The sequence below is a fragment of the Schistocerca nitens genome, chromosome 3, assembly GCF_023898315.1.
Source record: "Schistocerca nitens isolate TAMUIC-IGC-003100 chromosome 3, iqSchNite1.1, whole genome shotgun sequence".
NCBI lineage: Eukaryota > Metazoa > Arthropoda > Insecta > Orthoptera > Acrididae > Schistocerca > Schistocerca nitens.
In genome coordinates this window covers 387,414,326-387,558,504 of record NC_064616.1, presented here as the reverse complement: position 1 = coordinate 387,558,504, position 144,179 = coordinate 387,414,326, and the positions used below count along the sequence as shown (strand labels likewise).

The window sequence follows — 144,179 nt, the reverse complement described above, 5'->3', positions numbered from 1 at the left end:
GAGTTCTTGTTTTTCGAAATAAATACATCAAATCAGAAACTGCTAATTGGAGTAATCTATAAACCTCCAAACGTCGGTGCTATGTCCTCCTTTCAGTCTGCCCTGTCCTCGCTCGTGACACTGTATGAACACATAATCATTATGGGCGACACAAACATCGACTTACAGTTAAAATCTCCCTCTGCAGAAAAACTAAGGAGACTGTTCCACTCCAATGATATGAGTTTAACACCGCTGGACCCAACTCATCACACGCCACACAGCCATACACTCATAGATATAATGGCAACAAAGCGACCAGATAATATAATTCGCGCCAATCAGACATCCGCTCCAGGCTCTCTGCTCATGACGTGATATTCTTAAATTACTCAGTGCATACTACCAAAGAAAAATCTCACCTGGTAACCTACAGAAACCTAAAAAATGTTAACCATGACGCTCTTCAAAAGGATTGCTCAGACATCCCTTGGTATGATATAAGCAATGAACCGACTTTAGACGGAAAAATTCGGGAATTATGTCGCAAAATCATTGCACTGTATGATAAACATGCTCCTCAACGCACTGTCAAGGTAAAGAGAGCTCCCGCTCCGTGGCTCACCACTGCATTACGCAAGTTAATGAATAAACGTGATGCTGCACATAGGGCCTTCAAGCGTAACCCAACTCCCGAGGCGTACGAAGCTTATAGGAAACTCCGAAATAGAACCAAGCAGAGCGTGAGGAATGCCAAAATCAGACATGCCCGCTCTGTCGTATGCGGCATATCAAAATCTGCTGCACTGTGGAAAAAGCTGCGCAGTTTCGGTATAGGGAAGCGAAGATCTGACGCTGTTTATCAAGCGTCTGCAGAAGAATTAAACGATTTCTTCTCAACAGCTGTAAACTGCCACGCAGCGACAAATTACCAGCCCCAAGATATCAATCTCTCGAGAGACAAGTTTTTCCTAAAACATGTCACTACCGGCACAGTACACAAGGCAATTACGAGAATCTCTTCCGAGGCAGTAGGAAATGATGGAGTGAGCATTGGCATGATCAAGAACGTCGTAGACACTATTACTCCAGTTATCACAGACATCTTCAACCTGTCTCTTGTCAGTAGTACATATCCTACTGAGTGGAAGCAAAGTTTAATTCAACCTATACCCAAGACTGACAACCCTAAGTCGCCAGGTGACTACAGGCCGATCAGCATACTACCTGCAATATCTAAAGCCCTAGAATACATCGTCCATGAACAGTTGACGGATTACCTCAAAACTCATAACATCCATGACAAATATCAGTCAGGCTTTCGAAAGCACCATAGTACAGCAACTGCATTAATCAAAGTAACTGATGACATTAAACATGCTATGGACAGACGTGAAGCTACCATCCTAACACTGCTTGACTTTAGCAAGGCTTTTGATACAGTTGACTTTGATATATTACTAATTAAAATGAAGCAGCTGAATTTCTCAAACAGCGCAATACACTGGTTCGACAGCTACCTCAAAAACAGAAGTCAGCAAGTCATTTGTGGGTCGGAAAAGTCATCATGGAAAAACGTGCGCTCTGGAGTTCCCCAAGGCTCCGTCCTTGGTCCATTACTCTTCTCACTGTACATTAATGATATTTCTTCAGTGATTCACTCCTGCAACTACCATCTATATGCCGACGACATCCAACTGTACATAAGTGCAAGCCCCAAGAACATTGCTGACGCAGTAGCGAGTATGAACGCAGATCTTTGCTCTGTTTCTCGATGGGCACAGAACCTAGGTCTGAAACTAAACCCCAAGAAATCCCAGGTCATACTTATATCTCATCCAAAGTTAATCAGTCGGTACTTTCACGAAACAGTCCCTCAAATACACCTCAATGGCACCCAACTACCATACCAAAAAACAGTAAAAGACCTTGGAATAATCTTGGATGAACACCTAAACTGGGAAGAACAAACAGTTACAGCTTGCCGGAAATCGCTCTCCTCCCTACATGCAATTCAGAAATTTAGAAAAATATTTCCAACCCATGTTAAACAAAAATTAGTCCAAACACTAGTCTTGCCTAATCTTTACTACTGTGATGTAGTTCAACACGGCACAAATAGTGAAAATTCGAGACGCCTCGAGCTAGTGATGAACGCTTGCGTTAGATACGTATGCAATATACGGTTGTATGATCATATCAGTCCTTCATACTCCCAGCTAGGTTGGATACGACCACATAAGGCACGCGATCTCCACACGATGTGCTTACTTCATCGATTTCTTAGCCACTGGTGCCCCCAATACTTATCTTCTCACATTAAACACCTATCATCATTCCACAACCGCAATACCAGATCGGATACGTCTAGCATCTTGGCTGTACCTTTACATAACACAAAATCTTTCTCCATGTCATTCTCCATCTCAGCCATACGACTATGGAACGCGCTCCCCTGTGATCTGCGTCTTATCCGGAACCACTCAACATTCAAGAGTGAACTCAAGACTTACATATTAGGGACGGTATAGCCACCATTGTTGGGCCCCTCTCATCTCTTTCTTTCTCCTCTCCATCATAGCTTCGAATTTTACCATTCTATTTCTCTTCCTCTAACCTATCTACCTCTTCTATATCTCTTTCACCCCATTCTATCGTCTTATGTCTCTGCTTGATGAGAATAACTCACAAGCTGCAAGAATATAACGAGAAAATTCCCAACTAGCAATAGGACTGACATTCATAAAGAAAAATATGTTTACTTTCATATACATAGTCATTATTATTATTATTATTACTATTATTATTATTCTTGATTGTTATAATTAATTTTTGATTGTTATAATTATCATTGTACTACGTTTATAATCTCTATTTTTTTCTTAACATTAATACTGTATAACATGTAATATGTCCTTAATGTTCTGTAGAAACTGAAATTTGTTGAATCTGAGTATGCCTGGTTAGGTGTAAGAGAGGGTCTGAAGGCCCTAATCTTGCCAGGTAAAATAAATGCATAAATAAAATAAATAAATAAATAAATAGATTCATCTGCAGAGAGAGTGACCAGGTACTCAGAGAAAATAAGCGGTAGCTCTTCAGATCCTCAATGTCTGTCGAGCGACTTGAGTGAGTGGAACAAAGATTCTAGGGCAGGGTGCTGTAACAGTTTCCCCACGCAACATCATGAATTAGTTATTATGGCATTGGACATGCTACGGCAAAACATACTATAGAGATATGTATATATGTGTTTATATTCCTTACTGTTGTGAGCAGCTTTTTTCAGCAATAAAAAGAATTGAACGTAGAGAAAGGTTCAGTTCTGTAGAATGTTGGATGAATGTGGAAAACTCTTTCTCACTTTTTATTTTCCCTCTTGGTTTGAACAGATATCTTGTAAGGAACTTCTGTGTGGGCCCAACTGATGCTTCACCACAAGAGACAACGCCCTGTGGAGTAGAAGTATTCTGCAGCTCACTTGGGAAGGAGGGAGCTGGAAGGAACTGACTCAATGCTGCTGACTAAGGAGTCATCCCACTCTTGGCAGTCTTGCTTCACACACTGATTCACTTCCTGCCAGCCACTTGTTGCAGAAACCATCCACCCCCCCCCCCTTCTCCCCCACAACACCCTGCTCCCCTCAATGCACTGCCCCCATTACCACCCCTGCTGCTCATTGTTCACTGCTGGCTGTGCAATCCTTTCTTTGCGTTCTTGGCTCACTGATTTAGCTCACAGTGCCCTTGGTTCATTCCTTGACTCAGCTTAGAGTTTCCCTTGATTCTCTCTTGACTTGGTGCTCTACATTTGAATTTGCCTTGCCACAGATATTATTCATTATGATACTAACAGTTTGCATATTGTTGATGTTGTTGTCTTCAGTCCTGAGAATGGTTTGATGCAGCTCTCCATGCTACTCTATCCTGTGCAAGCTCCTTCATCTCCCAGTACCTACTGCAACCTACATCCTTCTGAATCTGCTTAGTGTATTCATCTCTTGGTCTCCCTCTACGATTTTTACCCTCCACGGTGCCCTCCAATGCTAAATTTGTGATCCCTTGATGCCTCAGAACATGTCCTGCCAACCGATCCCTTCTTCTAGTCAAGTTGTGCCACAAACTTCTCTTCTCCCCAATCCTATTCAATACTTCCTCATTAGTTATGTGATCTACCCATCTAATCTTCAGCATTCTTCTGTAGCACCACATTTCAAAAGCTTCTATTCTCTTCTTGTCCAAACTATTTATCGTCCATGTTTCACTTCCATACATGGCTACACTCCATACAAATGCTTTCAGAAACGACTTCCTGACGCTTGAATCTATACTCGATGTTAACAAATTTCTCTTCTTCAGAAACGCTTTTCTTCCCATTGCCAGTCTACATTTTATATCCTCTCTACTTCGACCATCATCAGTTATTTTACTCCCTAAATAGCAAAACTCCTTTACTACTTTAAGTGTCTCATTTCCTAATCTAATTCCCTCAGCATCACCCGATTTTATTTGACTACATTCCATTATCCTCGTTTTGCTTTTGTTGATGTTCATCTTATATCCTCCTTTCAAGACACTGTCCATTCCGTTCAACTGCTCTTTCAAGTCCTTTGCTGTCTCTGACAGAATTACAATGTCATCGGCGAACCTCAAAGTTTTTACTTCTTCTCCATGAATTTTAATACCTACTCCGAATTTTTCTTTTGTTTCCTTTACTGCGTGCTCAATATACAGATTGAATAACATCGGGGAGAGGCTACAACCCTGTCTCACTCCTTTCCCAACCACTGCTTCCCTTTCATGCCCCTCGACTCTTATAACTGCCATCTGGTTTCTGTACAAATTGTAAATAGCCTTTCGCTCCCTGTATTTTACCCCTGCCACCTTCAGAATTTGAAAGAGAGTATTCCAGTTAACATTGTCAAAAGCTTTCTCTAAGTCTACAAATGCTAGAAACGTAGGTTTGCCTTTTCTTAATCTTTCTTCTAAGATAAGTCGTAAGGTTAGTATTGCCTCACATGTTCCAACATTTCTACGGAATCCAAACTGATCTTCCCCGAGGTCCGCTTCTACCAGTTTTTCCATTCGTCTGTAAAGAATTCGCGTTAGTATTTTGCAGCTGTGACTTATTAAACTGATAGTTCGGTAATTTTCACATCTGTCAACACCTGCTTTCTTTGGAATTGGAATTATTATATTCTTCTTGAAGTCTGAGGGTATTTCGCCTGTCTCATACATCTTCCTCACCAGATGGTAGAGTTTTGTCATGAATGGCTCTCCCAAGGCCATCAGTAGTTCTAATGGAATATTGTCTACTCCCGGGGCCTTGTTTCGACTTAGGTCTTTCAGTGCTCTGTCAAACTCTTCACGCAGTATCTTATCTCCCATTTTGTCTTCATCTACATCCTCTTCCATTTCCATAATATTGTCCTCAAGTACATCGCCCTTGTATAAACCCTCTATATACTCCTTCCACCTTTCTGCCTTCCCTTCTTTGCTTAGAACTGGGTTGCCATCTGAGCTCTTGATATTCATACAAGTGGTTCTCTTCTCTCCAAAGGTCTCTTTAATTTTCCTGTAGGCAGTATCTATCTTACCCCTAGTGAGACAAGCCTCTACATCCTTACATTTGTCCTCTAGCCATCCCTGCTTAGCCATTTTGCACTTCCTGTCGATATCATTTTTGAGACGTTTGTATTCCTTTTTGCCTGCCTCATTTACTGAATTTTTATATTTTCTCCTTTCATCAATTAAATTCAATATTTATTCTGTTACCCAGGGATTTCTATTAGCCCTCGTCTTTTTACCTACTTGATCGTCTGCTGCCTTCACTATTTCATCCCTCAGAGCTGCCCATTCTTCTTCTACTGTATTTCTTTCCCCCATTCCTGTCAATTGTTCCCTTATGCTCTCCCTGAAACTCTCTACAACCTCTGGTTCTTTCAGTTTATCCAGGTCCCATCTCCTTAAATTCCCACCTTTTTGCAGTTTCTTCAGTTTCAATCTGCAGTTCATAACCAATAAATTGTGGTCAGAATCCACATCTGCCCCTGGAAATGTCTTACAATTTAAAACCTGGTTCCTAAATCTATGTCTTACCATTATATTATCTATCTGATACCTTTTAGTATCTCCAGGATTCTTCCAGGTATACAGCCCTCTTTTATGATTCTTGAACCAAGTGTTAGCTATGATTAAGTTATGCTCTGTGCAAAATTCTACAAGGCGGCTTCCTCTTTCATTTCTTTCCCCCAATCCATATTCACCTACTATGTTTCCTTCTCTCCCTTTTCCTACTGACGAATTCCAGTCACCCATGACTATTAAATTTTCGTCTCCCTTCACTACCTGAATAATTTCTTTTATCTCATCATACATTTCATCTATTTCTTCATCATCTGCAGAGCTAGTTGGCATATAAACTTGTACTACTGTAGTAGGCATGGGCTTTGTGTCTATCTTGGCCACAATAATGCGTTCACTATGCTGTTTGCAGTAGCTAACCCGCACTCCTATTTTTTTATTCATTATTAAACCTACTCCTGCATTACCCCTATTTGATTTTGTACTTATAACCCTGTAATCACCTGACCAAAAGTCTTGTTCCTCCTGCCACCGAACTTCATTAATTCCCACTATATCTAACTTTAACCTATCCATTTCCCTTTTTAAATTTTCTAACCTACCTGCCCAATTATGGCATCTGACATTCCACGCTCCGATCCGTAGAACGCCAGTTCTCTTTCTCCTGATAACGACGTCCTCTTGAGTAGTCCCCGCCCGGAGATCCGAATGGGGGACTATTTTACCTCCGGAATATTTTACCCAAGAGGACGCCATCATCATTTAACCATACAGTAAAGCTGCATGCCCTCGGGAAAATATATTGTATATTACATTATTAAATTTTAGATTTGCATTAGTGCATGTATAGATTACAAAATTCGCTGTAAATACATTCTTTTCATTTTAAGGTTTTACTCTTTAATAAATGCATATTAGTAGTAACTATTTGAATTTTTTCATTAAATATATGTTTCAGTGTGGCAGGACACAAGTCAACTAAATTATATTTTCCTAGCAAAACTTCAACCAATATATGTATAATTTCACTAAACTAGATTAAAAATATGAAAATGTCATTAGTCTCAGCAAATAATTTCTTGCTTTTCTGGCTCCCCCTCAAACCTGATGAACTCCTAAAGTCAAAGCATCCAACAGTATCTGTAGAACTGTGTGACTTAGGAAACTGACCAAGATCACAATCAACCTGTCATCCTGTTTCAGCATATTGATTCTTGTGAATTGCCCCCACTGATGTCTGCTTCCACTTCAGATGAAGTTTTCCTTGGAGTAAATCAAAGAGAGCCTCAATCTGTATCCAGCTCGCCCTTATCATTTGGTTACCAACCAATTTTGATTTATTTTCTTTTTTGACACCCTCATCCTAAACTGATTTCATTTGTAAAAACACATAATTAAATCTGTCACTCTTAGGAGCCAATCATATTAAATAAATTTATAGCGCGAGATACACAATGTTTACAAAAATGAAAAATGTGCTTTGCACAAATTATAATGTAGAAATTCGAAAACGTTATCAAACTCTCTAATTCAAGTTACTCCACAGAATTAAGAATGGCTTTATTGCTGCAAAGACTAGTGGACCACTATGAATAATGTTAGTTTCGATGTATCTACAGCACATTTTATAGATGAGAAAACTAAACTGAAGTTTTGCTTTCGAGAGCGCTTCAAAAGTTTTCAAATTGGATAAAGACTGTTATCACAAATTATAATATCAAGTTTAAGATCACTACCAATATAATCGACATTGCTTCAAGCATGGAATCTGCTGCTATGCTTCTCAACCCTCCACATGCTCCACTTTCTTTAAATCTCATTGTGCAACAAGCAATACAAAAGTCAATACAGGAAACTGTCGATGAGATCAAAAAAGCAATTATGTTTCTCAAAAAGAGCGCATTTGCCTTAAGCAAACCTGCTGAAATACAAGCAGTTTTTTAAAAAAGACCAATCACCAATCAATCTCCACCATCACATGGAGAATTCATCAATTTGGAAGGAGTTCGATGCTACCACAAGTCAGTTCCAAGAAAGCTACAACCCAAATGGACACCATTTGGATCCAATAAAATGGACATAGAGCAATTGTGGGCTAATTTTAAACTGACTGTAAATCACGCCCGAGAGATGTATGTGCCAAGTAAGTGAATTAAGGATGGAATAGACTCTCCATGGTTTAATAAACAAAATTCGGAAAATGTTGAGGAAACAGAAATTGTTGCACATTCTGGTCAAACACAAGTGGAAATTGCGACAGCTAAAAGTTAGCAGATACTTGTCTATAAAAAGACATGCATAAAGCATACAAAAACTTCCAGCATCATACCATAGCGAAGGATCTTGCCGAAAACACGAGAAAGCTCTGGGAATACAGAAAATCACTAAGCAGATCAAAGGCTTTCAACGACTAGCCTGTAATTGCAATATAAGGAAGCGAAACGAAACCTGAAATTCTCAATTCCATGTTTAAAAACTTATTCATGCAGGAGGATCTCACAGACGTATCTTTGTTTGACCATCTCATAGACTACCATATGGAAGACATAGAAATAGGCATCTCTGCCGATGAGAAGCAACTAAAAGAGTTGAAATGAATTAAGGCATCAGGTCTACATGGAATCCCAATTCTGATTTAAGGAGATATTCTACAGCATTGACTCCTTATTTAACTTGACTCCTTATTTATCATGAATCTGTTCCCCAGCAAAACGTCCTAAGCAACAGGAAAAAAGAGTGGATGACTTCTGTGTGCGTCTAAGGAAGGTAAAAGGACAGATCTGCTAAATGACAGGCCCATATCGTGTCATCGGTATGCTGAAGAATTCTTGAATATATTCTAAGTCCGCATATAATAAACTTCCTCCAGACAGAAAAGCCTACCCCCACAAATCACCACGAATTTAGAAAGCATCACTTGTGTGAAATTCGGTTTGCCCTTTTCTTGCACGTATCCTGCACACCATGGATGAAAGGAAGCAGGCAAATTCCATATTCCTACATTTCCAGAAGGCGTTTGACATGGTACCCCACTGCACTGTTAATAAAGGTCTGTGCATATGGAATATGTTATCAGGTATCTGATTGACTCAAAGACTTCTTCAATAACACAAACCAGTACCTTGTCCTCAATGGCGAGTGTTCAACAGAGAGGGATATCGCCAGGAGTGTCCCAGGAAACTGTAACAGGATTGTACTTGTTCTCTGTGCACATAAATGACTTTACAGATAGGATGAGCAGTAATTTGAAACTGTTTGCTGATGACGCTGTAGTATATGAGAAAGTACAGTCTTTGAGTGACTTTAGAAGGATACAGGAGACTTAGAATTTCTATTTGATATAATGAATGGCAGCATGTACTAAATGTAGAAAAATGTAAGTTAATGCAGATCAGTAGGAAAAACAACCCTTTAATGTTGGAATGAAGTATTAATAGAATGCTGATGACATAGTCACACTGATTAAATAGCTAAGCATAATGAATAAAGCAATGTGGAAATTAATGGGCAAGTAAGGATGTTAGAAGGGAAGGTAAACGGTCGACACCTGTTTATTGGAAGTGTTTTGGGAAAGTGTAGTTCAGCTGCAAAAAATACCACATGTAGAACTCATGTGTGACCGATTCTTGAGTATCTTAGGTCAGATTAAAGGAAGACACGAAGCAATTTACAGGAATGCTGCTACATTTGTTACTGGATGAGTAGTCAAGTGGGAAATCCTCGAGCAAAGACAATGTTATCTTTGCGAAATAATAACAGAGAAAATTTAGAGAAGAGGTATTTGAAGTCTACTCCAGAAAAATTCTACTGCCAACAATGTGCATTTGACACATGGACCCCAATTAAAAGATAAGAGAAAGTAGTGCTCATGCAGAGGCATATAGACAATCATTTCTCTCTTGCTCTATTTGCGAGTGGAGTAGGATACGGAATGACTAGTAATGACTCATGGTACCCTCCACCATACATCTTGCAATGATTGCAGAGGGTGTCTATAGATGTAGATTCAGATAATTTCAGGAAATAGAAAACTAGATTCAGTTATAGAGCAGTTTTTATATTGTATTTAGCTTCCAATAAAATTTTGAGAAAGTAGCAAGTATGAGTGTCATTTTTATAATTTTCCATATCCATAAAAATTATCAAAATTTTGTTTTGATATTTTTAATTTATGTTGAAGACGAAATGCAGGACTTTTTGGATATCTTAAATCCATAAGGGATGTAATGGAAAATTTTTAATCCTCTTTCTATGTTATTTCGAAACATGTTAAAAAGTGTTAACCTTCTGCCTATGGACACGTTCCCTATGACACTTTGACAGTGCCATGTACATCTCCATAACTGCTTCCCTTCTTAGCAGAACAACCCCATACCTGGTCTATTTGTCAAATCAATATTTACTGTTCACAACACATTTTTCTACATATCGAGGTACTTAGCATTATTATGTTACAATATTTAGGCTCATATACTACCACAGTCAAAAACATCATACCACCTCCACCTAAAATCAGCAAGCCTAATGCATACAAATCATCCTTGTTCCTATGCAAGACCCCTGAACACCAAACATTTCAAGCCATTCACACAAAACACTCAAACAGACGACTGCCATTGTAGTCATGGCAACGTTTATAGAGCATTGACCAAATTGACACACAACATCCTAGCTGTGCTAATATTCAATGGGTAACTTGCACTGGAACGTAAATTACAGTTGGCAGACCGTTTATACATTTTGCACAGTGGCTGCCCTCACTATCCAGAAGCCAGCAGCACTACATACTGCAGGCAGCCATGCTGCATGCTGAAATGGCAGATGACTACTGAATGACACCGACTCCACCATGGGGCTCATTAGAGAATATTTTGTTTGACTGGGAGTTAAAACAAACTGCAGGAAATGGGCGTTGTCCTGTGTTCCTTGCTAGTGTAGAAGGCCCGATAGCACACATTGCCCCCACAAGGCACTGTCAATGTTCTGAAATGATGTTTCCAGCATGTACACGTGGGCTTAGTCACTCGTTTACCTAAGCCCAAAGGTGCAAATACATTCTTTCGGCCATCGACACACAACTTCTTGGGTAGAAGCAATCTCTTTACAAGACATTAGAGCTGAATACATTGCATGGGCTTTCACAAACCAGCGTCAACAGTTCAAATCCCCCCTCTTTGCCTAGTCGTGCAAACTATGTGGAGTGCAACTATTTCACACAATGGCCTCCCACCCACTGACCAATGGGTTAGTGGAAGGCCAATACTGAACGTTGAAGGCAGCTTTAATGTGCCATGACACCCAATGGACAGACATTCTATCCTCGACCTTGCTAGTTACCCACTTGGCATATAAAGACAATCTGAAATCATCACTAGTGGAAGTGTTGTAAGGTGAATGCGTCCCACTCCCAGCACACTTTCTTTTATATTCCCTAACACTAGTGCCTGCAGAACTACCTTCGTTGCTACAGAATGTCCAACAGCATTAGCAATGCTCACACATCCCTGCCTCATGCTGCCGGCCGCGGTGGTCTCGCGGTTCTAGGCGCTCAGTCCGGAACTGCGCGACTGCTACGGTCGCAGGTTCCAATCCTGCCTCGGGCATGGATGTGTGTGATGTCCTTGGGTTAGTTAGGTTTAATTAGTTCTAAGTTCTAGGGGACTGATGACCTAAGATGTTAAGCCCATAGTGCTCAGAACCATTTGAACCATTTGAACCTGCCTCATGCTCACGATTTACAGCCAATTTTCGTCCACAAGAGGTTAAGCAATTGCTCCCAAGTAATCTCGCATGAAGGCACAGTCCACACTGCACTTTATCAAACTTGTACTGGTCCCTAGAATCTACTCTGACAGAGGGAATAACGTTTTCGATTCTACTTATAGACAAGCCTACAACAGTATCTGTTCAGAGTTCAAACCTGCTTGGGTGCGAACAGTGCAGAAAAACGTCAACCTCCCCCCCTCCCCTCTTGTCACAGCCTCGCCCACCCTCTTCCATTCCGACGTGAGCCTTCAGGCCCATACTAGAGTTTCGACATTAGGAGCAGAGATGCATAGGCACGCCTCAGACATCGCCAACCTCGACCCTTCTTGCTCCTGCTATGACAGACCCCTCCCCCCATCATTTCTATGAGTCTATGTGTGAGACTAAACCGCCACAACTAATCGCTATATATAGTTTTAGCGACAGCTTTCGGCCTAAAAAAAATCATACTTGTTCACTTCCTCCACACCTATGCATGTGTTAAGCGCTGCCTGTTGTCTGCTGTAAGTTCCACTCAAGTGGAAGTTATAGCAAAATTGTTAGCATCACAGATACATCGTTCATGACAACGAGAAATACAAAAATATTGAGCATGATTTTCGTTTTATAAATACTTCTGTCAAAAAATAGTTTTGTTGCCTAATAATATTCCATATAAATAAAAATATCTGAAGTGAAAATGTGAACTGAAAACATCAGCATCAGCAGAAAACAAAGAATAAAATTGAAATAAAATTGTGATCGATATTGTCTTTTTTTGCTTCCTTACTTTACAGAAGCTCTCCTGCGAACCAGAAGAGCTTCTGTAAAGTTTGGAAGGTAGGAGACGAGATGCTGGCAGAAGTAAAGCTGTGACTACTGGGCGTGAGTCGTGCTTCGGGAGCTCAGATGGTAGAGCACTTGCCCACGAAAGGCAAAGGTCCCGAGTTCCAGTCTCCATCTGGCACACAGTTTTAATCTGCCAGGAACTTTCATATCAGCGCACACTCCGCTGCAGAGTGAAAATCTCATTCTGAAAGTTTGAGCTGTTTTTCAAGTTGAACTATGTTCTGTCATGACCACAATAAAGTAGTACATCACCCCGAAAAGACACAAATCACAACAGTACATAACACAATGCATCACAAAAAACTATTTACTTCAGAATTTTAGAAATGTAGCTGATTTATAGATGTCCATGACTGATGACTACAGGATGTATAAAAAAAATGATATCTAACAGAACGTTGCAAGGACGTCCACCAAGATCACACTAGATGACTATGAAAAGTCTGGAGGTGATCAACTTGATAATCGAATGGCATTTTACTGTGGGGTCAACAAACATAGTAAGACACTTATCTCTTTATCTCGCTAATGCAAGGTTCCCCCTCTCAGGCAAAAAATTGTTCGGTTTTGCTTCGCCTGCATTTTTAATAATTCTTACAATTTAAACTCACTTTAACAGGTTTTGTGAATAGTCCTATGTTAAATTATTAAATGAGTATATCAGCTGATTACAAATAAAAATGAGGAATTTTCACTGTGAAAGTTTTCTCATATCACCATGAGACTTTTAGTATTATCAGTTTGGTAAAAGTTATGTAGTGAAACCCTCTCTTGCCTTTTTCGTAGTATACAACGATATATTTACACAATATACATCAAAATACTCAGCTAGATCTTCTCAATCATCCATTGTATGTTTTTCTGAATTTACTTTCCAGTGTGTTTTTATACTGATATGTGCTCTAAACATTACGTGACAGTGGATATCAGACTTTGCAACAAATGAATCTATTACCACACTCTTTATTTTCCATTCACATTCATCAACTCACAACTAAGTCATCACCTTCCAAACTAACCTAGATCTATCGTTTGTAGTTAGAGATCTGATATATTCACTTTGAAAGTATTTCACATTTGGATGCACGATTTCTAACAGTAGATATGATTTTGTTCAAGTGCTATGGGTGGACTTTAGAAATATTATACACTGATCTGGAATCTTGTGATTATTAAACTTCACATTAAAAATCACTCATTTTTATTTCTAACTGCAAAACACCACTATTACAAACATGTAAATGAGGTAAAGCACATTACACATGCACTATAAACTAGTATATACAGTGAGGAGCACAGAGAATTTATATCTATGGAGTAAGCATAGCATGCTGTGGATGTTGTCTGCATCAAACTGGGGTAGTCACAAGATTTTGGGATAACACTGCTTGTCTATAAGTTGTGGTAATAGCAAAACTTGAATAATACATCTATTCACATTGTTTTGTATGCATTTGTGCATGTTTGAGTTTTAGGAAAAGCTGTAGAGCCGTACTGTCGTTGCCATGGATGTAAAGAGAAGTATGTGAAAGGAAGACCAAGTAGTTTTCATACATATGTACAACGACTGTGTAGCTGTAAATTTCATATTGATGAGGCACTTTATATGTTGAAAAATATCAGACATGGTACAGAATGTCTAGTATTGTAGAGACAGTTTCTGCAATTTTATGGTTATGTATTTACGAGATCAATGCTAGATAAATTTGCAAGTGTGTTTGGGTAAACTGCCAGTCAGTGTATACATATTGCTGCTATGTTAATATGTAGATAAAATTTATAAATGATAATCTGATTAATCTGATGCAGGTTCTCAAACTCTTGTGGGCATTTAAGAATTTCTGCATGAGATAGTTTCTTATACAATGTCATTGTAACATAATTATTTTTGTAACAGATTCGACAATATGAATGAGTGCAATAGAAAATGTAAAAAAATATTGTTGGCTGTCACTCCTTTTATTACTCTCACTTTTTATTTTTTATGCATATTAGGTATTTTTACTTTTCCGATAAGATCGGGAAAATTGTTATAGTTATTTTACTTGTTTATAAAAAACAGAAGGGTAAATAAAGGAAAACTGAAAATAATAAGGGACAAGCAGGTGGTGCTAATCGCTTACTGTGTTTACTGTAACAGTTTCACAGTTCCAAATGTGTTGTTTTTTGTGACACTTTCTATATTGTAATTGTAATGGAGTTAATTAGAACACAGATTCGACAATATGAAGAAGTGCAGTAAAAAAACATTGTTGGTTGTCACTTCTTATCCCATTACCGAAAAATGTAAGTGAAGATGAATCTGAGTTATGATACTGTGGTGAAAATGCACAGTACCATTGCTCTTCACATTTTTAAGCCAACATCAGCAAATGTACAAAATTGTTAAAATGTTTGTAAAATGTGTACACAAAGTTTCACTGCACTTCTGAATGTGATCTGTGTGTAGCAGCGAAGTAAGAAATACGCTAAGCAGTATATGGGCTAAAATGCTATGTCCCAAACTCACGTGACTCGAGCTGCAGTAGATATTACAGATAGAACTCTCGTTCTCCACATTCGAATGCTCACTCTGTAGATATTTTTACTCTATTGCGTGGACAAAGGACTATTCACCAAAGAACTTACACAGAACACACAAGGGTTGGAACTTAAATAGTGGCAACTATTTATTCACCACCGCTACAAAAAAGTTACATGTTTGCATTTGTTACTGTCCTTCAAAGTAGTCACCAGCGTTGTGTAGAACCCATTGCCAACGAAGGCGCAGTTTAATGTTAGCAAGGTCTGTTCTGTTGATGGTGCGAATGGAACGGTCTACTGCCTGTCTAATCTCTGGAACAGTTCTGAAGTGAATGCCACGAAGCCAAAACTGAAACGCCAATCCAACGAATGACGTCATTATGGGTCCCCACGAAAGTCGAAAGTGCATCAGAGCCTGAGTATGCTGAAAGTTATGGTGATTCTCGTGTAGTAATGTGATGGTGTTATCCTAACACATTACATTCCTCCTGCATTGTTAACCTCCTTTCCCTCCTTGATACGACAGATAACAGACATGTATCGTTTGGTAATGATAGACATCCCTACATGCACATACCCATGCAGAGACATCATATTATACACCGTCTTATCTCCTGTATCATGTGACATTTAACTAGATGACTATGCTGCAAAGGAAATTCTACTAAAAGATAATGAATTTCCTACTTGCAAACCCAATAAATGGTTTTCGTGCTCTTTTCTGTGCCGCTTAGGATAGAGGCACTTTTTTGAAAATGTGGGTTGTGTGAAGTTTAAGTAGTAAGTATGGAAAGAGTATAGTGTAATTTCTAATTGTGACATTTGATTATAATATCATGCCAAAAACGCAGTATATACAAACTTCCAAAGAGGAGAGTTGGACAGTAAGAAGTAGATACATCCAGCTGTAACAGACATATCTAAAACATTCTGTAGGATTTGTAAAGCAGAAATAATGGCAAAAATATATATGTTTTGGAACATCATTTATCTTCTAAAAACATATTTCAGCATCTGTGCCACTCAGTAGCAAACATCAAACTAAAATAACATTTTAAAAAGTTGATGAAATCGCAAGTAGCAGAAAGGTTAAAGGTAGATTAGCGTTGTAGATTGCAACACATTCCACAATAATTAGCACTAGTCGTCTCTCACAGTTATGTAATAACACATTTTGTTTGAGTGGCAGTAAAACAGTCTATCTTCGCTTGTTTAGGACAAAATGTAAGGGAACAATAGTGAATATACCTGCCACACACTTAATTCATCTATTACTGAGAGATGTAGGCAAGCAGAAATCCAGTCTTATTATAAATGAATTGATTGACATTTCAGTATCCAGATTATTAGAAACTGCAGAGCAATCTTACACTACCCAAATGAACAAAATACTGTCCACAATTTTCGTTATTGTTGAGATATAAAACGTGATGCTGCATCTATATTTTTCGGAATAAAACATATTTTGCTGAATGTGAAACTTGATCCTAAAAAAGAGCAGGGGCTAGAAACAGACAACGTCAGCTTGATGTGTGGTGATAACAACAACAGGGTATATGTACAGATAGAAAAAAAAATTGAAAGCAATTCTGTTGTTCTCTTGTGTTGCATCGGTCATCGCTACAGCTCGCACTTTCTCATGCTGCAAAGGAAATTCTACTCAAAAATAATGAATTTCCTATTTGCAAACCCAATAAATGGTTTTCGTGCTCCTTTCTGTGTCGCTTAGGATAGAGGCACATATACAACACAATTAAGGGTGGAGAAGGTGAATGTGATCCACAAGATGTTTCAGAATATTTGCTTTATTCGCTGGATTTCCAATGAACCAGCTGGATTTTGGAACATTATGCTAAACTAACATGACATTTTGGCTTAGCCCGCCACAAGGTACATTGTAATACAGCAGAACTTTTATATAATATGCACAAGGACCTAGCCAAAAAAATGTACCTATGCTATATTCAGAATATTCTGACCGAACTACAAAAACCCAATAAACTCTTTGAATCTGAGAGAGTCGATCCTGCTAAGTTGTTACATGTTTGAAATTTATTTAGGTCAATAACCGGCAGAATATTTCGGGCCTATTTTGGGAGACTGTTTCGCTATTTTCACTGTACAATAGGGAGATGGAGCATAGATCATCAGGTTCTACTCCGCCCACAATATGATCTGTAGCAGCCACGAACATGTTTTTATGTGCAACCTGAGGTTATGATCTTTGATTGGCAGTTTCTAGTCTTTTCTTGAGCTATTTTTTTTCGTAGCAATCTGATCTGTATTTGACTGGTCTACAATAGTGACAATTAACTGTGGAATTCGTGGCCAAAGTTTCAGTACATTATTCTACTCATCCTCAGCTAACCAGTATTTCCAAAACGTACAGATAAGGCAAGTGGGAAACAGAACAGGAAAAGAAGAGTTCTGGTGCAAGATTGCAGTCATGGGAAGAGCGTAGGTCAACGATGACAAGAAAAATTAGGTGCAGATTAGCAGGTCACAAGTTTTGTTAAACGAAATACTGGTCTTAGCCAGGTAAAAGAAAACTTATGACAAATGTGTAAGTATTTTAACAAAGATCCAGTGTTGATAGTGGGGTAGCTGGAAACAGCCTGGCTAAAAACGAAAAATACAGTATTATGGGTGACCTGGACGAAATAGGAGCAGCTACTGAATGTGAGATTTGTAGAGTTTTGTTTGCATTATAACCCACACTGCGTTACTCTGCTCTAAAGCGAGTAACCATATGAGCTGAAAAGGCTCTTGCAGATGGGTGCAAAACCTCATATTGGTATTGTTACAGTAGTAGTTATAGGAAGATGAGGGTATACATCTCATCCCCCCCCCCCAAATAGTAGTGGTAAGCAAGCGTTAGTATATCTATTGGCAGAAAACACAAAGGAGGCCACCAGTACAAAAGGTAAATCCCTGTGGTAAGTGGTGTCAGCTGAGACACTTAAATTAGGGCAAATTCATAATTCAGACAGACAGCATCAAAAGAAATTAAAATGACAGCGGCTTCCAGTTCATTTCACAATAATAGAGGACAAAGTTGCTTCATTAGAATATTAGGAGGGTAAAAAATAAAGTAAATGAGCTATTAATTTGCAAGATCTTAGCAGTGAATGAAAATTATGTCCTATTTCTGTCTGAACACCATATAACAAGTGGGATAGAAAATCTTAATGTAAGTGGTTACAAGTAAGTTGCATATTCACGTAGATCAAATATGAATAAAGTGGTTGTCTCAGAGTATGTTGAGAAATGTGATTTTACAGCATACAGATCTCCACTAGGTAACTGGGAAAATTTCATGAAAAATTCTGAGGGATTACTGAGTAGCCTGTCAGACAGAAGAAAGGGATGATTGATTTGTAATGTTTTAATATATTTAATATATAATATTTTTTGAAGGAATGTCTCAGGAAAACTGATCTAAAGGTGCTGTTAGCCACTTAGTGTGGTGTCAGGGTGGTTCCAAAGCAAGGTTGATACCTTCGAAAGCAACTTCAACAGAAGAAAGTCGCTGCAAGGTGCATCAACGAATGAGCGACCCTAATGTAGTTACGCCCAGCAACGTTTCACTTCGCTACCACAACTGCTCTTCTACTTATGGCTGAGTACAGTACTGCTTAGCACTGTCCGCAATCGTCAGCTAAGTCGATAGCATCATATTCTAGCAGGCCAGCTGTGTGATCAATGTATTAGGCAGAACTCTATGTGACAGTTATTGTTTAATGTACTTAGAGTGAGAGACTGGCATTTTGTCTGCATCAAATGATAGGTTAATGTTCATTTACAAATAGTCAGTTAATGTTCAGAGACATTTGCAAATAGTCATGACATTCCAGTGGAAATGAACTGTACAAAATTAAGTAATTCCTTTTATCTACAGTGTAATAAAGTGCACAAATATTTTGTGTGTTATAGTATCCAATTGGTCTCCTCCTGGAGCAAGTTTAGAATCCTCCATTGCACTGATGAGTGTGTTTCCGTATGGTGCAACACTTATCATTTATTAACATTACAGATATTAACATTATAAATTTCTCTAACAGCGTCGTCCAAGACAGGATACTCTTAACAATATATTATTCATACACCAGGTGGAAGCTAGACACATTCCTATCCTGTGGTAAACGGTTTGACAGATCACACAGCATAGTTATTTGGATCCCCATACTTGTCTCCATGTACAGTACAGAAACACTTTAAGAAAACGGTTAGGCTGATTAATGACAAAACTGCTGAATATTTTAAATAAAGCTTAAAAAATAATGACTTGGATGGTGTTTACAGTGAGCTTGATGCCAGCACTAAATTCAATATTTTTCTTAACGAGTTTGTATCTGTTTGTGAAAGAATTTTCCTAAAAATGTAATTAAACGTAATAATGGGAAGCCTTTAAACAAACCTTGTATCAATGCATATATCAGAATCAAAAGAGGGTCAGCATTGATCGTAATATCATCTGTCTTTTTGTTTTGTATCGGAAATCTAGACTTAAACTGTGAGTGCAGTTATCATCACTTTGATATAAGTAGTCATGTAAACTGAACGCAATTATAAGGACATACATTGCACTCCAATTCAGACATGCGCCCATATTAATCCAACCTTGTGTTTATAATAAGTGGCACGAGCCCTAGCTAGGCATGTAGTATTACACGTACATGCCTGAGCTAGAGTGGTATGTGCTTTGTTATAATTATGGTAAATCTGCATGAATACTTATAACACATTAATGACAGCTGCATTGTCAGTCGAAATCTAGATCTACAATGGAGTAAAAAAGACAGATGATATTGCAACTGATGCTGACCTTCCTTCTGTCCTGGATTACAGAATGGTCTTGGGGCTAAGTCATTCTCACAGAATAAAACATGATGTATATTATAACAGATTCTCTTCAGGATGAAATAAGCGACTTGGGAGGAATAAACAAGACAAGTAATGATCCAGAAATATTTTCGTATTGTAGAGTAAACTATTATTATAACAAAAGTTGTAAAAATCCAAGAGTATGCTCATCTTGTCTGAAGTTGACAGATCAGAAAACTAACGTATATCAGTATGGAATATTGTTAAAGAGAGACAATGAAAGGGACCATAGAAGATGATATTACTTCTGTTATAGAAAGTAAGAGCGTTGTAAGAGAAAGTTTATGTGTATCAGATGCTTCCAACAAGTACTTCTTAAAGATAGATGGGAAAATTGCTGCAAATAGCTGAGAAGGGAAAGAAAAACAAAACACTGAAGAAGCGATCCAGAGGACATTTAGTTAATTAAAAATTAATCTGGTATCCCTTTCCAAAATCATGATTTTAAAAAGTAATATTTCTACATCTACATCCACACTCCGCAAGCCACCTGACGCTGTGTGGCGGAGGGTACCTTGAGTACCTCTATCAGTCCTCCCTTCTATTCCAGTCTCGTATTGTTCGTAGAAAGAAAGTTTGTCGCTATGCCTCTGTGCGGACTCTAATCTCTCTGATTTTATCCTCGTGGTCTCTTCACGAGATATACGTAGGAGGGAGCAATATACTGCTTGACTCCTCAGTGAAGGTATGTTCTCGAAACTTCAGCAAAACCCGTGCCAAGCTACTGAGCATCTCTCTTGCAGAGTCTACCACTTGAGTTTATCTACCATCTATGTAACGCTTTCGCAATTACTAAATGATCCTGTAACAAAGCGCACTGGTCTCTGTTGGATATTCTTTATCTCTTCTATCAATTCTATCTGGTACGGATCCCACACTGGTGAGCAGTATTTAAGCAGTGGACGAACAAGCGTACTATAACCTACTTCCTTTGTTTTCGTATTGCATTTCCCTAGGATTCTTTCAATGAATCTCAGTCTGGCATCAGCTTTACCAACAATCAACTTTATATGATCATTCCATTTTAAATCACTCCTAATGCCTACTCCCAGATAATTTATGGAATTAACTGCTTCCAGATGCTGACCTGCTATATTGTAGCTAAATGTTAAAGGATCTTTCTTTCTACGTATTCGCACCACATTACACTTGTCTACATTGAGATTCAATTTCCATTCCCTGCTCGATGCATCAATTTGTTGCAGATCCTCCTGCATTTCAGTATAATTTTCCATTGTTACAACCTCTCGATATACCACAGCAACATCTGCAAAAAGCCTAAGTGAACTTTCGATGTTATCCAAAAGGTCATTTACATATATTGTGAATAGCAACGGTCCTACAACACTCCCCTACGGCACACCTGAATTCACTCTTACTTCAGAAGACTTCTCTCCATTGAGAATGACATGCTGCATTCTGTTATCTAGGAACTCCTCAATCCAATCACACAATTGCTCTGATAGTCCATGTGCTGTTACTCTGTTCATTAAACGATTCTGGGGAACTGTATCGAACCCCTTGCAGAAGTCAAGAAACAAGGCATCTACCTGGCAACCCGTGTCTATGGCCCTCTGAGTCTCGTCGACGAATAGCGCAAGCTGGGTTTCACACGATCGTCTTTTTCGAAACCCATGCTGATTCCTACAGAGTAGATTTCTAGTCTCCAGAAAAGTCATTATACTCAGACATAATACGAAATTCTACAACTGATCGACGTTAGAGATATAGGTCTATAGTTCTGCACATCTGTTCGACGTCCCTTCTTGAGAACGGGGACGCTCTGTGCCCTTTTCCAATCTTTGCAACGCTACACTCTTCTAGAGACCTATGGTACACCGCTGCAAGAAGGCGGGCAAGTTCCTTCGCGTACTCTGTGTAGAATCGAACTGGTGTCCCATCACGTCCAGCGGCCTTTCCTCTTTTGAGTGATTTTAATTGTTCCTCTATCCCTCTGTCGTCTATTTCGATATCTACCATTTTGTCATCTGTGCGAGAACCTAGAGAAGGAACTACAGTGCAGTCCTCCTCTGTGAAACAGCTTTGGAAAAAGACATTTAGTATTTCGGCCTTTAGTTGGCTCTGAGCACTATGGGACCTAACATCTATGGTCATCAGTCCCCTATAACTTAGAACTACTTAAACCTAACTAACCTAAGGTCATCACACAACACTCAGTCATCACGATGCAGAGAAAATCCCTGACCCCACATGGGAATCGAACCCGGGAACCTGGGCGCGGGAAGCGAGAACGCTACTGCACGACCACGAGCTGCGGACGGACTTTAGCCTGTCATCCTCTGTTTCAGTACCATTTTGGTCATAGAGTGTCTGAACATTTTGTTTTGGACATGAAATTCGGCTGGAAAAATAAGTTCGTTTGTAATGGGAAACAAATCGATGCTCTCTGTCGTCACTGGGTGTCTCTTGAAAGACATGCAGTATTTGGTAGGGCTGACTCCAGCTACACATTGCAAAAGCGAAATTGCAGATACCTACTGGAACACCAGATAAAATGCGCCTGATGACTCTTAGGAGGGACAATGGGACGAACCAAATGGGGAAAAGGCAAAAAAAAAAAAATGTTATAGGCTGAGAAGATTGTGATGTTATTTCAGAAATTAAGTTAAGAAAATCGTGTAAAATCGTATCTAATTCACAAAGAACTGGGCAGCATGAGCCCATTTATCAATTTGACGTTGCATCCCTCTGGTTTCAATACATGCACTGATTCGGTTGCGAAAAATGTCATAAATCTGCGTTTCTTCTCTTGAGGTAAGCTTTCCCCTAACTGTTTTAAATGGTTCTTCATATCCTGTATACTGGCACTGGGATGGAGTTAACATCCAAGCAAGTCCTACATAGTCTATCAGGGACACACCTGAAGATCTTGGTGGCCACAGGAGTAACTCAACATTACACTGACAGTTCATAGAGACAGGTGCCATGTGTGCACGAGTGTTGTTCTGCTGAAAAATGGTAGCACAATACCATAGCATGAGAGATTATCAACTGTGATCTGAAATCACACCCAATGATTCCCCACACCATGACACTAGGAGGAACACCATTGTGCCTCTTCAGAACTTTGGAAGAATGAGACCTCTCCTCATGTCGTCGCCATATTCGCTGGCGATGGTCATCAAGGGTTGGTAAAACTGTGATTCATTTCTGAGCACGATGTGATGCCATTAGTCAACAGTCCTTGTATCCTAGTTGTAGCACCACTCCATATGCAGCCATTTGTGCTGTGGTGTTAACAGTAGCCTTTACATAGGTCAGGAATTCCCCAGTCTTGTTGCTGCTAGTCCCCAACCAGCTGTGTGGGATGACACAGAACGTTGTGCATTACTTGTTCTTGAATGTAAGCTACAGATGTGAGAGAGTTACAATGTGCTTGGTGTACACTACAGCTATCCTTCTCAGATATGATCGACTGGAACCTCCATGATAAGTATACCTTCCCTCATCTACCCAAGTAGTTCATAACCAAGCCACTATCAGATCTGGATACTCCACAAATCTGACTATTGGATGATCCAACCAGCTGGCCAAAAGGAGTGTCACAATGACTTCCCTTCAAAAACTGTCAGGTGCTGATAATGTTGTCTGAGACGAGTATGCAGAATGTCCATGCCCTTCATAGTGGTCATGCAACATCTGACACTGTTCACATCTCCTATATACCTAAAAGGCCTAGTAGCAACACTAAAGTGAGCAAAACTAATGAATTTACTCTGGTGGTCATTCTACTTGTTGGTTTGTTGGTCACTTTGGGGAAGGAGACCAAAAAGTGAGGTCATTAGTCCCACCGGATTATGGAAGGATAGGGATGGAAGCTGGCCATACCCTTTCAAAGGAACCATCCTGGCACTCGCCTGATGCCATTTAAGGAAATCATGGGAAACCTAAATCAGGATGGCCAGGCACAGGTTTGAACCATTGTCCTCCGGAATGCGAGTCCACTGTACTAACCAGTGTGACACCTCACCCAGTCATTCTACTTGTCACAGACAATAGGAACTCTTATATATATGGCGACCAGAGTCAATATACACTCCTGGAAATGGAAAAAAGAACACATTGACACCGGTGTGTCAGACCCACCATACTTGCTCCGGACACTGCGAGAGGGCTGTACAAGCAATGATCACACGCACGGCACAGCGGACACACCAGGAACCGCGGTGTTGGCCGTCGAATGGCGCTAGCTGCGCAGCATTTGTGCACCGCCGCCGTCAGTGTCAGCCAGTTTGCCGTGGCATACGGAGCTCCATCGCAGTCTTTAACACTGGTAGCATGCCGCGACAGCGTGGACGTGAACCGTATGTGCAGTTGACGGACTTTGAGCGAGGGCGTATAGTGGGCATGCGGGAGGCCGGGTGGACGTACCGCCGAATTGCTCAACACGTGGGGCGTGAGGTCTCCACAGTACATCGATGTTGTCGCCAGTGGTCGGCGGAAGGTGCACGTGCCCGTCGACCTGGGACCGGACCGCAGCGACGCACGGATGCACGCCAAGACCGTAGGATCCTACGCAGTGCCGTAGGGGACCGCACCGCCACTTCCCAGCAAATTAGGGACACTGTTGCTCCTGGGGTATCGGCGAGGACCATTCGCAACCGTCTCCATGAAGCTGGGCTACGGTCCCGCACACCGTTAGGCCGTCTTCCGCTCACGCCCCAACATCGTGCAGCCTGCCTCCAGTGGTGTCGCGACAGGCGTGAATGGAGGGACGAATGGAGACGTGTCGTCTTCAGCGATGAGAGTCGCTTCTGCCTTGGTGCCAATCATGGTCGTATGCGTGTTTGGCGCCGTGCAGGTGAGCGCCACAATCAGGACTGCATACGACCGAGGCACACAGGGCCAACACCCGGCATCATGGTGTGGGGAGCGATCTCCTACACTGGCCGTACACCACTGGTGATCGTCGAGGGGACATTGAATAGTGCACGGTACATCCAAACCGTCATCGAACCCATCGTTCTACCATTCCTAGACCGGCAAGGGAACTTGCTGTTCCAACAGGACAATGCACGTCCGCATGTATCCCGTGCCACCCAACGTGCTCTAGAAGGTGTAAGTCAACTACCCTGGCCAGCAAGATCTCCGGATCTGTCCCCCATTGAGCATGTTTGGGACTGGATGAAGCGTCGTCTCACGCGGTCTGCACGTCCAGCACGAACGCTGGTCCAACTGAGGCGCCAGGTGGAAATGGCATGGCAAGCCGTTCCACAGGACTACATCCAGCATCTCTACGATCGTCTCCATGGGAGAATAGCAGCCTGCATTGCTGCGAAAGGTGGATATACACTGTACTAGTGCCGACATTGTGCATGCTCTGTTGCCTGTGTCTATGTGCCTGTGGTTCTGTCAGTGTGATCATGTGATGTATCTGACCCCAGGAATGTGTCAATAAAGTTTCCCCTTCCTGGGACAATGAATTCACGGTGTTCTTATTTCAATTTCCAGGAGTGTATGTATATTTCAAGAGTTTCACAGCTCTTTATTTCACCCCTTTCTGTGCCAAAGTTAGATCCATTAATGCTAATATAGATCTTGTTCCCTTCTAGTATTGTACTGGAGACTACCTATGTTACGGAGGAGACTAGTTCTGTGATAAGGTGTGAACATCCGAAAGCTTGTTGCCTACTCATGCCTTCATCATACTTCGACAACTTACTGCGAAGATGCTCATTTGATGGCATGAGGGCATAACAATTTGACCTTTGTCAAAGTCATTTGTGTCAGTGGATGCTACACCTCCCCCCCCCCCGCCCCCCCCATTTTCGATCCATTTCGTCGTTACACGATTAGACATCCATCTCTACTCTGCTTACACACTTTCCTTACCATGTCATATGCCAAATACGCCACCAAGAGGAAATTATCTTGCAATGGGCAGTGGTCATAATTTATTAGCCCATCAGTATATATCTTAAGCTGCTTAGTGACCAAAATAAAAGCTATAAAATTGACTCTGCTGATGTTCTTTTGGCACAGCACTGTAGTTGTAGTTAAGGTAATGTTAAATGTGCTATTATCTTTTGATTAAAAGATTTCCTAAGATTATCTCTAAATGAATCTCTCAGCATGCTGTGACATAACTTCATCATTGTTTATAATCAGTGACCAGACTTGGTACTGTGTGATAGTAATTTCTATTTCTTTGCCTTTCATTACAGGTCTGTTTCGACTAATTTCCCTTCTCGAGTGAAGTATATATTGTGTAGATGGACTGACATGCATATAACGTCATTAGCAATTGTATTTTGACTGTCATTCCTTATTAGTTGAAGTAGGGTGGCAATTAATTTTATTGTGATAGTAATTTGATAGTTTTGGAGCTACGATAATTGTTACCTTTCTAGAAAGGGTTTTGAGCATAATCAGGTTGAACAACTACTGAAGTTCCTATTCTTTAACGAAATTTGCACGTAGTAAAGTAATTAAAAATCCTGGTGAGGATAGAACTAATGCTACCAAAGCTTCTATGGGTTAAAGAAAAGAATGAATGCTGTTTTGTCGATAGTTAAAGTCTTCCATATGATGGTACTTTGATATAATTGATACAAGGAAGTTGAATGGCTTTTAACAAGTCTGTAATGCCAACTTGTCTTGAATAAAAGCAATGAGAGTCATGAGTTGATTGAAACATCAATACAGCTGAGTGCATCATTGCACATGATGTACACTGATAAAGATTTGGTGGGTTTTCACATACAGCAAAAGTGACGCCACAGCAACTGGCATGACAGCTGATATGGGTGTGATATCGTGTGCTGCTGTTTCCACACACTTCTGTAATAGTTCAGTTCCACTATGTTTAATATGGTATCGGCTGGGATTATTCATATGGACATTGGTGTTGTAATTCAGATTATGGCATCAGAACTGAGCCAAGAATCCAATGTGAAGAATAGTAAGCATTAATGTTCGATTTGGAATTGGATTTTATGCAGAAATAACGCAGTGACATCAAACAAACTTATAATGTATGTAGTACTTGTAAACTAAGATCCATTTGTGAACCACTTTTGAATAACAAAAGCCAGTTTCGAGTACTTGTAGAGCTGTGACATGAGTTTTATTAAAAAATCCGATACTCACATTAGAGATGCAGTACTGGATCAGGTGAAACTAGAAACTGTACTTCAGTATTTTACAGCTGACAATTGTCTGCCATCTCCCCATGTATTTGGTGACATTTACAATGCCCTAAAGACTCACTTAAAACTCATATGTTTACTCTTGCATCTCACATCAGTTACATTAAACGAATTTTGGGGTTATGCTTCTTGCAGGTGCACTAAAAGACACTGTGAATTAGTTGTTGATTTCCTTTATTACAAGTTACTCTCAAGCTGAAACTGTACTGCCACCATAAACGTTGTTACTTACTTTCTCAACTCCACAGGGCAAGTGTTAACGGCTTTGAAATTGCCAGTACCAGACTTTATCACACTGCCAGTACTGCACTAATTTTCACCATTTGTTGAATTAAGTGAACTTCTGTGAAACTACAAATCATATTACACTAATTATTCAATAATATTTGTTTACTCAAATACAAATATTATCCACATATCATATAATAGAAACATAAATATGCTCTCACCAAATAAATTAACCATTATGTGCCCATAGCTGCTATGGCAAAACCTCCATCAGCAATCTTACCAGTGAGTACAGAAATAGCATTATTTTTGTCAAACTTGTACAACCATCACACATATATTTAAAATAAGATACATAACTTTTCTGATATGCATAAAATAAAATAATAAATGTTTCAAATAAACTGGTTCATAAAGAAAGGACTTCAGTCCATTTTAGCTACCTGTTGAGAAATATAGAAAAACTATCTGCACTTTTTACTATCACAACAGAAATTTAAAAATTGTTACCATCAAATAGAGAATGTACATTAGGATTCCTCCAAACATCTTTCATGAATTTATGGTCAGTAGTTGAATTATACAGATTGTTTAAATTTAGTAGCCTGATGAACTTCCTTTGTGAATGAGTTAACAACTGCATAGCTGTAATGATCTACCCACACAAAGTTTCTATACAGCCTTTATTTGTTAGAATATTGTAATATAACAAACCTGATAGTCACAGGGTGATGAGTAGCTACTGAAATGAGATGAACTCTTCCGTTTCCTCCTCTAATAATCATCGTCATTCTGACCTCCTCCTGTCACAGTAGGCCAAGAAGTCAGCTCCATGAAGCACTAGTAATACTCATCAGGTATATACTCAACCAATTTCTTCAAGTAATCAATTTTCCTCTTCTTAATAGGTACTTTCCCTGCTAGGTACGCAGGGTTTATTGGCAAACATGATGATACTTGACTAGGGCTACCTAGTCTGAAAACGTTTATGGTCAAGCCATCAATGAATGTCCTAGCAATGAAAATACCCTTAAACTCTGAATTATAAGATGAATGTGAAAACGACTGAAAGTTAAAATGAATTTTGCCTTTCTTCTGGAACATTCTACCTCTAGTCTCCTTTCAAACTGCAATCTTGGAATAAAACCAGGCCACCAGCTTTTGAAATCTGGTGTGTTAGGATTTTCAAAACACTTCACAATCAACTTGATGAATTTATTTGAGCTGTGAATAATTCTCTGGGATATAGCTCTCATTGGGTACAAATGAAGTACTCTTTTCAGTGACCTCTTAATGATACTGAAATCTTGATCATATGGCATGGAGCTGTGCCCTCTCTTAGGGAAAAGTGTTCATTTTTAAAAACATCTTTCTGTACCTGTCAGTGCACAAAGATATTTGGAGAGGGCATGATTCTTATTTTATCCCCTGCAATTATCGGAATAAACACACAACTCTTTCGCAGTTGTGGGGACGTCAATGTTCACATAATCCATGAGAAATGAACATACTTCATTGGGACCCGTTTTTGCATCCTGTTGATGATACAGATATATTTGGCAGTAATCCATTTGATGTTATGTATGGCAAAATCATTGAAATTAATTTGACATTTGTTTGTTAACTGAGAGGGAATTACTGCTACAGTTAAATTTTGCAAATAACCTAGGCAAATGGCATAAATCTTGTTTTCATTTTCATTCCTTTGAGACTCCTGCTTTAATTTGTTATAATATTTCTTTGCTCTCCGCTGGTGTACTATCATCTTGCCAGAAGCAGTTATTTTCGCTGCATCCCTCAAATGCGAGCTCTTTACTTTGATTTTCAGAGCCTCTCATGTACAGCAGCAATCAAGTAATGGCTGACAGAATTTCAGGTTGGATTCTATAAGGGGCGTTCAAAAAGAAACAAGCTGGAGGAATAATTACAGTGTACCTGCATGTTGGAAGTATTGACCCTGGCTGTTGAGACACTTGTCCCACTGTGACACAAGGCCGTGAATGACTATCTCATAAAATTCCCGGGACTGCAATGTTAACCAGTTCAGCATGTATAGCTGGACGTCATCATCCGAGGTGAATCGTTTGCCCCTCAGACATGGCGTTCTTCTTTGACCAAGATGGCCTCCTCCTGATTAACTTTCTGCAGCATGGGACAACAGTGAATGAACACCGCTATTCGCAAACCTTGACCATGCTGTGCCTCGCGATCAAGTCATAACGACCAAACAATCTCACCCGTGGGGTCATTCTGCTCCACGACAATGCAAAGCCTCGTACTCCTGGAGAAGTTCAAATGGGAGGTTCTCAGCCACACTCCATACGGTCTGGACCTCTCTCCCTGTGATTACACCATTTTTGGTCCTCTTACAAAGGTTCTGAGGGGCAAACGATTCACCTCCGACGACGACTGTATATACGGAACTGGTTAACATTGCAACCCCAGGAATTTTATGAGACAGCTATTCATGCCTTGTGTCACAGTGGGCCAAGTGTCTCAACAGCCAGGCTCAATACTTCTAACATACAGGTGGTTTCTGTGATTACGACTCTTGCTCGTTTCTTTTTGAATGCCTCTTATATTTTGAAGTACTGACAGTGAGATGTGAAGCCTATTTTAACATCTGGGTCTTTAAGTTTAAACATACTATGTAATTCTTTAACGTTACGCCTTTCATCAAACTATTTAATAACAGACCCAGAATAATGGATTTCGTGCGCTGGGAAACTCTCAACATTTTCTTTAACAAGCAGTAATCTTTCTGGAGGTAAAGCAAACTGTTTGGGGTTCTTTCCTTGTAAGTCTTTTGGAATTCGACCAAGTAGTAGAAGTCTCCAAAGTCTTCTCACTAATTTCAGACCTACACCATACAATAAACAGAACGCTTTCAAGCATATCTCTATTCATTTTTCACCCACCATAACATGGTATTTGAATGTCCTGGGCAACAGGATGACTATCAATGAGACTTTGTAAGAATGCATCTTGTTGATCCTTGCTGTCTGTGTTAGAAACCCGCCAATAAATTGATAATATTCCACCAGAAGGCGGTTTCTGCATACATTTATTCTTGCATCTAGGAGGGAGCAGAAACAGAATAACTACATATAGCAAATAACTTAATGTCGCTCCCTAACCTTACTACCAAGCTGAGATGGATATACAGTATCTAGACTGGGTAAATTACGTTTTAGTAAAGTGTACCTGCAGTCTCAACAGGTTTTTTCGGTATAATCGTCCCATTGGTCCGACGTTGTCTTCTCACATTTTGCCTACAGAGTGACGGATCAGCCTTTCGTCTTCCTTTTGATTCATAGAGTTCAGCATAATCGACATTCGTTACTGTCACATTGTAGATGTCAGACATAATAAAACACATTTTTATAGGTTCTGTGTAACGAAAAATAATAAAATACTTAAGTATACAATAACTATGCAGTTACGCAGTCAGTCACTCTCAACAAGAGTGTAGTGCACTGATGATCGAGAAACTTGTAGTGCCCCTATGTGTGTTTCATAAAAGTGGGACTTCAGTCTGGACTGATGTCCTTCCTTTACAAAATGCTAACGTTCCAGTCACAATACCTCAATGAAGGAGAGGTTGGTCTGGTCTCCTTTCTTTATAAAACGATATGGTGAACATTCAAAATGTGCAGTTCAATGTTAACTCAAATTCTAAAAAAATGTGACTTATAACCTTTCTTTATGAACCAGTTCCAATATAGTCTCTTCATAAATAGATAAAAGATCGCTTCCTAGTTTTGGACTAGCAGATGTCGATAGAAATTGTCTAAGATGCTACTCCAGGTGGGTGTAAAATGAATATGCGCAATGGCAAATGATAAACGCTAAAATTATGATTTGCCCCTGTCTGACTACCCCCTGAAGTTGATCTTAGGATCTCTTTATTCTCTTTTTATTTATATATTACAATCTAAACATAAATGTATGATGAATGCAACTAATACTACTAAATGATAAACGTTGTTGTTCAATATATATTTATTATAGATTAAAATCAACCCTTTAAGTACAATTGTCTATATTTCCAAACTAAAATTATTAATCAATTGCCCATTTCTGCCCTTTACTAGAACTGCGCGATCTAATATCAATAGCCCGAAATGACTGACATTATCTATGTACCAAACACTAGAAGACGCTACTTTCAAAGATGATCTATGGTGGTGTGGAACCTAAGTGGAAATAATCTAACGCTATCACAGCTGTTTAGCTTTATAGCCCTAATAAGCAGAAGCAATTTGCGATATCACCGTATGTACTGCATCTGCTGAGTCCTGCTGCCGTTTCATCTCCACTGGCATTCCAACCTCTACTAGTATAGGCAAGCATTCATTACGCCATTCTCATAATAAAGACACTCTATCACCTTTCATGCAATGAGCGTTAACAATTATTTACAAGGCGTACGTGACAATGACAGTCTCCTTTATACATTTATGTATATGATGTACAACCGATTACGTGATACCTAATTGTGTTTGTAGATCACGCCAAAGTATGTAGATGAGTGTTTGTAAGGTGCGAAATTATACTCACCTTACAATTGATGGACTTCGGATTGCTCATTTTTGTGTTCAGCTGAAGCCAAACGTCATGATATCTATTTCATAACACTGTATATGTAGCCACTGTGAAGTGACTGTTGTACCAAGTCATGTTGTGTCGCAAGTTAACAAATCGTCTGAAGAGTGATGAAGTGGTTTCTGGGCCAACACAGTGAGGTTCATCAGAGACAAGAGTAGTGTCAGTAGTGCTGCAGGGAAGTACGATACGACCACTGTTGTCTCTATATACACTATCTGATCAAAAGTATCCGGACACCGGGCTGAAAATAACTTAGAAGTTCGTGGTGCCCTCCATCGGTAATGCTGGAATTCAATACAGAGTTGGTCCACCCTTAGCCTTGATGACAGCCTCCACTCTCGCACGCATACGTTCAGTCAAGTGCTGGAAGGTTTCTCAGGGAATGGCAGCCCATTCTTCATTGAGTGCTGCACTGTGGAAAGGTATCGGTGGTGCCTGGCACGAAGTCGGCGTTCCAAAACATCCCAAAGGTGTTCTATAGGATTCAGGTCAGAACTCTGTGCAGGCCCGTCCATTACAGGGATGTTATTGTCTACCCACTCTGCTACAGGCCTTGCATTATGAACAGGAGCTCGATCGTGTTGAAAGATGCAATCGTCATCCCCAAATTGCCCTTCAACAGTAGGAAGCAGGAAGGTGCTTAAAACATCAATGTAGACGCGTGCTGTGGTAGTGCCACGCAAAACATCAACGGGTGCAAGCCTCCTCCATGAAAAACACGACCACACCAGAACCTCACCGCCTCCGAAATTTACTGTTGGCACTACACACGCTGGCAGATGACGTTCGCCAGGCATTCGCCATACCCACACCCTCCCATCGAATCGCCGCATTGTGTACCGTGATTCGTCATCCCACACAACGTTTTTCCACTGTTCAGTAGTCCTATGTTTATGCACCTTACACCAAGCAAGGCGTCGTTTGGCATTTTCCGGCATGATGTATAGCTTATGAGCATCCGCTCATAATAAATGTCTGCCTATTACACATTACGATCCTCTTCAATTGTCGGCAGTCTCTATCAGTCAACACATGAGGTGAGCCTATACGCTTTTGTGCTGTATGTGTCCCTTCACGTTTCCACTTAACTATCACATCCGGCCGGAGTGGCCGTGCAGTTCTAGGCGCTACAGTCTGGAACCGAGCGACCGCTACGGTCGCAGGTTCGAATCCTGCCTCGGGCATGGATGTGTGTGCTGTCCTTAGGTTAGTTAGGTTTAATTAGTTCTAAGGTCTAGGCGACTGATGACCTCAGAAGGTAAGTCGCATAGTGCTCAGAGCCATTTGAACCAAGCCATTCACTATCACATCGGAAACGTGGACCTAGGGATGTTTAGGAATGTGGAAATTTCGCGCACAGACGTATGACACAAGTGACACCCAATCACCTGACCACGTTCGAAGTCCGTGTGTTCTTGGGAGGGCCTCATCCTGCTCCCTCACGATGTGTATTGAGGTCGCTGATATGGAGTACCTGGCAGTAGGTGGCCGCACAATGCACCTAATACGAAAAACGTATGTTTTTGGGGGTGTCTGGATGCTTTTGATCACATAGTGTACCTCAGGGAAGGGCAAGGGGTCATTTCTGTTCAAAATTTTCAGTGTAAGCGTGCTTTGAAACTGACTTCCACTTTATCTGAATACTTTAAAATAGTCAATTTTTTGTAAAACTTCTATTATTTATTTCAGCAAGATCTGGTACTGTCTCCACTACAAGGAAAGGCCCCGAAAGCCACCTAGGCTAGGATCCCAGGTATAATATCACATCCTTCAAAGCAACATCTCATGATCTTGGACAGTTTGCATCTCCAAGCTGGGTTTGTTTGGAGCTTAAGCCTCACCATGCAGTCCTGTTTTCCTGCCATCTTTCTGTGTTCATTTTGATCTAGTCCTGACCTCTTTTTTTCAACACACTCCTCCACACATTTCGACTATCTAATCTTGGTCTTCCTCTTGTTCATTCTGTTCACATCTCCATTTCATGTATCCTCTTGGGAATCTCTTGTTTTTCATTCTCTCTAAGTGTCCATACCACCTTAGTGTTGATGTTTATATTCTACTCTGCATGGTTTCCTGTTTCATTGTTCCCCTTACCGTTTAATTTTTCATCCTATCTCTCCTTGTTCATCCTATTCTATTTCTGAGGAACTTTATTTCACATGTCTGTTTACATCACATTTCTTCATTCCCTTTGTTTCAGATGCATGGGTCAGTATGGGCTGTAGTAACTTATAGATATTACTTCCTTAGCTTCTTATGGGATATCTTTGTTCCTACCCAGACTCCTATCACTTTGCAGGAATGTTTCTGCCTTTCTGCCACATTCACAGATCTCAAGTGATTTAGGGAAATCACAGACGTTTTAAATTTAGTTTGCCAGATGTAGATTTAAACCACTGTTCAGGTGTATGAATAGCATCACATATCAATTTTACACATATTTATACAAATGACAGTCATCATCATTTTTGTTAAATTAATGGTGATTTTGTGGTGTGATACCTGGTACCATAACCCATATAAGTTTGTGGGATGTTTCTGAAAGCCGATCCCATGCCTGAGGACCACCTTTTGTTAGTTGTAACTATACAGTCTACATAGAATGTAATCTACTTTGTGCCTTTTTTCAATTATCTTTCACGTAGGCCAAGATCTACTAGGACAATCCAGTTGGATAACTTCGAAGGGACGCCGTGAAACTACCAATAGAAGTGCAGAAGATTGCTAGTAGTCTGCAAATTTTTCTCCCAATAGTAGAGAAAAATATCAAGGAGACTTGGGCTATTAAATCTCTGAATAATATTTTGTAGTCCACTGGATTCACATGGCAAAATGTGCAGAACAAGAGGTCTTTGTTGTTAGAGTGTGGAGACAGTATTGAAAGGTAGTCGCTTTCACTATAGGAATGAAACCTTAGGGGATCAGCTACTGAAATATTCTATTTCTCTGAAACTTGAATAGATAGTAATATGACTTTTGGGAAATGTTGATGGAAGGAGGATGTTGTCAGTGTTATGGAATAGTGAAACTTCTCTACACATGTTATCGGTAGTGTTGAATGAAGGTAGGGGCTTGTCAAGGAGGCCCAGTTGAAATACTGGGCTGAATCTACAAAAGGTGACTAATACGGTTAGACACATTAAAGAAAATTGGTTTGTGAATATGATTCTCTCAGATAGTCCTCAAAAAACAGTAATTGTGATCTACAACATTCCATGCCAAAACAGATAGGTGGAGAAAGCAATCACACTATATTTTACCAAAGAGAGGGTGTTACAGTGGCTGCAAAAGAGGTGTGTGACCTGTAATGAGAGCATGAGGAAGCAAGCAATATTCCTTTCATTCAAGAACATAGACCTGCTAAAAAATCATCCATGGTCAACGAAATGGCTAAAGAGAAATGCAACACGTTTGTTTGCCTGCTGTCCTTTAGTTAAGATTTAAGTGAGGTGGAGCAGGCATGGGAAAAAATGAAAAGATTCTTTACTGAATGTAGCTTTTCAGGGGACATATGCAATGACAGTCTCTTTAAGATTGCCAGCGAATCCCTACTGTTAGCAACTGCTGATGACTGAGAACAGTACTGCAGGGAGGTTCACTACCTAGAAGAAGATTATTGGAGACATGATGGTGTTGTCAAAGGAACATATGTTAATTAATGTTCAAAATGTTAATCATCATTCTTATTGCCACATTAAGTTTTGCTACTGGTTCTTCTTATTTTCTACTCGTGTGTGAGAACTGATATTTAGCAGTTGACCATTGATACAAGGGGCCAGTAGATGGGACTATTAACGCTGCTTGGAAAAAACTGATATATGAATGTAGGTGCAGTGCCAGTGTTTCGTGACATAGTGACAAGCATTATCATTCAACATGAAACTGTCAGTTTCAATTTCAGTAATCCTGTAAGCTTCTGTTATCACCTGTCTCAGTTTTTACTTTCACAGCCGTGTAATGTGTGACAGTAGATGGCTGATATATACATATATATATATAGCTGGTACATAACTTCGAGAAATCAGTTTTTTGGCTGTCAGATGGACATGGATATGCATCTTCTTATAAGATGTTAACAGTTTGTTGTGTTTTTTTTTCGTGCGCATGGCGAATGCGTCTTTTTTAGCTTTTGAATATGTTAAGCACCATCAGGAACAATTTCCCCCATACCGTACACAAATTCAAGCAAGGCTTCAAATATTTTGAAATTTCTGCCTTGGTAGTACTCTTTTTTGTACCTATACAAACGAAATTATTCCTCATATGGTTCGATAAAGTATACTATTGTTGTTTTTGGTACTGCGAGAGACACACTGGGCGAAATAGAAACACGAAAACCAATATGCCATGATTGTTCTTCCAAATTCAGTAACGACATGGCAGTCGATTGACGTTAATCGGCTGTGGGGAAAGAAAAGTTGTGTAACAAAGTTGAAACTACTTTAATTTCTGGGGCTTTGTTAAAAGTAGCGTCACTCCAGTGCCACCACACGAATTACGCTGTTTCCACAAGTAGCGTCGGTGACGCCACTCGAAAGGCGACCAAGTGGCGCTAATTTTCTTGCGCGTGGAACGTGGCTTTACATGTGCAAGTTCCTAATTCATATGGAGGCAAGACAAAATAATATCTTTGTAGGTATGATCTTTGTATGGGTTTGAAAAGTGTGGTGTTTGAACGTGTGATTGTTGGCGGTTGGTGACGTTACAGAAATACGGAAAAATGGGTTTGTGGAAGAGTATAATAAATCGCATGTGGAATGTGTATTCTGTGTGGTTTGTGTTTAGCGTGTACACATTGTTAATATTTGAGAGACTGCACAAAGTGCATCCTATCCCACTTGTTGATGAGGTGTTTCACATACCCCAAGCTCGGAATTACTGTGATGGCAATTTCCTGCAGGTATTAGACAATTTTATCATATATTTTCTAATAATTGTTCTTGACATAATGTATTTTATTTAAGTGTGGCTATAGTTGAACGCTCATACTTGATGTTGCCGGTTACTATCGGCTCCACGAATCAAATACATTTCGCTTTACTGCTAATAAACAGTCCACTGTAGATCATAGGTACATTCACAAGACCAAATTGTAGTGTAAACTTTCTTCAGATGACTTTCATATTTAGGTTCCGGTGATTTATAAACCTTATCAAAATCTTCGAAGATCATGGTCTTCATATGTCTTTGTTTTTTAATTTCCTCCACGAATGTGGGAAAGGAATATGACATGCAATATTTTTAATCAGAATCCACTTCTTTGATAGGACATCAGCGAATGTGTGTCGTAAGACTCTAAACCTACATATCCATTTGTCGGTATCTTGTGTTAATAATTGGCATTACATAAGTATACCTCCTTGAGACTGGTCATATTTTACTTTTGGTGTGGCGTCAAAAAGTGTTTGGATGCCAGTTGGCATAATTTGGTAAGCTGGTCAACTTCCTATTCTCTGCTAGTGTAATCTAACCTTGTAGCACACAAGGCATTATACCTAACCTTCCAATATCACGATTAATGGAATTTTGAAGGATAACTTCTACAAGTGTAAGGACTGCGATTACATAGTTTCCCTGTATGTGTTAGAGCACATATATAACAGGCTGCACAAGACAGGTCCAAACACATACATTAGTCCCATGAAGAGCGTTGGGGGGGGGGGGGGAATTCATGTCCTCATGGACCTATATTGTAGTGTGAGAGTACAGATCAGTGACACAGATCATCATATTGCCTATTACCTGATTGCCAGTTTCCAAAATCGTTGTCCATAGACTGCACAACACCATTACTTTGTGGTGAGGGTAAATTTGATGGTTATTGTTACTTGTTGCTTAGAAATGATTAAATGTGTTTAGCATTTTTAAGGAACTTCCTAATTTCGTATTTTAAGTAGTCTCCTTTAGAGGCAAGTTGTTCATTGTGTGAAGGTCTTTGACAAATGGCGGTATTACTTCACATACTTGTTGTTCAGTTATATTCCAAATATTACATTTGACATTTTTGTAGTGTGTTCATATTCTCATTAAGTGGACTCCTGTGCTTCTTCATTTATGTTGGCTTAGAATTTTAATTATCGCATTATTTTATTTTTGTAGCCTAAGTCTTAGTTGTGGAATGTGTTGTTAGGGTCAACTGAACCTACTTATGTCACCTTTGCCTCGTAACACAATGATAATGTAGCATGTGCCATTGTAGATGTGTAAAGAGAGAATAGAACCCTAACAATATTTTTTGTGTTTGTATCAGTTTTTGGGCTATAAGTTAGGTTATTGTCAAGGACTGATCTGCAGTGTAACCTGAGATTGGTTGGAAGGTGACAGCTTTGGTGTGAGTTGTCTAACCAGAATTGAATGTTCTGTTAATCCAGTCTTGCTCTGTAATATGTGTGGTTGTAGTTTTGTTTATTATTAAATGCATAGTTGATTGTAAGTGGAGGACATGCAACAGATGAGGTAAGTGTGAAGGATATTCAAAAGCAACACAGAAGCTGGCTGGTGTGAAACGTGTGGAGGTGGTTCTGCAGGGAATTACTGAATGTGTAGATGTATGTTAGTCGGGGATTTAGTTTGGAGATTTTCTCTGATTCCTTCCATCAAATGTCTATATAGAGTAGGTTACACAGATAGTGGTTTGTGAAATTATTTCCATAACTTATTGCGTCTTTCTTGGAGCCGGGGTGCACAAGTGCTGTTCTTACATCTATTACTTGGCAGAGACATGTGTAGCACTACTATATTAATTGCAGAGGAATACACACCCTTTCTAGTCAGGAGTGAAACTGTAAATATGGTTGTGGTGAATGGATTAACATTCAGGCTAGGCCCCAAAATTACTCTTATTAATGGTAGCAATAGCCTCAAACTCAGTCAAAAATAAGTTACAGCAAGAGTTTTAAGCTTGCGTCATTGTAATGATTATTGGGAGATACACAAATTCTAGAGTATTATAGGACTCGATTTATGTAAGTATGTGATGTGCGAGATAGAGATGTGAAGGACTCATAAAGTTGGCTAGCAAACTTAAGAGGCATGCTACTAGATCTGCTACCAGTAGGTTTGATTAACATTTGAGTATTAAGGAAATGCTGTATGTGAACTCACATGGGAAATCTTGGAATGGAAACATGTTATATTCACAGAACAGTTCTGAGTATGTTTAGAGAACTGCATTTGTGGCACACTGCATAATGAACCCACTGCCTCCAACATGCATCTTGCCTTAGGACTGTGAAGACAGCATAGAAATCAAGGCTTGTATGGAAGCATCTGGGCAGTTTTCCCTCTCTACCCTGATGGCTGGGTGTTGTGTGCTGTCCTTAGGTTAGTTAGGTTTAAGTAGTTCTAAGTTCTAGGGGACTTATGACCACAGCAGTTGAGTCCCATAGTGCTCAGAGCCATTTGAACCTCTCTACCTGTTAGTGGAACGTGAAATGGAACATCTAGCAATAGTACAAGACACCCTCTATCATGCACTGTATTGTGGCTTGCGAAGTACGCGTGTAGATGTAGGATTAGGAGTACGTGGTTTGAGATGTTGGAATTTAATTATTTTATATTTTTTAATTATTTTGTTTAGGGTGAGTGTACAGTTTGCATGTAATGAAGTCTGTGGTCACTTGTTTTTTTTTTCTGTTTGGGAGGTTTGTAGTTCTGTAGGTTTAATTAGTAATGGAGGCAGAATTCAGAGGACTGTGTTACAGTAGTGTAGTGGAAACCTCTGTTCGGTAAGGTCAAATCGGATGGGAGTAGTATTAATTCTGATGGGTAGGCCACTTCCGGGTGGTTGGAGAGTTTAAATTAATCATTGAGCAGAGTTTAAGAATTTTTAAAACTTGGGCATGCACAAATACTATAGATGGTTATTGGTCTGCTATTACGAGAGATGTTAAGAGGGTAGCCTATGTGTTGCGGACTACTTCACAAATGTATTTGGATGGGTATGTGTCGCACAAGTTGGTCTGTGAGTGACTGCGTTCTCAAATCATTTCTGAATGCTGACTGGGAGGTTTATAATTTTTTTACTGTCTTGTTTCTTCTAAAGCCAATCATCATGCCCTTTTGAACATCAGATAAGTTGCTTCGTTTGTACATTACAATGACAACTGCAGTGTTTCCCCTCCTCCTCCTCCAGACATGCTTTATATACACCCCCCCCCCCCCCCCCAATTGCTAGTGCTGCCACCTGTGAATGGCTATTGTACGTTGACATCGAATGTAAGCAATGCTCACATTAATGCGACTGGACAGTGTGTGTTGTCTATGTAAATACAGTAAATGTTGCAGAGACTTCTTCACATTTGTGCTCAAAACAATGGGTGGAGATTACTGCAGAAAATTGTTAGGAATAGTGTTGTAAATCAGTGCCCAGACAGGTATGTAGTCAGGTGTCATCCTACTTGAAGGACATCTATAGACAATGAGGAAATAAGTTTTGTTGATTCTTAAGTTCCTGCTAGACATGTTCAAAGTGATGGAGAGATAAGGACAGAACACCACCACGAAGTTTGGTAAGAATGGTCAAACACTAAAAATGAACTTGTAATTATTCTATGAAACGTTAATCATTGTAAAGTTATTTGTAAATAAAGTGAGTACCCATTCCTCCAGAAAAGAAATTGTAACCATGGTAGAAAGTGTGAAATATAATAACATAAATGTTTCTCTTCCAGGAAGTGATTTGTTCATTGTTATAAAATATGTGTAATTCTTTTCTTTATCATTGTAAAGTATTTGTATATGTCTTTTGAGTATTATTGTAAATCGATGTATACTTTTTCAATTAACTGAATAGGACTGGTGAAAAACTTGGGTAAAAAATTGTAGTTGCTGAGGGGTCATTCTGTGTCAAATCACCCAGGTCATGTCATCAGCCATTTCAGATTTTAATGAAATTTTATACATTTGGTTGACGGAAATACGGAAGCGTCCGATCCCGCCCGTCAGCTTTGACCCATGACGTCACAAATATGGCGGAAACAAAAACAAACACACACACTTTCCACAAGAAGCCTAATGACACTAACGGGACAAGCGCGGGAAATGGGGTGTTTTGGGTGGGGGGCAAACTAAATATAAACAAATTTAGATGCCTTAGGTAGCTACAACGTGTAAGTGAAGACAGCCATGCATGAATACCCACCCACCTCCCCAGGGGTCGTAATCCCTGCAACCCATAGAAGATAAAGATGCTTCAGTAGCTGATTAGTGTTTTTTGTCTTTAAAAAAAAATCTCACGGGGTAGAACGAACAGATCAGAAAGATAAATATAATAAACTAACACAGAAATTGGAGGAAACAGATAATTAAAATAAGTAATAAGTGTTTTTAAATTTAAAAAAAAATCTCGCAAGATAGAACAAACAGATCAGAAAAGTAAATAAAATAAGATAAAACAGAACTGGAGACTGCTACACTCAAACCAAACTCCGCGCCGTCATGACGTCACAACGACAACACCCTTAGGTCACGGGTCAAAGCCGACGCGTGGGGTCGGACGCTTCTGTCGACCCGGTTGGACTTACAACATAAGAAATTTAGCGATTTCCCCCCCCCCCCCCCCTCAAGCTAAATACATTTTCAATGTAGTGGTGTCCAGACAATTTGGCTATGGGGGTGTGTCGATGCAAAGAGGTGCGTATCTACAGAAATACTCATAACTGGTCTTTATGAAGCTTTAGGTTTGGATTTTTTTTTTTTTTTTTTTTTTCTCAGGAGTTAAGAGGCATATAGTAAACAAATGCAGCCATTTAAGCAGTAAATTTACAAAGAAAATTACAAAATAATGTTAATGAATTTCACATTCCAGTTTCTGGAAAAATTACAAGGGCATTGGAAATGCTAGTAACACATTTTCCAACATGCTGGAAATCTGGTTTTAGTATTAAATATGTCCCATGATTGTAGGCTTTGTAAGAAAATAAAAATATTAATGGGTTTTCTACAACTGGACATACAGTTAAATCTGAAATAAAAAAAATTTGTCTCTAATAAGAAGTCATTCCAAGTCAGTTCATCCAGCCTGACACCTACTGACTCAGATTTTCATGAAACTTTCTGTGCTTGTTACTTTTGCCATGGTAAAAACAAGTGTAAAATTTCTTCCACATGTTTTTAATAGTTTTTGGGAGAAAATGGTAAAGTTTCCAAAAGCATACATAAATGCCTTGGCTGGAGCTTGCACTTGAATGCAGTACTGTAGGGAGTTCATGGGAAAAAGGTATTTAATAACTCTGCTTGACTTGAGAGTATAGAAAACCAGCTTGAGTTGTTATGACCCAAGCAATGATTTCTTAAATATGTGAAATGCTTTCAGTTATCATCACACCACTCATTTTTCAGATACTCAGATATGATTGAAAACAAAAAACAGCATTGATTTTGACAGGCATGGGATTTTCTCTTATACTCCAATAACACCAAAGAAATGTAATTAACAAGCAGATACAGTGACAGAACCACTGATGTCACACGGATGTCAAGACCACCAGATGTAACCAGATGGTGGCAATTCAGTCGATATAGGCCTACTCTAAAAATAAATGCAATCAAATGTAGCAACATACTTGGAATTATAATTACACAATGCCCTTAAGACATATTGTACACAGCATACCCAGAAGAATATAAATTATTTAAAAACAATTATGCTAGGCAGACAAATGTTTTAAATTTAAAATGTGTATGTTCAGCAGTGAAGATTCATGCAGTTCCCAATGAAAGTTTTTCATAGTGACTGTTTTTAAGTCACTGTAACATATTAGATTCTGGTAACTTCATATAATTTTTATGAGAGTAATACGTGCTTGCTAATGTGTTTGATTCAGGTACATCACCAGTACATAATGTTTTCCAAAGGCACAAAATGAGTGTCTTCTCTCCCATACCAAAGGAATGACACTGCTGGTTAGGTGGGTGGAATACACGGCTTCATCACATACATTCTTCAGGAAGGCAAAGTAGCACCTTGATAATCTACAACTGCCACAGAAAGATTTTTGTCAAGGATGGGTATGTGTCCATTGCAGGGAATTTTCAATTGAATGAGAAAATCAAGAAAACTTTTCAAAACAACTTACCTGTTCTAATTTCTGATGCATCACAGGGAAGTGATTTGTAACTGTGGTTTGTAATACCTGGTACCAGGTATTTTGCAGGTTGTCAGAAATCTCTTCCAGAGGTTCTCGCATAGGAAATCCTTCACTTTCGTCTAAGAAGTGAAGGGGGAAAAATTGTCAGTATTAGCCTTGCAGAAATTGTAAACATCAAATGCAGTTATTTGTACACCATGCTCTAGTTGAAGACCAGCTTTTCTCAATAAATGTTTTACCATTACTTCCAATCTGTCACAGATTTACTTTGGTAGTAGCTCCCTGCCGCCGTTGGATAAGCAGCTGCAGCAGCAAGTCGTATACTCCTAGCTCACTCATTTCTTACATAGTTTAATTCTTAATTTCTTTGAGTGTTTCTGGTACTTGCATTGTTTGATACATAAATTTGGGGCGTATTATAGTATTTGCGAGTTGTAGCATCGCGTTTTAGTACCTGAATAGTGTAAAATCGCGTAGTCTCCTTCCGCTGCCGAGCAGTGTGTCAGCAGTGCGTTAGTAGCAGCATTACTGCATTTACTAGGCAATCTTGTATTTTAATAACCGTTTAAATTTTGTCGATTTGTTTGCGCTCTCTGTAGATTAGTTCAGACGTTCTTTGCAAAACAGTTTTTAGCACGGATAGGGACTGCAACTGCTGTATTCGGATGCAGGCTGAGTTGGCATCCCTTCGCTCCCAGCTTCAGGCAGTGTTGGCTTCGGTCACACAGCTTGAGCCTGTTGCCAATGGGCATCACTGTGGGGGTCCGGATGGGGGTTTGTCGGGGACGGCCAGCTCGTCCCTCGCATCCCCCGATCGGACGAAGACTGTGGTTGCCCGGGATACTGCCCGCATTGAGGCTGATCCCTCACCTGTGGTAGAGTGGGAGGTAGTCTCAAGGTGTGGCAGGGGGCGAAAGACATTCCGGAGGGCTGAACGGAAGGCCTCTCCAGTTTGTCTGACGAACCGGTTTCAGGTTCTGTCTCAGGCTGATACTGATCTTCGGCCTGACATGGCTGCTTGTCCTGTTCCAGAGGTTGCCCCTCAGTCTGCAAGATCCGGACGGTCGCAGAGGGTGGGCTTACTGGTAGTTGGGAGCTCCAACGTCAGGCGCGTAATGGGGCCCCTTAGAGAAATGGCAGCAAGAGAGGGGAAGAAAAACCAATGTGCACTCCGTGTGCATACCGGGGGGAGTCATTCCAGATGTGGAAAGGGTCCTTCCGGATGCCATGAAGGGTACAGGGTGCACCCATCTGCAGGTGGTCGCTCATGTCGGCACCAATGATGTGTGTCGCTATGGATCGGAGGAAATCCTCTCTGGCTTCCGACGGCTATCTGATTTGGTGAAGACTGCCAGTCTCGCTAGCGGGATGAAAGCAGAGCTCACCATCTGCAGCATCGTCGACAGGACTGACTGCGGACCTTTGGTACAGAGCCGAGTGGAGGGTCTGAATCAGAGGCTGAGACGGTTCTGCGACCATGTGGGCTGCAGATTCCTCGACTTGCGCCATAGGGTGGTGGGGTTTCGGGTTCCGCTGGATAGGTCAGGAGTCCACTACACGCAGCAAGCGGCTACACGGGTAGCAGGGGTTGTGTGGCGTGGACTGGGCGGTTTTTTAGGTTAGATGGCCTCGGGCAAGTACAGAAAGGGCAACAGCCTCAAAGGGTGCGGAGCAAAGTCAGGACATGCGGGGACCAAGCAGCAATCGGTATTGTAATTGTAAACTGTCGAAGCTGTGTTGGTAAAGTACCGGAAATTCAAGCGCTGATAGAAAGCACCGAAGCTGAAATCGTTATAGGTACAGAGAGCTGGCTTAAGCCAGAGATAAATTCTGCCGAAATTTTTACAGAGGTACAGACGGTGTTTAGGAAGGATAGATTGCATGCAACCGGTGGTGGAGTGTTTGTCGCTGTTAGTAGTAGTTTATCCTGTAGTGAAGTAGAAGTGGATAGTTCCTGTGAATTATTATGGGTGGAGGTTACACTCAACAACCGAGCTGGGTTAATAATTGGCTCATTTTACCGACCTCCCGACTCAGCAGCGTTAGTGGCAGAACAACTGAGAGAAAATTTGGAATACATTTCGCATAAATTTCCTCAGCTTGTTATAGTCTTAGGTGGAGATTTCAATTTACCAGATATAGACTGGGACACTCAGATGTTTAGGACGGGTGGTAGGGACAGAGCATCGAGTGACATTATACTGAGTGCACTATCCGAAAATTACCTCGAGCAATTAAACAGAGAACCGACTCGTGGAGATAACATCTTGGACCTACTGATAACAAACAGACCCGAACTTCTCGACTCTGTAAGTACAGAACAGGGAATCAGTGATCATAAGGCCGTTGTAGCATCCCTGAATATGGAAGTTAATAGGAATATAAAAAAATGGAGGAAGGTTTATCTGTTTAGCAAGAGTAATAGAGGGCAGATTTCAGACCACCTAACAGATCAAAACGAAAATTTCTGTTCCGACACTGACAATGTTGAGTGTTTATGGAAAAAGTTCAAGGCAATCGTAAAATGCGTTTTAGACAGGTACGTGCCGAGTAAAACTGTGAGGGACGGGAAAAACCCACCGTGGTACAACAACAAAGTTAGGAAACTACTGTGAAAGCAAAGAGAGCTTCACTCCAAGTTTAAAAGCAGCCAAAACCTCTCAGACAAACAGAAGCTATATGATGTCAAAGTTAGCGTAAGGAGGGCTATGCGTGAAGCGTTCAGTGAATTCGAAAGTAAAATTCTATGTACCGACTTGACAGAAAATCCTAGGAAGTTTTGGTCTTACGTTAAATCAGTAAGTGGCTCGAAACAGCATATCCAGACACTCTGGGATGATGATGGCATTGAAACAGAGGATGACACGCGTAAAGCTGAAATACTAAACACCTTTTTCCAAAGCTGTTTCACAGAGGAAGACCGCACTGCAGTTCCTTCTCTAAATCCTCGCACAAACGAAAAAATGGCTGACATCGAAATAAGTGTCCAAGGAATAGAAAAGCAACTGGAATCACTCAACAGAGGAAAGTCCACTGGACCTGACGGGATACCAATTCGTTTCTACACAGAGTACGCAAAAGAACTTGCCCCCCTTCTAACAGCCGTGTACCGCAAGTCTCTAGAGGAACGGAGGGTTCCAAATGATTGGAAAAGAGCACAGGTAGTCCCAGTCTTCAAGAAGGGTCGTCGAGCAGATGCGCAAAACTATAGACCTATATCTCTGACGTCGATCTGTTGTAGAATTTTAGAACATGTTTTTTGCTCGAGTATCATGTCGTTTTTGGAAACCCAGAATCTACTATGTAGGAATCAACATGGATTCCGGAAACAGCGATCGTGTGAGACCCAACTCGCGTTATTTGTTCATGAGACCCAGAAAATATTAGATACAGGCTCCCAGGTAGATGCTATTTTTCTTGACTTCCGGAAGGCCTTCGATACAGTTCCGCACTGTCGCCTGATAAACAAAGTAAGAGCCTACGGAATATCAGACCAGCTGTGTGGCTGGATTGAAGATTTTTTATCAAACAGAACACAGCATGTTGTTATCAATGGAGACGTCTACAGACGTTAAGGTAACCTCTGGCGTGCCACAGGGGAGTGTTATGGGACCATTGCTTTTCACAATATATATGAATGACCTAGTAGATAGTGTCGGAAGTTCCATGCGGCTTTTCGCGGATAATGCTGTAGTATACAGAGAAGTTGCAGCATTAGAAAATTGTAGCGAAATGCAGGAAGATCTGCAGCGGATAGGCACTTGGTGCAGGGAGTGGCAACTGTCCCTTAACATAGACAAATGTAATGTATTGCGAATACATAGAAAGAAGGATCCTTTATTGCATGATTATATGATAGCGGAACAAACACTGGTAGCAGTTACTTCTGTAAAATATCTGGGAGTATGCGTGCGGAACGATTTGAAGTGGAATGATCATATAAAATTAATTGTTGGTAAGGCGGGTACCAGGTTGAGATTCATTGGGAGAGTGCTTAGAAAATGTAGTCCAGCAACAAAGGAGGTGGCTTACAAAACACTCGTTCGACCTATACTTGAGTATTGCTCATCAGTGTGGGATCCGTACCAGATCGGGTTGACGGAGGAGATAGAGAAGATCCAAAGAAGAGCGGCGCGTTTCGTCACAGGGTTATTTGGTAACCGTGATAGCGTTACGGAGATGTTTAATAAACTCAAGTGGCAGACTCTGCAAGAGAGGCGCTCTGCATCGCGGTGTAGCTTGCTCGCCAGGTTTCGAGAGGGTGCGTTTCTGGATGAGGTATTGAGTATATTGCTTCCCCCTACTTATACCTCCCGAGGAGATCACGAATGTAAAATTAGAGAGATTAGAGCGCGCACGGAGGCTGTCAGACAGTCGTTCTTCCCGCGAACCATACGCGACTGGAACAGGAAAGGGAGGTAATGACAGTGGCACGTAAAGTGCCCTCCGCCACACACCGTTGGGTGGCTTGCGGGGTATGAATGTAGATGTAGATGAAAAAGGAATGTTTAGTGTCAATGGAAAAACCATTTTTGTGTTCTCAAGTTTTTCAAGCTTATTCTCTTTTTATATTGAGCACTTCATCCATCAGTGAAATAATGCAGTTTCATGATTTGTGGTTAGTGATCAGCCAGCAGCTTTACCATTTCTTTCTGAGCAGCATTTACAAATCCTACATCATACTCCATACCAGCACTTATAAAGCAGCAGTTTACTACACTCAATTTATTTTCATTTTCACATAAACACAAATAAGATGGATTGCACAGCTGCTGCTTGTCCATTGCTAACTCTAGATCTCATTCCGACTACAAAAATGTATTTTCAGCTAAGCCCATTAACAGAATTTCTTTCCTGGGTTTAGATTTTCTTTCATATTCTCCAGGAAGCTTGGCTGACTGTTAGATATAAATAGTGCAGTTTAAGTGCCTGTAATTTTGTTACCAATAAGTCAGTGTATTTGTCAACAGTTGCAGACTGCTTTACCATTTCTGTCCAGTGATCTCTGTTAATCCACTGGCTGTACTCAGTTTCTTCATCAGCATCTTTGTAAGCTAATTTTTCTTTCAATAATTCTGACAATTGGTCATCATCAGGACAGTTATGACACTCATCAACCATGAAGTCAGACTTCTGAACCACATAGAAGAAATTTTATAAGTTCTTTAGAGTGTTCTGCATCCAAAAGCAGTTTTACATTTTGATGGTTATTGCAGACCCACACCAAATGAGTGCCTACAGTGCCAGCTAAAATACACCACTTTGGTGTTAGTGAACAATATTTTAGAGAACCAATGTTAATGTTTGGGTTCTCCCATTTAAAACAAGAATCTAGTTCCCTTAGGTTGCAGAGCATGTCTTCTCTCTCTCTCTCTCTCTCTCTCTCTCTCTCTCTCTCTCTCTCTCTCTCTCTCTCTCTCCATTGTATGCTAAATGATTTTCTCACAATACATAAATTCATACTTTCCATTTTATTTAACTGGGAACTATTTCATTTAAAAACCAGGTTATTACAAATAGAATGGTCAATGACTGCACAGCAAACAAATATGACCTGTCTCACAGAAACACAAAGAGAAACCGAGGCCAAATGGGCTGATTGTTGCATATCAGTGGCTCTGAATATTGATGGCACTGAATATTGGATGTCATTGAGTGTTGCATTTTTCATGACTGTGGAGGTTCAAAGCATGCTATTGCATAAACACAGAACACTTTCCTACCACTGTGAGCAGGTGATTAGTTGCACAGATACTAAGATACATTGTAGACTATCAAAAATTTCTGAGTTAATAACATAATATAAATTTTCACACTTATTTTGTCTAGAATAATTTACATTTAAATATGCTACTTTGATATCCCCATATGTGAGGCAATTGCTGTCAGGCATGAATGAATTTACTTGGAATTTTGCTTTTTTCATCATAGCAAAAAATATTTTTACTTTAGATTTGTATGTCCATTCACAGAAAACTCATTAATATTTTTATTTTATTATAAAGCCTACAGTGTTGGGAATTATTTAAGACCAAAACTGTTAAATGCATTTTTAAATGCCATTGTAATTTTTCCAGAGATTGGAAAGTGATGTATATTAAGATTTTTGTAATTTTCTTTTTATCTTTGATGCTTTAATGCATTTCTGTTAGCTATATGGCTCTCTTAACATCTGAAAAAAATGTTGCAAATCAAAAGCTTAATGAAGACCAGAGTCACGAGTATTTCTGGAGATAAGTACTATTTTCTATAGATTTTCTCACATAGCCAAATTTCGAGAACATCAATACATTGAAAATTCGGTATAAAAGGCATAATCAGTATCAACGCAACCACGGTGATCATAGTCTTGAATGTTATTGAATTTAGCATATGTTACAATTCAGGAGTAAGAAAGAAACTTTTTTTTTTCCTCCAACACAGTTCCTGTCTCGAGATACAGGCCTCCAAAGATGACACTGTGAACACTATTTTGAAGACACGAATATTTGAACACATTTTAAAATGCTGTATCTGTGTAACAGTTACAGATATTTTGGTAATTTTTTTAATTTGAAAGATAATTGCCTCATGATTACAAAGAAATCCTCCATATGGACGTATCTGTCAAAGTTCTTTTACTGTCGCCTTTTGAATTTTTTTTTTTTTATAATTTAGAGAAAAAAATTTCAAAAATGCCAAACCAGAAAAGTTAGATTTTTTTCTGTTGATAAGTACCTCGTAGTACTATATTCTTTGTAAAGGAGAGCTTCCACTTTTAAGTTGGACAGGTTTTATTTTTAAAAAATCATTTTTCTAACTTTCAAGGGTAATGTGTCTCTTCACTGAAATTGTTTCTTACTAATTTCTTTGTTACAAGATTTATTTCTGTTGACTTTGATGCAGTTATTTCTTAAACTTTGTTGTAGTTTCTTGTCAGTTTCTTTGTCGTGGTTGTTCATTGCAGGTTTCTGTATTGTAGTTGTTCAGTGCTAATTTCTTTACTGAAGAGGCTTCTATGAAATCTGAGACCATCCAGTGAGTTCTGTGTTTTCGTGTGGAATTTGCCAGTTGACACAGTTGCAGTGTGTTTTGTGAAAAGGACTGTTTGAAATGTCTTCTGACTTGGGACACAGGAGAGTGAAGTGTGCTGACACTTTGCATATCCATAAGAGTGGTATATAAGACAAACATAAAAACAGACTTAGTTCAGATTGGGAATAAGTGTTCTCATTTGAAGACTCTGTTTCAAAGTAAAGATGTTTGCAGTGACGACTTTTTGTGTTCTAAATGTTTTGACGTATTAACAACAATGATAGTATCTGAACAAGGTGAAGCCTCCCATGGTGCACATGATGAGATTTGGCATCAGTAGAGGAAGAATTAAATACCCTGAATCAGTCACCTAAGGTGGTAGTTGTTACACCTGTTGAGAAACCATGGTCAGTGAAGTCAAGTCATAAGCTCTATGCATCAAGAAAGCGCAGAGAAATTACTAAAGCCGTGGATGAATATACTACAGCAAAACTGACCATACTCTTCAAAGTAGAAACTCCATCTTCCAAAGAGAATGAACCAAAGCACTCTTGCACCTCTTGTCAGGGATTTTTCACAAATATCAGTTCAGCTGTTGAATATTGTACATCCTACAGTGAAAAGGTGCAAGTTTTAACTATTATTCCAGTGACAATTTCATTTTCAAAAAACTATTTTGAACCACATTCCATCAGTATCAAAGTACATAGCAGACAAATCAAGAAACGTGAGGTCTGTAAAAGGAGTCTTTGGAAGGCCAGATCCCTATTATGGCCATCCTGTGGAAGCAGCTCAAATTCAAATAGTGCAGTCATTGTGTCTGGAAGATAAATGGTACTGTTCTCGACAGGGTGCAACAAAGACACTATAACTGTAACAGTTGAAGGTCAAAAAGTTGTGAAAGTGAAGAGGTACACGACTTCTAGTATTAAAGACATTTTTGCAATTTATAAGAGCAACTATACAACTTCACATATTGGAAGATCAAAATTTTACGCTCTACGACCTAAGTGGGTAGTTCCACACCCATTTAGAGATCTCTCTTTATGTGTGTACTGTGCGAATTTTGAACTTTGTGTGGTAACTTTGAGAAACTTACTGGAGCATATGACACCTTGGTTGGGCATTTGAAGTCATTAGTAGTCTATGACGTAAAGTGAGACACTTGTTTGTTACAAGAATGTGAAGACTGCCCTGGAAAGGGATGACTGTCTTCAGACACTTGGCCTTGAAGATGTAGCAGATAACTCTGCAGAAATTACGTATGCTACATGGGAGGAAAATAAACTAATCGAGAAAACTGTTGCCTTTGACAGTTTCATAGATGAACTTGGTAAATGGTCATTGAAAGCAGTAACACAAGAGCATCAGAAGAAATTGCTGCAACACATTGCAGAAGTGAAAGGGTGTTTACAGGCTGAAGAACTATGTTTAGTGCTGAACTGTGATTTTGCTGAGAACTGGTCTGTAATTCTCCCACAAGAAGTACAAGGGTATCATTGGAGTAATGACCAGATTTCAATTGTGATATATTTTCAAAAGAAGACCACAAGTGTTGCAGTTATAAGTGACGACACAGGACATGACTCGGCACACTCCTTGCTAGCAATGCGCAAAATTCTTAAAGTGCAAACAGGGGCAGAGAAGATCATAATTATTTCTGATGGTGCTCCTAGTCATTTTAAAAATAGTTATCAGCTGTTTGAATTAAGTTGCTTGTGCCAACTGACTGGGTATACAGTGCTACTGGTGACAGGAAGGAGCCTTGTGATGGTGTAGCAGGCCTGCTGAAGCACCATGCTACAAAACATAATTATTCCAGACCAAATACAGCTGCAATTCAGAATGCTGAGGATTTTACTAGAGTGTGAAATCTTACACATCCACAGCTCTCACTGTTTTGTCCAAAGAGAAAATCGAAGACTTCTGTGAGCAGAAAAATGAATGGTCCAAACAAACCACTCCTATCAAAGGAATTCAGAAGACACATTTTTGGACTCAAAGTGATGGGCAAACTCATATTGCACACACCTTAAAGAGCAAGGAAGATGAACTTTCGTTTCGTCGGCCGACACCTCAGAAACAGCAGGATAATATTCAGATTCACAACTTGAGAAGTGGGATGTTTGTGACGTGTGTATGGTGTGACTGGTGGATTGCAGAGATTATAGACATCAGTTATGAGTTAAATGAAATTGTAGTGAACTTTCTGCTACCACATGGACTAGCTGCTGGATATAGGTTTCCAGCTGAAGGACGGCAACAACACAGTCAGTGCTCACTTCCTGTTCACAATGTTTTGAAGATTGTAAGTGCTCCAGATCCTATTGGTTGAACAGGAAGGCATCACTCTATATCAAAGGAAGATAGGCCCTACTGAAGAAGTGGAATACATTTTTAGTTCATTGACTGGCCAATTTCAGCACAAAATAGAGTGCACAGAAGTTGTATAAATAGAAACCCTTAAGTATTTGGACCATTCACATATATTTTGGAACCATTTAAAATGCTTGAAAAATGAGTCTCTTATTCATCTTTCAAAACTAAAATTATGTTACATAAGGCTAGGTTTTGATTTTTATGAGCCTGTTATCTGATAATGTTAGGTAACTAATGAAGCGGCAGTGAATTGAAATTAATGCACAACTTGACTGGTATCAACTTACAGTATACATCTTGAGGTATCAAGGAATCCTAAGTTTGGTAATGGAGGGGAGTGCGAGGAGTACAAATTGTAGAGGGAGACAAAGGCTTGACTGAGCTAGTTCAAATGTATTTGAGTTTTAATATACTTAGTACCACCAGCACCATCACCAACAACAACGGAATTACTACAAAAACCATTGTTGTTGTGGTGGTCTTCAGTTAAGACTAGTGCGATGGAACTATCTGTGCTAGTGTATTCTATGGAAATTTATTGATCTCTGTACAACTACCGCAACCTACATCAATTTGAACCCTACAGAAACCATATGTCTCTGTGACACACTTCAGACTTATAACAAAATAATTTAATACATTCAGAGTAAAGAGATTTTTTCATGTAATATGTGATAACACAAGACATTATTATTATCATCTGCAATTTAAATGAAGGCTTGTGCTGTGTTAAAGTAGTCAGCTTGCAATAGAACTCAAACGTCAGCTAATTGAATCTATAGATTGGAAGGGACTAGACTTAAGCAAATGTTGTGCCCCAGGTAATGACTGAGTGTCCATCATGAGTCACAAAGACAGTAGTGTGTAGACAAAACAAAAATAGCACTTCTTGTACGTCCATCCATTGTGCATGTCGCAATTTAAATGTAGCCCATAATGGTGTTGCAGAGCCTAATTAAAAATGTGACATGTTTCTCGACAAATTTCAGAAGATCTAAAAAATGTTTGCCCATAGAAAGCCACGGGGGCAGGATTTAAAAACTTACGTGGTGGATACTTCCAATGCAAAACTAAAACCACTTAACCTTGTGTGTTAGGCTCGGAGGTACAATGCCATATATGGAGTTTAAGAAATATGTTGATTTTTCAGAAAAGTCTGACAAACACAATTTTTACAAATAATACATATAATGAGCATAGGCTACCAATAGTTCTCAAAAAAGAGAATGGGAACTTTGTTACTCACTTAGTAATTTAGTGCAAAGTACCATAAAAGATCAGTATGGGATCTCAAATGTTGCAATCTAAGAGTATGGATGTTGCAGTTGCTCGTGATGTCTTAGAAATGACGTCACAAGTAGTTAGCACCAAACGATCACTCGACAAACTGCTTGATGAAGCTCTCAACATCTTTGAAGGATTGGGTGTCACCTGTAAACTTGGTAACAAAAGAAGAAAGGCAATAAAGAAGCAGTTCACTGAGACATAAATGGCTAATGGAGCCAATAATGAAATTTAAATAATTTTTTATCCAATGACTGACACACTATTTATCTGCTACTAAATCAGTAGTTTAAAAGACTAAAGATAGCTATAAATGTGTACAGAGAAATGCAACCTTTGTCCATGTCTGTTGTCTGTATCAAAGATCTTAAAAATGAAGCACCTAAATTTACTACAATGTTTCTCAATTTCGATCATTTATTTTTCTAAAATAATGTTCCACTTTCAGAAGAAAAATAGAGCAAAATTATTTAAGCAAGACAAAACTTTAGGTTACTGACAACATAAGTTCAATTACCAGTATTTATTTTGACATGGATATTCATTGACACATACTTCTTTCATATTGATGTTTATTTTCTTTTTGTCTTACAGTATTGCTTTATTTTATGAACAAAAGTGTGTGGACCATATTTTAATTAACTAAGTCATTTTGTCTGAATTAGGCAGTCATCGGATTTAAAACTAAAACTGTTTTAAACCTGAAAGACTGCCCAATTCAACTGAAACTGGTTATAACCTTTTATTTAACTGTGATCAAGACTGTTTTGTTCACAGAACAATAAAACATCACTATCTTCACTTGTAATATGATGCTGCCTTTTTGTAGCATTGTATTAATAAAATGATTATTTTCGTCATTTGCCTTTGATGTGTGTGCAGGTTTTTCATAAACGGCATTTTTAAATTTTATTTAAATTTTCTTCAGGTAATAAGGAAAGTTGACGTTTAATGACCTATAGGCAATGAGGACATTAAGGGTCAGCAGGAAGTCAGGTGAGGTAAGAATACAGAAGGAAATCCTCAACAAAGGAACCTTACTGATATTTGCCTTAAATTATTTAGTGAAACTATGGAAAATTCAATCTAGAGTGCTGAGCCAAGTTGGCCCGAATAAAAGTCCTGTTTCTTACTCAGTGGTGCATCACTGTTACTTTTGTTTGATGTGTAGTATTTCTTATGCGAAATGTTGTAGGAACAAAAATTGTTTCAGGTGTTGAAATATCAGAATAAATATCATTAAAATGATTCGGTTTACTCAAGTATTAAAAATAAAACATATTTTGAAAAAGTTTAACCTTTTTTAATTTAGGTACTTGCTTTGGGTCTCTCATGATCGTGGTTTCAACCCTACTTGGACTACTATTGTTCAATAATACCACAAGATTATGGTTGTGGTTTACCCATTTCAAACTAGCTTTGGCTTCCAATGTTTTCATTGTTCGGTTGTCATTTCAAAGATTGTTTAGGCATTCCAACAACTGTCTTGAAAGTCTGTCTTGATATTGTTCTTTCTTAGTTACTTAAATTGGGACTTTTGTTTTACCCCTGTTTTAGTCAAGATGGACCCCAAATTGGCCGTATGTCCACTTCACAGGGTGCCTATGACTCTCACACTCTCAGGTTCTTTCCTTGCTTGCTGTGCCGAGACCCTTTCCCCCCCTCCCTCCAAGCCGCACTGTATGATTCTGCCACGTACCGTAGTGAGTGTATTCACTAACCTACTACAAGATAATGTCACGTGTGATTAGTTTTCTACCAACTTAAACTACTGTTGATATTCGCAAGCAGCTTGCACTTTGTACCATCACAGGTGTTCGTGAAGTTTAATAATTTGGAGGTATCATCATCCATATGTGTGTTATGATTTGAAGATTCGGTTTCTGCAGTTTCCACCGACACTAATATGTGTTAATTATTTTGTTGTGTTATCTACTTTTGTTTAAATTACATTAAAATTTTTACTCTTGGATTGTTTTATACAAGAGAAATGACAATTGATTATGTCCTTCCTTTTCAGTGGGATCCTAAAATAACAACACTCCCTGGACTGTACGTGTTTTCTGTCATTTACCTCAAGATTGCTGGATTGTTTATGGGGCAAGATTTTTGTGACGTACATGGTCTTCGTGTCTTTAATGTTTTCCTCTGTCTTGCTAATTTTATCCTGATTTACAAACTACAACGACAGATAAGCACCTTGGTAAGCTACATGACAGCAAAGTTTATCGTCAAATGTATTTATGTTAATGATTTGTGGGAAATGTTTAATTACTGTTAACTGAAAGTTCTGTAAGGTGTAACTGCTTGTTCCAGTTACATGTCCACATACAGAAACTAGTCACTCATAGGGAGAATCATTTTTTTACAAATCACAAGTGACTGTCAGAAAAAATTAAAATCTTCAATATATAAATGTGATTAGTTACCAAAGTGTCAGTTACAAAGAAATGTGTAAATGATAATATTTTTTTATATAAGCTATGTAACTTCATTGTTGCTGTTTGAGCTTCTAACAAGGGAACCTCCCCATCTCATCCCCCCTCAGATTTAGTTATAAGTTGGCACAGTGGATAGGCCTTGAAAAACTGAACGCAGGTCAATCGAGAAAACAGGAAGAAGTTGTGTGGAACTATGAAAAAAATAAGCAAAATATACAAACTGAGTAGTCCATGCGCAAGATGGGCAACATCAAGGATAGTTTGAGCTCAGGAGCGCCGTGGTCCCGTAGTTAGCGTGAGCAGCTGCGGAACGAGAGGTCTTTGGTTCAAGTCTTCCCTCAAGTGAAAAGTTGAATTTTTTATTTTCAGACAATTATTATCTGTCCGTCCGATGCGAGGTAACTGCGCCATAGTATGGGGACGCTACACCTAAACAAACATCGAAACACATGATGTCAGTTGACTACAGGGCACGGAAGAGAGGGTATTCCTGCTAACGAGGCTCCCTGGCTGTTAGTTGACTGTTAGCTACTTTGGATGAGAGTGCATTAAATACGTGAGATGTATTCCTTGGGCAATATGAATCCAGCAAATATAGCTCGCGACTTCAATAACGAGGTCAATGAATATTTTCCGAACTGTAAGGAATCGGAAAGTTCCTTAAGGGATCGAATGATTGTCGAACATTTGTATGATTATTTCCTACATTTGTTGATAAACAGTATGTGTGGTGATGACGACGATACCTTGCTGATTGCTGTGTGGCTGTATGTACCAGATGATGGGATTGTTGATGATCCGTACGAAGAACACGAAGAGGAAATACTGAGACTTCAATCTGATGGTATTTCTTTGGGTTACATGAAGGAAATGCTCCAATCCAGGTTACTGTCCAAACCAATTAAAAGACGCAAATATACATTATGGAGTGAAGTAACAAATTTAAGAAATTTAAAGAGATGGAGGAAAAAAGCACAATTAAATATTGCAAAGAAGTCGTGGAACAAGGTGGAACCTGAAGACAGAATTTCAGTGAACTAGAAAACCATGTATACTGACAATTTATTAAAGCCAGAAATGAATTAAGTGCAGTGCATGATACAGACCTACAGATTTGGGGATTGCATTACGCTAAACAAATCGGCCTGGACTTCAAGGCTTCATCTCATTGGCTTGTCACGTTCAAAAGAAAATACAAAATTACGAGCTGGAAGATTACGAAATATGTAAGCAAGAACTACATGAATAAACTGAAAGAACTTTTAGTGTGTTCCAAGACACTTGTTACAGAAACTAAAGTCAGATTCCAACAGTATGAAGACGCATATATTATCAACACAGATCAGTCCGGTTTTAACTATGAAATGAAATCAACCGGCACATTATTGTTAGTTGGAGAAGGCGACACGGAATGTACTGTAGACCAGCTGCATGCCACTTCACATAGTTATACCATACAGTATGCTCTGAGCAAAGCAGACTTTCTTTTACCTACATTTTATTTATGTTTGCAGGAAAAAATGGTGTATTTGGACCGCAAGTTCAGCAACAGGTGAATAGGGTACTTGCGCAAATGCCAAATGTTATTGTGAATTGCAGTGCATCAGGAAAAGTGGAGAAAAGACTAGTGAAAGACTTTAATGAACATGTGATTGCTCCTTACACGGACAAAGATTTTGCCTTACTCCTTGACAGCTATACAGGGCAGAAGGATCAGGATTTGTACAATTTTAGTGTGGGAATAGACGTGATTACCATTCCTCCAGGCTGTACAACTCTTGTGCAACTGTTAGATGTGTTTGGTTTTTGGCAAGTAAGATACTTTGTGAAAAGATTCTATGATTTTGCGAAGCTGCACAGGTACACAGAGCAGTATTGTTTACGTGATCGTGTGTCAGTTATCAAAGTTCAGGCACCCACACATAATCGACTTCCCTCTCCAAAATTCCAGGACATGTTCAGATTTGCTTGGATGTATGCAGGATTTGACGGTCTACACACGGAAGAATTTGAAAGCATTAAAAACCTATGTTTTGACAGAGCACAGGGAAAACTGTGCGACTGTCTTTAAATATGTCTGTTTGTGTCTGTATATGTGTGGATGGATATGTGTGTGTGTGTGCGAGTGTATACCCGTCCTTTTTTCCCCCTAAGGTAAGTCTTTCCGCTCCCGGGATTGGAATGACTCCTTACCCTCTCCCTTAAAACCCACATCCTTTCGTCTTTCCCTCTCCTTCCCTCTTTCCTGAGGAGGCAACAGTTTGTTGCGAAAGCTTGAATTTTGTGTGTATGTTTGTGTTTGTTTGTGTGTCTATCGACATTCCAGCGCTTTCGTTTGTTAAGTCACATCATCTTTGTTTTTATATATATATATATATATATATTTTTTTTCCCCCCCCACACAACTTCTTCCTGTTTTCCCGATTGATCTGTGTTCAGTTTTTCAAGGCCTATCCACTGTGCCAACTTATAACTAAATCTGAGGGGGGTGGGATGGGGAGGTTCCCTTGTAAGAAGCAACCTGTTTTACACCACTGGAACTGAAGTTATGGCTTCCAAAAAGTGACTGCTGAATTGCCTGCTTCGTGTGTCTGCATATGAACAATGGTTGGTATCCCAGCAACCCTGCGACTGTCCTCCCATCACTTTGATATTGTGATGCACTGTGTGCTTTAAAGAGATACGAGAGGAAATAAAAGTCAATGGGCACTTAATTGCTGTGTAATACGGAGGTGTTTTTGTTTTTAGATTTCAGTAAAAAAAAGGAATGAAAGGTATTTTTGTGGACCTATGTAATCTTTTGTAATGTAATCATTTTATTCTTTTGCACTTTTAAATGAAATGCAAATGTTTGGCTTGCTATCACATCCCAGCTGATCCTCTTGATCTAAATTGAATAGTATGCTTGGGTTAAACACTTGTTTGTTTGTTAACTGTTTTTGAGGGGAGATGGCGTGATAGCAGGAAATGTTTGGCAGATGAGTGCAAATGAGAATGGATCTTGCCACAGCTTTGAGTATCTCATTGTTTCCTGTTCTACACCACTTTGCATTTTTTTAACTGCACTGAACAGTTATTAAGCATCTAAGCTTCGGTTTGGCTGTTGTAGTTGAAGCCAACTGAACGACTTAATTGTTGTTTTATGATACATGGAGAGTAAAACAATAATACACAAGTTTAACCCTCCTCCATCCAGATGCATGACTGCTTTCAAAACTATGATTTATATTTATAATTATAAATGTGAATTCTCTCTTCTGTCATCTCATGCCTATTAATAAGCTACATGTAACTAATAACCATGGTCTTTTTGAAAATTATAAGTTAAAAAAAAATTGATGTTATATAGAAGCAGCTAATGGCACAATCGTCTGTTCAAATGTGGAAAAACAATAATATGGAAAAGATACACTGCTACTCACCACATAGAGGAGGCATTGACTTGCAGGCAAGCCCAATGGAAGGGGTGCTAGAAATATAAAAGCTTTCGAAGTCCTTTCTCTGAAGTAGAAATCTCACACATTCATTCAACAAATCTCGCTCACATGGCTACTGTCTCTACTTGCTAAGGCCTGGCTACATCTAATGCTAGTATATTGCTCTATTATTACCTCTACATATAAAGCTGGATAAAAAAATAACGGTTTGAGGAAGCCTTGCCCATAGATGGAGTGTGTTTCAACTACCTCTCCAAGACTTTTACTCATTTATTGGAACTGAAATTGAAAAAAAGTATGTTTGAACCTGATATTTAATAAATGATGATCAATGCAAACTTTGATTCAAAAATTACTGTGTGATAGAGCTTGGATATCATTCAAGGAGATTGTCACAAATTTCTTAGGGAACAGAAAGGACCCACATTATATTACTATTAATGTCAACATGTTGGAAATGAAGATATAGGTCTGTTTTATGAGCCTCAAGATTCACTTTCATGCTGATCATCTCCGTGAAAATTTGGGTCAGATCTGTGACAGACAAGCTGAGCACTTCCATCAAGATATCAAGGTGATGGAAGGACAATATCAGGGCTACTGGCATGCCAGTATGATGGTTGAGTACTGTTGTTCACATTATGAGATGTAAAACTGGCAATTCACTACAGAAAACTCTGTTTTATGTGCTTTTAGGATATGAGAGATAGGGAAGGAGATTGTTCCGACTCCTGGGGAGGTGGGTTTTATTAGTTTATTATTTCGTATGTACTTCTACACATTGATCTTGCCAAAAGCCGAGAAGCGATTCTTCTTAGTGTTTTAGCTCATTGGGGCACTCTGGGATGCTCTCTGGGTGACAGTGTGATGGTCCCTGGTGGACTCTGGGAACCTCTCTGTTGCACTCTGGGATTCCCTCTGGTTTACTTTTCGATGGTTATTTATTTCTTTTATTTTTCAGTTTAATGTTGCGAATCATCGTTATCTATCTCGTGAGTTTTTTTTTTTTTTTTTTTTTTTTAAAATTGCTTTGCGGTACAGAGGTTTTTGTTTTTAGTCTTCCATAAAATGTGTTAATATTGAAAAATGAAAGCACTTTTTGTTATAGTTACATGTTTTTCAGTTCTCTAGTTTATTTTTAGTCACACTAGGAATAAACTTGTTGTAATAGCACGCAAGGTCAGATATGTATTCAGTGGCCTAACAAAAAGAATAATGAAAAATATTATTGTGGACCTATGTAATCTTTTGTAATGTAGTTATTTCATTGTTTTGCACCTAAATAAAATGTACATCTAAGGCTTAATATCACATCTCAGGTGGCCCTCCTAATCTAACGTGAATAGTATGCTTGCGATAAATGCTTGTGGTTGTTTATTTGTTAATCTTTTTCAGGGGAGGTGGTGTGATGGCAGGAAATGTTTGGCAGATGAGTGCAAATGGAGGGATCTTGCCACAGCTTTGAATATGTCCCTGTTTCCTGTTCTCTACTACTTTGCATTCTTTTACTACACTGAACAGTTATCAACTTTTACTGTGTTACTGACGTATTCATTGTCACTTACTGAATATACCAAAGAATCTGCCATAATGGGTAAGTTTTATTTCTGAATAATGGCTTTTCGTACATGTCTGTCAAATACCTTACCAATGTTGATTGTTGTTGTCACCTACCTGCTAGTAATGTCAGTATATATCAGAAAATCTTTCTGTAAATAGTGTATTGAGAAATACATGGTAGTACTTCACCTTCACTTAAAATCAAGTGTCATCAGAGTTCTTGAAGTGAAGATAAGTTTTCATTACAAAACATACCCTTGGGTTCCAAACACAGTTAAGTGGCAAATTATGGACGTTTTGAAATCTGACCATGATGTTTCAAGGAAAGGTAACATTTGCAAATGCACATGCTCAAGAAATCGGTACAGTGTTTAGCCCTGAAAAGCTGTTTCAACTGTTCAGTCATAAATGTGATGATGTGGAGTAGAAATTTGCATTTTTTTTTCAGAAAGAAAGAAAATTAGGCAAAAAAAAAGTTTGTAATGTCTGCAATTGCTGCTAAAAGGATGACACACTTTTTGGCATGTTTCCATGGAGGTAAATGTTTACCAGTTTAATTAAATACGCATTGGGGCTTCAATTTTTAGGATGATTCATCTTAGCAGGATTAGTGAATTCTTAAGGGGTTCAATTAACACTACAATCTGGATGCCAGGCATTTACTACAAGCTAATTGAGTCTTACTGCATTGTGCATAGAATACTGAAAGAGGAAATTTTAGGAAAGTAATATGGAAATTTGTGGTATCATGCAATAAAATATTAATACTGTCAAGGAACTTACTTGGCCATTTTCATTGCCAACTTAGAACTTAAGGCAATAAATTCCACCAGAAATGTTCTGCCTTCAAAAATTTCCATTTGTACGTGCTACATCCTTCTGGTATTGGGAAAGTTCCTTCTAGATTGATCAGGTTCCCTTAAAGTCTTTATTTTCTAGCAGTGCTGTTGGTGCATTTGTTCAGCAACACTGCACTCATTACCTAGATACTGGCATTTGTGGTTCTCCAGCATACTGCTTACATTTCAGTGGCGCATAATGTGAAGAAGAAGAAAAAAAGAGGCCATCTGTTTTGATGCAGTCCACTTTGACATAGCGAGCTACCTACCTTTCACATGATCTTCCATTGTGGGCTGAATCATACACGGTTCCCAAATCAATGAATGGGATCATCTCACAAACAAATAGAAACACCTGCATATTAACTCACGTCAGTTAAGGCCAAAGAGTCAGGAGATGCTCTGACACCTGGCCTTCTCACGTTATTGTTGTAGATGATGGTGCTGTAAGGCCAGCACTAGCATTCGTAATAAAATTGTTGTTGAATCAAGCCCATTCTGCTGGAAAAACCATATAAATAGTGTACACAACTTGCACTTGACAAAGCTAAAATGGCTATTTATTGTATAGCTCTAATACAACATTGCCAAGGGAGAAAAATTTATGCAAAATTTATTTTCTGAAATGTTTGGATGAGTTGGAAATCTCTATAAAGTCAAAATTGAGTCTGACTGTGAAGTTATCTGGAAGAAAGTAAGCAGCCTATGTGAGCTCCAGTTAATCATCGGATGCTTTAAAGCCCTCTCCCCCCACCCTCCCCCAATGCCACCATAGTATTTGTAGAGTCATTCAAAGAAAGTTAATACTCAGTAGCACAAAAATACCCAGATCGTGCAGTATTAGTTGGAGCTGTCATTAACCTACAGAGTAGAGACTGGGTCACCTATGGATTCATGGCAGATGCTACAGTCTTGCGAAGTAGTTCTGAACCCATTTTCCCAAAATTGTCGTAAGTGGCTAGTTTGACAAGCCAAACACAATAAACATATTGTACACCTTTTAGCTGCAAACAAGCTTGACCTTCTTGACAGTGTCAGAGACCAGTATTTGTGATGTCATTGTAGTGACAGTGGTTACTAAAGTTTAAAAAATCCATCAAGAATGCTAGGAGAGTATTTTTAGTGGAAAAAGGTTAGGTAAGCAGTTGTTGGATCCTACTTAGACAATGAACGGACATCATTTAGTTCAAATATAATGAACATAGAACATTTATGGGCAAAGTTTAACCAACTGTAAATTGTGCTGTGGAAAAGTATGTACCAAGTATGTGGGTTAAGGACAGAAAAAGTTCCACTGTGGTTGAATAACAAAATGCGGTAAATGCTAAGGATGCGGAGATGGTTGCACCCTTGGGCGGCAGGGGGAGGGGGGGGGGGGTGAGAGGGAGAGAGAGGAGAGAGAACAGACGTGTTGACAGGTAAAAGTTAGTAGATAGAATGGTCTTGCAGAGAACCTGAGAAAATAATGGTCCTACATAAAATCATGAAGCTGGTCAAAGGCTTCTGTTCAGTCAGTCATCAGCCAATCTGGCATGGTATGCAGTGACTCCCTGAGTGGATTGCAAGCATTCAACCAGTGTTTTTCTCGGGAATCTTTGGTGCGCGGTATTCGAGATGCTGTTTCTGCTCTCGCCGAGTGTGGTCGTTCAGCGACGTTTGTGTGGACCCTGGACCACATCGGCATTCCAGGAAACGAATGTGTCGATCTGTTGGCCAAGCAGGCCACCACTTCGCCACACCTGGAGCTTGGTCTCGTGGAAAGAGACCTCCAGTCAGCCCTACATCGCAAGGTCCACGATGTCTGTAGCTCTGAATGGTCTGTCTTGAACGCGCCAAATAAGCTCCACAAGGTCAAGTCGTCCATGGCCATATGGAACTCATCCTTGAGGGGCATGTGAAGGGACTCAGTTGTTCTCTGCCGTCTCCGAATCGGACATACGCGGTTCACCCACAGCTATCTCCTTCGTGGTGAGAACCCGCTCAAGTGTCGCTGTGATGCAGGGCTGACAGTGGTCCATCTTCTGATGGACTGCCCCCTTTTAGCCCCCTTGCGGCAGTCCTTTAATTTACCAGCTGCACTTCCTTTAATTTTAGGTGACGATGACGATGCCTCTATAGCTGACTCAGTTTTACGTTTTATCTGTGCAGCTGGGTTTTATCACTCGCTCTAGTGTGGGCGCTCTCGCATGATTTCTCAGGCTACACCCACTCCAGAGACTTAATTGTGTTGTGGATACCAAAATAGTGTCTTTTATGGTAACAAGTTGTGTTGATACCTCTATCAATGCTTTCCAGCTGGAGGTTCTTCGTTTGTAGTTGAGTGGTTGACCTTTTACCTGATCCATCAACCACTGTAGTCTGTTTTACTCTAGTGAACTATTTGCTCTGCTCCTTTTAAGTGTCCTCTATTTTGTGTTGTGTTGTGTGTGATAAGAGAGATTAGGGCTTGTACAGAGGCATATAGGCAGTCATTTTTCCCTCGTTCTGTTTGGGAGTGGAACAGGGAGAGAAGATGCTAGTTGTGGTACGAGGTATCCTCTGCCACACACCGTATGGTGGATTGCAGAGTATGTATGCAGATGTAGATGTTCATTGTAGCTCTGTACCCCTTGGTGTTCCCTCCCTCTGAGTGCAGAGGTTACGCTTTTACTTTATAGGCCTTTTACAAGTATGTATGTTAGGAACAGGGAACTGATGACCTCGTTGTTTAGCCCCCATCAAACCCCAAAACCAACCAACCAACCAATCTGGTGTGGCAATAGAAGGCAGCAAAAAGAGAGCTGAAGTTTCACATTTATAAACTCACGCAGGAGAATTGTAAAGAGATACTATTAGTCGACTGTCACACAGACTCCTGTATAGAGGACAAGGAAATAGGCGTCCCTGGCATTGAGAAGCAAGTAAATGAGTTAAAAGCAAATAAGTTGCCATGTCCAGATAGAATCCCAATTCGGTTTTACATAGATTTCTGTGGCATTGGCCCCCTACTTGTCTTTATCCTGAACTAGCTGTAGTGTGTGGCATTTCCTGGGATGTTTAATATCTACAACGCAAAGTGATTGGCCCTGTGCCTTGTTGATATAGCGAATGCAAGCCACATGGGTACCTGCAATTGCATTGTCAGCAGTCATAATTGAATCACTGGGTGTCAATCGAATGCAATGAATGAATACATCTTCACCTGCACATTAATAAAAATCAGGTTCTAGGCTTCCGGTTCTGACTTCTGCAAATATTCATCAGTTTCAAACCAAAAGTTTTGTAATAATAATTACATCACAAATTATGCTTTGATTTCTTTTTAAATTGCAAATTATAGTGGTATATCTGTCATGCATAACGTGCTTGTCAAAATGGTTCGTGACACTGTTTCTTCCCAAATGTTCATTATGGGATCACATAGAAATTTGAGGTAAATTGGCCAAGAACTTTCATAGATTTTTTTCCTAACAACCTTTCCACTTTGTTTCAAGTTAGATAACAAAATCTTATGTAGATAGTGATCTTCCTCTTGTCTTGAAGGTAAAGTGTGCAATATTTCATCAGGATTGGAGTGGAATTGTAGATTTGTATGAATTACTAGCAAACAAACAGGCACCCTTCTTTATATATAGATCACTTGCCCAGTGCAATGTCCCAAGCAAATAAGAAAAAAAAAAAACACTAGTAACTCTCATATATAAGAAAGGTAAAAGAAATGGCCCATTAAACTACAGAACAGTATCCTTAACACTGGTTTACATCAGAAGTCTTGAATAAGTTCTAGGTTTGAATATAATAAATTTCTTTGACAGAGCAGCAAGAATTAGAAAGCATTGTTTGTGCGAATCTCCACTTGCCCTTTCCTCACACAATATCCTGTGAACCATGGATGAAGGGGAACAGGCAGACACCATATTTCTAGATTTCTGGAAATCATTTGTTACAGTGATCCACTGCAGACTGTTAACGAAGGTCCAAGTGTATGGAATTGATTCCCAGATACGTGAGTGGCTCGAAGACTTCTTAAGTAATAGAACCCAGTATGTTGTCCTGAAGGGTGAGTGGTCATCACAGAAGGATATCATCGGGAGTGCCCCATAGGACCACTGTTTCTTTTTGTGTAAATAAATGATCTAACAGGTAGGTTGAGTGGCGGTTGGTAACGGTTTGCTGATGTTGCTGTAGTGTAGAGGGAAGTGTCATCATTGAGTGACTATAGGAGGATACAGGATGGAATTTCTGCTCGGTTTGATGAATGACAGCTTTCCCTAAATGTAGAAAGATGTAAGTTAATGTCGATAAGTAGGAAAAACAATCCTCTAATGTTCAAATGCAGTACGAGGTATGGTCAAAAAGTTACAGGAATTTTTCTTTCTCAAAGTATCTTAATTTGTTCATCAACAAAAACATTGTCCCCTTCAAAGTAATTCCTCTTATTTATAGTATACTTATGCCAGTGCTTTTTCCAATCTTGAAAGCTCTTCTGGAACTCGCTTTTCATTATGGTGTTTAGCCCCTTCAGTGATTCTGTTCAGTAGTGGCAAAACATCATCCTTTATGGTTCTCTTCAACACTCGGAACAGAGAAGTCCAGGGGGCCATGCCCGGTGAATACAGTGGCTGAGACAACATAATGGTTCTGTTTATTGCCAAAAAATAAAAAAAGAAGCATTGATATGTGAGCGGGAGCATTATCGTGATGCAATTTCCATGAGTGGTTTTTCCATAGTGCTGGTCGTTTTCTTCGGATTGCTTCACTCAAATGGTGCATAACTTCCAGATAGTATTCCTTAATGACCGTATGAGCAAAAGGCAGGAACTCATGATTCACTATGCCATTGTATTGAAGAAAACGAGAAGAACCTTCACATAAGATCAAACTTTTTTCATGTCTCTGCAGGCAGTTTCCATAGCAACAATTGCAGCGTGTTGAGACATCATGCCCGTATATACGTGTTTCATCACCTGTTATAATCTTTAGAAGTTCTGGATCACTATCTACTTCATTTAGCAATTGCTGAGTGATGTCTACAATAGTGGCAGAGTAAGCCAATCAGTGGCCTGAGGTGGTGAAACTAAATGAAGCCCTCAGTCTTCTTGGAAACTGATATACACTGCTTGACAGTTGCAAAGGAACAGAGGCATTGTGGGACAGAAATAATCCCAGGAAGTAGTAAATGACTTGAAACACAGTGCATACGTAATAGAGGTGGAGTGATATATTTATAATGAAAAATGATACAGATTTCGCCACGTAAGAAAGCAGGTTAACAGACATAAATAATGTTCATGTTTGACACAGATCAGAATCCCAACATAAAGGTTGATATCGGACTCTCAGTAAGGAATATGCCCTCCTCACACAGTAATGAACATTGTGCACTTGTTATTCATGCTGGCTACCATATTGTCGAGGAGTCCTTAGTGGATATTGCCAGACACCTCTCTGAAGGTGGGTTTCAGTTGCATGATTCAGGGATGGAGTGTTTGTTGACAAACACACCTGCCAAGAGCATCTCAGGCATATCCTATAGGGTTTAGGTCCGGGGAACATGCAGGCTGATTCGGGAGGACGACTGTTCAATCCCGCGTCCGGCCATCCTGATTTAGGTTTTCCGTGATTTCCCTAAATTGCTCCAGGCAAATGCCGGGATGGTTCCTTTGAAAGGGCACGGCCGACTTTCTTTCCCAATCTTCCCCGTCCTTCTCTAAACCGATGAGACTGATGACCTCGCAGTTTGGTCTCTTCCCCCAAAACAACCAACCAACATGCAGGCTGTTCCATAAGTTCAGTATCTTCACTTTCCAGCATCTCAGTGGTCCTTTATGGATGGGCATTGTCACTCATAAACAGAAAGTCAGGACCTGCTTTATCCCTAAACAGATGGACATGATCCAGAATAATCTTGTTGCAGCACCACTGTGCTTTAACAGTAACTTACCCATAGATATGCAGCAGTATTCAGACATTCTGCAGAATGCCTGCCCACACCATAATGGCTAGACCATACCGATGATGTTTAAGAAGATTCTATGGTGAGTAATGTGTTCCCCTCTCTCCACACAACTGCTGGTCAGAATCACTTGCCACAGTGAAGTGGGATTCGGCAGACCACTGTTGCTGACCCCCAACCAGCATGCTCCCTACACCAACAAACTCTTTCTTGATGATGGCTTGGTTTAAGTGGGCTGCATTTAACTGGCTTCTGAGCTTACAAACCAGCCTGATTTAATTGCCACGAAATAGTTTTGGCAGAGACATGTACAGGTAGTGGTTGCAAGGTGTGCAGCAATCTGCTGAGGAGTGAGATGTCTGTTCCTTTTTGCCACTAGGACTATGTATCAATTCTCTTGCTGTGTGGTAGTCCATCCACATCCACAGACATGCTTTCTCGTAGCATTTCCATGTTCAATGGCCTTCTTTAAATGCAAGATGATACTTTGTAAAACGCCATACTGCATGAACTGTCGAATGCATTGTGCACAGGTTTTGCTGCAGTTAACACATCCTGTCCTCTACATTTCCTTTTATTATCATTGATCAGGTGTTCCATAGCAGTTGGCAGCTTTTCTGTAGCTATTGGCATGTTTTTAAGCAAGTGTCAGTTGTTCTTCAGCAGTTGTCAAGTGGTGTATTTGTATTTACATTTTGTAAAAATTAAATAGCATAGATGTAACAGCTGACAAAACTGTCAAGTATTTATAATGTGTGTACTCTACACTGTAGTAATTGTAACACAACTACTGGAAAAAATGCTACACCCTCAAGTGCTGTTCAGTTGAATCAGGGTGTAATACGTGCATGCTGCGCGATTGTAATGTTAGTGATCCATTTGTCAGTCATCAGAAATCAGATGGTGTGCATGTGGCCTCTCTCTGCATCCTCTGCTTTTGCTCTGCAGGTGGTAAGTATGCTGAGTTTAGAGGTGAACAGTTTTTGCATCATTCATTCTAGGCTGCTACAATGCCTCACCAATGGCTATTTACTCATTCTGAACAGTTTCAGCTATTTGAAGGGGATTGCATTGTGGGACCTGCGGGAAGCTGGATGAACCTATCAACAGACTGCGCTACATATTGGGCACAATGTATTGGTGGTGTGCCAGTGCTGTCAACATTGTTCTGTGGAACCTTCCCATAACTGTAGACAAGGTTTTGAACATTGGCACAGTACAGATGCATGTCAAGATTGATGCACTGTGCTAGCAATGGTGACTGACCGATCATGGTCCATCATCAAACAGGAAATATGTTGCACCAGTTGTGTCATCAGGGACCATTGGAAACTGTCTGCTTGAAGCAGGATTAAGGTCAGGTGTGCCTCTAGGCAGGCTACCAATGACACCATGGCACAGCCAAGCATGGCTACTCTGGTGTTGTAAAATAGTTGACAGGAGAGTGGAATGGTGCTGTGTTGTCTTCAGTGATGAGTAGGTTCTGCCTGTGTGCAAATGATGGATGTGCACATATGTGGTGTAGACGTGGTGAGCTACCTATTCCAGAGTGCATGCGCTCAAGAGACACGTGTCCCATTACTGGTTGCATGATGTGGGAAGCCCTCAGTTACAACTTGTGATCACATTTAGTGTTTCTGCAGAGTAAAGTAACCAATGCCCACTACATTGCACAGGCTGTTATCGTGGTGCCCCTGCCAGTTCTGAGACAGGAGGTGATGTGCTTTTGAAGCAGGACAATGCTGCTGTGATACAGTGTGCTCTTTGTGTTGTAAACAACTGCCCTGGCCGGCAAGATCATGACTGCTCCACCAATTGAATATGTATGGGACATGATGAAGCAGGAACTTGATCACTTTCCAGAGCGTGCAAGAACCATTGCCAAATTGCACCAAAAGGCACAGGATGCATGGGACAACGTATTGCAGGTTGCCGTTTGGCATCTTTAACATTGTTTACATGTGTGAATACACACTTGTGTTGCTGCCACAGGAGAATACCAGAATATTGATGCTACTGTCTGGGCACCCTTTGCTGTGACATGTTTCATTTGGCCTGAATTCATCATCATATTGATGAGCTACGTGTCACCTCGCGTGTCAATAAAGTGAACTTGTGGGTGTTGCATTTTTTTGGGACAGGGTTTGCATACTTAAGTATATAGGTGAAGAACTCGGAATAGGAACCAGCGTTGAGCATAGCAACCATCAGGTAGAGTGCAAAGAATTAATATAGAATAGACTAAGAAAAATACATTTTACCTTTATTGCACTGAAATTTTTAATAATATTGTTGAAATCTGTGTCATTAGGAATTTTTCTTTCAGTTGATAAAATAGACTGATTGGCTTTTTCTTCCTGATTCATTGTAAAAGTGAAGATTATTTTTATTAGTTTCAGGTTAGAAAAACTTCTCTTGCATGATTTGATTGGGATACAATTGGTCAAGAAGTATTAGGTTGTGAGTGATGTATAGGATGATGTCTCACTGAAGTCCCATTTAATTATAAATTGAAGAATTTCTTAGCATGTCCATCTAGCAACAACATCCACACTCATAGTGGTTGCACACGGATGCCTGTGATACCATTTCATTTCTTGCAGCACCAGCTCCTTTTCAAATTGATTGTAAAATTCTACCAGATTCTCCAGTGCTACTAACAGAGCACCATCAGAAGCTTTGAGCATAAATTTTGTTTCAACAATTTGGAAAATTTTGGTGATTTTTACTCATGGCTGTGTACCATGATGATTCTTGTATACTTTGATCTGCGAATTCAAACATTTATTAATGAACTACTTCTTGAATCAATAAACCAGCATCATGAGCTAATTCACCCGGTGGTGTTTTATTTAGCCTCCTTCTTCCTTGTTGCTCAATGTTAATGTCCGTATCACATTTTTTTAGTGCCGAAAGTAACAACAATGTATAGAACTATTGTTCTTTCCAGCTCTGAAACCTCATTCAGTGTTTTTGATTTGGTGAGTTCTTTATCCAAAGTCATTTTTAGAGACTGTAGATACTGTTGGACTGTACTAAATTTACTTCCTTCAGTATCGTGTCAAAAGTTGATGTAGGCTGAAGAGGTAAAAATCGCATGCAACTGGAAGGTGCAAGCTAGCTGCAGATACAGCATCAAGGTTTGCCTTTGATGGATCTTGCATATCTTTCAAAGTGCCCATAATGTTTTCATGTTTTCTTGTAGACTTTTTTTAACAGAATTGTAATCAGCATTCTAGTGAGTATCAGACAAATGTTTCAGATTTTTCCTCCTTTTTTCTAAAAGTAATTCCCATCTTTAGGAAGACGACAAAAATGAATAAATGTAACTTCTCTACAGTTCCAAAACTGATGACGCTAGAGGGAACACAATTATTCAACTCCACAAAGATTTAAGGAATGATTAGCTCAGGGACTGAACAGAGGTTTTGGACTGACTTCTTGATTTTTCCTTGTACTCCTCCATGTATAACTTACATTGATGCGGCATTGTCATAACCTTGAGGCCTGCACAACGTAATGTCCAGCCTATTGTTTTCTAACTACTGTTGAATATTATTTGACTTATCCTCTGCAGTGTTTCCCATTTATTTTCCATATGTATGGGTCCTGGGACTTCAAATTGCCTCTTATTTACTGAACATGTTACAACCTTGTTTGGGATTTGATTGAAAATTGTCTGGTTCTCGGGGCCTCCAAATTTCAAGGTCCATGAGATTTTGGAGGCCTTCCAGGACCAGAGGCCTGGGACAGGCTGCTCCCACTTAGTCTGCCACTGGTCTGCAAGACATCGTTTTTGGTTGAAATTCAACAGTTTTGGAAGACATTGCTGCTACGTGTTTCATTCCTAAAACATAGAAAAAAAAGTTTAGCATGAGCCAAACAATATGCTAACATCATCAGCAACGTCTCTGATGATGATCAGTGTTTTTCCAGAACAATTTTCTTTACTTCATGCTCATTGTCGTCGGTAATTGATGTGGTAGGGCATCCAAGGCAGTCGTCGTCTTGATCTTCTCAACCCTCTTTGGAAAGTTCATATCACTGGTAAACTCTAGCCTTACTCATAGTAGAAACGACAAAAGCCACAGTAAACATTTCAAAAGCAGTGCTGCACTTTATTCTATTTAAATATCCGATACAGCTGGAAATGCAAACATACATCATGAACATGTTTGCCAAGAAGAGAAAAAGAATTTTGAAAATCAGATCTATAAAGCTCATGAAATTAAAAACTTTTTGTTAATTGTTGATCATACCTCGTAATATTTGGGTGCTGCTTGACACGGTCACCGGTGATTAAATATTTAGGTATAACATTGCAAATTGATATGAAACAAAATGAGTACGTTGAGTCGGTTGTAGAAGACAAATTGTCGACTTCAGCTTATTGGGTAGGAAATGTACCTCATCTGTAAAGGAGACTGCTTATCAAACACTATTGAAACCCATTCTGGAGTACTTCTCAGGTGTCTGAGGTCCCTACCAGGCCAAGTTATAGCAAGACATCAAGGAAATTCACAGGCATGCTGCTAAATTTGATACTGGTAGGTTCAATCAGCACACAAGTATTATGGAAATAGTCTGGGAGCGCAAACGGGAATCCTTGGAGGGATGACAACGATTTTATTGTGAAACACTATTGAGAAAATTTGGAGAATAGGCATTTGCAGCTGACAGCAGAATGATTCTACTGCCACCAATGTGTTTTGCATAATGAGAGTGAAGAGAAGATAAGGGAATTTCAGTCTTGTGTGTTTAGAGTGGATTTATCTGTGTGTCAGTATTTAACCCATCTGTACAGTTCTATCTTAAAATTTTAGCATTTTATAAATTCTTTCATACTTTTAAAGCAGCAGTAAATTGTTAAACAAATTTTCAGTTACGTATAGTGACAATGTTTAACAACAGAGCTAAATTTTCACTGTACCTACTATTCTCAGTAAAGAAGCCTTATTGAATTACCACATCAGGAAACTATTTTTGATTTATATCAATGGAAGATTGTGTCAGAGTTCCATATGCCTTATTTGTGTAATTCTAGAGAAGCTTTGTCAAGCAAGTACAAGATAAATAGGCTGGTAGTTGGAAGAGAGAACCACTTGAGGGTAAGAGATTCACAAGCATTTTTGAATCCTCTTGAAAGCAAAGTCCCTCTGTGAGAAGATATCCGACTTACAGCATGAAAAAAAGTAAAAAGAACCAGTGGTATTGTTGTAAACATTGTGAGTGCAGGCTTCTTGTGTCCTGCGATTGCAGAGCCAGAATTTCCAGATTGTAGTACAGTATAAATGCTATAGGAAAGTTCTGGTGGAATGTAAATACTTTTGGATTAAAGGGGGCCACTTACTGAAAAGCAGAAGCATTGTCAACAGGCACACACAAAACAAAGAAAACTTGTTGTCATTCAGAGTCATATTCTTCTTCAAGCTGGAGTAAACCACAGGCACATGCACCTGCCCCCTACAGGGTACTTGCTGGACGATCAGTGCCACTGCCGCATTTCAGCCATTGAGTTAGCTGTTGATGGAGGAGATGTCGAGAGGGGTGGGTAGAGGTAGGGAGAAAGGGACTGGATGCAGGGGTTGGGATTGGTGTGGGTGGGTGGCAGTTCAGAGGGAGGCAGCTGGGAATTTGGGAGTAAAGGGTGTCAGTTACATGGGCTAGGCTTTTCACCTTCGTAACCCTCTACCCACCCCACGCAGCACTATCCCCACTACAACCTAGTCTACATGCCAAAATGCAGCACTGGCAGTACTTGTCCAGCTGGCACCATTTGGGGTGTAGGCATTTATAGGCATGTGTGTGTGGATGCATGTGCATGGTTTTGTAATTAACCTTGAAAAATGTAATGCAGTATAATAGTTGAAATCAGAAAAGTAATATTTATTGATTATGTCTTTTGACTTGTTGTACTCGGCTCAGAAATGGTCACTGAAAAATGCTGCATGTTCCAGAGGATTGTACTGTAAAGGCTGGTTCATACTAGGCTTGTAATGTAGTTAGGGGGTGAGTAATTTAGTAGCTCTTCTAAATGAGGAAATGGTATGTGGACAGCTGTGTGCTGATATGTCTAAATTGGTGGGAAACTATCGATTGCTGCATAGTAAGCACTGCAGGGAGAGTCTGACAGTCGTGGCGAATCAACCAATACATATTGCAGCAAAGATTATCGTGGAGGAGGCCAAAAAAGAGATTAAACATCTATAGAAGCAAAAATAGCCACAAAAGTGGAATGTTTGAAGAGATTTCTGTGGGGTGTCCAGTGTGCTGCTTAAAGAACCTACAGTTGAAAACTCAGAACAAAACTTTTCCAGATTCAGTGGTTCACAGGTGTTGCATCAGATAATGTTATGGAAGCTGCGCAATATTTTAATGAGACAGCTGCTCATCATCTTCAGGTGCTTACTAAGGGTTGCTGCACTGGCTCGCCAGCATAAATGCTGACTTGCTCGAAAAATGCAGGCACCAAGGAGTGAGGGTATAAAGTCATCGTAGACGAATATAGAGAACTACGACATCCAGTGACCCCAGCTGGAGAAACAGGGCACACAGTTGAAATCCCTTGTCTCTATTAATCAGGTCATTACCTATATGTATTTTGACTGCTTTTTAATCATGGAGTCCCAGTATGGGGAAGTGGTCAAAAGGCTCTTTGTCTCTCCGTAATTCATTTGTGTCCCATGTCAAGACAGTGTTCAGCCACAGCAGACTTTCGTGGCTGACCCAATCTGGTGTGACAGTTTTGTTCAATGCATCTATCCTCAACAATGTGACATGTATGGGCAATTTAAGTTTTCCCACACTGGCACAGTATTTTATATATCCCCAGTCTCCTTAGACCTCGATTGTCTTTGTCAGAACCCAGCATATATTGCACTCGTCACAAATTTTATTTGCCAGTCCTTATTTTCCAATCTTGCTGGTCCATGTGCCAATCTTGAAAGACATGTCACCAACATAGGGTAGGAAAACCATCAGAGCAAAAATGGCTAAGCTCTGCTGATAAGCTCTCTGCACCTGAGAGCTCTAGCTCTATGATAGAGAGCCCGTAATATGCCACAGCATTGAGATGGATGATGGCAGCTCATAGCTTATACACACAGGTCAGTGTGTGTTGCGTTATGGAACACACTATGATCCAAGAAACCGTTGTCTTTTCTGTTTACCAAGACATCTAAGAATGGGAGACCTCCATTTTTCTCCACTTTCATGATGAAGCAAATGCTCGGGTGGAGTTTGTTATGGTGTTCCAGAAATGTAGGAAGTGTTGCTCCATTCGACTACTACTACAAAGGTGTTGTCCACATATCTCCAGAAACATTTACGTTTCAACACTGCTGACTGAAGTGCTTTTTCCCTGACGTCTTTCATAAGAAAGGTTAGCTATTATGGGATGGAGAGCTTTCCTTTCTTCATTGTTGATGCTCTGCTTTGGTACGGGCATCTTCCTTAAGAGAAGACACAGAAATGGAGATTTTACTTGCTGATATTCTACTGATCTTTTGCCTGCAACATCTTACTTTGCAAAATGATGGATTTACTGCAGGACTGCTTATCGTCTCCAGAAGGATCCAACTGACGCACTGCAGTGGAAGATGTCTGCTCAGCTCAAAGCTAGACAGTTTCCTGAACATCTTGAAAAAAGCATAATAGCACAAGTGCCAGTCTCACCACAACTTCATGGGTTGCCTAGATCTGTAAGGAAGAGGTTCCACTTCACCCCATTGTGAGCAATATAGGAGCCCCAACATATTACCTAGCAAAAAATCTGGCTTCACTTCTGAGCCCTTAGGTAGGAAAATGTGAACATCACATTTGAAATTTCGAGGATTTTATACAGCAACTGAGCACATTGTCTTGAATCAGCTGCTGTTTTAGTGAATTTCAATGTCACTTTGTTCATACGAGTACCTCTGATGGAGTCATTACAACTTAAAGAAATTAAGTTGTAGGAGGACATCTTACATCTATTCAAAAACGTGCTTACCTTGACTTTTTATTTAATCCATAACATTTGGAGCAAACTGGCAGTGTTATGGGTAGCCCTTTGTCTATCATAATAGCTATCCTTTGTGTGGAAGACTTTGAGGAAAAAGCACTTCAGTCAGTGGTGTTGAAACCTAAATATTTGTGGAGATATGTGGACAACACCTTTGTAGTTTGGCCACATGGAGCAGCAACATTTCCTGCATTTCTGGAACACCTTAACTTACTCCCATCTGAGCATTTGCTTCATCGTGGAAGTGGACAAAAATGGAGATTTCCCATGTTTAGGTGTTTTGGTCCACAGAAGAGATGATAGTTCCTTGAGTTGCTGTGTGTTGGGTAAACCAACTTACTGACCTATATCTACGAGCTATGAGCTGCCATCACCCATCTATACGCTGTAGCATAGTTGGTTGGTTGGGTGATTAATATGGTGGCGGGGACCAAACAGCAAGGTCATTGGCTCCGTCAGGTGAGGGCAGGATGGGTAAGGAAATCGCTCGTGCCTTTTCAAAGGAATCATCCTGGGATTTGCGTGAAGCGATTTAGAGAAATCACTGAAAACCTAAAGCAGAATGGCCAGACATGGGTTTCAATTGTTGTCCATCCAAATGCGAGTCCAGTGTGCTAACCACTGCTCCACCTCACTCGGTGTGGCATAGTAAAGACTCGCAATCGTAGAGCTAGGTTTCTCAGATGCAGGGAGCTTATCGGCAGAGCTTAGTGATCTTCTCTCTGTATGTGTATGAAACAGGTGCTCTCTGATAAATGGAACCATAATGCATTTCAACTTGCACACACAAACATTCAGAAGAAACGTAAACTCCACAAGGATGGTTTTTATAAACTATGTTGGTGGCATGTCCTTTAAATTGGCAGGACGTTCAAAAAACATCGTCTTCCTCCATCCAGCATGAGTGCAAACTATCTTGGGTTCTGTTAAAGACAACCTAGGTCTAAGGAGACCAGGAATATATATAAAATCCCATGCCGTGTGGGAAAACGTACATTGACCATGTGTGTCGCTCTGCTAAGGATAGAAGTACTGATCATAGACGCCACACCAGATTAAGTCAGCCAGAAAATGCTGCTGTGGCTGAACACTGTCTTTACATGGGGTTACAGGTGACCTACGGAGAGAGAAACAGCCTTTCGTTTGCTTCCATGTACTGGGACTCCATCATTACAGAAGCAGTAGAAATATATATAAGTAATGACCTGATCAGTTGAGACTCAGTATTTCAACTCAGCAATGCATTGCAACCAGAATGGACGGTATTACGGCATCGTCGGCCACAGACGAATGAATCGGAGTCATCTCAGATGGGGAACCGGAGTCCAAACGCTTAAACTGGGTGCCAACACTGCCTGCGTGCATGCTCAGCCGTGATTTGCGCTTTCCCTTGTTGTACATGTGAAGACGGTGGCTCGTTTCTCCGGCAGGGGGCTCTGGATGTCACTGTGCTCTGTGTTTCGTCTACAGTGATGTTATAACCCCACCCCTTGGCACCTGCACTTTTCCTAGTGAGTTGGCATATATATTGGCGAGCCAGTTCAGCAACACCTTAGTAAGCACCTGAAAATGACGAGCTGCTGTCTCATTGAAATACTGTGAATCTCCCACATTATTATCCGATGCGACACCTGTGAACCACTGAAACAGTTATTATCTCAGGAAAGTCTGAAACAGCAATACTTCTCTTTGTGAGAATGACAGAAAGTTGTGTTTAATGTTCTATTAGAAATAACATGATTTAAATCCACTGTACTGATGCTCATTTAAGGGGCTCCGGAAAGGCTCAAAATCATGAAAAGTTCAATTTTTACTTTTTTGCGTTTTCTGAATCTGCAGACTATTACCTTTTAATAGATATATAATTTATTCAATTCCGAAGACTACAACTATTTTTAAATTTTTTTTGAAATGTGTTCTACATGGGCGTGACCCACTGTGGCGCTGTTAAACTGCTGTCAAATGGTGTTATTATTAACGTCCGTGTTCATCAGGTACATTTTAGTGATGTGAGATAAAGTATGTGTTGTGGCTAACCTGTGATGGTTCAATATGTATTGCTGGTGTGATTGTCGATTGTTTCATGTTTATTTACTCTGTCGTTATCTCGAAAATATTCGTAATTAATTCTGTTTCTTGAGTCTCTGTTTTGTTGAAGTATAATAATGAGTAAAAGTAAAGTTATTAGAAATCCTTTGAAGGCTTTTAAGAAAAGGAGAAATGTTGGAAAACCAAAGGTATTTAGAAATATGGGAATGAAGATAGGTTCTAACATGGTACGAGCGATGCTTGCTTTAGACAAGGAACGCCTTCGGGCTGCAGACAGGGCTGTAAAGAGTCTAGAAATACAAGGAAGAGTAAACAGGAGGAGGAACAAGAGGAAGCTGGAGGAGGAGTTTGCAGAGGATGAAGATAATCCATCCTATGGACCTGGAATGCACTAAAAAATTAATCCAATCTTTGTCGCTCGATTCCCAAAACTTTTATTTTCTCATACTAATTACATGTTTTCTAAGGATCTTCCAAACATATTTGTTTCTAACTTTCAGTAAATGTTACACAGTACCTTCTGCATAATTTAACACAGCCTTTTTCCAAAAAACTGTATATTTTTGAATATATAAATAAAAAATTGCAAAAAAATGTTGTGAATTTTCATTACAATAGAAAAAAAATCATCTTTAATAACTGAACTAAAATTTTGTAAAATCCCTATGTTAAGTTGGAGCCCATATTCCAATAAATAATCTGTAAAAAGTTCAACTTCCTACCTCAAATACTTTGTGAGGAAAGATGTAATTCATAAGCGTTATTTTAACATTGCAAGTATAGGGCGTTCCAGAATCAAAATCAAAATTTCAGGGATTGTTCTATCTTCTTGCTACTGGGTGTCGTTTAAGAACCGTGACACATCTCTTTTGACTAAGCGAGTCCACTGTTACTGTGCTCAGGGCTTGATGCTGCTAACGTTTGTGTTTTTATTTATTTATCTGTTTTATTTTTTACTGAAATCCCTGGTATTCACAGGTTTTCCGTCATTTCCTTAAATCGCTACAGGCAAATGCCAGGATGGTTCCTTTGAAAGGGCACGGCCAACGTCCTTCCCCATCGTTCCCTAATCCAATGAGACCGATGACCTCGCTGTTTGGTCTCTTCCCCCAAAACAATCCAATCCTAGTATTGACAATACCTTTCCCAACTTAGTGGTTATGGCTGCTAATTTAGTACAGTGGACATATGAAACCCTTCCATCTATGTAAACCTTAAAAACTTGAATGTTGTGTTGTCACTAAGCCGTGTTCCTGAATCACGAGAAATGGGTGACTGAAAAGAAATAAAACATAGATGGGTTTACTTATGGTTCAACTACACAGACTGTTGCCAAGGGGAAAGCCACTTAGCCAGTTGCAGTCTATTTAAAATTACCTTAGAATTGACAGCTACAAAGGAAGTAGTGAGAGATGAGGCCCAGGAGGAAGGCATAGCACAAAGCTAGTCAATTCCATGAGACATGTAGTGACAACTGCTATCCTAGTTGCCTTACCTTTACCCGCACCGCAACACTTGTTCACTATGCTTTAGCTTCAGGCATCTTGCGGCGGTTATCTATTCATTGTGTGATGCTGAACAATGTTTGAAACAAGTTTGTCATCATGGAATAAGCATAGCAAAAGGAAGCTATTTTAAAAAAGTTTCAGAAATGATCTCTGCATTAAATAACAGCGCTGACAGTGTCACTTCCAGCATTTGTGATAGCAATGAGAATAATGTCAATAGAGATTTTTCATTGTCGTCACAAAAAAGATGCATAGGCAGATTTAGATGAAGGATTGGCATGTGCAGTTTAAATATTTCCATAGAAAAATTATATTTTTAGAAGTTTTGACTGTTAATAAGATGGCTATTACCAGAAACTGAGTCTGAATGAAGTTCATCTCAGGAAGTGAGTTTTATTGACCAAAAGTAATCCCCCTCACTTTCTGTAATATAGCAGTTGCAATACTGTTCTACAATATTGTCCTTTATTCCAAACCGATGTTTCCTCATGTCGATTAACAGGCATATTCTTTTTTGTTATGTTACAAATAAACAGTTTGTTCACAAAATGTATCAACAGGTTAATTACAAATCTAGTGCTTCTTTTCTCGCAGTGAAACAAAAACGGCAACAGCTAAGTGTTGTACATGCAGCTGTAGCATCATGTGTCACAGTAAACTCAAATTACCTTGTGTTGAATATCTCTGAAAGAGTTCAGATTTGGAGCATATGAAAATCTCGTGTTATCTTAGTTTCTTTTGCGTTATGTGTTCATCTAAATTCTGTAAGAAAAAAGTTTCCTGCATGTCAAAAATTCAGTAATGTCATAAGGAAATCATTTTTTAAATTCCAGAATTCCTAAAGTGGAGTGTGTGCTGATACGAAACTTTCTGCAGATTAAAACTATGTGCCAGACTGAGACTCGGGACCTTTGCCTTTCACAAGAGAACTTCTGTGACGTTTGGAAGGTAGGAGTTGAGGTACTGACAGAAGTAAAGCTGTGAGGATGGGTTGTGAGTTGTGCTTGAGTAATTCAGTTGGTAGAGCAATTACCCACGGAAGGAAAAGGTCCAGAGTTTGAGTCTCAGTCCAGTGCGTAGTTTTAATCTGCCAGGAAGTTTAATATTTTCAGTTTTCTGTATGTCAACTTAAAATTTTGTTGCTGCAGATATAACTGATGAAAAAATTGTGCAGCAGTTCCAGAAGTCACTGATGTTAGTTCCATATTCGTTCATCAACCAGATATAAGATTTACTGTGTGTTGTGTGCAAGTCGTGGCAACTCTGCTTAGCACCTCCATGTGTTCCTTTTGAAGTGAAGTGTCAATTCTAAAGTAATTTTACTATACCATAAATTTCCTTGATCAGACATATTTACAATACGCTATATACTGTAGAGGAATGTTTGACCAGGATGGGCTGTCAGGATGCACCCTATTAAAACTCGTCAGAGTTTCCCAAGTTATTTATTATTTCCAGCTACAGTGCCCCCATTCCACTCGGTCTGCATCCCTGGGTCCCGCAATGCTGAGGACTCCACTTCGCTGTCTGCAAAACAGCTTGGCACGGAATGGCTGCCTCAGCGACCCATGCAGCGCACTGCTGTGTGTCGGCCTTGCACGGCTGCGGAGTTGTGACGACGTCAGGATGCGCCGCCAGTCAGTCTTCGCCCCTGCTGCCTCAGCGCCGCCCACTGGGAGCTGCAAGGCAACCCGTGGCGTGCTTCCTCGCCAGTGTGGCTAAGATCGCGGCAACAACAAGTGCCTGCGATCTGGCGTCTGAATCTGCGCCCCTCGCATCTGGATGCCTGCGGCGTGTATTTGGGGCCAACAAGACTGCCTGCAGTAGCGAACTGTGGCGTGGCCCCCCGCTGGCTGACTGCGGACCCTGCGTTGGCCTCGGAGGGCCGAACCAGCGACCTGCCGAGGACTGGAACACTAGCGCCCCATCTGCTGCTGCGTGTAGCTGGTGGTGTGACACGCCCCACAACCCAGGAGAGTTGTCACACTTGAATACCTTGTTAGTGAACCCCATTTATATGCGACTGTGCGCCTCTGTTTTCCTAACGCGCCACTCTGACGAGTCATGTACGCATAACACCTGGGTTGGACCAGTGGGCCCCTTCTGCCTCTAACTTGTGCCATCCAAACCGCTGCATTTACTCTTTTCAGCAGGTCTACGGCCCTGTGGCCTCTATTCTACTTCGCAAACGCCTGGTAACATAACTTACTGTCAACAGGCCCGCGCCTGGCTGTAATTTGCGTGCCCCAAAATATTGCACTGAAGCTAAGCTTTTCCCATCTTAAACGGTGGCGCCGCTACATTATTCCTCCCTTCAGAAAGACCCGGTCCCCGGGTGGACCTCTAACTGCTCTTAAACTTGTTTGGGTCGGCACATACTTATGACATATTTACTACTACTATTAGAAAACTTAGATGTGGTCTAGTCCTCTTAAAACATATGACACGGGACAAAAAGTAAAAATTCCTTACTGGATGACCACTCCACTTAATGCTCAATCAACATGCAACAAAGTTAAGGCTGAGATGGCACTTGGCACACAGGTGCTCAAGATGATCATTACTTGTTGTTGCCTTTCCCTATATTGAGCGATATGCTGCACAAGTTGTTCAGCTGATATGCGCCCCTTTTGATCTGAAATGAACTGGTTTACGGATCTCAACAGACCTGACTCCAGTGTTTGATTTGACAAGGTCAGGTTCTGCCTTGGCAAAAACTCTTAAAGTTGCTTCTGGCCAGTACAGCTGTGGCTGTGTAACATTCAGTTGCGTGCTCCCGAAATTGACACTGGCAGATGGAAGGTTGGTCCTATTACGTTACACGCAGTTCCATTGATTAAAATTCTGCTCCCCTCGAGCTCTATACGTTTCGCTTCTGCAAATACTCCCTGCTCAAAACAACTTGCTACTACTATCAAATTTCGTAGGTGGAGAAGATCCATTGCATCCCGACCTGTTGCAAGCTCAATTTTGGCTCCACGATGTCCCTTTGATAGCCTATTTCTTTCCTCCTGGCTAAAAATAACTGCACTGTGCCCATGTCCGGATTGGTGCTTATCACCCTGGCTGGACATACCGTTACCTTCCCTCTATGGCAGCTCTGTAATTCCTCCCTTGTCATCCTGGCGTACTGGCTGTTAACTGCCGAGATCAGCTTGGTCAACGCTCACCTTTTCAGTGATCACCATCAAAATGACTGCTGTCCCCAGCAGGCTCACAGTACTCAAAAACACATACAACATATGAAAATACAATGCTTAATTAATCTATGCAAACCTAATGATACAAAACAAGAAAACAAAAAAAATACAAATACTCCACTGCTTTCTGGATCGCAAAGCATACGGTACGTCATGCTGTACTCTATCTTCCTCGTTTTCTCTGCCCTGAACACCTCTCTTCACTCTCTTTCTTCCTCTTCCCTTCCTGTAATATGCCTGGAATCATATAGTGACAACCCTTAAATAGCCGTAACTGCCCAATGTGTACTATCGTTGCTCTAGGTGGCAGCTGAAGCTTAACATTAATGGGGTATGTAGTTTCAACTACTTGGTATGGCCCTTGATACCTCGTGACAAACTTCTTTGTTTTCCCTTTCTACATTTACATCTACATTTACACTCCGCAAGCCACCCCACTTGAGTTTGCTAAACATCTCCCTAACGCTATCACGCTTACCAAATAACCCTGTGACGAAACGCGCCGCTCTTCTTTGGAGCTTCTCTATCTCCTCTGTCAACCCGACCTGGTACGGATCCAACACTGATGAGCAATACTCAAGTGTAGGTCGAACGAGTGTTTTATAAGCCACCTCCTTTGTTGATGGACTACATTTTCTAAGGACTCTCCCAATGAATCTCAACCTGTTACCTGCCATACCAACAATTAATTTTATATGATCATTCCACTTCAAATCATTCCGCACGCATACTCCCAGATATTTTACAGAAGTACCTGCTACCAGTGTTTGTTCCGCTATCATATAATCGTACAATAAGGGATCCTTCTTTCTATATATTCGCAATACCTTACATTTGTCTATGTTAAGGGTCAGTTGCCACTCCCTGCACCAAGTGCCTATCCGTTGCATATCTTCTTGCATTTCGCTGCAATTTTCTAATGCTGCAACTTCTCTGTATACTACAGCATCATCTGCGAAAAGCCGCATGGAACTTCTGACACTATCTACTAGGTCATTTATATATATTGTAAAAACAATGGTCCCATAACACTCCCCTGTGGCACGCCAGAGGTTACTTTATCGTATGTAGATGTCTCTCCATTGAGAACAACATGTTGTGTTCTGTTTGCTAAAAACTCTTCAATCCAGCCACACAGCTGGTCTGATATTCCGTAGGGTCTTACTTTGTTTATCGGGTGACAGTGCGGAACTGTATCGAACGCCTTCCGGAAGTCAAGGAAAATAGCATCTACCTGGGAGCCTGTATCTAATATTTTCTGGGTCTCATGAACAAATAAAGCAAGTTGGGTCTCACACGATCGCTGTTTTCGGAATCCATGTTGATTCCTACAGAGTAGATTCTGTGTTTCCAGAAATGACATGATATGCGAGCAAAAAACATTTTCTAAAATTCTACAACAGATCGATGTCAGAGATATAGGTCTATAGTTTTGCGCATCTGCTGGACGACCCTTCTTGAAAACTGGGACTACCTGTGCTCTTTTCCAATCATTTGGAACCTTCTGTTCCTCTAGAGACTTGCGGTACACGGCTGTTAGAAGGGGGGCAAGTTCTTTCGCGTACTCTGTGTAGAAACTAACTGGTATCCCGTCAGGTCCAGTGGACTTTCCTCTGTTGAGTGATTCCAGTTGCTTTTCTATTCCTTGGACACTTATTTCGATGTCAGCCATTTTTCGTTTGTGCGAGGATTTAGAGAAGGAACTGCAGTGCGGTCTTCCTCTGTGAAACAGCTTTGGAGAAAAGTGTTTAGTATTTCAGCTTTACGCGTGTCATCCTCTGTTTCAATGCCATCATCATCCCAGAGTGTCTGGATATGCTGTTTTGAGCCACTTACTGATTTAACGTAAGACCAGAACTTCTTAGGATGTTCTGTCAAGTCGGTACATATAATTTTACTTTTGAATTCACTGAACGCTTCACGCATAGCCCTCCTTACGCTAACTTTGACATTGTTTAGCTTCTGTTTGTCTGAGAGGTTTTGGCTGCGTTTAAACTTGGAGTGAAGCTCTCTTTGCTTTCGCGGTAGTTTGCTTACATTGTTGTTGAACCACGGTGGTTTTTTCCTGTCCCTCACAGTTTTACTCGGCACATACCTCTCTAAAACGCATTTTACGATTGCCTTGAACTTTTTCCATAAACACTAAACATTGTCAGTGTCGGAACAGAAATTTTCGTTTTGATCTGTTAGATAGTCTGAAATCTGCCTTCTATTACTCTTGCTAAATAGATAAACCTTCCTCCCTTTTTTTATATTCCTATTTACTTCCATATTCAAGGATGCTGCAACGGCCTTATGATCACTGATTCCCTGTTCTGCGCTTACAGAGTTGGAAAGTTCGGGTCTGTTTGTTACCAGTATGTCCAAGATGTTTATCTCCACGAGTCAGTTCTCTGTTTAATTGCTCGAGGTAATTTTCGGATAGTGCACTCAGTATAATGTCACTCGATGCTCTGTCCCCACCATCCGGCCTAAACATCTGAGTGTCCCAGTCTATATCTGGTAAATTGAAATCTCCACCTAAGACCATAATATGCTGAAGAAATTTATGTGAAATGTATTCCAGATTTTCTCTCAGTTTTTGTCACTAATGCTGCTGAGTTGGGAGGTCAGTAAAAGGAGCCAATTATTAACCTAGCTCGGTTGTTGGCTGTAACCTCCACCCATAATAATTCACAGGAACTATCCACTTCTACTTCACTACAGGTTAAACTACTACTAACAGCATATAGGGGCTGGATAGCATTACCCGTTGTCCTACTCTATACTGTGGTAAACTTCCTTTCCGCTTCAGTGTGTCTTCCTGCCTTTCCAAAGCCTTCGTATTTGCCTTTTGTACCCGTTTCCGGACATCCCGAATTGTTCTCGCGAATTGACGTACAGATTCACTGTTCCTTCCTTTCTGTTGTTGTTGTTGTTGTTGTTGTTGTTGTGGTCTTCAGTCCTGAGACTTTCTGTAGCTTCACTAAATCACATGGTGACAGCATTTTTCACCCATACACTACCTCAATACTAGGCCACAGTGTTGGCAGAATAATCTCATTAACGGTGCTACTTTTCATAACAAACTTCTGTGTACTAGCCACAAAACATTCATGTTGTAAGCTCATTAGATGTTGCTACTGCAGGTGTACACATATTCATAAATTATATAATTGTATGATATGGAATAAAAAGAGTAATTAAATAGGTAAAGCCTGCCGTGGGCTTATCAGATGTATGTTTTTACAGTAGTAAAATGAAATACATTAGGAACACAACTAAAGTTAGATTGTTAAAAAGGAAATAGTTAAGTGACAGTAATTCTGATATTCCCTTGTATCTAATTTTAGATAAAAATATAATGTAATCCATAAGAACAAGTTTATGGAACTAACAGAATAATATAAAATGATAAAATAGATATATAAAGAAACCAAAGGGAATGAAATGAGAGACTGTAGTAAGTAACCAGAACACTCTGTTGTCGTGGCTGCCAGAGTAACACATGCACGAGAAGTGGTCAGAGGAACTTAACTGCCAGGGAATCTTACCCTGAAACGTATCATTGCAAGAATGATAAAACAACGTACCAGTCAATTAATAAGATTATCTAGTAATGAAATATATAAACAAAGAAGGGACAAGAAACCATGGGTAATACACTCAATGTAAGAATGAAACAAACATATAAAGCACTGGACCCTAGGTAAAGACAAAAGCAAGATATGTATGAGAGGTGTTCAATGGTTAAAGTAGGACACTGTCAAACAAAGCTAATTAGACATTGGGTACAAAATTGCTCTGCCCATCGAGCACTTTTGCTGGCTCTCGTTTTTATAACAAGTTGAGAGGATGCCATTTTTGCACCGTGTGGAACAGACATACCTTATTCTCAGTGCTCCCTGAAGTATGACCAGTTTGATGAATACAATCCCAAAGCAGTGTTGTTACATGGCTGGGAATAGTCCCTAAACCTTACGGCAAAAGAGCAGCTGGTTTGGTCGATATAATATGTATCCCAGTTGTTACAGTCAATCCTGTATACTCTAGAGCCAGCAAATTTGTCATATGCGCTTTTCGGTTTATGTTTTACAAGCAATTTTAGGGTGGTGTAAACTGGAAAGGCACATCTAATATTAAATTTTCTGAAACATTTCCCTATTTGCTGGGACATTTTGCCGTGAAATTTACTTGGAATGGTTTTCATTCTTTTCTTATTGGTTCTATTTTATGGGTGAGTGTCCATTTGCCTGCTGTTTATTCTGTTAGTTCCATAAGCTTCATTCTTACACACGTCATTCTATTTTTACCTAAAATTTTCTACAAGAGCATATCAGGATTATTTTCACTTAATTATTTCCTTCTTAACAATTTAACTTTTTTCATATTCTTAATTTATTGCATTTTGTTACTGTAATAAATTATACACCTGGTAAGCCTGCTATAGACTTTACCTGTTGAGTTATTCTTTTTATTCCATATCGTACAATTATATAATTGATGGGTGTGTGTACATCTACAGCAGTGACACCTAATGAGCTTATGACACAAACATTTTGAGGCTACTGCACAGCAGTTTTTTATGGACAGCAGTGCTGTTAACAAGATGACTCCACCAACACTATGACCCATTATATACCATATTTTAAATATGTGTACGATGCTAAGCTGATTTTGTGTTCCTTTTGACAATACCTCTATGGCTCCATAAAATTAGGCCATATTTAAAACAAGTATATCTCCACCTATTTAATGTGTATGTTTTCCACATGTATGTTAGTAATACTTTGGTCTGTTTTATTATTTCAAGATGTAGACAACCCACTAGTTGTATTTGTATTTTTTCCCATGTTTGCTACAGATATGAAGATGGTAATTGCTGACTGAAACAGATAGTCAAGGACCTAATGGTTTTGTGATCAGAGACGGAAATAAAGAACTTTATAATACTCGTAAAGTTTAATGTTCATCAAAGCAATACTGACTGAGATATAGTTAGTTGTTTGACTCCTTGCTTGACTTCGATGCAGAGCAAGTGTGAATTTATAGTGACTTTGAACTCTTATAACTCGGACAATATTTTGTTGACACAAACGAAATTTGGCCATCTTGTACAACATTAAGAATATTAATGAAGTCAAACAATGGGAAATCCAGGATGGAGAATGTAATGGTATTATGGAAATGATACTTGCTACTCGTCATATAGCGGAGATGCTGAGACGTAGAAAGGCACAGCAAAAAACTGTCAGAAAGTGAGCTAGTGTCCAACAAGGGTTTTGTCAAAAATAGACTACACACACACACACACACACACACACACACACACACACACACACACACAAAGGCTTCAGCTGCCGGAGACTGAGGTCCTGTGGACTGTGGGTGTGAGCTGCTTTTGAATGTGTGTGTGTATTATCAGCGCACACCTTGTTGGCCGAAAGCTCACTTTGTGGCAATCTTTTTGTTGTACCTGTGTGCGACTCAGCATCTCCATTGTATGGTGAGTAGCATCTACCCTTTTCATAATATTGTTGAGTAATAATGAAAAAAAAATTACATGCCTTATTCAGCCAGAAAATTTTACACAAAATCGCCCAAAAAATTGGTAAAACAGCAAAAAAAGTGTATGTGATTATCTAATGGGGGGCTAACAATGCTAGATAATATGAGTGGAAGATGGGCATGAAAATCACAGTATGAAAAAAATTAAAACTTTGGGTTCTTATATCTCCTAGAGTAAGTGCATGCTGAATATGAAACATAATATGCAATAGCTTGGTAGCTTAGTGATATGGAACACACAATTTCCTTCACCTTCCCTTTTCCAGCAGTATACAAATGTGTTGATAAAATGACAGTTTTATGAAAAATGTGAAAGTGGGGTGTATTAGAGTCTTTTTACAAATACTGTTGTCTCTCAAAGCTTCAAAACCAGTTTCATTCAAAACAATGTGTTTAAAGCCCCCTAGAACAGTGGGTTTAATTTTCAATATAGGCTAACAATGCTACATAAGTGGAGGTAGAGCAGCTAGAAGAATTGTGCTGCATATAAATTTTGACTATGGCTTCTTATATCTCATTTATTAAAAGCATTATAAACATGAAACTTTGGCCACAACTACTTAGCAACATAAGTTTTTTCAAAATAAAATGTCATTCACATCCTGATTTCCAGATTTTTACAAAATCAGTTCAAACTTGATTTTTTTTTTAAAGATTACAAAAATAGATCACATTCAATTTGCTTTTAGAAAATCTCTTTTCCAAAGTTGATTTCAAACGAATCACAGTTGGAAAGACCGTTTTGAGGCATACAGAAAATCATGTTTGATGTGCACTAGCAATACTTGAAAATGATGGACAAATTTGAGGAAATGTACCGCAGCAACAGGCTACATTTCAAGAATCTGTTGACTGTTTTGTTACACGTATTTTTTTATTTGTATTATGACGAAGTAATACCTTAGTATTTTACCTTGGTCCACACTGACATTGTTTACAGTTTGTCATCACCATATATTGCATCCCACCTACTATGGAATCTTCCAGCAATGAACATAGACCCAACTGCAGAACTGAGCTCCTGCAGCCACTCCTGCCTGCTGCCGTACGCTGACTTTTCGTTTGTCCAAGCTACACTCAGCTGAACTGACTGGCTTGCAGGTGTGCACCTCCATTCCATTACACAAGTCTGCAAGGTTTTGAAATGTAAATTAAGAAACCAAATCACAGGCTTGGGAACCTGAGTGAAGACACTCAGCGATAGCTGGTATTGTCCAGCTGTCAGGTGTGGCCCCTGTAGTGATGGGGCCACTGATTGATGATCTTGAGCTGGTAATGTCAGTGTCACCATGGACCTATGTGATGTCTTACTTGTCAATATAAAAATTAAAAATAAATGCAACGGAACATTGACAACAGGTTGCTGGAGTGTAGCTTGCTGCCGTGGTACAGGCTCTCAAATTTTTCCATCTTTTTCAGGTATTGTTGGCGCACATTGGGAAATCGAACGAAAGTTACTGAATGTTGGAAAATGTGCTCTTTCCAATTGCGATTGGTTTGAAATCAGTTATGGAAAACAACTTTTCTAAAAGCAAGTTGAATGTGATATATTTATGTAATTTTTACAAAAATAAAGTTTGAACTGATTTTGTAGAAAATTAGAGAGCAGTACGTGAATGATATTTTATATTGGAAAACTATATGTTGTGGAATTATGTCCAAAGTTCAGTGTATCATGCCTCTAATCAACAAGATATTAGAAGCCATTTAAAACTTTGTTTGCAGCACTGCACAATTTTTCCGGCTACTTAGCCTCAATTTGTGTAGTATCATTAGCTCATTGAAAATTAAGCCCAATGGTTTTTTTTTTTTTTTTTTTTTTTTTTGGGGGGGGGGTTGTTTCGAATGATGTTGATTTTGAAGCTTAAGTAGAAAATAATTGTTGTAAAATAAGTGTAGTAGAGTATACCCTACTTTCACATTTCCACAAAAATCAACATCTTTTTGACAAATTTATAGGTTATTGGCAAATAAGGAAATATTGTATTGCCCATTCTTATGTTACCGAACTGTTGCTTATGTAGGTTCATGTTCAGCATGCTTTTACTCTACAAGCTATAAGAATCGGAAGTTTACATCTTTTTTGTGCTGCAATTTTTACTCACAACTTTGATTCAAATTACGTAGCATTGTTAGTCCATGTTGCATAATCAAATACACCACTTTTGCAGTTAAAACCATTGTCTTTCTGATGAACCCAGTCTGCAATGTTTTATAGAACATAGTTTCTTGCAAAATCAGGTTGAAGGAACATTTTTTATCTTTTTGCAAAATCTTCAAATTTATTCAGTACTGGGAAGTGGTATATAAGTGAAATGCCATATTTGAGGACCTTGTGTTTTTAGGTTACTACATGCCAAGTTTTATGTTTGTCGTAGTTTTAGTCCGTGAGATATTAAAGCCAACTTCTGGAGCCAGTTTTTTTGGTCAATTTTGCCTAAAATTTTCTGGCTGGATATGGCTTATAAAAAGTTTTTTATTATTTCTGTTAAGATAAAGCATAAAGTTAAACAAGATGGCCAAATTTCATTTCTTTTGAGAAAGTATTGCTAAAGATGTAAAAGTTCAAAGTTGTCAGAAATTCATGCTTGCTCTGTGCAGTCGCTCAAGGAGTCAAACAAGTGACAATATCTTGGCCAGTATTGCTTCACAGAATGTTAAAGGCTACCAATGTTCATTGGTTACATGTCGAATGTTCACATAAAATTTCAATGAAATCCGTGATGGTCAAGCTGGGAGGCCTAGGCGAGTTGACTTGGAATGACCCTCTGTTGTAGTGTGAAACAGCTTTTCGACGGATGCACAGATATGTGAGCATAGCAGAGTGAAGTGTATTGGCTACAGTTCAGATTAGCAGATATACAAGAGACTAGCTAAATCACAAACAACTGTAGTTTTTTGTGTGCTCATGGCGGTACTATAGGTACACGAAGAATTATATTTGAAACCATAAAACTGTATTGCACTAGAAAACTATCCAGACTATTGCAGCCCAAAGAAGCTTTGATCAGACCCTCTAAATATATAGTAGTATGTCTCATCAGGTTTGATGAGATGAAGAAAGAAGGGGACAAAATCTTGTTGTTAAGTGTAGTTGCACAAGTAGGAATAAAACGATAATGTGTTCATTTGTTCATTAATGTTAACGCTAATCATGTATACATATCCTGTAAACAGATTCGTTCCACATCATTTTGATAAAAGAATTTTTCAAATGATCTATGTAACAAATAACCAAAGTAAGTGTTCTGTGTTCCATAAAGCTGTTCCAAGATTTCATTTTCATAATAGCAGAGTACCTAAAGTCTGTAACTTTCCTTATCCCTGTATTTGAATAATTTATTGTTGATATGCTGGTTTTATGGAAATTTTTTGAACTCATTTCTGCATTGTCTTGTAAATACATCACTGGTGGGTAGACAGACTTGGACAGTGTTTGGCTCAGTTGCAGAAAATTGTAAGATATTTAAGAGTTGTTCCTGTTAGGAAGTTAAGTCCCAGTAGAATAAGTTAAGCAGTAAGTTTTTGAATATTACTTGGATTATTTAAGTATTTAGAGTTCACTGGTAATGAGAAATATGTTCCTTAGTACAACAAACATTGGTATTAACTACTATGCCTTTCATGATTTTAACAGATTCATTTATATATCAAATGATAAGTAATTTTTTGTTTGTGTTATAAACGATATATAAATTTTATTATTATGTAGAAGGCTACGTAATACGTGATTTGTTTGTGATTGTTGTTTCTTGGCCTAGGTGTTATATCCATCTTTGTGCGTCAGACCAATGTGATATGGATAGGATTCATACTCCTGATTAAACTCTTCAGTTTACTCCAGCGTGATATGGTAGCTGTTGGACAGTACGTGAATGTGTTAAAAGATGAAGAGTTCTTTCAAATGGTGACGGTAAGGTCATATTACATATCTTTCTGAAATAAAGGTGATGTACATGTTGTTAATGTAAACTGCACTTTCTTTTTCTTCGAAGATGTGTTTTTCTCGTGGAGGATACTTTTCTTTGACAGTGAGCTAAACCAATTCTAACCGAAAACAGTTATTTGAAAAATACAACAAAGTACAGGTACATTGATATAAGCAGAAGTTGGGAGAGAACAGAAGTGCATTAGTAACTAATATGATCCCTGTGGAAGTAATTTAATTTGAGAATGGAGGAGCAATGAGGGAAATTGAGAGACCTGACTACAAAATATATCACATTGGGGAATAGCCAGAAGGTTACAGGTTTTGGGTGGGTGGGTGGTTGCCTGTGTGTGTGTGTGATTTTAAAGACTTCAAGGGAGCTATTTGGCTTACAAAACTGGAAAAAGGTTGTGAATAGATAAAATTAAGTTGACTGGAGATATTGCTTATAAAATCACTATATTTGATCAGAAGGTTTCAACAATACTGAAGGGAAAGAATACCAATGGAATAAAATTTGGGAAAGGTGTAAGACAAGGTTATCACCTAAACTCTTCAGCAGATATTTGAAAGATATGATTGCTCATTTTTTATTAGTGGATGGGAGGTCAAAACTGGTGTGTGAAACTGAGTTTGGAAATTTGTGATCAGTGTGCTTCTTTTAGCCAGATATGGAAAAGAACTCCAAGGACAGAAGTGATCAAAGCTACGAGAAAAGATTATGGAATGAAAATAAACATAAAGTAAATGAAAAAGACAGGAGGAGGATGCAAAATTTAAAAATAATGCCGAACAGAAACAAACTAGAATATGTGGAAAATTTTCAGTGCCTAAAAAGGAGTAGAAAGAATTGGAGGTGAGACACTGGCATTAAATGAAAAATAGCAGTGGCTAAATTTGCATACTATAGTAACAGGAAGATTTTCTGTAACAGAATGTAAACTGGATTAGGGGAAAAGTTTATGAAATGTTTTGTTGGGAGTGCCCTATTGCAGGGATGAGCAATTGTTCTGGCTTGGGATTAGTGGAGGACCACACCTTTTAAAATGATTGAATTCATTAGTTAATTTTGCATGTCAGTAAAGGTATAAATTGTACCACAAAAATCAATAAATAAAATACTGACAGTTTTATTCAATTTATCATGCTAATTTCATATCATTGGTAGCTCCAAGCACATCTAATGTTAGAATCAATTCAGTGAAACAAATATATCCTATCACCCTTGTCTACTTGCAGGTAAATCTCATTATACGGGATAGTAAATTTTGCAGAATTGTCTCTCATACCAAATTTCCATTAATTGATAGTAATTATATATGTAAAAATGAGGTCAGGTTCTCATTTATTCACATATTAAGCTTAAAATAAGAATTTGAGTATTTTTACCAAAAATAATAATCATCATCATCTTTCTGAAATGCATTTTAATGCACAATTTATACACTTAAATTTTTAACACTGAAACACATAATAATGCACCAAAGTATTTTTCATCAGGTCTACATCGTAAATAGCTTCCGGATAATCTACATTGCAAGAATTTGCTGGTGCTACAATCAGTTTAGTTTCCATGACAGATTTACTCAAATGGAAATCCTTTGTGGCTGAAGTGTTCTTGCTAGGCGCTTGACATTTGTTTGCAGTGCCACACTATTTTGCAAAAAAAAAATGTTTAATTGTTTGCTTTGCAGTCTTCATTGCCTGTTGATTATACAACTCTGTGTAACATTTAAGACAACATTCATCTTCTCTCTTCAATTTTGCACTCCTTGCTCCTGAAGGATCATGTTCTTCAAAAATCGTCATTGCGGTGGCAATTTCTCTGAAGAACTCTGCCAATGTATTCATTGCCAGTTTTCTAAGAGGCTGAATCTCCTAGATTTCTGTTTCTTCTGTATTAATTATTACTATTCTGATTGAAACTGTCAAACCTTCTTTGCTCAGTTTCTTGAAATGGGAGTTTGGGAGGGCACATTCGGCATAGGTATCAGTGAATCCAATCTGACATGCAAGGTCTGCAGTTTCTAACATCAGTAGCTGCCACCAGAAAAAATTGGTGGTTAAGTTTGTCACTCAAATCACATTCTTTTAAGCGATTAAAGAAAATTTTATGCAGATAGCATGCCTTGATTGTAGAAATAACTACCTGCTCCAATTTTTTCTTTCTCACAAAAGGCTTTCAGTTCTGTTTAGTTCATTAAAAAATAGTTGTTGAAAACATCAGAAGTCATCATTTTTATTCCATCTCCAATGAACTCCCAGCCTGCTCTTGTCGCAACCCTTTTTATAGTGCTCTAGGATTTTGAGAGTAGAAGATATAAGGGGCTTTAATTTGCAATCCCCTGCAATACTAACATTGAAAAGAAGTGTGCATCAGTTCTTGTCAGCTTTAAATCCTGGTACTGTTTTTTCTTCAATAGAAGTCAGCGTGTGGCTAGGCATTTATTTCAAAAATTAGATCGTTTCATCAATGTTGAAAACCTGCTATGCAGTATAGTCTTTTTTTCTGTCACAACTTCTCCAAATGTATCTTTAAATTCCTCAGCTCTAACTTCATCGGCCACAGCTGCCTCTCCTGTCATTTTTAATGTTGTGATAGCCAAAATGATGCTTGAAGTGATCAGACCAACTTCAGCTGGCTGGGAAAGGCACTGAATCGTACTCATTGTTTGTTAAATCTTCATACAAGGTCTTGAACTGTAGCTTCGGTAGCAGCTGCAGAGAGAGGCATTTGCTGTTGGTTGTGGTGCTGAATCCAGTGGCTTAGCGTTTTTTCTTCTCTCCATACTTTTTTCCATCGATGAGCACATTTTCTTTCATTTTATCCGACATTTTAGTAGAGACCCTGTCAAATACAACTTCACAGCTCTGCTGACCTGAATTGGCAGTTCAAGTTTCGAGAAAGGTGACAGAAGATGGGTGTAGAAATGTGCTCAGGCGTTACTGCTTCTGCATACTGTTTACAGATAGCAGCACTAGATTTAAAACTAAAATTACGTATATGTGAAAACCCGTATAACTGATCCATGTATAACTGTGTGTGTGTGTGTGTGTGTGTGTGTGTGTGTGTGTGTGTGTGTGTGTGTGTTTCAGTGGGGGGTGCAAGTTTCTGCATCATTCAAATTTTTCAGCAGACAAACATTTTTAAAAGTCATTTAATGTCAAAGCATTAAACATTTCTTTCACTGAGTGTCCTGAGTGAATGTCAAGTAAGTTCAAGCTGCAGCTTTTCAGGTGCTGTGCCAGTATCAGCAGTGATGCAAATGTAAGAGAGCAAACAGAATTGAGGCTCAATTTTCTTAAAGTCCTGAAATCTTGTGACCATGGTCTCTCTGCAGATGATCCTTAATCTTAACAGAAACACTTCAGGCACATTGTTTTTCTGGAAATAGAAACATCAAATATTGCCCTTGCTTGCTTGCATTGTGGATAGACCTAGTTTTGTTTTGGATGATTTTACATGCTTCCACATTTCATTTGCAAACAACTCCTCTCCTGGCAGAGTCACAGTCTATTCATGCAGTTTCTCAAATATATCAGCTGCAAGCTGTATCTCATATCTCCACTTCTCATACGCCATTTTTGTAACAAAATCAGATATATCTCCTTTTTGTCCAGAAAGAAGAGGATTTCACTCTGGAATGTCCAGATTGTTTTTAACACTTTGCTCAGGCTCAGACACCTCACACTGTCATAAATTACTTCTTCACTGTGCCTCCTCATCATCAAAAATATATATATTTGAACTGCTGATGGTGGGATGCCCTTGCTGTGATTATGTTCATGACACCAGCAATAGGATCTACCACATGCTTTACAAAGGATCTCCTAATGCAAAATGCAGGGAAAAGAAAACATATCACTATGTCTTGTGCTTGTAACTTATTTTCCCCACATCAATTGTAATGCTTACCATTTTGTTCCTGGACAAGCCACTTTTCTCCACACAATTCACAGTACACTCCAGCAATTCCTGAGGTGTATTTCTGAATTTCATTGATTATAGTCCAAGTAATTTCTCTGCGATTACAGAATTTTCCATAATTCCACAGATAAAGCTAAGTAATTCTACAGGGTTTAGGTTATCTGTGCTGTCATCCTTTGACAAAGAAAACCAGACAAAATCTTTACTCACCGTCTTCAGCTGTTCTGTGAGTTTGTCATTGTCCATGACAATGAAATGCTTTAAAATTGACTTCTAACATCAGTACACAATACACTTGCACATTCTGCCATACACTTCTTAATAAACTCACCAGTCGAAAAAGGGCTTGTTGCGTTTAGTCAAGGTTATAGGCTATCATGAAAATTGCATCTGTGGTGCTGTTTTGAAGTGTCAATTTCATTGTGAATAATGTTTGTTGCTTCTTCAGCCTTTTCACACCCTCTGCAGATTTTATTTTGTGGTATTTCTTGGAAAGTTTACAGCTGAATTCACGGTTGGTTTTTTGCAGTGTTTGATTGTACTCCTTACATACAACTGTCACTTGATACCGTTCCAATTATCTATATCTACATCTACATATATACTCAGCTAGCCACCAAGAGGTGTGTGTAGCAGAGGGCACAATTCGCGCCTAAGTCATATTCCTCCTCCCCCTCCCCCTCCCCCTCCCCGTTTCACTCTCGGATCGCGCGAGGGAAAAACGACTGTCTGAACACCTCAGTACGAGCTCTTACAGGGTTATTACAAATGATTGAAGCGATTTCACAGCTCTACAACAACTTTATTATTTGAGATATTTTCACAATGCTTTGCACACACATACAAAAACTCAAAAGTTTTTTAGGCATTCACAAATGTTTGATATGTGCCCCTTTAGTGATTCAGCAGACATCAAGCCGATAATCAAGTTCTTCCCACACTCGGCGCAGCATCAATGAGTTCGAAAGCATCGTTGATGCGAGCTCGCAGTTCTGGCACTTTTCTTGGTAGAGGAGGTTTAAACACTTCACCATTAAGAAAAAACGTTGCTTCATCACTGAAAACAAGTTTCGCACTGAACGCATCCTCTTCCATGAGCTGTTGCAACCGTGCCGAAAATTCAAAGCGTTTGACTTTGTCATCGGGTGTCAGGGCTTGTAGCAATTGTAACCGGTAAGGCTTCTGCTTTAGCCTTTTCCGTAAGATTTTCCAAACCGTCGGCTGTGGTATGTTTAGCTCCCTGCTTGCTTTATTCGTCGACTTCCGCAGGCTACGCGTGAAACTTGCCAGCACGCGTTCAACCGTTTCTTCGCTCACTGCAGGCCGACCCGTTGATTTACCCTTACAGAGGCATCCAGAAGCTTTAAACTGCGCATACCATCGCTGAATGGAGTTAGCAGTTGGTGGATCTTTGTTGAACTTCGTCCTGAAGTGTCGTTGCACTGTTATGACTGACTGATGTGAGTGCATTTCAAGCACGACATACGCTTTCTCGGCTCCTGTCGCCATTTTGTCTCACTGCACTCTCGAGTGCTCTGGCAGCAGAAACCTGAAGTGCGGCTTCAGCCGAACAAAACTTTATGAGTTTTTCTACGTATCTGTAGTGTGTCGTGACCATATGTCAATGAATGGAGCTACAGTGAAGTTATGAAATCGCTTCAATGATTTGTAATAGCCCTGTATTTCCCTTATCTTTGAATGATGATCATTACGCGATTTGTAAGTTGGTGGTGATAATATATGCTCTACATCCTCGGTGAAGATTGGATTTCGGAATTTAGTGAGCAGCCCCTTCTGTTTAGCGCGTCGTCTATCTGCAAGTGTGTCGCACTTCAAACTTTCTATGAGATTTGTAATGCTCACGCGATGGCTAAATGTACCAGTCACGAATCTTGCCGCTCTTCTTTGAACCACCTTCTCAATCTCTTGAATCAGACCCAACTGGTAAGGGTCCCATACAGATGAACAATACTCTAAGACTGGTTGATGAACTAACGTATTGTAAGCTATTTCCTTTATTGAAGGACTGCATCACTTCAGGATTCTACCAATAAACCGCAATCTAGAGTTTGCCTTACCCGTTATTCGTGTAATCTGATCATTCCATTTGAGATCATTTTGAATAGTCACACCCAGATACTTGACGGATATTACCGCTTCCAAAGACTGATCATTTATTTTGTACTCATACATTAATGGGGATTTTTGCCTTGTTATACGCAGTAGGTTACGCTTACTAATATTGAGAGATAACTGCCAGTCATTACACCACGCATTTATTTTCTGCAAATCCTCATTGATTTGTTCACAACTTTCATGTGATACTACTTTCCTATAGCATCATCGGCAAACAGTCTAAGGCTGCTGTCAATACCATCAACCAGATCGTTTATGTTAATCGTAAAAAGCAGAGGACCTATTACGCTGCCCTGGGGCACACCTGAAGTTACTCTTGTTTCTGTTGAAGTTACCCCATTCAGGACGACATACTGCTCCCTGTCTGTTAGAAAACTTTCTATCCGACCACATATGTCATTGGATAGACCGTAAGCGCACACTTTTTGCAGCAAGCGACAGTGCAGAACTGAGTTGAACGCCTTTCGAAAGTCGAGAAATATGGCATCAACCTGGGAGTCAGTATCTAGAGCCTGTTGTATATCATGCACAAAGAGGGCCAGCTGAGTGTTGCATGACCGCTGTTTCCTAAAACCGTGTTGGTTTCTGCAGATGAGCTTCTCAGAGTCTAGAAAGGTCATTATGTCTGAACAAAAAATATGTTCCATGATTCTACAACAAATCGATGTCAGTGCAATTGGTCAGTAATTATGTGCATCCAATGTTCTACCCTTTTTATAGAGTGCTATGACTTGGGCCTTCTTACAGTCCCATGGAACTTTCTGCCGTTCCAATGATCTGTGATAGATGATGGATAAGAATGGAGCTATATTTTAATCTTACGGGGATACCGTCTGGGCCGGATGCCTTTCTGGCTTCTAAGGATCTTAACTGTTTTACAATCTCAGATACACTAAACACTATGTCAGCCACCCTTTCGTTTGTTCGATAATTGAAAGGGGGAATGGTGCTGCAGTCCTCTACCGTAAATGAGTTTTTGAAAGCTAGGTTTAGAATTTCGGCCTTCTGTTTATCATCATCAGTTACATTACCCATACTGTCAGCAAGAGAAGGTATTGAATTATTTGTAGTGTATTATTAACAAAGAAATATGTGTTTTTCCATTATTCATTAAACACACAACATAATGCACTGGTTTTACATATTTTCAGAGCAAACCAAGTTGACACTTGGTGTGGTGGCTTTTGGGAAGGACTATTAATGGTCAATACCTTTATAGTCATTCCCATGGGTCACTACATTGAGTGTCAATTTGGTTTGCACAAATAGTATCTGCAGCATGCATGCGTCTTCATGTGGGCATCCTAATGGAAATTTTCAGTCATGTACAGGAAGGAAATCTTGGTTCACGGTGGATTATTATTATTATTATTATTATTATTATTATTATTATTATTATTATATTTTTTTTGTCAGGCAATGCAAAAACCCATAGTGGACCGCATGTGGCCTGCTGGCCGCTATTTGCTCACCCCTGCCCTACCTTATGATGCCAAAACTCGTTTCATGTGGAATGAACACAGGAAGATGTTGAAGGCTTTTGAAATGTGGAGAGCGTGGAGAATGGAAAGAAAGTAGGATGGGTAGACAGTGACAAACTAGAAGTTGATAAATAGAGTGGGAGAAGGAAAGCAATTACTGGGTATAATAAAATGGAGAAAAAAGCTTGGTGCAATTTACAAAACTGTGTCACAAGGACATGTGGATGCGATTAGAGGGCAAGAATAGAAGAGAACTCGGTTACTAGATAAGCTAGTTAATGTATGTAAATACCACAGCCTAAAGAAAGAACTGATAAACTGCAGAAAGTTACACAACGAAGACCTGTTCACAGAGCATGAAAATAGTATTCCATGTGACTCAGCCATCTGGTGGATGACACTTTGGCAGCTTGCATGTATGTAACCAATCCCAGTAATCGTGCAGTTTAATGTGGAATCCAAACAATACATGAGAGCCAAAGGCTAGGTTAAAGACACTTAAAATATTATCTTCTCTGTCTGGGATTTAAACCTATGGTATTTCCTCCCCTATGGGTCCGGGGGTTACAATAGGCCCCAGGTATTCCTGCCTGTCATAAGAGGCCACTAAAAGGAGTCTCACAGTTTCGGCCTTTGTGATGGTCCCCTGTAGGGTTTGACCTCCATTTTTCAAAATTTTCCCAAAGAGCGAGCCAATTGGGGAAGGGCGCCTTACATGGTGCATCATGTCCATCGTGCACTGAGACCTATCGCATCCTTCGTCGACGTGGAACTGCACTTCTGCTCATTCTCCAACTGTTGGGCGAGGTCACCCTCCTGGGTGCGTATTTTTCCATCAACTGTGCAGTATTGTTTTCTACGCTGACGATGATAATGGACTTTTTTGCACCTGATATCCAGCATGATAGCCAGTCCGTTGTGGTGGGGCCACCGTCTCTAAGTGTTCACGGCCTCAATTCAATGCACAGAAGTTCCCCTCCATGGCCACACCATGTGAGGAACGTCAGGCTAAGGATGGCAGTGGCTCTTCTTCGTCCCAGTACCTTGTGTGTTAGAGAGCTGTTGGGGAATCTTTCATGATGATGAAGCCTCAGTTTCTTGTTGAGCATTTAGAGCACAGGTTTGGGGAGATGGAGGGCTTGTCCAAAATGAGATCTGGGTCAGTCTTCATCAAAACAGCATCCTCTGCCCAGTCACGGGCGTTACTCACTTGTGACAAGCTGGGGGATGTTTCTGTAACCATCACGCCCCGTAAGAGCTTAAATATGGTTCAGGGTATAACATTTCATAGGGATCTTCTTTTGCAGTCCGATGATGAGGTGCGTGCCAATTTAGAGCGGTGAGGTGTACATTTCGTTTGGCGTGTCAACCAGGGTCTGAGGGGCAATCAGGTTGCCACCATTGCCTCCGTCTTGGCCCTCTTGGGTGATACGTTACCCGAGAAGGTCAAGGTGATCGTCTACTGCTGTGATGTAAAGTGCTATATCCCTCCCCAATGGAGTGCTTTAAATGTTGGAAGTTCGGTCCATCACATCCCAATACTCCATGTGACCCGCCTCCCATTTGTGTTAACTGTGGAGAGCACCATTCGTCTTGCTTGCTAGACTGCAGGATTTTCCAGAAAGGAAAACCACGGATACAAGGCCCTGGACTGACTGACTGACTGACCTACACTGAGGCTAAGAGGAAATTTGAATGCCTACATCCTGTATGCATGACAGTCTTACACCGCCGCTACAACGGTTCTAATCCCATCAACTCCGCCAACCCCAGTCACCTCTCAGAGCCAGAAGACTACATCTGCCCCCTTGATGGTGGGCGAGCACTTCCCTCCCTGTTGCTCCTGCACCACATATTTCAGGAGCAACACCCCCACCCCCCAACCACCAGGGACGTCCGTCCCCACTTCTAAGCTGGAGTAGCATACAACTTCTTTGGCTGCTCTCGCTAGGAAGGGGTCCCTTGGATCACTCCCTACCTAGGTTTCTGCTAGTGGGAAGACGACACCCGCCAGTGGGTGAACAGCCCAAAAGCAGCTGGTCACAGCGCTTAACGCTCATTGTCAGTCCCTGAGACTGAATGAGTGAAGTCCTCCCGGCCAGGGAAACCCAAGGAACAGAGAGAAATCCAAAAAGAAGGTCCCAAAGCCAAAGGGAATTGCGGTGGCACCCACACCACTGCTACCTCCAAGCTCTGTGTCTGCTGATGAGGTGGAGATTCTGGTGTCCGCTGTGGACCTAGATCTCATCGGACCCTCAGACAAAATGGATATAGACTGCTCAGGCAAAAGTCGGTGGCAGCAGGTGACCCTGAGATGTAAACTGCCTCACTGAGTGTTCCATGCCTTCCCAGTCTCACAATGTCATTCTCCAGTGGATTTGCAGCGGTTTTTTCCACTGCCTGGCTGAGCTACGACAACTGTTAAGCTTTACACCTGCTTTCTGCATTGCTCTCCAGGAAACATGGTTCCCGGCAGTGCGAACCCGTGCCCTCCTCGGCTCTGAGGGATACTACAGGAACCGTAGTGACTGTAATCGAGTGTCAGGTGGAGTTCGCGTTAATGTCCTAAACTCAGTCTGTAGTGAACTTGTGTCCCTTCAAATAAGGACGACGCAGGAAATAACTCTCTGCAATGTATATCTTCCTCCAGATGGTGCAATACCCCTGAACTAAGTTAATAATTGGCTCCTTCTACCGACCCCCAGACTCCGATGATATAGTTGTGGAACAGTTCAGAGAAAATTTGAGTCTCGTAACAAATAAATACCCCACTCATACGGTTATAGTTGGTGGGGACCTCAACCTTCCCTCGATATGTTGGCAAAAATACTTGTTCAAAACCGGTGGTAGGCAGAAAACATCTTCCGAGATTGTCCTAAATGCTTTCTCCGAAAATTATTTCGAGCAGTTAGTCCACGAACCCACGCGAATTGTAAATGGTTGCGAAAACACACTTGACCTCTTAGCCACAAACAATCCAGAGCTGATAGAGAGCATCATGACTGATACAGGGATTAGTGATCACAAGGTCGTTGTAGCTAGGCTCAATACCGTTTCTTCCAAATCCACCAGAAACAAACGCAAAATAATTTTATTTAAAAAAGCGGATGAAGTGTCACTAGAAGCCTTCCTAAGAGACAATCTCCATTCATTCCGAACTGACTATGCAAATGTAGACGAAATGTTGCTCAAATTCAAAGATATAGTAGCAACAGCAATTGAGATATTCATACCTCATAAATTGTTAAGAGATGGAACTGATCCCCCATGGTACACAAAACAGGTCCGGTTGCAGAGGCAACGGAACAAGCATGTGAAGTTCAGAAGAACGCGAAATCCTGAAGATTGGCTAAAATTTACAGACGCGCGAAGTTTGGCACGGACTTCAATGCGAGATGTCTTTAATAGGTTCCACAATGAAACATTGTCCCGAAACTTGGTAGAAAATCCGAAGAAATTCTGGTCGTATGTAAAGTACACAAGCGGCAAGACGCAGTCAATACCTTCGCTGCGCAGTGCCGATGGTACTGTTACCGACGACTGTGCCGCTAAAGCGGAGTTATTGAACGCAGTTTTCCGAAATTCCTTCACCAGGGAAGATGAATGGAATATTCCAGAATTTGAAACACGAACAGCTGCTAGCCTGAGTTTCTTAGAAGTAGATACCTTAGGGGTTGCGAAGCAACTCAAATCGCTTGATACGGGCAAGTCTTCAGGTCCAGATTGTATACCGATTAGGTTCCTTTCAGATTTACAACTGCTCGCTCACCGATAGATCTGTACCTACAGATTGGAAAATTGCGCAGGTCGCACCAGTGTTTAAGAAGGGTACTAGGAGTAATCCATCGAACTGCAGACCTATATCATTGACGTCGGTTTGCAGTAGGGTTTTGGAGCATATACTGTATTCAAACATTATGAATCACCTTGAAGGGAACGATCTATTGATACGTAATCAGCATGGTTTCAGAAAACATCGTTCTTGTGCAACGCAGCTAGCTCTTTATTCGCACGAAGTAATGGCCGCTATCGACAGGGGATCTCAAGTTGATTCCATATTTTTAGATTTCTGGAAAGCTTTTGACACCGTTCCTCACAAACGACTTCTAATCAAGCTGCGGGCCTATGGGGTATCGTCTCAGTTGTGCGACTGGATTCGTGATTTCCTGTTAGGAAGGTCGCAGTTCGTAGTAATAGACGGCAAATCATCGAGTAAAACTGAAGCGATATCAGGTGTTCCCCAGGGAAGCGTCCTGGGACCTCTGCTGTTCCTGATTTATATAAATGACCTGGGTGAGAATCTGAGCAGTTCTCTTAGGTTGTTCGCAAATGATGCTGTAATTTACCATATAGTAAGGTCATCCGAAGACCAGTATGAGTTGCAAAGCGATTTAGAAAAGATTGCTGTATGGTGTGGCAGGTGGCAGTTGACGCTAAATAACGAAAAGTGTGAGGTGATCCACATGAGTTCCAAAAGAAATCCGTTGGAATTCGATTACTCGATAAATAGTACAATTCTCAAGGCTGTCAATTCAACTAAGTACCTGGGTGTTAAAATTACGAACAACTTCAGTCGGAAAGACCACATAGATAATATTGTAGGGAAGGCGAGCCAAAGGTTGCGTTTCATTGGCAGGACACTTAGAAGATGCACCAAGTCCACTAAAGAGACAGCTTACACTACACTCGTTTGTCCTATGTTAGAATATTGCTGCGCGGTGTGGGATCCTCACCAGGTGGGATTGATGGAGGACATCGAAAGGGTGCAAGAAAGGGCAGCTCGTTTTGTATTATCACGTAGTAGGGGAAAGAGTGTGGCAGATATGATACGCGAATTGGGATGGAAGTCATTACAGCAAAGACGTCTTTCGTCGTGGCGAGATCTATTTACGAAATTTCAGTCACCAACTTTCTCTTCCAAATGCGAAAATATTTTGTTGAGCATACATAGGTAGCATACATAGGTAGGAATGATCATCAAAATAAAATAAGAGAAACCAGAGCTCGAACAGAAAGGTTTAGGTGTTCGTTTGTCCCGCACGCAGTTTGGGAGTGGAATGGTAGAGAGGTGGTATGATTTTGGTTCGACAAACCCTCTGCCAAGCACTTAAATGTGAATTGCAGAGTAGTCATGTAGATGTAGATGTAGATGAATGTATTAACTGCGCTGATTGATCAACTCCCTAAACCTCTCCTACTTTTGGCAGATTTTAATGCCCTTAACACCTTGTGGGGTGGCATCGTACTTACTGGCCAAGGCAGAAATGTTGAAACGTTACTGTCTCCGTTCGACCTCTGCCTCTTAAATACTGGAGCTGCCACACATTTCAGTGGAGCTCAAGGTAGTTACTCGGCCATTGATTTATCAGTTTCCAGCCCAGGGCTTCCCCATGTATCCACTGGAGAGCACATTACGACTGTGTGGTAGTGACCACTTCCCCATCTTCCTGCCACTGCCCCAGTGCCAAGCACATGGACGCCTGGAGAGATGGGCTTTAAACAAGGCGGACTGGGAAACTTTAACCTCTGCTGTCACCACTGAATCTCCCCCACACGAGAACATCGATGTGATTGTTGAGTAGGTGACTACAACAATAGCTTCTGTTGCAGAAAACACGATCCCTCGCTCTTTAGGGTGCCCCTGGTGAAAGACAGTGCCTTGGTGGTCCCTGGAAGTTGCCAAAGCAATTGAGGAGTGTCGGCGAGCTCTACAGCGGCATGAGCGCCACCCTTCCCTGGAGCACCTCATAGCCTTTAAATGGCTCCGTGCTCGTGTTCGCCAACTTACCAAACGAAGGAAGCAGGAGTGTTGGGAGAGATGTGTCTCGACCATTGGGTGCCATACATCACCTTCCCAAGTCTGGGCAAAGATCAAACGTGTTTTCGGGTACCAAACCCCTACAGGTGGTCCCGGTGTTGACATAAATGACGTGTTATTTACCGAGGCAAATGCGATTGCCGAGCACTTTGCTGAGCACTATAGTCGAGCCTCTGTGTTGGAGAATTACCCCCCAGCCTTTCACACTCTCAAACAGTAGCTGGAAGGGAAAGTCCTCTCGTTTACTACACACCACAGTGAATCCTATAATGCCCCATTTACAGAGTGGGAGCTCCTCAGTGCCCTTGCACACTGCCCCGACACAGCTCCTGGACCAGATCAGATCCACAGTCAGATGACTGAACATCTCTCATCTGACTACAAGTGACATCTCCTTGTCATCGTCAGCCTCACCAACGTTCTTTGTAAGCTGCTGGAACGTATATTGTGTCGGCGGTTGAGATGGGTCCTGGAGTCACGTGGCCTACTGGCTCCATGTCAGGGCAGCTTCCGCTAGGGTCTTTCTACCACTGGTAATCGTGTGTCCCTAGAGTCTGCCTTTCGAACAGCCTTTTCCAGACTCCAACTCCTTGTTGCTGTCTTTGTTGATTTACGAAAAGCGTATGACACGACCTGGCGACATCATATTCTTGCCACATTATACGAGTGGGGTCTCAGAGGCCGACTCCCGATTTTTATCCAGAATTTCCTGTCACTTTGTACTTTCCGTGCCCAAGTTGGTGCAACGCATAGTTCGGCCCATGTCCAGGAGAATGGGGTCCTGCAGGGCTCTGTATTGAGTGTGTGTCTATTTTTAATGGCCATTAATGGTCTAGCAGCAGCTATACAGCCGTCCGTCTCACCTTCTTTGTATGCAGATGGCTTCTGCATTTCATACTGCTCCGCCAGTACTGGTGTTGGTGAGCTACGCCTACAGGAAGCCATCCACAAGGCGCAGTCATGGGCTCTAGCCCACGGTTTCCAGTTTTCGGCTGCAAAGTCGTGTGCTATGCTCTTCTGTCGACGTTATACCGTTTATCCAGAACCAGAAATTTACGTTAGTGACGATCCTTTCACTGTAGTGGAGACATATCAATTCTTAGGAATGGTTTTCGACGCCCGATTGACTTGGCTTCCTCACCATTGTCAGCTTAAGCGCAAGTGCTGGCAGCACCTCAATACCCTCCGCTACCTGAGCAACACCAACTGGGGTGCAGATCGCTCTACACTGCTGCAGCTCTACAGAGCCCTTGTTCAATGCTGCCTTGACTATGGGAGTCTGGTTTGTGTTTCAGCGGCACCATCAGTGTTGCGTGTACTTGACCCAGTGCACCGCTGTGTCGTTCACCTAGTGACAGGAGCTTTTAGAATGAGTCGGCTGACCAGCATCCTTGTCAAAGCTGGAGTGCCTCCATTGCAGGTTAGGCGTGCACAAGTGCTGGCCAGTTACGTAGCACACGTTCGTAGCTCTCCTGCGCATCCGAATCTCCATATCACCATCTCCTTTTCCCACCCACGGCAGTTCATCTCCTGCATCAGTGACCCAGGTCAGGGCTTCCAATTGCAGTTTGTGTCCAATCCCTTCTTTCTGAACTGGAGTCCTTGCCTTTACCACCTATAATTGAGGTCCATTCACATACACCTCCATGGCGTACGCCTAGGCCGCAGCTTCGTCTGGACCTTTCACATGGCCCTAAGGACTCCATTAACCCCCCGCGGCTCTCTGCTGCCATTTCCTCTCGATTCTTGACAAGTACCGAGGCCGCAAAGTGGTTTATACCGATGGCTCGTTGGCTGATGCTCATGTCAGCATCGCGTATGTCCATGGAGGACATATTGAAGAGCATTCCTTGCCCAATGTCTGCAGTGTTCTCACTGCCGAGCTGGTGGCTATATCTCGTACTCTTTAGCACATCTGTTCATGAACCTGGGGAGGCATTTCTTCTGTGTAGTGACTCTTTGAGCAGCCTACGAGATCTTGTCAAGGGCTACTTTCATTATCCTTCGATAGCAACCATCCAGGAGTCTATCTATGCCCTGGAATGGTCCAGTTATTCAGTGTTGTTTGTCTGGACCCCAGGTCATGTCGGAATCCCAGGCAACGAACTTGCTGACAGGCTGGCCAAACAGGCTACATGGAAACCGCTTATGGAGATTGGATTCTCTGCGACTGACCAGCGTTCAGTACTGCGCCGCAAGGTTTTACAGCTTTGGGAGATGAAATGACATAACCTCAGCATGCACAACTGACTGCGTGCCTTTAAGGAGACTACGAATGTGTGGCAGTCCTCCATGTGGGCCTCTCACAGGGACTCTGTGGTTCTCTGCCGGCTCTGCATTGGCCACGCTTGGGTGACACATAGCTACCTCCTGCGTCCTGATGGCCCACCTCAGTGTCTGTGCGGTGCCTGGCTGACAGTGCCCCATATCTTGGTGAGCTGTCCTTCTTTGGCTGCCCTCTGACGGACTCTTCAGTTACCGGACTTGTTGCCATTAATTTTAGCTAACAACGCGTCATCGGCTAATTTAGTTTTACGTTTTATACATGATGATGGGTTTTACCATTCTACATAAGTTTCAGTGCATGTCCTTTGTCCCTTTGTGTTCTCCACTCTAATGTTTTTAGGGTAGATGTATTAATGTGTCGCAGAGTGGCTAGCTTTTCCTTTTTATTCTCGTGGTCGGCCAGCCACAGTTATCTGCTCTCTTGTTTTTACCCCTTCTACCTGTTTCTTGCTTCTCTCTATGGTTTTATTTTCCTGTTTTTGTCCATAGTAGTGTTAGTTGTCCTTTTGTCATTCTTTTGGTTCTTCCTTTCTCTTGTTATTGTCTCCTTTCTTGCCATTGTTTCGCTTATGAGACAATTCCTCTATCTTTTTTAAAAAAAAAAGCCGCGGAGCGCGCACAAAAGTAAGCCATGCCGCGAGCAACGACAGGTCGTAAACACTCATTATCAGAATGCAACAAACAATGCAATACACAGTACAATAAAGCATTTTCAGCTTAGAGCGACGTAAAAGAACAAAGATAACGGCACTTATCAGATCAAAGCAAAATAAGCAATCAATTCAAACCAGACGAAGCACGTGAAAAAGGAAGGGTACCCGTAAAAATACGGACAGAGCACCTGACACACAACAATGGCTACTTGGTAAAGCTTAACTGTTAAGCTTACAACTCGCGCCAAACTACTGTAGCTGTATCTTCATCCATTCGACCCCAATTGTGTCTCATGTTACAATGAACCAACTTTGTTTCGATTTGGAGGTGCAGCCTAAAACTTTTCTCTCCCCTTGAATTTAGAGTCTCAAATTTCAAGTGCGGCTTAGATTCAAGTGCGGCTTAGATTTGAGTAAATACGGTAAGCTGTTGCTGGAGAGGGAGGCTATAGCTGCATGTTGATGCAGATGTGTAAGACAGAACTGTGTCAAGAATATTGACAAAGTAGTGTGGCTCATAATGAAACCTGTGGGATACCACTTAGTACTACGTACAAAAGTTGTCCATTTTCCATCACATTTAGTTGAAATTATCTTCTATTAAGACATCTCTGATAGAATTCAGGAATAGATAAAAATGTGATGTATTCGTATTATTTTGTTTGTATAATGTGCTGACCAACTTCAATAACAAAAAAAGCAGTAACATAAGTAGTGAAACAGTGATGTAATTGATAGTGGACTACTGTGTCGCAAGAAAATGCATTTGTGTATTGGTGTAAAAATTTGTTGCTGTTAGTAGAACTAAAATGAAAACATAATGCTGCTCTCCCAGAACACATTGATCCAACATCCATATATGTACACTGTATATTTTGTCTGAGTGTATTGAAAGAAATGTAAGATTGCGTGTGTCTTCCGTGAGGGAAGTGACAACTCTTCTTCAAGGCTTCATGTGCTCCTTCCTATCTGTGAATCTTAAAGTAATTTTGAACAGGGTGTAGTCCTGAGAATCCTTCATAAACAAGTGGTCTACCAGTGAAGATAGTGTGACACAAAATTACATCAGTTTATTGTTAAAATTTCTTATTTAATAAAATGCACATTGAGGAGAACATGTACTTCGTCAGCATATTTGGTAGTTGGGGACAGTAGCAGTTGGGGGAGAGTTGCAAGTGTGAACTGTTGAATTTGCGAGCTCTTAGTCTGTTGGTAAATTCAGTTATGAATTTGATGTGTGAGGTTTACTGTGGAGTGGTTAAGCCTAACTGTACTAAGTATACTATAATTTTCTTTTACAGTCTTTATTGTTACTTGAATTCTTGCTTAATGCTTTGCCAATACACTTAAAGATGCTAACACACTTTCAGTTAAAAAAAAAATATTAAGTCTACATCTAATTTTCAGTTACAATATGTAAGAAATTGGAATTTCTTCCTTCAATGTATCCTGATATCTGCAACCCCTAAAGGAACAGTCCATTCTCCGCATCTCTTATGTGAAACTTCCTCAACTTTGGTACATCAGTACCTAAAATTATCTTTCCAAACAGTTTTAACAGTCGTGGACAGTAAATTGTTAAATCAGTTATCTTTTTGATGTCTGCAAGGAGAGGGAGGACAGAGAAACTCTGTTCATCCACATCCTTGACATATCAGCAGATTGCTATTAAACATGGAAATTGTTTAATAAAAACTATTTCTTAAGCTTTTGGTCAGTTTTGTTTGCTGTGTTTAATTTACTTATCTATAACTACTTTTTAGAACATCCTTACGGTTCTCATTCCCTGTTCTGTTCCTGTTACCTACTTAATAGTACGTGTTACCTATGTAACGGTTCCTGTTCCCTTATTGTTTTCCATACAATATCCTCTGATTTCCTCATCTTGTACTGCTGTCTCTCCCTCTGGGATAGTTCCGCATGTGATGACACTGTTCAGCATATTGTGCAATATTCTGTCCCCCAACTGTATCATGTTTAGTCTAATCCTTCGACATGCTCCAGTCCTTCTGTAGCATGTATCTATGCTTTGCTCACTCCGAGATTATATAGTCTGGCGAGGAAACTTGTCCATTGTCAGTTACATCACTGTTTCACTGTCAATCATTTCTAAATATGCGGGACATGGTCCTAGACCAGATAAAAGTTCGATCAGTCCCCAAAATGGATAGGTGATCCCCGTAAAGGATCTTTCCTTGTAGTTGGAAAATACAGGGGCTTGAAAAAATTGGGAACACCCAAGATACAACACATTATCATGCCTAATGCAGTGAAGGAAACCTGCAGGCATTCAAAATTGCTTTCAGTTGTCTCTGAATAGATAAATACAGACCCTGTATAGTTTTCAATGTGTCTTGCTTTTCTTGCAGAATAGTGGAAAGCTGAATTAACAGTAATGAAGGTGCATAGTGGTAGCTGTTCTTCTCTCCAAAGTAGTCCACAAAGGCTCACAATATTGAGATCAGATTACTGTGGTGGCCAGGTTAGATGCAACAATCAATTCTCTTTCTCACAAAACCAGTCCTGATGATGAGAGTTGTGTGAACAGGAGCCCTGACTTGGAACACAGTATCACCAATAGAAACCAACAGTAACCCATGGGATAGACCCAATCAACCAAAACGGCGACATAATCCTTGGCAGTAATGTAACTTTTCATAGTAACCATGGGGCCCATGACCCTGATATGGCTGCCCAGATCTCCAAATGCCCAACATGTCTCACTCTTGGGATGTAAAGTCAGCCAGAAGTGGGGAAAAAGTGTGAAGAAGAAAAAAATGTTCACTCGACCAAATGATTTTTTCCCATTAGACTATAGTCTAGGTTTTGTAGCTTCTGCACTACATTTTCCTGGTACTGGCATTTGCATCACTATTGAATGAACAGGAATTCTAGCTTACCCTCCAGTTCCCTGCTTATTGAGCTGCCTTCATCTTTTGCTGCTAGACAGGGTTTGTGAATGCAACATTCAATTATGCAGTGCCATTAGCAGCTGTGATCCTCATTGTTTGTCACAATCCTATTCAATGATAGTCTGTAACAGTTACTCATCATACATTTTTGTCCATGTTGTGACTTACTGGATGATTATTTTCTATTTTCCCTGTATGTGGTACAAATCTTAAATGTGGTCCCTCTTGAAACACCAAGCACTTCAGCTCCCTTGGTTATGGAAGCACCCACAGTATGAACAGCCAACAATTTGCATACATTCACATTCACTTAGCTCTGACACAATGCACTCGCAACTACACAGAACACTGTTCTTACCATGTTTGACATTTGCAAAGTATTGAGGATGTTGCACAGGTGCCGTTCCTGCTCAAATACAACAGCGATGCCTGCAGGCTTGGCTAGCATTTTCCTTTATTTTCAAGTATGCCTTTCTCAGTGTTTCCATATTTTTGTTCAACCCCTGTATTTCTTTAATACAACTTAATGTCACTGTTATCCCATTCTTTCTACTACTCACAGTAACATATTTCTTTATTTTTCATTTTCTGTCATTATTATCGCTTGCAGTGTCACAGACTTTCTCTCTGTGCAGTATCCAAAACCAGTTCACAGCTGTTCCATATCTTAAGATACAGTCTGTGATCCATACCCTAATATCACTATAATGGTGTTTCCAAGTGTCACACAATAAGCCCAAGTAAGTTGTAGCAAGACTCTTTTGTGTGTGCAGTGTAGTACCTTTACCAACTTCACATAATCTCAAAGATTGGTTTTTCATCTAACATCGTGTCTGAATATCTACTAGTGTTGTTACCTTTTAAAATGGTCTCTCAATAACTCCTGGTCATAGAAATTACCATTGATGGTCCTTTTCATAGTGTATGGGTCATTTTTTGAACAACACTAAATACAGTTTATTCCATACCACTTGTGAAATATTTCCATTGAAAGCTTTGCATTGTTTGCTGTCTGTGTCACAGATTTATTTATTTATTTATTTATTTGTGTGTGTGTGTGTGTTTTCCTCCATAATCGTTGTCTATTACTTCATGACGAATTAGTTGCCACTCTTGCAATTTTTTTGAAGTTGACAAAGGTGAAGGTGTTGTTATCAATGTACTCCTTAGCTTAAAAGGTGTGCTCTAAGAATTTTTGCATCTCCCAATTATTGTGTACTTTAATGTCGTTTTCTCCCTTGTATTGCTGTCATTATTCTGAAAATCGTTTGCCCCTCCCCAATCTCTCTCTCTCTCTCTCTCTCTCTCTCTCTCTCTCTCGAAAATTCTCAACGATACCTGGAAACATCCCATATGATTCTGATGTTCATATTCCTCCATTGCACTTGTGTGTTTCTGAAAATCATAACCCAGGCCTGTTTTATTAAATTTTTCAACCTACACGGTATCTGGCCAGCACTAAGATACACGAGACTCTTGCTAATCTGGCCATTCCTGTCACATATGGGTGCCGGATTAGTGGAAGTGGCAGATTATTGAGTGTCTGAAATTTATTTTATTCTTTTATTTTGTTTTTTATTTATTTTGAAAACATAGGGGATATAGTGTACTGTACTTTGTTAAACCAAAGGATACAATTTTAAAACCTAGAGGATGACCTTTATTAAATCCAAAAATACATTAATTTTCAAAGAAGTGGATTTCTGAAAATTTGGATACCAAACTTTGGAGGTCATTTTGACTGGTTATTTTTGAATTTAGGGTATTTTGTATAATAGACACTGTTGTAGAGGACATTTTTCTAAAAGCAATCATGTCAATTGCAATGTTGTAACTTAACCCAGTGCAGAGATATTCAAATTTTCGCTAATGTCTCCAGACTGAAAAATCGGCGCGCACCTACAAATAAAAATGACTGCCATCCAGTAAAGGTGCAAGATAAATTATTTTAAAAAACTGTTTTGAGCTTCTCAAATATAGGGCAATCACATATAAAAAAATTAAAATATTAAAAATGGTCAAGCAACCAACTTAATTTTTATTGGACCACTTCATTTGGATTGACCCAATAGTCCTCTATTTGGCTCTTTGAGTGGGGCCACTGATGAGGATTTTGTTACGAGGGAAAACAAAACTAGCATTACATAGGTCAGAGCGTGAGACACCTTAATATGGTAGGTAAGCTCAACAATTTAAAAAGGGATAAAATTACATATAGTGACTATTGTTTGTCAGGTGAGCACAGGGATGTGAATGCAAAATCAAATAGTGGTAATACAGGAGTAGGTGTAATAATGAATAATAAAATAGGAATGCAGATAAACTACTGTGAACAGCATAGTTAACACATTATAATAGCTAAGATACTTGAAGCCAAGAAACCATAACAGTAAATGTTTATATACCTACTAAGTCTGCAGATAAAGAGACTGAAACAATGTGTGATAAGATATAGGCTTAAGGAATTATTCGGATAGTTAAAGGAACTAAAATTTGTTATGCAGGACTGGAATTTTATGGGAAGAGGAGCAGCAAATAGTATAACCAGAACTGGGGAAAGGAATATAAGAATTTTGTACAGAGCATAATTTAGTCATTGCATGCTCTTTGTTTAAGAATCATGAAACAAGGTTGTATATGAGGAAGAGGCATGGAGAACTGTACGGTTTCAGATAGATCTTGTTAACGTAAGGCCTTTCCAAAAGCAGTTTTTAAACTGTAAGAAATTTGCAGGGGGAAATGTGGATTCAGACAATAATTTATTGGTTATGTACTGCAGATTAAAACAGAAGAAGTTGCAGAAAGGTAGGAAATTAAGGAAGTGGGATGTGGATAAATTTGAAAGACCCAGAGGTCGTCGGGAGTATCAAAAGGAGCATTAGGCAAAGATTATCTGAAACAGGGGAAGGAAATACAATAGAAAACAAATGGGGTGTGAAAATACAATTGTACAGCAAATGAAACAGCAAAAGGGGAATACAGATCTCTAAAAAATGAGATAAGCAAAAAGTGCAAAATAGCTAAGCAGGTATAGCTAGACAACAAATGCAATACTGTAGAAGCATGTGTGACGTTTCAAAAGATAGGTACTGTCAATAGGAAAATAGGGCCTTTGGAGAAAAGAGAAGCACCTGTATGATCTCAGATGGCCAGCCAGTACTAAGTAAAGAAGGGAAAGCAGAGAGGTGGATGGCATATATAGGATTACAAGGGAAGTGGTTTTGAAGATACAGAAGGGAAGACAAAGTTAATGAAGATGTGCTAGTAGGTATGGTACTGTGAGAAAAATTTTACAGCACTGAAAGATGCAAGTCAAAAACAGACTGCTGGAGTAGACGACAATCCCTCAGAATTATTGAGAGCCTTGGGAGAGCCAGCCATCTTCTATCTCCTATTCTATCTCATGTGTTTATCGTACTCTTCATGTATCTTATCACTCCAACGCATTCTTGAGTGTTTAACCCTGTTGTTGCTCCACTATTCACTCATATATTCTAGAAAGTCATACAAATCGATTGTATAATAGGTATATAATTGTTAATTCATACTAATTGGTTGTATAACAGAGATACAATTGTTTTATACTTTTTTATGCATCTTTTTGTACATGTTTGGACCTCCATCACCTAAGGACTTCAACTGTAGAGGGGTTTGTTAGTTTTCATAGTGGCTCCAGTTAATGAGACATTTGAAAAGTTTTTCCCTTGTTTTGTTTGTGTTTTAGATTTTCCGTATCCACGGTAGATTTTAATGTGTCATTTAACTGACAATATTGTTTCTGAATTTGAAAATATCTGCTCATATAATGTGACTTGGCATATTTTCATTTGTCTGTTGGCATTAGACTAAGCACTAACAATATTTCACAGTTGTAATTTCCTTTTACTTCTTCAGTTGTCAGTGTATGCTTTGGATCCAGCTAATAAGAGATACATATACTTTGTTCAACCTTGTCTTATTTTGTATTTCATGTTTTTATGATGTCGCGCGTCTCAGTGTATGACCATAAGGGACTGTGTTCCATAATTGTTGGTCTGTATCTTTGTGGGGAAAGAAAATTAAATCATGAATTTGCTTCAGTCGTAATGATGACAAGCCATGGGACTTTCTTTGGTCTGGTACTGGATATACTAGCTGTGGTTGCACCCATAGTCATTACATTCATTTTGTGTTTTGCCATGGAGTGGACCACATCATCACTTTGTGAAGCTTTGTTATTCTGTTGTGCACAATAATCGTGACTGTGGATTCAAATAATCTGTGTCTACTACTGACCTGATTGACAAAAAGAATATGATATAAGAATGCAGTGTAACATACTTCCATTACCCATGTGGGATTCCCAGGGTTGTCTGACAATTTTTATATGGAATTTCTCATCACACAGACAGCTTCAGGTACGAGGTGACATGACCCTTGCCACCGAATATGTCCAGGAGGACAGAGCCCCACAGGGACAAGTACTGGATGCTACTAAGAGGCATGCATCGTGTGCTGCTAGCCTGTCACAACTGGACTGGCTCGTGTAGTGCAAGTGGCGGGCCCATTGCAGTGTCAACAGCACACACACTGTGGCACAAGCTGAACTCACAGAGTGACTCTATAACCGCTTGACACTCGAGATGGGGTGTGTACACTGACTGATAGTGTCACGGAGTTCCATGGAATTAAGAAGAAATACAAATTATTGACAGCTGAAAATTTTTTTTATGGTGAACTGTTGTCACACACTCTTCAGCAGTTGCTTATCAGAAAGAAGTTGTGATGATCGAATGAGTAATTTGTTTTATTTCTCATCTCTAAGTGAAACAATTGCATGTAGATAAGTACGTGATTGTCTGGCAAATATAATTGTTAAGGTTGTCCAAATTAACTGTTTGAAGAAGAAACTAATAACTGTTTGCCACAAGTTTTGCTTGGCATGAAACGGTATGATTTTTGAGTAGCAGAAACAAGGAGAACAACTTGAACCTGTGAGATGAAACTGCTACATGGTCCAGCATGGTGACAAAGTCCTCCAATGATCAGCCCAGGAAGTTGGAAATGGTATGCTGTGAGCAACTGAACAGCATGTGCACAAAGTTTTTGTCCATCTCAGATGATGATGAAGCTGTTTGATAAGCAAAAGGAGAGCTACTATTACAGTTGCCTATGTAATATCATTGAATGAAGGGAATCAACATTCATTGTGTTCTTTTAATTGATATTGTTTAATGTTGATGAAATCTAATGAGAGCTAGTGCAATTGCTAAGTGATAATGTGTGAATGCTGTGAACACCCTTCTGTCCCAAATAAAATAATGGAGACCTACTGTGTCAATCTTAATGAGTCAGTATGTGAACTCGTAGATTGTAGGGGGGAGAAAGTATTCAGAGTTAGATCAGGAGGGAGAGGTTCATTTTGATTAATATTCTTGGTCAACTTTTGGTGTCAAAATAAAATCTGAAACTTTGACGTTCAGTTTTTACAGAAGTTATGTGATAGTGATTTATTGTAAATATAGTTACCTGGTTCTATTTTTAAATTTAAAAAATTAAAGTATGTCAGAGAATAAAAGCCTGTCATACAAGAATAGCAGATATAGAGAATGAGCTTATGAGAATGACACACTTGAGAATGTTCGTATGTCTTTTGAAAATGAGATGACTGCTGGAAATTGCCCCAAACATTTGTAGGGTGGCACACAAGATTTAGCTATTCCTTCTGGCAGTTTATTTTGAGAAATTAGTTCATTAGCCCACCCAAAGTATAAATTATTGTGATAACATATTAGCCCCCTTAGTGACAAACTATGCTGAGCAAATATCATGGAATACAGGAATTAGTGACTATTAGGTGGTTGTAGCAAGACTAAACACTGCACCATCCAAACTGGCCAAAAATAAATGCAAGACATGTCTATTCAAAAAAGCAGACAAAAATTCTCTTGACTCCTTAAGAGACAGTGTCCATTCCTCTCATATTAATTGTGTGTTGACCGGTTGTGGCTTCAATTCAAGGAAATAGTATTGGCATTTGATACGAAGCACAGTAATAAAAGACAGGGCAACTCCTCCATGAAAAACAACAATCAGGACACTATTGGGAAAAAAAGAAAAAAAAAACTATAACCCAGTGTAAAAGAAGTTGAAATCTTCAAGTTTGGCTTGAAACTTGACCTGGACTTCAATGCGAGAAGTTTTTAATAGTTTCCAGAGCAAAGCTGCCTTCAAATCCGAAAGAAAATCCCGAGAGATTTTAAACTTATATGAAATATCTCAGCATTGAGACACATGAAGTACCTTCATTGCATGATAGCAGTGGCATTGTTACCGATGACAGTGCAAATAAAGTGGAGTTACTAAATAGTTTTCCAAAATTTCTTGATAAAAGAATATGCACTAAGTACCCAAAATTCGAATTAAGAATATCTGCTAATGAGACTGATTTGTAAGTATATACTTTTGGTGTAGCAAAGCAACATAGGTCATTTAATGAAAGCAAGTTGTTTGGTCCAGATTACACTGAGGTGACAAAAGTTATGGAATACATCCTAATATGATGTTGCACCTCCTTTTGCCTGGTGTAGTGCAGCAACTCGATGTGGCATGGAGTCGAGAAGTCGTTGGAAGTCCCTTGCAGAAATTTTGTCATGCTGCCTCTAAAGCTGTTCATAAATACGAAAGTGTTGCTGGTGCAGGATTTTGTGCAGGAACTGATTTGATGGGCGGCCTAATCATTCGCTTAAATTGTCCAGAATGTTCTTCAAACCAGTCGACAATAATTACAGCCCATTGACATGTCACATTGTCATCCATATAAAGTCCATCGTTGTTTGGGACCATGAATGGCTGCAAATGGTCTCCAAGTAGCTGAATATAGCCATTTCTAGTCAATGATTGGTTCAGTTGGACCAGAGGATCCTGTCCATTCCATGTAAACATAGCCCACATCATTATGGAGCCACTATCAGTTTGCACAGTGCCTTGTGGACAACTGATGCCCATGGTTTCATGGGATCTGTGCCACACTCGAATCCTACCATCAGCTCTTACCAACTGAAATCAGGACTCATCTGACCAGGGCATGGGTTTCATCTGCAGTCCACCTGATATGGTCAAGAGCCCAGGAGAGGCACTGCAGGCAGTGTTGTGCTGTTGGCAAAGTCACTCACATCAGTCATCTGCTGCTATAGCCCGTTAATGCCAAATTTCACCACACTGTTCCAATGGATCTGTTCATCATACATCCCACATTTATTTCTGCAGTTCACACAGCATAGCTTGTCTGTTATCCTTGAAAAATCTAACCAAATTTCACTGCTCTCTGTCATTGTGACACTCTTGGCCACTGTGTTGTCCATGGTGAGAGGTAATGCCTGAAATTTGGTACTCTTGGCACGCTTTTGACGCTGTGGATGTTGGAATATTGAATTCCCTAAAAAATTCCGAAATGTTCCATTTGTGTAGCTCCAACTGTTATTCTGCGTTGAAAGTTTAATTCCCAAGATACAGCCATAATCACGTCTTAAACCTTCTCACATGAATCATCCGAGTACAAATTACAGTTCCCCGAGTGCACTGCCCTTTTATACCTTTTGTATGCCAAACTATGTGCATGTCGCTATTTCATTACTTTTGTCACCACAGTGTATATGCTAGTAAGGTTCTTTTTGTAGTATGCTGATGAAATAATTCTATTTTTAACAATCATATACAGCCACTTGCTCAATGGAAAATCGATACCTAAGAACTGGAAAGTTGCATAGATCAAACCAGTACACAAGAAAGGAAATAGAAGTAATCTGATGAATTACAGGCCCATATCATTGATTTGATTTGTAGCAAGATTTTGGAACCCGTATTGTTCCAGGATAATGAAACACACTGAGGAAAACCAGTGTGTCGACATACAACCAGCACATATTCAGGAAATGTCATTCTTGTGAAAACTGGCCCTTTGCTCACATGAAGTAATGGTCCTATTGACTGGGGACCTAAAATTGATTCCATATTTCTACATTTCCAGAAAGCTTTTGACACTGTTCCTCACAAGCGGCTTCTAATCAAATTGCATGTCTGTAAGTCATTGTCTCAACTGTCTGATGGGATTCATGACTTCCTATCACAATTCACAGTTCGTGGTAAATGACAGATTGTAGATTGAACTAAGGACCAAGACATTACAGTTACAAACACCTTAGACTGGAGCTATCACATAGAAAATGTTGTGAGGAAGGCAAATCAAAGCCTGCATTTTGTTGGCATAACACTTAGAAGACGCAAGAAATCTGTGAAGGAGACTGCCTACATTACATTTGTCCAACATCTTCTGGAGTATTGCTGCACAATGAGCATCCTTATGTGGTTGGAGATTTGAGTATGATAATAAAGTAAGAGAAATTGGAGCTCTCATGGAAAGATATGTGTGGCCGTGCTCCCATTTGCTGTTAGTGTGGAATGGTGGAGAAATAATCTGAATGTGTGTCTGTGAATCCTGTGCCAAACACTCACATGTGACCGAGTGAGGTGGCGCAGTGTTTAACACACAGGACTCGCATTCAGGAGGTCAACAGTTCAAACCCGCGTACAGCTCTCCTGATTTAGGTTTTCCATGATTTCCCTAAATCGTTTCAGGCAAATGCTGAGGTGGTTCCATTGAAAGGGCACGGCCGCCTTCCTCGCCCATCCTTTTCTAATCCGATGGGACCGACATCCTCGCTGTTTGGTCCAAAGCCCCGAACCAACCACTCACATGTGACTCGCGTATTAGTGATGTAGACTTACATGTAGTGCCTCATCTGTTGTGAAAGACCTGTCATTTCAAAGAAAGAGTTCAATTAAGTGCCCAAAATTGTATGACAATCTGCATTTCATAGTTATCAGTTAGTAAGGTTCGTATCAGAATTGTTCACATAAAATTTTGTGGTATTTTTTTCATGCAACTACAGAATGAATATTTTTTTTTTACTTTTATTTCTTTTTATTTTCAAGGTGAATATAATGAAGAGAGCTTAAAAGAAATGAAAAATTTTCTTCTTCTTGCTCCTTGAGACTGTTGGCTAGAAGAGAGTTCATGGTAGCTATGTAATGTGTGTGCGTATTAATTATATTTCGTTAAATCTCCTGTATGGTAATGTAAACTTAAATATGCAACTGCTTATGCTGTAGCGAAATGGCTCTTGCAGCTTTAGTTTATCCTACACACTTAGCGAAATGGCTCATGCAGGTTTAATGTATCTTACACGCTTAAGTGGGTTACATGAAACTTTGATCCATCAAGATCTTGGTGAGATGAGTGTTGCAACTGCAGCTGATGGCACGAGTTAGTGGCCGGGTCCCGGCTGCAGCTTAAGTGCTATGGGCTGGCTGGGCCCGTGATGGGCTGACTGAGACTCAGGTGGGCAGCTCACCCAAGATGGGCCAATCTTGAGTCATACAGTTTCATCTGCATTATACACACATCAAAAAAAGTTTTGCATCACTCCGGTTCCCAGAACTCTTGAAGATAGAGTTGACTGTGAATATTGTTATCACAGAAACAGTCCCTTTGACTCTTCAGAGACGTCACTAAACCTGCCCGAAGACGTAAACAAGCATGCACGAGCAGCGCCTATTTGACGGAGGGGGTCTGACAGCCAATCAGTTCGTCATTCCACCAGGAAGGAGGTAAACAGATCGTGTTGTCTGTAGTTCAACCATGCCTAGACGGTCAGTACTGCGGTTCGATCGTGTCCACATTGTTACTTCGTGCCAGCAAGGGCTCTCAACAAGGGCAGTGTCCAGGCGTCTCGGAGTGAACTAAAGTGATGTTGTTCGGACATGGATGGGATATAGAGGGACAGGAACTGTCGATGACATACCTCGCTCAGACTGTCCAAGGGCTACTACTGCAGTGGATGACCGGTACCTACGGACTATGGCTAGGAGGAACCCTAACAGCAATGCCACCATGTCGAATAATGCTTTTCGTGCAGCCACAGGACGTCGTATTAAGACTCAGACTGTGCATAATAGGCTGCATGATGCGCAGCTTCGCTCGAGACATCCATGGCGAGGTCTATGGAGACATGTTTGGAGGCAACCCTGTCAGGCTGAACGCCTCAGACACACTGTCCAGTGAGTGCAGCAAGGTGGAGGTTCCCTGCTGTTTTGGGGTAGCATAATGGGGGACGACGTACACCGCCGTGGTCATGAAAGACGCCGTAATGGCTGTACGATACGTGAATGCCATCCTCTGACCAAAAGTGCATCCATATTGGCGAGGCATTCGTCTTCATGGACGACAATTCGTGTCCCCGTCGTGCACATCTTATGAATGACTTCCTTCGGGGTAACGACATCGCTCGACTAGAGTGGCCAGCATGTTCTCCAGACATGAACCCTATCGAACATGCTTGGAATAGATTGAAAAAGGCTGTTTATGGGTGGGGTGACCCATCACCCACTCTGAGGGATCTGTGCCGAATCGCCGTTGAGGATTGGGACAATCTGGACCAACAGTGCCTTGATGAACTTGTGGTAGCATGCCACGACGAATACAGGCATGCATCAATGCAAGCGGACGTGCTACTGGGTATTAGAGGTACTGGTGTGTACAGCAGTCTGGACCACCACCTCTGAAGGTCTCGCTGTATTGCGGTACAACATGCAATGTGTGGTTTTCATGAGCAATAAAAGGTGGAAATGATTTTTATGTTGATCTCTATTCCAATTTCAGTACATGTTCCAGAACTCTCGGACCCAAGGTGATGGAAAATGTTTTCTGACATTTTAAATAAGCACAATAGCCATAGCAATAGTCACAGATGGGTCTAAACAGGGGGGATTCCATAGGTGCCTCCAAAGTTCACTGTCATCATTTTTATCTGTTTTCTGTCTTTCCCTTAGGTGCTCTAAATTTATGGAGGTATGTACTGTCTATGCACCTAAATGAAGACAGTTTGTTTATTGCCATACGTGTTTCGCTTCTTTTATTTTAGAAGCATCCTCAGTGGCCTGAAATACATGTTACTTTTTATACATACAATAAACATATTATGTGATAGACATAGTATGCTGCTATATTGTGAATGTAACGTTCAGTGTTAATTAAGATTTCCAGCACTGTTAACACGTGTCTGGTCCTGGAGATGTATTTGTTAGTCCTCATACTCCAGCTAGCCAATATCTGGCATTCTTCCATCCACATTTGTCACATCTCATGGTTCACTTTCACTTTCCAATTGGTGATCAACATGTGTGTGGTTTTGGTGTGTAGTGGTTGCCAACTGTTGTGTGTGTGTGTGTGTGTGTGTGTGTGTGTGTGTGTGTGTGTGTTTGTTTATTTTTTTTTGTTATTTTTATTTTATTTTTTATTTATCCTGGTTACATTTCGGTTTGTTGTTATTTTCGTGTCTAGCATGATCAGAGTGTTACTGTTTATATGGATTTGGTCGTTGAGTACCTTCTTTTCCATCGCAAAGGCTCTTTGTACGTGAAAGTTTTCTTGCAATGTCAGGAGCTTCTTGTTGTGATTATTCACTGTGATGACTGTCATGTCACATTCCATGTTGGATGGTTCATGTCCATGTTTTATCAGGTGTTCGGCGAAGGTAGAATTGCTATTTTCATATTTCCAACTTCTTATATGTTCTTTATATCTAGTTTTAAACTTCCTGCTTGTCATCCCCAGATATACTGATTTACATTCTTGGCACTCTAGCTGGTATATACCCGCTCCTTGGTATTTATCTCGTTTTTCTGTCGTTTGTAGATGTGATTGGAATGTGTTTCTTGTTCTGTAAGCTATTTGTATTCCCTGTTACTTTAGTATATTTGCTATCTTGTATGTTGCTTTATTTGTATGTAGGACTGTACCATTTTTTGCTGTTATTTATGTCATGAGTGTTACTGTTTTGTGTGTGCTGTAGTGTCTGTGGGGTTCTGTGCTCTCTGCTTGTTTTGATTTTTCTTTAGTTGTGTTTTAATTTTTTGATTGAGTTTTTGTACTATGTGGGTGCTATTGTTTGTAGCTATGAATTGTACTGTTTGTAATTCTTTTTCATAGTTTTCTTTGCTGAGTGGGTTGTTATTTGGTCTGTGTAACGTGTGCCATGCCCACTTAATTCCTCATCTGTTCAGATTCCCTGAGTGCCGTTCAGCCTCTGCAACATATGTATCCAGCTGAAAAAATACTCCAGGAGATCCAGAACTACCTTCTCCACTTACAAAGGCTAGGGAAGGAGGTGTGCTTCGGCTGGGTGCCAGAGCACATATTTATTGCTGGGAATGGAAGGAAGGATGCAGCAGCCAAGGAGGTGTCATGAGCCATGACTCTCAGTTAGTTCAGTGTGTCCTCACTCTGCATGCTATCATTATGCTTTTGAGGTACAGAATTGTGCACTGATGTGAAGATAAGTGTCTGGAAGTGACAGACAATAAGCTCCATCTAGTAAAGCCCACAACACAGCCATGGTATGGTGTACCTCCTTCCAGCCAGGTATACAGCACAGAGTTCTCCCTACTTGTCTTCGCATAGGCCACAGCCCTATAACACATGGCTACTTCCCATGGTGAGAGGACCCTCCACTGTTTATTGGACTGTGTTGTATTTTCAGACTAGAGGGCAGCGGCAGATTTGTAAACAGATCTGCCATCTATTTTAAGTAACATTCATACGAATGTGGTGAGAGTTTTATTGTTTTGTGATTTGTCCAACTTTTAGGACATATTCTTCATGTGTTACCAGGGTGACTGGATCACCCATGTTTTCTCTAAGTGCTCAGCCAGTCGCATTTCCTGTACCATTATTTTAGCTCCCCTTTCATTTTACTTATGTTTTAATCACATTTCTAGCACCTTTCGCCCTTTCTGCATTGTCTTAAGGCTTGTGAGATAGAGTAAGTGTGGGAGTCAACATGAGTGAGATGGGTGTGAATGACTGAGTGTTTTTTTTAATAGGTTTCCTCCCCACTGTGAGACAACTAATTTACTCATTTTATCCATATTTGTGTCTAATTGTCTAATGTAAAACCTGTTTGTCAGTGAAGCTATTGAGCAGTTCTGATGACTGACGACACATTGCAGGCTAATAACATCCAATGAGATAGATTCCTCCAAAGCCTTGTTACCATTAAGATACTGATATCTTGTTAGCCTTCTTGAAAACGTTTACATTTTGCTTTGTGTCTTTGGACTTCAGTCTTTTCTGTTGCTTTCCTTTTCCAGTTTTACCTTTTGATCACTTGTTTCTGCTGCCCCATGTCCTCTTGGTTTCAGTAAGTTTGATCATGATTCTTGTATTGTCATGCTGTGTCACAATGTTTTCCTCAGTGTTTCATTAAAGGTCACTAACTTATTATATTTTCTGTTTCAGGCATTGATCTACCATCCACTTTACTCCTGGTGGAAGAGGCGGCAAGCTTTTATCACGTTAATTTCAAACTATGTTGTAAAAATGCGCCATTATTTGATAGTGTGTGTCATTTTTATGATATTTGTCGTGATTAATGGAGGTATAGTTGTCGGTGACAAATTGGCCCATGTTCCGGTCTTACATTTATCCCAGATGCTGTACTTTATTCTGTTTGCATCATCTTTTTGTATGCCTTATTTTATAATTTTGGGCGCCTCATTCAAGAGCTGGCTGAGACAACATTATATAATTGCAGCAATATTTTTAGTTCTGTGTGCAGTAGTGGTACGCTATTACACATTTGTGCATCCTTACCTCCTGGCTGATAATAGACATTATGTTTTCTACATTTGGAAGTTATTGTATGAACGCAATCCAATGATAAAGTATTTTTTAATTCCAATTTATTTGTATGGAGGATATTGTATAACATACTTTCTTGATACACATTCATTTGCATATAAGCTGTCATACTTAATTTGTGTATTCTTAATTTTGGTACCACAAAAGCTTCTAGAATTTCGTTATTTTATTTTACCATTCTTAATATTTCGCTTGAATGTTTATCCAAAGTATCGGTGGCAGTTGTGGTTAGAGTTTTTTATGTATGCCATTATCAACTTGTCAACATTTTATTTATTTCTGACTCGTGAGATTCGTTGGGACGACATTGCTGAAGTTCAAAGACTTATGTGGTAAATGTGACATCTTCAATTGAAGAAAGACTGAACTGTATTTGATTTCACCAGTTCTGTATTGTATGGTTGAAATGTACAACAGCAGCTGTTTAGAACTAGAAAATTTAATATGTTTCTACTTTCAGATATTATTGCCAAACATATTTGATACATCGTAAGAAAAAAAGGAAGAAATGTACTATGTGGTATGCTCCTTCAGTGCAGTTATAGATGTTAAGTGTGTTGCCACTCTAGGCATTAAATGTATACTGCCTAGTCACCTGGCTGTGTTCGTGATCTCATTTTGTTTTAAGAGTTTTCTTTGTGGGTATATATAGGTACTTTAAGGTTAGGTAGTATCGGGCAGTGACCAGTGATTTTTAAACCAATGATATTTGAGAATTATATGTGATATCTCTGTGAGAATTTGTAAGTGATACTGAATTACACAGTTTTGGGACCAATTTCTTTGATAGATCCTAGTGTGGTTGAGAGGACAGTATGTGTGAAGTATTCTCACATTAATAGAAGTAGTTCAACTGTGGTCTGTTAAAAATTCTGAGGTTTTCTTGACTGTTGTAATGCTACACTTTTTGTGGCCGAAACTTCTCTCTCAAACTTTATATAAAGGTGTCTTTGTGTTTAAATTCATCTCTATGAGAAATAAAAACCTGAGAATGTGCAAAGGCCATCAGAGTGCATAGGGTGCAGAAAACGTGAACTACTACATCATAAATATTGAACATTATTGATGTAATAAAAGTTCTCAGCTGCACTTGTTTGGAAAGCAGTCACTACTAGTCTTGGTATGCGAAGAGTTGCATGCAGTTATAAGTATCAGATGATACATCACAACCGAAGCAATAAATTTAATTTAGTGGACGTTAGCATTATTGAATTTGTTCCAAATGAACATAGATAATGAGGTGTCAGTGGTGTATATTTGGCAAGAAAAATTTGATTACTTATAGTTATCTTTCAGTTAGTGTTTTTACTTTTCTGTTTTTATCAGTCTATTGCCAGTAGTCATGGAGTTATTCTGTACACTATATTACTTCATTACATGACATAAGCCGAGTTACATAGTACCTGCCCTGTATTATGGAGTAAGTCTCACTGTTTCTTTTTGTGTATTGTTTCAGAATTTGTGCAATGACATATACAGTGTACGCTGATTTTGGGGAAAGCATTTTTCATCAAATATTTCCTTATATTTTGTACTTATTTCAGCAACCATAATTGTTTTTGTACTTCATTTTATTGGTAACCATTGTATTCTCTCCCTCGATTTCACTGTAGTTACTGCCATATTTATTATTATTATTATTATTATTATGTATTCACCCACCACAATTTCTGTAAAATCCTTAAATATTACACCGAACTATTGATCCATCTATTACATAGGCATTTAATTGTCATTGTTGCTGTTGGCAGTGTGGCTTGCTTTTATAGTTCCTTCCTTGTAACTCTTCACTGTTCATATTTGTTACATGTTGTGGAAGTTGCTCTGCTGTAGCAATTAGTGTTGCATTAAGATTATGCCAAGTAAATATTGTGAATTTTTAGTTCTGTAAAAGACACGTGTATTTTATCATTCTTTGTAAAACTAGCAGTTTTCTACCCAACTGCCTTACCAAAGGTTTCGAGGAAAGAAATTTTTAGTGTTACAAAATTTGTTTAAAAACATTCTTGTTTGAGTTAATAAAGTGTTTCCTCCTTTTTATTGCATTGTATTTGTGTGTTGTTATGTAGAAAAAATAGGCTCAGAAATTTGGATACTTTTGGTGACTGTGTTGGTTTGCGATATAACAGGTGATTCTACCTGTTAAATGTTTTAGACAATTAACTGGAACTTTTGGTGCTTATCCCTTTCTTTCCTGTTTCTCCTTTTCTTGCAGAATAAGAACGATTGAAATACATGCTATTAATTGACCTGCAATGTGATCAACATTCATTCCATCTAGTTATTAGTGATTTTAAAAGTATTTGTCATTATAGGTCTCTTATTAAATTGAGACAAAATTTATGTACTGTGTATTATAATAATATTGAACAGACACTCTGAAAATCATTTATAACATGGAAATGTGTATAATTGTAATAAAATATTTGGAAAGAGTGATTTTATAATTTTTTGTGGTTTTTTGTAGTAGTAAAGTGTTTCTGGTGTTCTGTGGAGCAATGCCCTTCATAGAGTTTTGGCAAAAAACTGTGGAAATGAAAACTTGTATTGTTGTCCTTGGCAGTTCTTAATGAAACTCACCGTTCTTCAACCAGTTACCCATAAACATTGTTCATCAAAAGTTAGCAGGGACCAATACCATATGTCAGTTCCTGGCACTGGATGTTCTATGTCTGCTTCTTACATTTTAAGTGACGCTTCAGGTACCTTTTAATCATTCCTGGCACACATAATGATGCCAGGCTTGGTTATGATTCTTGATAAGTGGTGATATACTGTTTTCAACATGATACATGTGTTTATAGAAATCTCCCCCCCTCATCTCTCTCTCTCTCTCTCTCTCTCTCTCTCTCTCTCTCTCTCTCTCTCTTTGTGCTGTGTGTGTGTGTGTGTGTGTGTGTGTGTGTGTGTGTGTGTGTGTGTGTGTGTACTTCTTACTTTAATGATACATGTGGTTGTGATTACTAGTGTTACTCATTGTTATTACAGTAATAACTCAAAGCAGTGCATATTTATGAAGATAATTCATAATTGAACTTTCCAGCTGAAGTGAATTAATATTTTCAGTTATTTGTCTTAATTTGAGGCTACCACAAGTTGTATTGAAAATTTCTGAAAATTCATTGGATATAAATTCACTTGGAGTTACTTTCATATTTATTTCTGTAATTATTTCATAATCTAGTGTTAATTCGTGATGTTATGTGTGCAATATTGTATTGTTGTATCTCTTGAACCCTCCTGAAAAAGTAACTAAATTTCTTGTGCAATGTACTGGACATTCCTTGACAGAAATTAAAAAGTACTGAAAGACATATTTTAGTTGTAATGTAAATTTTTTATCCACTTCCTCATGCTCTTTCTGTAGCTTACAATAGTGGAGTGGAACTCTTGGTCTTCAATGCATTGTTGTCATTAATAGTATATTAATTTCTGTTTTTCTGATATAATATTGTGATAAAAAAATTTTAACTGCAGTATGTACAAGTGTGTTGCCATTCAAGTGATTGATTTCACTGGAATTATTTAGATCTGTTCATACCAATTTCAATATATCAGTATTCTGCATTTCATTAATGAAGTGAAATAACATATATGAAGTAAGGTTCTACACGTACTACTTTAATGCTTATTTTTGTGTGTTTTGACACAAGTACATATAGTGTTGTATTTTATACTATGCAGAAAAACTTATTAGGGTCCTGTTTTTTAGTAATCAGTCTTCTGACTGGTTTGATATGACCCACCATGAATTCCTCTACTGTGTCAACCTTTACTATGTCAGATTAGCACTTGCCTCAATTATTTGCTGGATGTATCTCAGAATTTTGAACATCTTGCTCCATTTTACATTGTCAAACACTTTTTTCAGGTCAACAAATTCTATGAACGTGTCTTGATTTTTTTCAGTCTTGCTTTGAGTATCCAATAAAACTTCCGCACTGCCTGTCTGCTGCCTTTATCTTTACTAAGGCCAAACCGATCATCATCTAACAGATCCTCAATTTCCTTTTTCATTCTTCTATATATTATTCTTGTCTCAGTAACATTGATGCTTGGGCTGTTAAGTTGATTCTATGACTTGTATGATGATTCTCGCACTTGTCTACTCTTGCTATTTTCAGTGTTATGCGGAAGACATTTTTCTGAAAGTCTGATGGTATACTGCCAGTCTCATAAATTATGCACAACAACATGAATCATTTGTTGTTACTTACCCCAATGATTTTCGAATTTCTGATGGAATGTTTTCTATCTCTTCTGCCTTATTTGATTTTAAGTCTTCCAAAGCTCTTCTAAATTCTTATTCTAATACTGGATCCCTTATCTCTTCCCCTTTGACTCCTGTTTCTTCTTCTATCACATCATCAGATAAGTTCTCCCCCCTCATAGAGGCTGCAATTGTACTTTTTCCACCCATCAGCTCTCTCCTCTGCATTTAACAGTGGAATTCCCATTGCACTCTTAATGTTACCACCCTTGCTTTTAATTTCACTGAGGTTGTTTTGACTTTTCTATATGCTGAGTCAGTGCTTCAGACAACTACTTTTCAGTCTCTTCATATTTCTTCATGTAGCCATTTCATCTTAGCTTCCTGGCACTTCCTATTTATTTCTGCATTCCTGAATTTCCCTGACCAGTTTTTTATTTTCTTTTGTCGATTGGCTGAAGCATTTCTTCTATTGCCTGTGGTTTCTTCGCAGTTACCTTCATTGTACCTACGTTTTTCTCTCCAACTTCTGTGATTGCCCCTTTTTTAGAGATGTCCATTCCTCTCAAACTGACCTGAGCTATTCATTATCACAGTATCTATAGCCTCACAGAACTTCAAGCGTATCTCTTTTTTTCCGTGATAATTCCGTATCCTACTTCTTTTCATGTTGATTATTCCTGACTAGTCTTACACCTCAGCCTACTCTTCATCATTAACAAAATGTGATCTGAGTCTCTCTGCCCCTGGATACACCTTACAATCCAATATCTGATTTTAGAATCTCTGCCGGACTCTGATGTAATATAATTGAAATCTTCCTGTATCTTCAGGTTCCATATTTAATCATAACCATGGTTTCCAACCTTGGGCCAGGTATGCTGGAAACACAAGACTCCCATTTTTTCATTTTTCCCCATGACATTCTAGTTCCTTTCCTGCCCATCGACTCTGTCTTGGACAGCTTTGTTATCTGTACCTCAGTCTTCATCTTTCTCTTTCCTTGAAACATGATGTTTCACTACAACCTTGATGTTTATATTTTGTTTTGCAGGAGGTCCTCCTCTAAGAGGTCTTTCATTTCTCCATCTACTTCTCGAGAACTTCCATTTTACACGCCTGTATTCTTTTTTCACATATTTCCATTACTGCTCATGAAATGATTAACTGAATACAAAGTAGGTCTTGGATATGGGAGTTTCACACTTTTGAGACACTTCTTGTTTCATAATGATCCTTATGCTTTTGACACTTCTCCCACATTTCTACCCCTTTCATTTACCTTTATTATTTTTCTCCCACATTCCTCAGTCAAACTACTTAAGTACTTTAAATATTCTACCTTTGCAGCTTCCCTTCTTCACATAAACTTTAGCATCAAGTCTATCTTTGTCTTGTGTTATTACCACTTCGCTCTTTGCTGAGAATCGTCTGCTATAATGTATAGCTGTTTCTTGCCGTTCACGTATATTTTGTTATAAATTCAGCCACAAAGTATGTAGCAAGGCAAGACTGAGAGGTTGTGTGGCACGGCATGACAGGCACGCATAATGCTAGTCTCACGAGACCTGTAGCTCGTCTTAACATATGGACTACCACTAAACAACCCATGAACACAGCAGAGGTTTACACCTGACATGTGGCATTTATTTGTATTTCTCGATTGAGTTGATGCCAGTGTACAGGAAATTGGGTGCAATATCTTGTTCGATGCTTTGAACTTAATTTTTTGGAACTTTACACTCATCAAAAGATCCACTGTACTATAGTCTGCGTAATGTTTGAATGCGGCGCTATTTTTAGCCATTGTGCGCATTCTCCGCCATTAACTGCTAGCAGCCAATAAGATTCAATCTCATTCCGAGCTGCTAACCCAAGTTACAAACTAGACTGCAAGAATCTCTCTCTCACATGCTGCACTGTTGCTATATTTTGCGACAATGCAGTTTCATTCACAGAGCAACCAAATTATTCATTCATATGTCGATGTTACTTTCTTGTAGCAGTATAGCTGTAAATGTGTATCCATAAATGTTTTAGTGTGATTTCGAAATGAAGATGTCATGTAATGGCAATAAATGTGAAGTTCCTCACAAGCAACTTTAATTAAATTGTGTGCGTATGGAGTGTTGTCTTAGTTGTGACTGGATTCGTGACTTTCTGTCAGAAATATCACTGTATGTAGTAATAAACGGAAAATCATCGAGTAAAACAGAAGTGATATCTGGCGTTTACAAGGAAGTGTTATAGGTGTTCCTCTGTTCCTGATCTAATAAATGAATTAGGAGACAATCTGAGCAGCCCTTTAGACTGTTTGCAGCTGGTGCTGTTATATACCGTCTTATAAAGTCATCTGAGATTAAAACAAGTTAGAACATGACATAGACAAAATATATGTATGATGAGGAAAGTGGCAATTGACTCTAAATAATGAAAAGTCTGAAGTCATCCACATGAGTACTGGAAGGAATCCACTGAACTCGGTTTACTGGATAAAGCACAGAATTCTAAATGCTGTAAATTCAACTAATACTTAGGGATTACAATTATGAATAACTTAAAATACAGCTGTCATGTGGATAATGTTTAGCGGAAAGCAAAACAAAGACTGTGATTTATTGGTAGAACACTTAGAAAATGCTACTGGTCTACTAAATAGACTACTTACACCACACTTTTCAGCCGTCTTCTGGTGTATTGCTGTCAGGTGTGGAATCCACGGCAGATAGGATTGATTGAAAAAGTTCAAAGAAGGGCAGCTCATTTTGTATTTACGCGAAATAGGGGAGAGGCTGCCATGGATATGATACGTGAATTGGGGTGGCAATCATTAAAAAAAAGGCGGTTTTTCTTGTGGCAGGATTTTCTCATGAAATTTGTTGCCAACTTTCTCTTCAGAGTGTGAAAATACTTTGTTGGCACCCATCTACAGAGAGAGGAATGATCATCATAATAAAATAAGAGTAATTAGAAATCACACGGAAAGATTAAAGTGTTTGTGTTTCTTCCACGCTGTTAGAGATGGGAATGTTAGAGGTTGTTCTATAAAGGCTCTGCCAGGCATTTAATTGTGAATTGTAATCAGGTACCTGTAGATGTAGATGCTTCACAAGAAGTTGAGGAGGTTTATGTCCCACATTTATAACTCCAAATGTAAATCAGAAACATACTTCTATTTTTGACATTTTGAAGACTTGAGAACGAACCGCAGAAGCACATGTCAGCTAGAGAACTATATAGAGAATAGTAAACAAAGGTGTTGGAGCTGTAGAAACCTCAGGAAAATTTGTTTTTGTGTTGCCCCAAAAATCACAAGAAACCTGTAACACAAATAGATGGTTTTGACAACGATGTTTTAAAGTGTTTGAAATGCATATAAGAAGGGAATACCCAACAACAGCAAATTGGCTTCAAAGGTAGCACTTTGTCAATGCAAAGAATTTTAAAATACTTGGTTTCAAATATGTTAAGAAGAGTTGTTAATTGAAAGAAGTGACAGAAGCAGCATGAACCACATCCGTTATAAAGATGCACGATAGAAGAGGAGGAGGTAGTTCTAAGGTATATTACAGTGATGAAACATGGGTGAATCAGAATCATTCCATGAATATCTGCTGGAAAATGAGTGACGGTACTGGCAGTTTTAAACTTCACTTAGGAAAAGTTTCTCGGATACTAATTCTGCATGCTTCTGATTTGGTTCCTGAGAGTAAGCTTGTATTTAAGTGCAAGAAAAACAGTAGCAAGTACCATTCAGACATGAATGCTGTCACTTTCAAGAAGTGATTTACTGAAACATTGTTGCCATACCTAACTCCTAAGTCAGTCATTGTAATTGCAGTGCCAGTTATCATTTAGCTGTTATGGAGAAATGACCAAGTATGAGCACCAGGAAAGGGGATATTGTGCTCTGGCTGAAAAATAAAAATACTCCGAACAATATAATCCAGACTTGTGATGAACTCCTGCAGCTCATTAATTAGTTAAAGTCAAGTGACAGAAAGTACAAATTTGACTTTCTTGCTTGTAGACTGTGATCACACAGCTTTGTGCTTACACACATATTACTGTCAGTATAATCCGATAGAATTAATTTGCACATAGGTTACAAGCTATGTGGGGAAAAAAAAAGAAAACCTTCAAGATAACAGATACTGAAAGGCTTGTGCATGAAGCAGTAGACAGCATTCCTCTTCAGTGTGGGCACACTGTGTCATGCTGAAAAGCTTCAGAAATAATACTTTCACAGTGAGGTGAAGATTGATAAAAGCCTTGAACGAATCATTCTAAATTTACAATCAGATGGTTCAGACATGGACTCAGGTAGCAGATGGTATTATGATGAAGACTTTGAAACAGAAGTAACGATCTTTCTTCGTTTTAAAAACCCATGCTTTAAAAACGTTTTTGTCAACATATCAATTGCATACTCTACACATGTGAAATTCCTAGCTTTTATTGAGTAGGAATATGTAGCATGAGAGATATTGAGACTATAATGTTCAACACATTGCCCAAGGAGAAGTTTATCTTTTCCCAGCCTGTTGTAGTACTTGCGAGAATGTGGCTGGATAAATTTGTCAAGAACTCCAGTATTCGAAAATGCCTTGAAATGAAAGGGAGGGTTACCTGTCGAGATGTCATTGGTTACCAATGTAACCGGTCAACATTCTGTCTAGTTATTCACAGAAGATGGTTAATTGTTAGCTTCCTCAATGCCTGTTGACACCGAAAAATATAACAAATGCTGACAGTTTTTATGATAGTCTTGTGCACTAGTGTTTGCTACCAGTAATTTTTTTTTGCACATATTGATTGACATTGAACTGCAGTAAAATGCACCTACACATACGCATTTTACACATTAAAAAAATTATGTGGAGTAGAGTCAGTTGTCAAAGAAATTTAATGATTTCAGTTTTCGTTTGAAGTTTACTTTGATATGTATTACATTTTTACTTATAATGTAGTCCAAATTGCAATACATGGCAATTATTGGAACTATTTTCAATCATCTTGTCATTAGACAATTGTCGTTTTGAGAAAAATTGTATGTAACATCTTCACAAAGGTGAATCAGCTGTTCTCACCTTCCGACTTCACACAGACAATTGCTATGGAGCAGTGGACACAACCTCAAGAGTCACAAGTAAGACTTCTCTCATGTTGATGAATGATAAAAATCAGTTTTAAAATATCTTATTCCGTCATAGATTTGAATGTATAATATCATGTACCAAAGGCAAATGAAGCTGATTGTTGTCCACAGCAACACAGTTTGGCAACATGAACTTCGTCTGCCCGCTCTCTGCCGCCACACATGCACAAACCCCACCCCTTCCACAAGTAAGACTTCTCTCATGTTGATGAATGATAAAAATCAGTTTTAAAATATCTTATTCCGTCATAGATTTGAATGTATAATATCATGTACCAAAGGCAAATGAAGCTGATTGTTGTCCACAGCAACACAGTTTGGCAACATGAACTTCGTCTGCCCGCTCTCTGCCGCCACGCATGCACAAACCCCACCCCTTCCACGCCTCTATGTGCGAAAGTGCTGTTCTACTTGAAATGGGTTATAAACAGAGTATAACATTTGGCCACCAGCAGGTACACGATGTTGTGCATGAACTTCTGTTCATGTTGGCGGCCTTGTGGCAGTCACTGTGATAGAATAATTGTTGGCCCCTTCTTTTCCATGTACTGGGTGTTTTGGCCCAATATGATAAGCTTTCCTTATTTCAGCAAAGTGACCTGATGTGACCACATGTGGTGTTCAGCATTTTGGTGAAGTGATTCAACATGGACACTCATTTGTAATCACTATCATTGCCTTCCAGTGCATCAGCTTTAGAGTATTTTTGTCAATATCACTTTTTTAACCAGTTGCTTTGATTCTTTCCATGGTGCATAGTGATGGAAAGATTGATAAAGATACAGGCTCTCAGAAAAAGACAAAAGTTATAACTTTTCCAACCATGCAGAAGATGGAGTAGATAGTTGTGGTCAGTTATGTATTTGCAGCATTGACAGAACAAGATGTGTCCTGAGTTCATATATCCTTTACAAAATGAGTGCTGGTAATAAACCTACAAGTATGGAATTTCTGAAAAATGTAGCTAAGGATTTGCTAACTGACAATGTTCAAAGAATGAACTGTCATTGCATATATCCAAATCTAAGAGAAAAAAAATAAAGCTTTATTTAGCAGGGAAGGGAACCGATGAAAGCAAGCGAGGGTGTGAAGAACCGAACCAGCCACCACTGCCAAGTAAAAGATGTCCCATATGCCTAACTACAAATGACAAAAAGCATTCCACAGTGTGAGATTTTTTTCCAGAGGTATGTAAAAAACATCACGTGCATCTGCGTAAACAGCCAGCCACAGCTCGGGTGGCTGCACACAGTTGAGCATTAACATTGTCCACCATGCACCTATTTGGGGAGGGCCTCTATGGCAACCTATCAGCAATCATGCAATCCATTCAGAAAACTCTCTGGTCAGTGCTACAGATCTACACACAGTGACAATCTCTTAACTTAGTTCATTGCTAGCTACTGTTGTGTACGTGTTTGTGTGGATGTGTCACCATCTTGCAAAAATGTGTAGATCAATGGTATTTGTGGTCTCCATTATTCTATGTGGAGCATGCAGGATGTATGTGAAATACTACTGTGTTGCCAGAGTTCTGTCAGTCACTACCAGCTGTGACTTGAAGTCATTCCCAATCACTCTCCACACCACAATGCCAGGAGTAACATCTTTGTGCCTCTCCAAAACATTGTAAGAATGAGACCTGTCCCAGGTCACCAGCAATCTTGCCAACAATGGTTATTTGGGCTAGTGCAGAGCTGAATACAATGTAACATGACTCAAAATGCAGTTGCTTATGTTGTCTTGTTAATGACAGTAATTTGCTAGATGGACTGCTCCTAGACTCTGACCAATGGTCTGAGATGCCAAATGTTCCAGGTAGTCCATACTTGTCCTTGAATGGCACACACAGAGTTACTATGTGCTTGGTGCACAATTTTGTGATCATCTGTTGTGTGGATCATATGTTGTCAGCCTGAACCTTCATGATGAGTATTCCTTCCACCATGTTCTCCTGCATTACATCATCAGGTCACACTCACAGCTGAATGCCCCACAAATCTGGTTGTGGCATGATCCCACTAGTTGAGCAAATGGAGACTGAGTATACAGCAGCTCCATGTCCTTCACAGTGATCACTCATCATCTGAATGTGTTGACACCCCTTATATTCCCCATCAGACCCGATAACAACACTATACATGAACAACAGTTAGGCACTCTGGTGGCTGTTCTTCCTGTTACAGAGATTTGAAATTGCAACCCACCAATGGTGTGTATGGTATGAAATTACATTGACATCTCACCATGTCTTCTGCATGCTTCACTTTCTTTGTCAGGGAGTGTATTTTAAACACTTGTTTCTATGCAGTTCACTGCCACTCTGTCACTTTAATATTCACAATTTCTTTTCATTGTGCCCCCAACTGCAAAATTTCGTCTGTTGGAACCACAAATGTATCTTTACTGACTTGGAGCTGTGCCTCTGGTATCTCATAAGAGGTCTTCTTTGGTCACCTTCCCAGTATAACGGACTTGATGAACAGTTGTTAAATAAAGTACACAACAGTGCTGCTATTGACTTTTGACATCTTCATATTTATTTACACTCAATTTTCCCTTTTTTGTGATCAGCTTTTATAATGTGCAGCAGCTTCAGTATTTGATACAGATCAGTAAGCTATTCCAATTACCAAAATATCACATAATTCACTAGAGGCAGACAATCATACTAGTTTACAGGACTTTGGTAGACACAGTGGCTTCACATGTTAATAGTTCAGCTCTAATGAACTGAGTAGTTATCACTTCAATTGCCACACACAGACTAGTAACTTTATATTATGTTAGATAACCACAAGAACTGTGCACTGCAACTGACATGTGGAATACAGAACATTGTAATTTATTAAAATACAGAACTATTACATTCAGATATCAATACAAAAATTAATAAATTAAAAGGAACTAAGAAACAAAAGGAAATGATGTAAGTATGTTTAACTGAACACAGTATAACTAGAAAATTGCAGAATTGTTGGTACTAGTTTAATTAAAAGCAGTATAACTAGAAAATTGCAAAATTGTTGGTACTATGTTATGAGTATGATTTAAATGTAAATGGGGATTCCCAAAGATTGTCAAAAAGTTTCTATCAAGTGAAATTTTGTAATTTATAACTAACAAGTATTTTTAATAAAAATTTGCACTTTTGATGCCAAAAAGATCAAGACTGTAAATTTGTAGTACTTCACTTTCGAAATAATTACATTTTAAGACTGGAACATTGTTGAATAATAAAATACTGACTACAAACAGCTTTGGACATATAAAAGTTTTCAGAAAACATGAAGCGTTTGTTGGAAAGAGGTAAATGAGGGCTTTCTAATGAGCTATACTAATTTAGAAACAAACTTTTTCCTCATCAACAATTTTACCTCCTGATGGTTTGCGTATATACTAAATCATGAATATTTCTTTAAATTAATTATTTTCACGTGAACTTACTATACTATTGCCACCAGTAACAGAGAGATTACACAGAGAATAATTAAATTTTGGAAAGGCTTACTTGAAAAAGAATTTTGAAATTTTTAGTAACTATTATTATGTATCATAACAACATGAGATTCGCCAAGGAAAAAAATAATATTGATTGTAAAAGATTTCTGTTCTTCAAAAACTCTTTCCTTTCCCATTTTCAGTCTACATTTTATATTCCCTCCACTTTGGCAATCATTAGTTATTTTTATGCCCAAATAGCGGAACTCATCTAATACTTTAAGTATTCATTTCCTAATCTAATTCCCTCAGAATTATCTGATTTATTTCAGCTACATTCCATTGCTCTTGTTTTGTTTTTGTTGATGTTCGTCTGATATCCTCCTTTCAAGACACTGTCCATGCTGCTCAACTGCCCTTACAAGTTATTTGGTGTCTCTGACAGAATTACAATGTCATCATCAGCAAACCTCAAAGATTTTATTTCTTCTTCCTGAATATTAATTCCTTCTTCAAATTTTTCATTAGTTTCCTTTACTGCTTGCTCAATGGATGGACTGAATAATATCAGGAACAGGTTACAACTCTGTCTCAACTCATTTCTCAACCACTGCTTCCCTTTCATGCCTCACAGTTTCTGTAAGTGCTATCTGGTTTCTGTACAAGTTGTATATAACCTTTCACTCCCCGTATTTTACCCCTGCTACCTTCAGAATTTCAATGAGTTTTTTCAACATTCTCAAAAGCTTTCTCCTTTGCCTTTCCGTAACCTATCTTCTAAGGTAGCCATAGGATCAGTGTTGCCTTGGCTTGTTTCTACATTTTCCCAGAATCCAAATTGATCTTCCGTGAGGTCATTGTCTACCAGTTTTGCCATTCTTCTGTATGTAATTCATGTCAGTATTTTGCAAATTTCACTTATTAAACTGATAGTTTGGTAATATCATACCTATCTGTGTTAACTCACTTGGCTACCACACAGATGTTGGACACCATCAGACATCTACAATATCGGCAGTCATCGCACAATTTCCACCCAGGTGTGACAGTCACTCCTTGTCCATTATTGTGAAATGTGGTCACCAGTGGAAGACACCATGGGCAAGAGACCACGCACAGTGGCTGTGCAGGCACTCCCCAGTACTGCCTGTGAGATGCTATATATGAGGATGAGTCAAATGAAAACCTTAAATATTATTTATTGTGCAGAAGTGGTACAAAGCTGTATCACTTTTCAACATAATCTCCCCTACGCTCAATGCAAGTCCTCCAGTGCTTACAAAGTGCACAAATTCCTTTAGAAAAAAATTCTTTTGGTAGTCCGCACAACCACTCATGCACCGCGTGGAATACCTCTTCATCAGAACGCAACTTCTTTCCTCCTATTGCGTCTGTAATAGGGTGACCAGAGCAGGTGATGTGGTCGGGGTTGTAGGGTGTGGCTGGGTAGAAGAAGGTGGCTGTTTTTAGCAATCTTCCTCTTTATTTTTAGTTCTTCCAGTACATTTTCCGGTAGCTCAGCCCCACCGCTCGTGTCATGGTGGAGATGCGCTGATGCGCGCAGCCCAGGGAACGTGACGCCGTGCTCGGTCAGTGGCTTCGCAGGCGGTAGGAGGTTAGCAGCACAAGGCACAGCCTGGCTCACCTCCTGCAGACACTGTGGCTCGTGACGATGCTGGGAGTCGCCAGTGCAGCAGCGCACAATGCCCTCCGCTGGCCGGTCCTCATGGACAGTGTCACTGTTGACGACAACGTAACAGCGACCGAATGCCCAATCGGTCGAACTGATGCCGATGCCCGCTTCTGATGCCCTGAAATAGTGCAGACCGCTGCTGAATCTGCTGGTTACGCGGCGTGGTGTTTATTAGAATGTTCTCGATGAGTTGGCTAATGGAACTGCGCCACACGCGGCCCGTGCCTGCATAATTCTGCTAATGTTGTGTTCTGGCTGTTGATGGCTGCCGTGCATGTAAACACATACCGACGCTTGTTGCAAATATGTGTCACCTGCATAATGCGCTGGCCAGCCTTCGTCTGCCGTCTGCCGTGAGGCTGGCGCATCGCGCACTGAAACACACTAAATCACAATTTTGCACCATATTTCCTAAAAATAACCCCTTGTCCTCTACAATCCCTCCCTCGTACGAAAAGAATTTGTCCCTGAATTCAACCAAAAAGTCAAAACAACTACAGTTCACTTCTCAAACAACACAAAATGTGATTGATTTACTGTTTACACTGTGTTCATTCACTTCTATCCTCAGTCTAATCTTTGTTCATAAACATTACTCAGTGTTCTGCTGTAGTGCCTCACAACTGTTCAGTGATTTTGTGTGGACCCTTAGGTTAAAGGTTCGAAGGGGCGGCATTTGCGCTACCTTCCTCTTGAGCCGATAGTACATACACTAATCCTACGACAAAGATAAAAATACAGGTGACGGTGGTCTTACGTTAAATCAGTAAGTGGATCAAAACAGCATATCCAGACACTCCGGGATGATGATGGCATTGAAACAGAGGATGACACATGTAAAGCTGAAATACTAAACACCTTTTTCCAAAGCTGTTTCACAGAGGAAGACCGCACTGCAGTTCCTTCTCTAAATTCTCACACGAACGAAAAAATGGCTGACATCGAAATAAGTGTCTAAGGAATAGAAAAGCAACTGAAATCACTCAACAGAGGAAAGTCCACTGGACCTGCCGGGATACCAATTCGATTCTACACAGAGTACTCGAAAGAACTTGCCCCCCTTCTAACAGCCATGTACCGCAAGTCTCTAGAGGAACGGAAGGTTCCAAATGATTGGAAAAGAGTACAGGTAGTTCCAGTCTTCAAGAAGGGTCATCGAGCAGATGCGCAAAACTATAGGCTTATATCTCTGATGTCGATCTGTTGTAGAATTTTAGACCATGTTTTTTGCTCGCGTATCATATCAGGCGGATAGGCACTTGGTGTACGGAGTGGAAACTGACCCTTAACATAGACAAATGTAATGTATTGTGAATACGTAGAAAGAAGGATCCCTTATTGGATGATTATATGATAGCGGAACAAACACTGGTAGCAGTTACTTCTGTAAAATATCTGGGAGTATGCGTGCGGAACGATTTGAAGTGGAATGATCATATAAAATTAATTTTTGGTAATGCTGAGATTCATTTGGGAGAGTCCTTAGAAAATGTAGTCCATCAACAAAGGAGGTGGCTTACAAAACACTCGTTCGGCCTATACTTGAGTATTGCTCATCAGTGTGGGATCCGTACCTGGTCGGGTTGACAGAGGAGATAGAGAAGATCCAAAGAAGGGTGGCGCATTTCATCACAGGGTTATTTGGTAAGCGTGATAGCATTAGGGAGATGTTTAGCAAACTCAAGTGGCAGACTCTGCAAGAGAGGCACTCTGCATCACGGTGTAGCTTGCTGTCCAGGTTTCGAGAGGGTGCGTTTCTGGATGAGGTATCGAGTAGGGCGAGTTGGAAGCTGTAATTTTACATTCACCGGCAATGTCATCTCGATCACCTGGAAAGGACCCTGATAACGGGATACAAATTTTTTCGTTTTGCCTTTTGGCACATACGGATTAGTCATCATCACCCATTGTCCTACATGATGTTTGGGTAAAGCCACCTTTCTATTGTGAACTCCCGAGGAGATCACGAATGTAAAATTAGAGAGATTCGAGCACGCATGGAGGCTTTCCAGCAGTCGTTCTTCCCGCTAACCATACATGAGTAGAACAGGAAAGGGAGGTAATGACAGTGGCACGTAAAGTGCCCTCCGCCACACACCGCTGGGTGGCTTGCGGAGTATAAATGTAGATGTAGATGTAGAACTAGTAAGCGTTGCTCATGCTCATCACAGTTCTCATGCACTCATTGAAAAAGATGTTCCATAGTTATATGTCCATCCTGAGCTGCTAGCATCCGGTCCAAAGAGGCAAGCAAAGTCGGGTCGAATGTGCTATTCAAAAGAGTGAGATGTTCTGTCGTGACGAATTGCACTGGTTGGTCGGGTACATAGATCAATGTGCGTGTTATGTTCATGATTGTAGCTCCAGTAATCACGGCTGGTAAATGGAAAGTTGGCCCTGAAATGTCACACTGTGTGTCGTTAATAACAGTCCCTGCCCCTGCAATTCTATTCTTTGCGTACTATCTTGCTTACCCTGCTTGTAACAAATGCAGATATCAACTGTGTTTTCCATTACTGAAAATACCCAATGTGGACCCACTTGCTGAAAGAACTGCACCGTGCCTGCTATAATTTCCTTAGGGCACTCCGCGACTGGTTCTTGAGAGCAGAATAGAGAATACTCACAAGATTTGGGAACAGTGTGTAACAATTTCGCGGGGCAGATGGTAACTGGACCTGTTTGACAACGCAGTAGGGCGAGTTGGAAGCTGTAATTTTACATTCACCGGCAATGTCATCTCGATCACCTGGAAAGGACCCTGATAACGGGATACAAATTTTTTCGTTTTGCCTTTTGGCACATACGGATTAGTCATCATCACCCATTGTCCTACATGATGTTTGGGTAAAGCCACCTTTCTATTGTGAACTTTGTCCTGTGTCTCTAACAATTTAGTGTTCATTTTTTTCACCTGCCACCAGATTGTTTTCAACTTTGTGGATAAATCCTTAACAGCCGAAATATCGGTTCCTGGTGGGATCTTGAGTAATTCAAATGGAGATGGCATCTTCCGACCAAAAAGTACTTCATACGGGGACAATCCTGTACTTTCATGCACTTTTGAGTTATATGCCGTGGTTACAAATGCCAATAGGGTATCCCAATTGTTGTGTTGTGAATTTACATAATAACTTAACATCTTAGCTATTGTATGATGAACTCTCTCAGACCGACCATTAGCCTGCGGGTGTAACGCACTCGTTTTCAATTTCCTTACATGCAACAACTTGCATAACTGTTTCATCAAATTGGACATAAAGTTTGTCCCTCGATCTGTAATGATAGTTTCAGGTGTTCTGAATTTCAATATCCATTGATGTATCATGGCGTGAGCCACTGTTTTGGCTCGCTGGTCCGGAATAGCTGTCATAGACACACAGTGTGAAAAATGATCTATTATTGTCAAAACATAGCGATTACCCGCTGGTGTTTGCACAAACGGTCCTAAGACGTCTAAGCCAAGTAATTAAAAAGGTCTATCCACTTCCGGTAGTCATTGCAACACAATTTTCTGATGACTCAATTCCGCCCGTTGAGCACATGGAATGCAATTCTTTACATACTGATCGACATCTTGCCTATGCGTTGACCACCAATAACTCTGTGCTACCCTCCTTTCCATTGCTCTTTGACCTGAATGACCAGAAAACATTGAATCATGTGCTTGCCTTAAAATTTTGCTTCGCAATTTTTCTGGTGCGACTATCCGTGGACTGTTCCTAGTTTTACGGTACAATATCCTGTCTTCCATGACAAACTGTCGCTGTGAGGTAAATCGTTGACAATCTTTGTCGGCAGTTTGTGCCTCCTCCCATTCGTTCTCATTTATTCCTGTGCATTCCATGGCGCATACTTTACGACTCAGACCATCCATGTTTCCGTGCAATTTACCCGGTCGATGAATCACTTCAAAGTCGTACTCACTAAGACACAAAGCCCACGTAGTTAATCTACTCGTTGGATCTTTAAGCCCTAACAACCACTTAAGTGCTGCATGGTCAGTAATCACCTTGAACCATCATCCATACAAATAATACCGGAAATAGGTTATTCCAAAAATTAATGCCAATAACTCCTTCTCGGTTGTTGAGTAATTTTTTTCTGCATTGTTTAGCTGTCTGGAAGCATATGCCATCAGGTGTTCCTGCCCATCTATTTCCTGAGATAATACAATACCCGAAGCAAAATTGCTAGAGTCACAAGATAATATAAACTGTTTACTAAAATCTGGAAAAGCCAGAACCGGACTAGATGTTAACAAATTTTTTAACTCTTCGCATTCTGCTGACCAGTGAAATTTTGCTCGCTTCTTCAACAACTGTGTGAGGGGCCTTGCAATTTCCGCAAATTTTGGAATATACCTCCTGTAAAACTTGGCGAGACCTAAATAAGACTGCAACTCTTTTACTTTTGTAGGTGTCAGAAAATTCATTACTGCCTC

At 39.8% G+C, this 144,179-nt stretch overlaps 1 protein-coding gene across 1 annotated transcript; it reads left to right on the top strand.

Annotated features, from left to right (window-relative positions):
- The first annotated feature begins 36,732 nt into the window (after window positions 1–36,732).
- LOC126248328 (putative Dol-P-Glc:Glc(2)Man(9)GlcNAc(2)-PP-Dol alpha-1,2-glucosyltransferase) lies at window positions 36,733–128,505 on the top strand. The gene is made up of 5 exons (XM_049949220.1): window positions 36,733–36,968; window positions 55,856–56,038; window positions 61,109–61,307; window positions 92,115–92,266; window positions 124,832–128,505. The coding sequence occupies exons 1-5, from the start codon at window positions 36,789–36,791 to the stop codon at window positions 125,567–125,569; spliced, it is 1,452 nt and encodes a 483-aa protein (XP_049805177.1). The 5' UTR covers window positions 36,733–36,788; the 3' UTR covers window positions 125,570–128,505.
- Window positions 128,506–144,179: the final 15,674 nt, after the last annotated feature.

Bases quoted from the DNA above. Each gene is read 5' to 3' on its own strand.
- LOC126248328 (XM_049949220.1), top strand. From the start codon at position 36,789: ATGGGTTTGTGGAAGAGTATAATAAATCGCATGTGGAATGTGTATTCT. The intron at 36,969-55,855 runs GTATTAGACAAT...CTTCCTTTTCAG, and splicing joins GTGATGGCAATTTCCTGCAG to TGGGATCCTAAAATAACAAC. The intron at 92,267-124,831 runs GTAAGGTCATAT...TTTCTGTTTCAG, and splicing joins AGTTCTTTCAAATGGTGACG to GCATTGATCTACCATCCACT.